The sequence below is a fragment of the Diceros bicornis genome, chromosome 20 (assembly GCF_020826845.1).
Source record: "Diceros bicornis minor isolate mBicDic1 chromosome 20, mDicBic1.mat.cur, whole genome shotgun sequence".
Classification (NCBI taxonomy): Eukaryota; Metazoa; Chordata; class Mammalia; order Perissodactyla; family Rhinocerotidae; genus Diceros; species Diceros bicornis.
In genome coordinates this window covers 29,095,607-29,239,785 of record NC_080759.1, presented here as the reverse complement: position 1 = coordinate 29,239,785, position 144,179 = coordinate 29,095,607, and the positions used below count along the sequence as shown (strand labels likewise).

The window sequence follows — 144,179 nt, the reverse complement described above, 5'->3', positions numbered from 1 at the left end:
TGGTTATGAAGGTTAAATGATAGAACACATGAAAAGCCCCTAGTATGTAGTAGTCACTCACGAAAGAAACTTACACTAAAAGAAACTTACATTAAATCCTCAGTGGAAGAAATAGAGACCCTGGGTTCAGGAATTAGAGTTCAGAAGCCTTTAACCTTGGGACCACTCAGTCTTCACATTCAGAAGCTACCAGATTCTGTCAGCACCAGAAGGGGGTCATACCTGGAACCCACACTCCCCAACTCCTGCCCTGCTCCCAGGAACACTTGCCTCCAGCTATCTCTTAGGGACAAGTCACCTGATCCCAAGGAGCCCTCCTCTTCACCTCATTCACAGCCACAGGCACATCTGTGAAACACAATTTATTATACCAAACAAGGTGCATCAAAAATTCAGTGTCAGAATAGCTCTGTATTCCAAGGGCTAGGATCTGGACCTTCTCCCTGGACCTCCTCACCCCAACCCTCACTAGGCCTGAGCTCATAACCACAAAGCTGTGTGCAGACATGCTGAAGCCATCTCCCCTTATATAACTCTATGAGGTAGGTCTGAGCAGGAAGGTAAAATCAGGAATGATTCAGTTTATATCACTGCAAATCTCTTTATTGCTGAGGAAACCCTATAGAATCAGTTACGTAATTTTTTTTAAGCAAGTAAAAAAATTAAACTGAAAGTTTCCGTGAAGCCACTTTCAACAAAGTTTACTCGTTACCAAACTATTATATATATATCTCAGTGTCTAATAAATCCTATTATTTTTACCTTAGTATCTAATAAACCCTATCTTTAGGTCTTGGCTCTAAAATTCCCTCTAAGTAATATATTTTAGTTCTGTACCAGAGTTCTTTCTCAATGACCAAAATCTAATGTCCTTGGGACACATGATTTAAAATAATTATTACGAATATTTCTAATGTTTTGATTCACATTCCACAGAGAGATGTAACAGAAACCCAAATGTGAAGAGCCTTTTGGATACATTAGCATAAATACAATCTGCAACCAGGAACACCGTGAAACCTCTCATTCAGTTTGTAGAGTGTCTAACATTAACTCCACAGGGAAGATAGTTAGGAATGCCATTTATGATAGAACCACACATAGTGGAGAAATGTAAAACTAAACTAACAGGGAAAAAAATCTAACATTTTTAAATGGTTATTTTTGTATGGTGCAAATATAAGTGATTTCTCTCTCTTTCTGCTTTTGTTATTTTCTATATTAGTTTTAAAAATGAGAAACATCCATAAAATCTAAGATACCATCAACTTTTTTATTTACTTTTTTTGGTCCGCTTTAGTGATGTACAATTTACATACTAAAAAAAAAGCAATTTTAAGTATACAATTCAATGAGATTTGGCAAATGGATTCAGTTGTATGACCACCACCACAGTCATGACAAAGAACATTTCCATCATCTCAACAAGAGCTCTCATACACCTTTATAAAGTCTCCTCACCCCAGTCCCTTGCCTTTGGCAATTACCGCTCTGCTTTCTATCAGTATGGTTTTGCCTTTTCTAGAATTTCATATAATTGCAATTATACAATATGAAGACTTCTGCATCTGGCTTTTTCACTTTTGAGATTTATCCATAATGTTGTATGTATCTACAGCTTGTTTCTTTTTGTGGCTGAATACTATTTCATTATATGGATGTACCACATTTTATTTATCTATTCACAGTTGATGGATATTTGGGGCATTTCCAATTTGTGGCTACTATGAACATTTACATACAAGTCTTTGTGAGGACATGTTTTTATTTCTCTTTGTTTAATATCTAAAAGTGGAATTGCTGGGACATACACTAAGTGTGTGTTTTTAAGAAAGTGACAAGGATTTTTCCAAAGTGGCTGTATAATTTTGCATTCCCACCAGCAATACATGAAACTTTTCAGTTGTGCCACATGCTTACCAACAACTGGTTTTGTCAGTCTTTTTAATTTTAACCATTCTAGTAGTTATGTAGTGGTATCAATATAGTGGTTTTAACGTGCATTTGCTTATGACTGACCATGAGCATAAGATGCCATTGATATTTAATGTGCTACTAAGAAAGAAAAAATGTCAATTAAACGAGGACACAATGCTTTCTTATCACTTAGAAATTTTGTTTTATAGCCTCTTTAAAAAGCTCTCTTAGACTTACTTAGGCATAGACTTTTTATCATATATCCCTCACATATAAATAAAAAGGAATATACAAGTAAAATTAATTGTTGAAGAAAACCCTAAAACTTCCTCAAATTTAGAGTCCAGCTGCTCTAAATCACCTTTTGGCTCAGAGTTATCAGTGTGTTTTCCACATAACATTGACTTCTGTGTCTACAATGGTATTGAAGAGGTAGCCTTTATTTTGGAAGTCTGCACCGTTGTTGCTTCTGAGATTTTTCTCCACGCTACTAATAACATTATGCAAATTTTGGTGCAGGCACTTGCTTGATCTTACCAGACTGGACTGAATTCCTTATCAGAAAAGATTCATATTCTTTCTTGAAATGCCTTATAGACTGAAATGGTGAAAGGTTTCAGTTGTGCTGAGATCAGCGTGTGTCCTGATAACAGCAACGACAACCAGGCTTGCATATGCCCAGGCAACGATAGACAAATTAGCTGCCCAAAATTAGTTATTATAAAATACATCAGTTGTAAGATATGCCCCAGTTTCGGAGATGTAAGAATTTGTAATAAGGTGCATCTTAGAAACATGAAGTACAGTATAAAATAAGAATACTTTTTAAAAGTTGTCTTCTTTATCTTAGATCTGTATATTTCAGTACAGAAAACACACTGATAAAAGTTGAAAGTCCATCATTCATAAACCACATCACTCAATTTAGCAACTGATTAATCACAGTCTTAAAATACACTCCCATGGTTTGTGAGTTAGTTTTCTCTCCCCCAGTAGACTACAAGCCCCTCTCCCTCAGGAACTTTACCTTTGACTCCTCTCATATTGTTTATAGCATTGTTCTTCAAATTTTGTGCAACGACCCATTAGAGTCATGAAATCATTTTAGTGGGTCATGACCAGCACATTTTAAACAAAATAGAATAAAAAATATAAAAGTGCAATGCATGGGAAAGGTAGGAATCATTTTATCACACTTCTGTTTTTGTCAATTATATTAGTATACGTATATACTGGTTGTGATATCAAATGTGTTTCTTACAGCATGCCATAATCAAAAATGTTTGAAAAACATTACTATAATAGCATGAGAAGCATTCAATAATACTGATTGATTTTTGCAAACTGAAGCCAATTTTAAACTTTTTTTAAGTGACTCAAATTTTTGGTTCAATTCTTTAAAAGTTAGTATCAGGTTGGCATACTTTTTTTACCTTCTTTTAGTGATGGCAATATTAGAAAAAGCTTTGCAATGTCTCAGTTTATATATATGATCACAATATCATAATCTAACATATGTCTGTTTCTAAGAGGAAGAGTCTCAATCCCTGACTCGCAAATGAGAAAATCAGAGTTCTGTCATCTGGACTGGATCCAGATTTTTGAGTCCTGGGGAGGATAATTATTTAGGGTCCTTGAAAACTGAGATTCTTTAAACAATCAGTCAACCTTTATTTGAAAGAAAGCCCTCTCCTCAATTCTTCAGTCAGTAAGTCTGGCCCCAAAGCTGCCAACTCAAACCAATGACACAAAGACGATGGGGGGAACCAGACTCATCCTCCCTCGAAAGCAGTTCCAGGACGATTTATTTGCAGTTTCTCAACCACACCACTTGAAGGGACCTCACCTCTCATGCACGTGACTTACCAAAATATTTCTTCCAACTGAATTTGGTAGTCATTCAGAGAGGGTTCTGGTCCGTATACTTTCTTCCATCTCTGTTACTTTTCCAGTAACGTCCAGCTCCCTGGCAAACTGGCCTCCTCCAGAGCTGCATGGCTAACCTGCCTCTTACTCCCCTTAATCCAGCTCTGGCTCTAAGAGGAAAGTCTCTGCCCTGGAGACGTGAGACTTGAGTGCCTGTCCTGGCTATGTCACACAACAAGTGACCTTCGGCATTTTATTTATACTCACTAGGCTCCATTTTCTTCATCTAGAGACGAAACGAGCTCTCTGACTTTATGCAGTCTAACACTCTTCCCGTCTCCATGCTTCCATAGGTTTGATGAATAGTTTTCATCCCTGCTCTGAGATTTGGGGGTTATGAGAGGTGGGAGTATGGCCTTCCTTTTAGCCACAAAAATTCTACTACAATCAGTTTTGCTTGTTAAATCTATGTAAGGTTTCATTTGAATAAACAATTCCCTGGACTAAATAAATTAATAAAAGTATTATAGGAAATTTATTCATTTCAAGTACTTGTTGAGTAGCCTCCATATGTCAGACATTCATCTAAGTGCTCGAGTTTTCCTTGTGAACAAGATAGAGAAGGGGTCTGTCCTAGTGGATATTTGATTAAGTATTTATGTTAAAGTAATTTGTAAACTTGAAAGCAGTACACAAGATAATATGTTTACTTACATTAAGTAGATACAATTTTTCAAAAAATAATTTTTTATTTTATCTTTAAAATATTTCTGTCAGATCTAGTATTGCTATGGACGAAAGAAGACTATAGTTGAAAACATCTGTAAAATCACCTGGAAAAGAAAAACATTTTGTAAAGAGAACTGAATTTCTGTAAAATATCTCTCACTAAATGAAGTTAACAAAGACATTACGCCATTTCCTTTCAAATAAGGAAGTGCTGATCATCTGTGAGATTAAAATCATGAGAACAGAGACTGAAATAAATGAGAACATACCAGTATTGTTCTGACTCTTAGTAATAGCCATCTCTCTCACAACACTGTAAACTCTTTGAGGTCAGGAGACATATATCTGTTATATATCTATTTCCCTCACAATACCTACAATAGGACTTTATTACATATGAGCTTAACGAATAAAATGTTCCAAGCACTAAACTCTGGGAGATAATATCCCACTGCCACCACCATCACAAGGAGAGTGACTACATGACCCTGGTTTACCCAGGACAGTCCCAGTTTAAGCCTGTTGTAGGGTAAACAGTGCCCTCTTCTACCCTCAGAAGGGTCATGTTTGGCAAAATAAATCACATGCTTGCCCTAAAAATAAGCCTCAGTCACATTCATCTTGTTTGTCAGTTGCTTTTAAGGTAAGGAATTCTAGAACATTCTGGCTCAGGTTCTGATTTTATTTTACTCTGTGAGCAAGTAGAATAAGTGTAGACCTTGAGGACTGAATTCTTGTTCCACTTTCATGATAGTCTTATGGAGAACTACAATCCCTTAGTGGGAAAGTTTGTCTTTGGGATACTGAGCTAAACCACAAGCACACCTTGACCTACGAAGACAAGGCCACCAAGACACTTGACTGAAAAAGGCAAGAAGCCTCAAGTTTCCACCACAAATAAAGATATGACCTGGAGGGAACCTTTCACCTCCATCGTGGTGATCCTACATTTCTATTAAGAGGATATGCCTTGCTATCTTCTACGTCCAGCAATTTAGGAAGATAATTGGATCACATCTGTTAATCACTTTGAGTTGCATAGAAACAGACGCCAGATAAATTCCTGGCATTGTTAAAGAAACGTTGCAAAGGCCAGACTGTAGGAGAATTTCTTACTAGTCATAATTTCAGGGAAATTATCCCAGACTTCAGCTTTCATCAAACACACATAATAATAATACAGCAGCACCCATTTGACTCTTACCCATCTGCTCTTGCACAACAACCCTGTGAAAATGGATGGGAAGGCAACACTTCGGGGAAAATGGCAGCACACCACGTTTATGTCAGGGAAATGCTGGCATGAGTGGCCAAGTTTGGAACATAGAGAATAACCTTGAAGAGAAATAAAGTAAAAGCAATCTACATCATTTGTATTTATATAAATAAAGTTCAAATCAGGGCACTGAGCCATGGATTTCTGATTTCTAATCCTCTTTCTTTCCTGGGCCTGACAGTGATGTAAGCAGTTATGTGGCAGCCCCAACAACATACCAGATGTTCTAAGAAGGTCCCAGAAAATGAAGCACAACTTTCCTTTTTCCCAAGGTGAAGTTAATTCCTGCCCAGTCCTAGATGTCCAAAATTAGATCAAAGAGTGCTGGAGGCGTTAGTCTGACCCTAGGGAAAGTCTGAAGCTTGGTGCCCACTCAAGTATTCTTGAGGAAAAGAAATCTGTAAATTTATGTCAAATTGACAGATTTATGTCACCTTGGACCTATACAAGAGAGGACACAGATCCCAAATTTAATTCTGGTAACAAGTTAACACACATACCTTCCTTTCTTCCTCTTTCCTTATTACTTCTTAATTACCCCACTTTATTACCCCCAAATGACAAGTCATTTAACCTCTCTGTATTTTAGTTTACTCAATGGCAAAATTGTTGGGGCAGTTGAGAATGGGATAAGGACTACATTTAGGCCACAACAACCCCAGAGTATTAGAGAAGCCCTGTATTTTTCATGAAGCAAAGACATAGCTATCATCTCTCTTCTCCAATCATCTTGGCAAAGTGTGGGGACCAGAGCAAAAGGAACCTAAGGCACCAACATCAAAGGCAAGCTAATTCTGTTGCTACAACAAAGGATGGTTATGATGTAATCAGTCATACACGGTTCCATGAAACACTTCATTTACTCACAACCCTCATTTCAGTTCCTTCCTAGTTTATTTGCCCTGTCTTCAACTTGGGGCTTGGAGTCAAAGTGACTTGTGTACTCATTGGCCCCAAACAACTTTCCCCCATCTGTCCTGCCTCTAGAAAGGGCACAGAACCAAGGCTGGGAGCCTGAGATCTAGCACACTCCACACAATAAACATTTGTGTGGTCTTGGCAGAGCCATTTAACTTCCTAAACTGATTTTTCTCATCTGTGCAATGAGGGGCTTGGGTTCCGTGAAATTTAAGATCCTTTCCTATTCAAATATCTCCAATTTCCTAAAACTCCTTACTTTCTTTTACATCCCCTCCTTTCTGTCTTCTTACAGTTGTGCTCATGCTCCCAAGCTCTTATATATTTAATTATCTAGCAGAGGCAGAATAGCCCAGAGGTTAAAAAGTACAGCTTTGGCACCAGAGAAACCGGGATTCAAAGTCCATTCCTGCTACATACCAGCTGAGTAAGTTATCTTGCCTTATCTGTAAAATGGGATTAATAATAGTATCTGCCTCATAGGGTTGTTGTGAAGATGAAATGAGATACTGCATGCAAAATGCTTGATATGTAGACTTACTGCGGTAATCATTTTGCAATATATACAAATATTGAATTCATATTGTACATCTGAAATTAATATAATGGTATACATCAATTCTACCTCAATAAAATATATATATAAATGTTTGACACGTATTCTTTCCATTATTCAAGCACCTACTATGTGACAGGCACAGTGCTGAACTCTGAGAGTATAGCAGTGAGCAAAACAGAGAAGGTCCCTGCCTCTATGGAGGTTATCATCTAGTGGGGAAGCAAGCTCTTAAACAAATCATTGCTCAAGTACAATGGTGATACGTGCTATGAAAGAACCATCTAGAGACAGGGTACTGAACAATGCAACAGGGAAGTTAATTTTGGTGGCAGCATGTCAAGAAAATCTTTCTTAAGGAAACTTTAAGTATGAGTAGGATGGGGTCCAGGAAAAAGTGGGAACGAGATCCCAGGCAAGGTTGGGGAAAGGGTTATGGGAAACCCCTAGAGCTGGAAAGAGTGGCCGTGACTGGAGAGAGTGCAGGAGGGTCTAGAGAAGTAGGCAGGAGTTCCACTATGGAGGCAGAATGAAAATGTTAGCTCTTGTCATTATTACTGTCCCCATAAATTTGATGTATCCAACATGGAATCTATCGTTCTACCTATAGCAACTCTTCCCTCCTGCCTTCCCCCATTTCTTCTTATGGTTACATTATTCTGCTGACCCCCACATTTTGAAGTCTTCTTTGGCACTTTTCTCCCCTTAGCCCTTTGCATTCATTCATTCCACAAATTTTAAGTACCTACTGTGCTCAAGATTCATAATCTAACGTTTCAACCTTAGCGACTTTCTTCCACCCTGGGCCCTTGTTTCCATTCTCACAGCTCCCACCCAAGGCCTTATGTCCTCATGCCTAAATTAGAACAATAGCCTCTTCACTGACAGCCTTACCTCCACTCTCTATTAACTCTACAAAGACCTGCCCGCAGACTAAATGCCACAAAATAATACTTTATTCTTGTTATTGCTGCTCAAAAAAAAAAAAAATTAGTGGGCTCCCACCAACTTTTGGATGAGACCAGTTTTCAGAGTACTTCGAGACATTTCCTGCTCACATATAAGCTGCTCCATTCTCTCCAAACTGATCTCCTCATGTCCTCCAAACACGTAAGATTCATTCCAAACTCTAAGTCAGTGATTCTCAATCCACGGGATCTATTGTAATCACCTAAAAATTTCTTAAAAACTCCCGCTTGGACCCACTTCTGGAGATTCTGGAGAGGACCGTAGTCACCCCAGGCGATTTAAATGTGCAGACAAGGTTGAGAACCTCTGCTCTGTGCATTCTGCCCTGCTGTTTCCCTGCCTAGGACGCATAGTCTCCTTTCCTCCCCCACCCTACCTTCTCTGCCCATATAGGTTCAGCAATTTCACCTGTTCCTGTCTACTCCTGGCCATCCAGATTCCATCTTTCTCGAGGTCATTAGAGTATTAATGGTTTGAATCAATCATTTTGACAACTCCATCAAAGAAAGTTGTTTCCAAAAGTTTCTCACTAAGAGTTCTAGAACTTAGTACCTCAGGTATATCATGGAATAAAACAGTCTAACGTGAGCCAGTCTAGGAAACTAAGCACCATTTATAAAATTTTATCTATAGAAAAGCAAATCTGCTCTTACTAAAGAACCAAAAGATCATTTGGAAAATGTGTTCAGATTTCCAACTTGACCCACCAAGCATGCATCCCTTGCCTGTCCTCACTGCCCTTGTCAACTCTATGGGAGCAAGGAATTCCACTTTCCTAACATCTCGCATGCTGTTAGACACAACACAAATCTTCACGGCCTGAGGCACCTACTAGAGCCTCCGCCACCACTGCCACTTTCCTGAGTATGTAGTATATGTGCTGCACAGGTAGACTAATTTTCTCTCCTCATCTTGGAATGCAGCCCTTAACATAAATGGACTATCTAGATAACCAAAGTTTAGCTCTTTGACAATACAAATTTTTTATCTTAACTATTTTGACAGAAATCTAGTTGACCATTACATTTTTACTTACCTACTGAACAGAGTAAATGGATTGAAATCATTTCTTGACTGCTCAGAACCGTTATTATAAGCCAGCAGGTGAGCTATGTAGCATCATGTAGCCCCTTGAGAGAGTTTTTAAGTATTTAAACTTTTCCTCCCATACATATTCAATTATCTCAGACATGAACACTTTGCATGAATAACTGAGAGGAAGTCAAAAAATTAATGACCGTCTACCTTGTGCCTGAACTTTTCTGTACAATTCTCCCATGTGACCATGCACCTAAACTTATTGCTGTATATATTCTCTGTATTCCGGAGGAAGGCCTGAGGGTGACTCCTCTTCTGACCTCCAATAGCATACTTAAATTCAATGACAGTTATTTTTCTCACTGCTTGGAGGCCTCTTTGCTTCATGGATCATTAACCCCAAGGTGGCCAGAAGCCTGAAATAAAGTTAATGTGTAGGAGAGACCCTCTTGTTGGGTAATAGTTACTTTGTATTAATTACCCAAGTGATTTTGGTCTTTTGGTGGGAAAATGGCAATAGGCAATAAATGACCTACAAATGAGTATTAGAGCTAATATCCCCACCCCCACCCTAATCATAAGATTTAAAAATCTAAGTAGTCTTTGTATTGCATTGAATATATGTTTGGAGTTACAGAGTCATGGGCTTAGACCATTTCCTCAAAATTTACTTGGGTCCCAAAATGCATAGCTATGTCCTTGAATGTATTCTGTGATCCCCACACATTAAAGGCTCACAATTCCCTCTTATAATCTTATATGCAAGCTCCTGGAGCCTTTCCAAAATACCCATCACATCGAAAATAAGACAAGCTTTACAATTAGGCCAAAGTAAGCAGCCCTATCTAACATGTTATCAGCAGCTACAACCATAAGATTTATTTGCCCTCTTTGATAATTTTCCGATTGTTGAACTTGTGGTAAGTATTTTAATGCATCTATTTTCTTCCTACTTGAAGTTCCTGTTCTTTCTCAAAGAAAAGTAAAAACTAAAACTATTTCTGCGCCAACATTGTTGTTACGGCATCTTTATATCTACAAATAAATCCCCGTTTGTGTGTTTTGTTGGTGGTTTCTCTCTCTCTCTCTCTCTCTCTCAAATGTTGGAAACCTGAAATGAAAATGAATCAGCAGCAATGACTGGTGCACTTAAGGAAATGTATGATCTGGTTTATAATTTATGCATTGGCTCCTGAAGGAACTTAAGTACTTAACTCCTAATTTATGATGAAAGTATGAGTAGCAGCCTCTCTCAATTTGCATCTGATTCAACTTGCTCATTTTATCCAAATCTAATGTCTAGATTTAGTTCATTTTACCAGTAGTTTAATCCCTAAATGTGGAGCTCCTATGAAATATCTGTGTTTATCCAAAATGCCTTATTTCTAGTTCTGTGGCAAACTATAGTATAGTATCTTTAATAGTCTCAGAAAACATTACTGCTCTGACTGTCAAAAGCATTGGACAAAGGAATTATTTCTCAGAGAACTATGGGAGATAGAAGGAAAGAGAGAAGAAGGCAATCATTTTTTAATCTGATGAATTAATAATCAACTAAATACATTATTTTCAAAATTTTCTAGAGATTATTTTATTCACATCTTTCCTACCACCACATCAAATCTAAACTTTTGTCTGCCTTTCTAGATTTGGCACCATCCTTTCCACCCAATCATATCGCCCACTTCCCCCCAACACAGTGGCAGACACACGCAAACTCTTCTCCCTCCCACTGCTGTAACTGCGTAACTTGACCGTCTAGAAGGCGTGTGCATGTTGAAAGAACACTAGACTAGGAGATAGTAAGCCTGTATTTTATTCCTTTCTTATTAATAAACTGGGTGACCTTAGCTATGTTACTTAACCCCTCGGAGCCTCAGTTTCCTCATTTATAGAATGAGAGGGTTAGCTTGATACTATCTGATTATATCACTTCTTAGAGCCTTCTCTATGCCTACCTTTCTAAATATTCTTTTAATTTCATAGTACTTATCATCATTTGATATAATATATTTTTTGCTTTTTATTTTTTCTTGCCTCCCTCCATTGGAATGCAAGCTTTGTGTGGACAAAGATTCCTTCCCATTTTGTTCACTGCTGTATTCTCAGAGAAGTTCAACACATTGTACCCACTAAATAAATATGTGTTGAATAAATTAATGCATTAAAAAAAATAAGCGGCCAGCCCGGTGGCGTAGTGGTTAAGTTTGAGCACTCTGCTTCAGCAGCCCGGGGTTCATGGGTTCGGATCCCAGGTGCCGACATATGCATCACTTATCAAGCCATACTGCAGCAGGCGTCCTACATATAAAATAGCAGAAGATAGGCACAGATGTTAGCTCAGGGCCAATCTTCCTCAGCAAAAAGAGGAAGATTGGCAGCAGTTATTAGCTCAGGGCTAACCTTCCTCACCAAAAAAAAAAAAACCATCATATTCTATCAATCAAATCAATCTTCCTCAAAGATCCTCTTCAGGTCAAATTTTCTCCATCAGACTCTGCTGACTACTCCAAACCCAAATCTCTCCTTTCTGTGCTCTTCTAATGCAATTACAGTTAGTTCCACACAGTTCGGCATTTAAAAATTCTCTGAGTATTTCAGATATATCGGCACTAACTTTCTTTGTTAAGAGTATACATTTCTCAGGGCCAAGGGTTATGCCTTACCCCTCATCTGTCAGAATGATCGGATTTATGGAAAATTTCAGCCTGTGTTAGGCAAGTAACTCAGGTTTCAGTCTGCACCTCCTATCTGCTAATTTCTATGTCTGTTCTCTGGCCAGGGGTTATGGGGGTGATGAAACCACCCAAGATGAGATTCTGCAAGCTGCAGAGGAGAAGAGCAGTCAACATCGCCTTTGCCAGCCACTGCCCATGAAAGAATACAATAGTCTCCACTGCTAATACAGAGACTACAGGGGGCAGAGGGAGTTTTTTTGGGAGAATCAGGATAAAAATAACTGGTAGGATTTTTTAAATAGGAAAAATAAGAAGTAAAAGACTTGACTTCAAACAGAATTTTAGAGACAAAAAAGCATCTTAGACATTGTCTCTTCTCCTCCCCTGTGCTTGTCTGAGGAAATTGAGGAGCAAAGAAGTGCAATGACTTGCCTAAATGCACACAGATTATTAGTGAAAGTACAAGGAAATACTGCTCATCAAACTCTTGTCTGGTAAAGTGAATTTTCTCATTAAAGTTTTATAGGAAACCCATTTGACTTGTAGCTATGACCAAAAAGCTTTCTAAAATATATCTGCAAGGATATAAAATGCATTGGGACATTTCACTTCTAAGTATAGCCTAGCTAAAGTAATTTAATCTGTCTGATATTTTAGGGACAGTATTATAACAGTAGCATATTAAAGATGTGAAAATGATAGAAGATAGAAGTGAGTTGGGCTAGGCCCTGATAATGGATTTGGGGATATTTAGTTTTTATAATAAATTGTTTTCTTTGGATTTGCTTCCTTCTCCTAAAAGTCAATGTTAAAAAAAAAAAAAAAATTAAATCAGAAGTCCAAACTAGTTCATTTCCAGTTGTCACTTTATAAACACAGAACAGGGTTTTTTAAATATGAATTGACTATATCATTGCAGAAACTCTGATTTTGCTTCAGTGAAGAGGTGTTAGTGAGTTAGTCAAATATATCTTTATTGACCATGCTTCCATTTCCATTGCAAAATCATAGACCATTGGATTTGGAAGAGAATTTAAAGAACACTTTGCCCTATCTCCTGACTTACCCATGAGGGAACTAAGGTCCAAGAAGTTAAGTAACAAGCCCGAAGTCATACAGCCAGTTAGTGTTAGACATCTAATGAAATCCGGATGGTTAACTTCAGGACTGAAACCAAAGGTATGCTAGTTGCTAGAGGAGGCAACATCCCGCAGGCCACTGGGTCTCGGTTGCTATGAATTAAGACCCACGCACACAGCTTCCTGTGATTCCATAGACCTATTTATGAGAATGTAATTGTCAACTGCTGGACATTGCCCTGTTGGCCCTAGGAAGGCTGCCAAGTGAGTGCTCCTGATGTCCTATTGAGTCCTCCATCCTTTCCGCTAAGCGACCCACACCATTGACGCCACACCTGTGGAGTTCTGAGAAAAGCTGTTTCTGTGCTCTAAGCAAATTTCTGAAGTGATTCCTTTCCAGGGAACTATGATCAATCCTGTCTGGACTTCACTTTAATCGGCTCATTTTTTGAGCATTCATCATACATAGCACTCACTGTAAAAGTTTTCTGACGCAGGCCATTGTTGCTCAGCTGGTAAGCTCTTCCAAATGTGGCCTGGGAAGCATAAGTCTTAATTTCCCAGGTTAAAACTTATTTTGCAGGCTGGCCCCGTGGCTTAGCGGTTAAGTGCGCACGCTCTGCTGCTGGCGGCCCGGGTTCGGATCCCGGTCGCTCACCGACGCACCGTTTCTCCGGCCATGCTGAGGCCGCGTCCCACATACAGCAACTAGAAGGATGTGCAACTATGATGTACAACTGTCTACTGGGGCTTTGGGGGAAAAAAATAAATAAATAAAATTTAAAAAAGGCTTACTTTGCTTGTCGAATGCATTTATCGGTGAAATAATTTTGTTTTGTTTGTTTTTTTAATTGAGTAACATCATAAGCGCAAAAGACAGAAAAATTAGCTGGATTGGGAGGGGTCAGGGGAGTGTTTACACCTATTTCAGTGAACCAATAAAGATATCTAAAAAAACAAACCTTACAGCACTTACAATGCTCCAGGCACTCTTGGAAGAGCTCTACATTGATCAATTCATTTACTCTTGAGGAAAACCCTACGAGGCTAGTGTCAATATTACCCCGTTTTCTAGAAGAGAAACTCAGGCACAGATACAGTAGGTAAACTTGACCATTGTCACACAGCTAGTCAGTGGCAAGGCGGGGATTATGAACCCAGTTCATATTTTTACCACTGTGCTATACCTAACACAGGTTCTTTGAGAAAAGAAATTAAAACAACCTTTTAGCCTCCATTTTCTAAGCACTTCAGGTTAAAGTATTTTGGGGTCTGAGATAATTACTTGGACAATTGACACAATAGCTTAAGACTCAACCGTGCCAACATCTGACAATTATCATAATTGAGTTTACATTTTCACATTTTACAAGACAGAGTCAAAAGTATGAGAAAATTTCTATACTACTTGACCTTGGTGAATAAAATATTTCCCTAGCTACCAACGATGTGCCAGGCTCTGGAGCGATAACCATGAATTAGTCACGGCCTTTCTCAAGATGCTCACTGTCTTACTTGCGGAGACAATATTTGAGCACAGAAAAAATTCAACAACACAGGCAATGCATGGTACAGGTCAAATTGAGAGACGGATAGCAAGTGTAAAAATAATTCTTCTAGAAATAATTTGAGCATTCAGCATTCTAAACACTAAAGAATAAAAAAAACCTCTTAGAATAACTCAAAGTTAGAAAATTGTGAAGTGTTGTATTTTGTATTATAAGTGTGGAGCTATTACTTTTCAAATCTTGGTATAATCATATGATCATTTTATTAAATATATACTATGATTAAAATATTTTGATTATGTTTTTAAAAGGATTTTGAATTGGTAAATATTTACAGGTAAATATTTCCTTTGTTACTGAATAACATCTCTTAAAGCTTCGGTGTGTTTAATGTTTATTCTTTCTTTCCAAGTCTGCTTTTCTTTAAAAAATAATAAAGTAACATAAGTCCCTGGACTATAATAGTAGCAAGATTTCAAAATAAACTACACAAACATCAGAAATGCCAGCATTCTTAACAAGTTAACTTCCTTCCCCTGTAAATGTACAATTTCTTGATTCTTCTTCATGCATTAAATGTGTAGCATAACTTTGTTTAAATCTCAAGTTGATCTTCAGTTTAATTTAACCATAGTTTAGTGATTATCTGTTATTCTTCAATAAACTATAATTAGTTACTCTGAGTCTGAGTATTTATAGTCATTTTCATTCCTAACTCAATTCCACTGAAATCTGTAAGAATAAAAAGCTCTAGGAGAATTTACCCATTGTTATAGACTGAATTGTGTCCCCCCAAAATCCATATATTGAAGCCTGAACCTCAGAAGGTGATTGTATTTGGAGATGACCTTTAAAGAGGTAATTAAGTTTAAACAAGGCTGTTAAGGTGAGCCCTAATCCAATCTCATTGGGTCTTTATAGGAGGAGCTGAGGACACACCAGGGCTGTGCGCCCACAGAGGAAAGACCATGTGAGGACACAGTGAGGAGGCAGCTGTCTGTAAGCCAGGAAGAGGGCCCTCCCAGGAACTGAATCTGCCAGCATCTTTATCTTAGACTTCCAGCCTCCAGAACTGTGAGAAAATACATTTCTGTTGTTTAAGCCACAGGCTGAGGCATTTTGTTATGACAGCCCTAGCAAACTAATACACCCTTGGGCAGGCTTACTTTCCTCTCCCACAAAGTCAATTCCTTAGAATCAGCGCTTCAGGAATTCTGGTTTGTCCATGTGATCTCATTTTCTGCCTTCCCCTCCATGTCAAATTTCTTCTCCTCTTCTTCACTCACTCAGGCCTAATTGAAACATACAAGCTATAGCTCTGTGAGAGGATCATTTCTGAAGCATGTGAAGAAATGCCAACAACACTTTTTGTTTTTAGCAAGGACAGTACACAGGGTCAGTGTCTCTCCAAAATTAAAAGCATTTGAGAGCCACTAGTTTTCGACATGATCATTTTTATTACAAATGTGATTCACATCAATTATTTGTAAAAAGCCAAATAATATGAGTATATATAAACTTAGAAATGGAAGTTACCCCTACTTGCTGACTATCCACCAAATCCTTCACCAAAGAAATATCCCCCAACGGGCCGGCTCCGTGGCTTAGCGGTTAAGTGCACGTGCTCCGCTACTGGCGGCCTGGGTTCAGATCCCGGGCGCGCGTCGACACACTGCTTCTCTGGCCATGCTGAGGCGGCATCCCACATACAGCAACTAGAAAGATGTGCAACTATGACATGCAACTATCTACTGGGGCTTTGGGGGGGAAAAAAAGGAGGAGGATTGGCAATAGATGTTAGCTCAGAGCCGGTCCTCTTCAGCAAAAAAAGAGGAAGATTAGCACGGATGTTAGCTCAGGGCTGAACTTCCCCACAAAAAAAAAAAAAAAAAGAAATATCCCCCGTCGACAATTTGGTGTGTAGAACTCCTGCTTTAAATGGCGGCATCTCCTTTAAAACACATTTGTAATACTCCATTGGCTGCCTCCGTATTCTGTGAGCACTGCTCTAGCAAATGTCTCACTCCCTGGGAGAAAAGATACCTCCTTCACTTCCTGAGCTGGAGACCCAGTCATGGCTTCCTACCCTGGGTATCTGCCAGCCTGAACTGAATGTCTGCCTTTGCAGACGGCCTTCCATAAAGTCCTAATAAAAGAAGCCCGGAATTGCTTAAACATCAGATGAGAAACTGTTCAGATTTATTTGTTCCTGACACAATATGCCAACCCTTGCAGTTGAAAATTAAACGACAATATACTTCCCCCTCTGCTCCACAATGCAATAACCTGTTTCTCTGGTGGATAATCAGGGGCCAAAGGGTGGTAATTTATCACAAAAGAGAAGTGGGAGGATTGCCAAGAGTAACAACGGGGCAGTGATAGCTTTGCTCCCACTGTGTGGCACCGATTTAATTAAGGTAAAGCTAATCAACTTTACCCCTGATTCTCAACAATGTAAGGTCAAGTTCAGTCTTCTCCTTAAAGCCAAGGTGCCTAGCCAGATCACAGAAAATATGTAGGAGGTAACAGATACTACGTTAATCACCGTTTTTATGGTCAAGAGCTCTATTCCTATGAATCAAAAGACTACTGTGCTATAATCTAGTTGGCTTCTCTAAAGATCTCTGATAATATTTTATAGTCATGTTAGTTATTGTAGGCCATATACCAGGAACTAAAAGAAATCAAGACGGACCTCAGGAAAAAGATGCAAAGCCATTAAGAAACTTAAGTTCTGTTTCTTTTTAAAAAGAAATAATTTATAAGTTATTTTTCATGAGAATTGCACATGGGTGTGTGTGTGTGTGTTTGAAACCTCTGTGTTCATTCTTATAACCGTGTGATAGCCGAGCGTATTCAACAGCTTGCTGGAAATGACACTGAGGAAATAGAGAACAGCATTAATAAGTAGATGAGGTGTTAATGCAAATTTTGCAGCTGCTAAATTTTGTTTGCAGGTTCAAACTTATATACATGGAAACATTGACTGTGGCTATACACACAAAATGAAACAAGAGAATTCAAAGTCAGCGCTTAGATAATTAATGTAAAAATAAGTGTAATGAGATATATAAAGAGATGTACTACGTGCCTCATGTCGGGTAGAGAGGATACATCCTTAAAGGCTGTAGTTATAACAGCTAATATTTATTGAGTGCTCACTCTGTGCCGGGCATTGTTGAGTGCTTTACACATGTTAACTCATTTCATCCCCTCCACACCCCTGTGAGCTAGGTTCTATTATCGTCCGCATTTTACTGTTGAGGAAATCAAGGTCCAGAAAGGCTAAGTCACTTGCCTCAAGTCACATCATTAATAGCTGTTAGTGACGTTGATGAGTTGGTCATCAGGTCCCAAGACCTATGCTCATCCTATCTCAATGCATCTTAAGGTACAGATTTTTCGAAGTCTATATATAGACTTCGTGTTAATTCAGAGTAAAATAATCACTCTGGGTCATGGAATCCCAAAATTGGAAAACATCTTAAAGGTATTCTATTTCTGTCCCCCACCAAAAACTTGAACAGGAAGTCCTCCAGCCTCCATCTGGATATCTCGTCAGAGAGAGGAAGCTCACTGAGGAAATCTCTAAAGGAGCAGCTCTGACTATGAGAAATTTTTTCCTCCTAGACTGAGCTGCACTCGTGTCCTCTGTAACTTGCACTTAACGCATTCAGTGTTTGGTCTGCACCGTAGGGAAGCTAACCCTCCACTCAGAAGACAGCTTTGGAACGTTTGTGGAAGACTTTCACCTCACCCTCCGAGACTTTTCTTTACTATATCCTGAAAGTGATTTCCCCTAAAAACAAACCTGATCACATAACTCTCTATTTGAAAAGTCTCTTGACTCCTCTAAATTTTCCCTTTTTCATCACCATAAGGCCTTCAATATCTAGACCATTACAAAAGCCTCCATACTGTTCTCCCTTTCTGACCATCTCCTACCCTCCACACAGCTCCCAGAGTAATTTATCTACAATGCAAATCATGGTATGGTACCCACCTCCAACTGAAAACCTTCTAACACCCATGGCCTAGAGCAGCTAATCTTAAAACTCAGGGATCCCTGAGTCCCTCCTCCAGAGAGTTTCATTCTGTAAGGCTAAAATAAGATCCAGGAATGGGCCGACCCCGTGGCTTAGCGGTTAAGTGCATGCGCTCCACTGCTGGCAGCCTGGGTTCGGATCCCAGGCGCACACCGACGCACTGCTTGTCCAGCCGTGCTGAGGCCACGTCCCACATACAGCAACTAGAAGGATGTGCAGCTATGACATACAGCTATCTACTGGGGCTTTGGGGAAAAAAATAAATAAATAAAATTAAAAAAAAAAAAGATCCAGGAAGCTGCAGTTTTAATAAGTGCCCAAATAATTTGAATATGAGAGGTTGGTAGAACACATTTTGAGAAATACTGAGTGACAGGATAAAACCCAAAAATCTTGGCATGCCACATGGTCTATCAATACCAAATGATGTGTGTGTCCTTGTACATTTGTTACATTTGAGTCCATTGTACTGCACATGTTCTTCCCTGTATCTAGATTGGTCTTCTCTGTGTAGTTTTCCTGACAGATTTCTATTCATTCTTGAAAATGCTACTTAGACCTCATCTATCTTGGAGCCTTCCCAGTCCCTCCTTGCCCACAGCAGAATTTATCTCTTCCTTCGTATAATTTCTGTACCTTGTAAACACTTATATTTTTTATGTAAATCATATTGGCAAAGATTCCACCAGCTTGGACTGGGAGGGACAGAAAGAGTACAAAATGAAAAGAGGTCTTTAGACCCCCAAACTTCTACAAGCAGGAGGTAGATTGCAAAAAACTACTCAGCTACAAGCACATACTACCTTTCATGAAAAACAATGGCTCAGACATTAAAAATAAGAGCGAAGGGTGGGGCCAAAAGCCATGGAAAATTATTTCTAGGCCTTGATTCCTCATCAAGAACTGCAACCTGTGCCCAGCTGGATGTCAGAATTGCTATGGACCAAGGACTCCTGTGTATGCTCCATTTTCCCTCTTTGTGTGTGTGTGTGTGTGTGTGAGGAAGATCAGCCCTGAGTTAACATCCATGCTAATCCTCCTCTTTTTTTGCTGAGGAAGACCGGCTCTGAGCTAACATCCATTGCCAATCCTCCTCCCTTTTTTCCCCCAAAGCCTGAGCAGATAGCTGTATGTCATAGTTGCACATCCTTCTAGTTGCTGTATGTGGGACTCGGCCTCAGCATGGCCGGAGAAGCGGTGCAGGCGCACTCAACCACTAAGCCACGGGGCCGGCCTCCTACTCCTTTCTTTTCCCTTTTTCTCCCCAAAGCCACAGTAGACAGTTGTATGTTATAGTTGCACATCCTGCTAGTTGCTGTATGTGGGACGCGGCCTCAGCATGGCTGGACAAGCGGTGCGCCGGTGCTTCAGTGCACACCCGGGATCCAAACCCGTGCCACCAGTGGCAGAGCGCTCGCACTTAACCACTAAGCCACGGGGTCGGCCCCCCATTTCCCCTCTTTTTTAACAGGATTGTCTATAGTGATTATGCTCGGCCCATCCCACCATTGTAGGTTGGCTATGGGAGGAGTACATAACTTGTCTCTTCAGTTCATAGGTCTTCAGATCGAGAGGAATGGCTTTAAAGGAGCTTTACTTAAGGGACTGTACCCAAGGAGTCTCTCCACACTTGGACTTGATTTTGAAGCCAACATCCTGGATTTTGAGGTGATAATTTAAATGAGTGAGACTCTTGGGGAGTATTGGGAGGAGTTTAGCATATTTTGCATGTGGAGGCAATATAAATAATCTGTGACCAGTGGAACAACTGTGGTGGTTTTTAAATATGTCCAGAAATTCTTTGATACTCCTCCCTTCTAAAGATAGAGCCAATTTCCTCTGTCTTTAAGTGTGACCTGTACTTGGTGACTTGCTTTTAACAAGTAGGATGTAGTAAAAGTGACAATATGTGATAGCTGAAGTTAGGACATAGATGGCTTATTCCTCCTTAACCTCTTTCTCCCTTGGATTGTCCCTCTGGAGGAAGCTAGCTGCCACATTATGAGAACATTCAAACAGCCCTATAGAGTGGCCCCTGCAGCATGTAACTGAGGCCTCTTGCCAACAGCCTTAATAACCCACAGAAAAATTAATTAGTGAGCCCTCTTGGAACAGATCCTCCAGCCCCACTCAAGCCCTCAGATGCCTACAACCTTGGCTGACATCTTGACTACAACTTCACAATAGACTCTGAACCAGAGCCATCCAGACAAGCCACTTCAAATTCTTGGCTCATCGAAACTATGAGATAAGAACTGTCTGTTGTTTTAAGTAAATGTCTAAGTTTGTGCATTAATTCATTACATGGCAGTAGATAACTAATACACTGGGTAATTACAAATGTTTACTTTTATTCATTCAGGGCCAGGTGCTATGCTAGGCACTGGGGATTTAGTAATGAACAATATAACCATAATCTTTTCTCTCAAAATAGACTAGTGGGAAAGGCAGATATTAACAAACACATTCATTTATATTTATAGACTGTGATAAGTACTGAGAGAAAAAGAATATAGAATGACGAGAAAAATGGGAGAGACATCATTTAGATTTGGAGGATCTCTCTAAGGATGTGGCATCTAAGCATAGATCTAAAAGAGGGATAGGAGTTAGCCAGGTGACAATTGTGAGAAGGGCCTTCCAGGCAGAGGGAACAGCCTACACAAAGGCCCTGAGTTACGGACGGGCTTGGATGGGTCAAAGAACCAAGCGGACGAGGGAGGCAATGTGATTAGGGTGTAATGAGCAAGAAGGAGATGAGATTGAGTTGAGGTTAGAGAGGGAGGCCAGAAGCAGATCACGCAGGAACTTATGGGCCATGATGAGGACTATTTATCTGAGGAAAGCCTCTGCAGGATTTTAGGCAGAAGAGTGACATGATTCCATTTATTTTATTAAAAAGACCACTCTGGAAGTCATGTGGAGAACCTGACTGAATGGAGACAAGAGTAGAAGAGGGAAGCAGTTAGGAGCCTCTGGCTGTAGCTCAGGAGGGAAAAGATGATGGGTTGGCCTAGGTGGTGGAGATGGAGAGAAGTAAATGGATTCTAGCAATATCGAGGGCTCAGAATCAATAAGACTTTAATCCATCAAGTCCAGCAGAACAAGCAAAACCTCTGTTTAAGATAACTGAAAGCAAAAGCCAAATCCCATAAAAACTCTTCTGTGAGTTATTACCTAATATTTGACCATTTAGTAATCACTCTGCTTTTTCTAAAACGACTCTCGAAAAACATACAAACTCTAGCCTTACTCAAGGTCTAGAGAAAGGAAACAGAGGGATAATTTTCTGAACTTTTCTTTTGACTAAAAATTTGACTTATCAACCCTTTTATAAAATGATCCAATTACATAGCTGCAGCACCAAAGAGGTGAACTTAGGTTAAACAGAATACTATTCAGGAGGGAGTCAATTGTTTGTTTGTTTCCATTTTATTGCTGCTTGTATAGTCATGTAAAATTTTAAGTTATAGTGTTTTACCTGGCTACCACAATAATACAGATAACATACCCATAAGATTGCCAAGATAAATAAGCTAAGGGTGATCCTTTGCAAAGCTAGGCCCATTCTAACAGGTTAGTTCCAAAGATGTTGCAATCCAGGGGTGTGTTTTGAGCTGGATATTTCCTGTTCGGGTTATACAAACTGCACCACCCCTATGTCAAATACCAGGTGTCTAGGTCTACAGGAGGAAAGGCTAGAAAGGAATGAAGGACAAAACGTATTTGCTTGTATATTTTAAAAACTGAAGTCATGCAACGTAAAAGGGTTTTCTTAGGTAACACTTCAACCAATGTTTTCAGAATGTCTTTCTTCAAAAAGAGACATTTAGGGGCTGGCCCCGTGGCTTAGCAGTTAAGTGCGCATGCTCCACTGCTGGCGGCCGGGGTTCAGATCCCAGGCGCGCACCGACGCACCACTTCTCGGGCCATGCTGAAGCGGCGTCCCACATACAGCAACTAGAGGGATGTGCAACTATAACATACAACTATCTACTGGGGCTTGTGGGGGAAAAAAGGAGGAAGATTGGCCATAGATGTTAGCTCAGGGCCAGTCTTCCCTCAGCAAAAAGAGGAGGATTGGCATGTATGTTAGCTCAGGGCTGATCTTCCTCACAAAAAAAAAAGAGAGAGAGACATTTATCCTCTAGAGCAACATTCCTCAAATTGTGGTCCAGGGGCCATTTGCATTCATCAGCAACACCCAAAGTGCTCATGAAAATGCAAATGCTGATTCAGTGAGTTTTATCTGGGCCCCTTGAATCTATGTCTTAAATAAGCATTGAGGTCATCTCTATTTATAGCCACTAGAATTTAAGTACCTGCACTCTAGGATACACTATGATGGCTTATATAAAAACTCTGAGTAAATGCAAAGTTATCTGGCTTCATAGCCAATGACATCAAACTGTTTTGAAAGAGTGATTTTCTGTCAGAATTATAAATCCACTGTTTCACTTTATGAGGAGAGTAACAGAGTTAAACACATATAAACCTTTCAAAATCTTCTATCCTTCATAATTTGAAAACTTACTGATGGCTGTCAAAATGAAACTGGTCAAAGCAAAGTCAATTTTCTTTCTTCAGAGGTTTTAGCATACAAAATGGTCTTTAAACTGGAAGTGAGCACACGGACAGCTTCTGGAGTGCGGATAATATTCCGTTTCTTGATCTAGGTGTTAGTCACAAAGCTGTGTTCTCTTTGTGAAAATTCATCAATCTAAACACTTGGGATATGTGAACATTTCTGTACACAGAGTATCCCTCAGAAAATTTAATTGGTCTTTTAAAAAACTCATTAGGAGTTATATTAAAATGTTTTAACATGATATTTCTTGCCTTTCAAGTTAATAACCCTCAGTGTGGATGGCTGTTGAACTGAAATGGTCATTCTCACATACATTGCTTTTTGGAAATATAAACTGATGTAAGCCTTTTGAAAAGCAATTTGACAGTCAATATTCATCCAGAGCTTTTAAAAGTCATATCCATTGACCTAGCAATTCCACTTCTCAGAATCTATCCCAAGGAAATAATCTGTTTCAATATGGGAAAAGCTCTATTCCAACATCCAAAATATAAACCCACCTAAATAATCACAATAGGAGAACTATTAAGTAAATTGTAATACATCTAGATGGTAATATGTGTACACTGGTGTTAAAGTAAAAAAAAAAAGGCAAGGAAATAATTGATAAAAATTCTCAATGCAACTGGGAAAAGGCACAAGGGGTTCCTAAGTGCCTACTAATACTCTATTTAAGCTTGGTGCATACACAGATACTTCTATTATTATCACTATTTAAACAATGCATATATTCTATATACTAATATATATGTATACATGTTATATTTTATAATATACAATTTTTGATATAATCCAGAACAAATAATGTTTACCAAAAGTTTATCAACAGGAAAAATGCTCATGTCATAATGGTGAGTTAAAAAAAAAACAGGACACAAAACTGATTGTAAATTATGGTATATAGATTATGTAAAAGAAAGTTGGGATCATCACTACAAAGACATAGAATCATCTTGACTCCTACTTGACACTGTGCTGAAGATCCCAGTAAAGAATTCCTCTTGAAAAGAAAAAGGAAGCACTCACCTAAACTGATATTCTTTTCATGATATAATTATGTGCCTAGAACTTTCCAGACAATCAACTGACAATGTACCAACACTAATAACAATTCATTAATCTGACCAAAAATCATCCTAGACACCAGCCACAATAATATCACCTAACAGTTTTTGAGGGCTATGTACCAAGCACTGTAGTAAGAGCTTTTTAATGTATTTACTCATTTGATCCTGAGGGAGGTTAGTATTATTATCCTGATTTTAAATATTAAAAACACCCTAAGGAGGGGCCAGCCCAGTGGTGTAGCAATTGGGTTCACACGCTCTGTTCTGGCAGCCCAAGGTTCACAGGTTCATATCCCGGGCTTGGACCTACGCACCGCTTGTCAAGCCATACTGTGGCAGGCATCCCACATACAAAGTAGAGGAAGATGGGCACAGATGTTGGCCCAGGGCCAATCTTCCTCAGCAAAAAGAGGAGGATTGGCAACAGATGTTAGCTCAGGGCTGATCTTCCTCACACACACAAAAAAAAAATTAAAAAAAATAAAAATTAAAATAAAACACTATTAGGAACACATAGGTTCTTACACAAGAGACTTGTGTAAGGTCACACAGCTAGTAAATGACAGAGCCTGGCAAAGTTTGTGCACATAACCAGTCCATTACGTTGCCCTAACAATAAGCAGTTAGAAAATGTAATAGGTCACAGGATCCCATTCATAAAACAATCAAGAATCATTAAAAACACAAACAAAAATCCGGGGGCTGGCCCTGTGGCATAGCGGTTAAGTGCGCGAGCTCTACTGCTGGCAGCCCAGGTTTGGATCCCGGGCGCGCACCGACGCACCACTTGTCCGGCCATGCAGTGCGGCGTCCCATATAAAGTGGAGGAAGATAGGCACGAATGTTAGCTCAGGGCTAGTCTTCCTCAGCAAAAAAGAGGAGGATTCGCATGGATGTTAGCTCAGGGCTGATCTTCCTCACAAAAAAAAAAAAGGTAATTAAAAAAAAAGAAAAACAAAAATCAAAACAAAACCAAAAAACCATAGGGATAAATCTAATAAAAAAGAGTCATATTTTAAAAAATTTAAAACAAGACCAGATTGGAGGACTAAATATTATATTATATGGATGTCAATTTTCCAAAATAACAAAAATCTTTGTGGGGTGAAAAAAAGAAGTAAGTCTTGCCCTCTAGACAGTCTAGTCCTCCGGCCAGTCACTTAAGGAATCCTTGGAGACAGAACTGCACGATGCTGCATTCATGCAAAGTTAGCTCAAATCCAGGAATCTGGTTAGCTACTTGGAGAAAAAGGCTGAAGGAGATCCCAAATAATGTCATGCCATGGAATGAAGCGTTCTGCTTTGCCGTCACCCAGGAACCAAGGCATCAACGTGACCGGGTGGTCAACATTCACTAAGGTGCAGTCAGTGCAACATTTGACCACTATTTCCCTGGTAAAGATAGCAATGCAGGTTACAATTCTCCAGCTATGCAGAAATAAAAGAGCCCTCCCTGAGTCCCAAGTGCTTGAGGGAGGGAAGCAGATCAGACCAGCGCTGTAACCTTGCGTTCACATCAACGTTGTTGAGCTGTTGAGCGGAAGTCAACCATTGATATTTACAGATAAGGATACTGAGGTATAGAACAGGCTTCTCCTCCCAGGTCACAAAATTATTTTAAGCCAGAACCAAAAAGCTAACTACCCCTCTTCCTCAAGTTTCCTGATGACCAGTCTGAATATATACATCCAAATTACTGCAACCTATTTATAAATTAAACCAACATTTCCACCTTCAGACATTCACCTACCACCTTCATGATTTTGCCATACTATATATTATCTCTACTATTATTCACAGTCTGTTTTCTTTAAATCTACTCCTTTTCTACATACATTAATTTAGCTTCATTCTAAGCAACAATATCCATAGAATCATGAATGAGATGTGCATTTTTCCTAACACATCAAAATAAATATATCTACTGAAATTACAACGTTTGTCTCTGAACCACTCCTCAGAAAAATAAACCATCTTTTGCCATATTTGGAAAGATCCCCTATATATGTTTCAAGGAATTCTAATCAATCTGTATCATGTTAATAGGTGTTATTGATGAAAGAGCACATGATCAAACAGAGCAGGAGGATGCTAACTAAAACCAAATCAAACAGTTTTGAATTTTTTTAATGGTTAGTCATCTCAGGGCCTTTCATAACAATATGCAATGAGACTGTCTAATGGGGAAATACAGTACAGAATTTCCAAAATTTATTTGACCATGAAATTCTTTCTTCTAGACAGGATCAGTATTGAAAACATGTTCTAAGCTGTGTTAATTTTCAAAAGGCTACGGTTTTTCTTTTGGAGCCCATAAATTATAAAAATAGATATTCTATATAATAATTTACACTGTACCCCTATTAGCATATTTAGGATTTTTTTATGATGGGAAAAGAGAATGGGTATAAAAAGAAAAGCATAATATGGCTATAAAATGGATATAAAAAGAAAAGCATAAAATTTCCTCTTGTCATTTTCAAAAAGTCAGTCTCCTAGGGAAAGGTAACTCACCTGGTCCAGGATGCAACACCTGCAATGATATTGGGCACTCAAAAGAGTATAAACAACTTCTAATAAGTCATCCAAATCTTCTACATTATTGATGGTAGTTGATGATACACCGGCTTTCCATTCAGGTTTGGTTTTGTTGCCTTTGGGACTTCTAGGTGAAACTTCAAGAGGGACATGCCCATAACATCACATTTGATCTGTGGGTGTAACTGTGAGAAAATGTGTAACTGATTTACACCCAGCCATTTTCTCTTTCTCTCTTTGGTCCTTCCCACCCTTCCTCCTTCCTTTCTCTCTTTCTCACCCTCCCCCTTTCAAATGCTTTGATATTAAAAACTGAAAAGGATCTTTAGGGATTTTTATCTTCAAGTATTTGTGTTATCATGGGGAAAACATCCCATAGTTATTAAACTAATGTTTTAAAGCCAAAGTATATGAATATTTCTTTCTATTGCATTTTAGAATAAAGTTAAGAACTAAGATTCAAGGCAAAGAAAATGCTATAATACCCTTTCTTCGGTATTCATGTTAATGAAATTAAGTACAACATTAGAAAGGAAGAATGCTGATGTGTTAATAAGGTGTTCCTTCATCCAACTCCGCACCAATTCACAGACCATCTCAAGTATATTAATATTAAATACTTATTTTTTTCCCAACAACCAAAGTTTCCGTAAATTCTCCCTCCACATCTTACAGAGGTTATTGAGCTATAGAGTGAATTTTTATTCTATACAATGCTTTTTATTCTCTTGTTCAAAAATACTTATTATCTAGTAAGCTGTGTTCTTCTGAGGTTCCTCACCAAACACTGGAGGTCAGGAAAACATTTAGGAAAATGATTCAGCTCTTGCAAATGTCCACATTTAACACTAATGCATTGCAACGGAACCAGCCTGAATAAGCTCAAGTCTCTGAAATATTTAAGGCAGGTACAAACTGAGCCTAAAAATTGAGTTTTCTTCTCTCTCTGGTTCTAGAGTCAATCGTGCACTGCATTGCATTCATAATGAAGAAATAAATAGTGTTTTACCCTTTTGGTAAGGGAGATAAACAAGAGCTCAACTTGTATAAATATATTTTAAAATACTTATTCTACTTTATACAAGTCAGAATTATTAAAGTACACAAGCATGAAGAACATAAGATAAAATAGATATAAGTAATAAATGTTTGATCCTTTAGGGAAATATTCCCCAAAGGGCTCTATTATTTTAGCAAACTTCTATGCCCTAGGTTTTAAATGATTCAATTTTCCAAATACTCATTTTTGTGTATGTTTAAACATCATAAGTATCATAAGTATCATAAAGTATCTACTGAATAAAGTAAAGTTACGTTCTAATGATTGCAATTCATCTTTTTTTTTTTAATCATTTACTCCCTACTTGGCTCCCAAAATTCTATCTGAGATATTGGAAGACTGAACTAGTTCATAAGAGCTGAAAACATTCAGACTTAAATGTCACAGTTTGACCTACGTACAATCCCTTCCTGCCTCTTCAATTTGCGTCCTGCTGCTCCCCAAATTGCATGCAAATGTCAGTATTTTACATAAAGGCATTTATTATACCCTTAGAGACATTCTCAAAGTATCTTTTTTATAGGTGAATATGCTTTGCAGGACCCTCTATCCTAGGTGAGATTTTTTTTCTAGTTACATATTTAATGATCATGAGCTCTCTCCTGGTATACCCCTTTCATAGTCTCTTGGCACAAAGTTTGCCCTCCAAAGCAAAAAGTCCTGATGAAGGATCTTCATGGCCCTTCCATAACTGTCTAGGCCAAGAGGACTTCACACACACGCCTTCACTACAAAACTACCATCTCTCAGCGTCTCTTAGACTCAATTCAGTACACATATCATACGCTAGATCAAGCATGGTGAATAAGTTTCACTTCTTGTGCCATTGCTAGATTGGTGGTGGTCCCTTGAAGGAAGGAGTGAGGCTGTGGATTAGCAATGTCTGTAATGAGTTTAGAAAGACAAAAAGGGTTAGATGATGTATCTCCCACTCCCTCCCATTTGTCATCCCTGAGCTTATACTAATCCTTCTTGCCTATGCCCATTTCCACCCCATCTCCCATAAAAGAGAGGCACCATACGAATGCAGACTGTCTCACTGACTTTACATCCTGATAGAGCTGCAGGTGCAATCATGCCACCTCCCTTGTAGATTTACCATAGATTTAATCTAAGATAAATACAAAAAGCTTAGTATAATCCCAGGCACACAGTTTATACCCGATCAATGTCTTTTCACCTTATTGACACCATTCTCCACTTTATCATTACGCATAGGCTCAACCTAAGCAAGAAAGTTGATTTGGGAGGTGTGTTTGTGAACAGAATAAGCAGAGCTTCATAAGGAGGTATTGGATCATTTAAACATCATAGAAGTTATCGATCCTCTTGGTAGTTGCAGAAGTGGTGAGCTACTCCACATAAAATAGAAAATTAAAATAAGTGGCTATAAGCTCAAATCAGAAATACTGTATTGTGAAGAATCTTCTGCCCCTCCTTTCGGCTTCCTGAGGGCACAGGGATGGGTGGTGCGTGGCTAGGATGAATATACCATTATTATTCAGAGAAGTTTTACCTTTATCCTTTATTGAAATGTGGTGGCTTCGTTCTGTTTTTTAAGGGATGGGTGAGATATTTGGGAGTGGGACCCTGACTCGTGCTAGGGAAGGGGAAGGAGACGGTATATGACCACTGGTCAGTAACACACACTCTCTGCCATAGCACTTATGAGCTCTGTGACCTTGGAAAAATTACTTAACTTCTCTCTGTCCTGGTGTTCTCATTTGTAACACAGGGAAAATAATTCAGTAAAAGCACATTGCCTGGCATGTGGTAAGTGCTTAATAAATGTTAATTATTGAGGCTGTTGATAAAGAGTGAGAAATGGGAGAAATGGAGAGAGAGGGGGAGAGAGAAGAAAGGAAAGAAAGAGGGAAGCTCTGCTTGGCTTTGCTCTGTCAATCATTTTTGGACAGCTCTCTAGAATCCTGTTCGTCTAGATGCCTGGGTTTGTCGACTCAGAGCTCAGTAGGTAACTGCTATTCCAGAGAAAAGTGGGGGAGCCCCATTGTTGCAGAGCAGGGAGGGGTTACATAAAAGGGAAGCTCCCAATAGTGACTCTTAATTTGAATTAGAGGAAAGGCGGAAATGAGATGTTAGCATTTGCCCTAAGCTTAAAATGCCACTTACAACTAACACATCAGCTAAAGGATCACAGGGTTGGTACTGGCTCTGCCAGTGAAATGATTCCCTCAAGCTCCTACAAATAAACAAGGTCCCCACTAACCTCCACACAGCAATCGAGGGATCACCTGGACAGAAGTGAACACTTTCTGATAATACAGCTTTTATACAGCTACAGAGACCTCAGGCATCTTTCTCTAAAAGTAATGTGTTCCTGCAAATGCGTCAAACAGCAGACCAACTCTCTAACCCTCCTGCCCAGATCTCATCTCAGAAAAACACAGGAAAAAAAGTCAAACGCAAAAACACATTTTGTCAAAGTCCTAAGAGAGTAAACTAACCCTTAATAAATAGCAAGGGAAAATCTTCTAAAAACAGAAATTACTGAATTTTTAAATATATATATTAATACCAGCCTTGACCAAGGGCTAAAAGATATGATTTAGGGTTAAAACCTGAATGGTCTGTCATCTAGGCCAAAAAGAGCAACCCTTGGACCTATTCTGACAATCTAGGACTTCTGGACACTTCATAAAATGGGCATTTCTGGCATCACACCTTGAAGGTCAGGTGACTGTACAGCATGTAAGAACCTAAAAGAGTCTGTAAATGGGATCTCCCAAATGATGTGAGTCCAGAAATAACCTCATCTAGAATACATCCTCCTCCTCAAGAGGAACAGATATTTTATTTTCACTCTTGGAGTTTTTTTAAAAAAATGTTCAATTTGGGAAACAAAATTAACAATAGATGAAAGCCAGACAAAGAAAAAGAAAACTAAATAATAATACTTTTTCTTTTTATGGTTTCTTTGGCTATAAAGAGCATTTTACACAGACACAGAGAAGAGATGGGTGGTTACCAGAGGGGAAGAGGTGGCAGAGACGAAAGGGGTGAATGGGCGCATGTGTATGGTGACAGAAGGAAACTAGACTTTCAGTGGTGAACATGATGTAGTCTACACAGAAATTGAAATATAATGATGTTCACCTGAAATTTATATTATGTTATAAGCCAAAGTTACCTCAAAAAAATAAATAAAAATAATAATCACCAAAAAAAGTTTTAATCCATAGTAGAATAGTCAGGTAAGAACTGAGTGCTGTCAGAGTTTAAATTGAATATACACAGTTCAGAGTGTATCATGCTATAGACAATGTACCGCCAGTATATCTTCTTAAATCCCGGCAGCACTGCTGGAATATGATCTGAGATGAAAACAAATCATTAACAGCGAGACAATTTGGACAAGTGTTTGCTGTTCTTTCCGCTACTAAATTTCACAATTTTTTTACTTCTTAACAATTGACACTTTTATACTAATTCAGGATTCAAAGGAAAAAAATCCATATTTGATTCTCAGCCCTCACATTTGACACCTTCAAAATGTACTTGCTTTTCCTCTGTTAGATTAAATGAATGAGTCTTACTGCAGAAATGCTTCAGGCAAATTGTATGGCTCTTTTCATACAGAGTCTCTTATTTTATAGGAAAATATACCCTCAAAATAATTTGGCTTCTGAAACATATATTTAAAAATTGCTTATAGGAACAATCAAATCTCATCTCTTCTTAGGTCAGGGACTGTAGCTATTTTTTAAAAGTAAGTTTTCCGAGGCCAGCCCGGTGGCGTAGTAGTTAAGTGCCTGTGCTCCGCTTTGGCGGCCCGGGCTTCGCAGGTTAGGATCCCGGGCGCGCACCAGCGCACCGCTTGTCAAGCCATGCTGTGGCATTGTCCCATATAAAATAGAGGAGGATGGGCATGGATGTTAGCCCAGGGCCAATCTTCCTTAGCAAAAAAAAAAGGAGGATTGGCAACAGATGTTAGCTCAGGGCTGATCTTCCTCACAAAAAAAATAATAAGTTTTCCTATAAAACAAACAGCCCATCTAATTCATTTACTTTGAAGGAGCTGACCTGCCTCAGACTTTTACACCTTCAGATCTTCTTAAACTACAGCCGAGTTTTAACTCATAACTTTAGTTTCCTTTGGGATCAATACCCATTGCCCTGGAAGGCAAGGGGCAAGCCAGGCCTGAGACTAATTTTTGGCTTGAATTTCAACAGATGGTGAAGTTGATGTTATTCCCGGAAAGCAATCCTGCTTCATTTCTCCCTCTGCTCCCCAATTAAAAGGTTTGGACTTCTGTTGCAGGGGTTTACTCAGCATCCCAGTCTAGGGACAGTTTCTCTCAAGTCATCATATTAAATTCAGATTTTCTTTATCTCAAAGGGAATGATATTAAGGGAGAAAAGAAGAGGACTGAGGACCGGCCTGGTGGTGCAGTGGTTAAGTTTGTGCATTCTGCTTCGGGGGCCCGGGGTTTACAGGTTCAAATCCCGGGTGCAGACCTACGCACTGCTCATCAAGCCATGCTGTGGCGGCATCCCATATACAAAATAGAGGAAGATGGGCACAGATGTTAGCTCAGAGCCAATCTTCCTCCTCCAAAAAAAAAAAAAGAAGAAGAAGAGGACTGAAAGTCATATGGCTGGAGTTCCACTGTGGACTAAGAAATATGAGGTTAAGAGTGTAGGTTTGGGGATCAGGCAGACCTAGATTAAAATCTTTGCTTTGCCGTTTAACAACACGGTGATCTGTAATTTACTCAACCTTTCTGTACTAGGTGGGGTTATTATTTGAAAGCAACAGAATGAGTATGGCCAATTTAAGCAGGAAAATAATTTACTGGAAAGACAACCAATCATACAGAGTCAGTAGGAAGGCTGGCAGCAGTCAACTCAGCCAAGGTCAGACCTAATCAAGGTAGTCAGAACGGCTCAACCAGCAGCCACTTACACTGCAGGACCCTTGGCACCACCATCCCCAGATGCTGTGGGAAAGGACAATGTCCTTCCCATTCCTTAAACAAACTTCAGTTTGCTCATCTGTAAAATGGGAATATTACTATGTAGTACCTTCCTCATAGCTCTGTTGAGAGGATTAGATGACAAATGCATGAAGCATTCAACACAGCGTCTCACAGACAAAGCACCACATACATTTACTGGTCTTACTAATTCTTGTGCCTCTGAGCAAGTCACTTAGCTTTTCTGTGCCCACATTCTCATTATTGAAGAGACATGATTCCAGTCATACTGTATTAGTCAGCAAATGCTAACTGCTGAAACAAGCAGCCCCTCAAATCTCAGTGGATTATCTCTTTCAATTCATTGTCCAACAAGGGTCACTGGGATTGGAATGGGGTCCCCACCCTATGCAGGCATTCAGGGACCCAGTTACCTTCTATCTAATGGTGCTGCCATACCCCAGGGCCTTCTATCTTGTTGGCAGAAGAGGGAAGATAGAGAGCACAGAGGATCAAGGTCTTTTAGAGACCAGGCCTGGAAGTCTCATACATCACTTCTACCTGTAATCCACTGGCCAGAATTCAGTCACACAAGCTTTGCTTAACCACAAAAAGTATGGGAAATAACATCCAGCTACGTGTTCAAGAGGAAATGGAAACAGGATTTGGTGAAACACAACAGTCTCCATCACACCTACCGAACATCCTCAGGGGGTTGCTAATAAGATCACGTGTGAATGTAAGTGTCAAAGCGCTATGGAAAGTGAAAAACAAGCTGCCGAGGATGCTGGTGTTGATGATCACACCAGGGAGTCTCCGTGTATTTTCTAAAGTGCTAGAATATACAGCAGTTAGGGAGGTTTGAGAATAAACTTAAATATAATCAGAATGTCCATCTTCCTGTAGTTCAGCCTGCCTGAACTAGTAAGGCTTTCTCTCTCCACCTGTATCTTCAAACACGGGCAACAATAAGTAAATAACCCCCTGTCTTTGCCCATTGGCTGATCCACAATGGAAATGAAGTGGAAACATTTATTTGGAGGAAAAAATAAGCGAAAAGTAAAGGGGTAGAAAGCCATCACTTTGAGGAGTGTAACTGTCAGAGAAGGAGGCAGTCTGAAGCGATCTCTTAGTGGCGACCAGCCTCCACAGCGGTAATTTATCACCACATGAAGATGTTGGGGAGTTAATCACGGCCCGGACATGTGGAACAACTCCAGGCACTAGACTCAGCACAAAATGTATGCTTAGAAAATAAAAATAATTAGGAGACCACACATTAGAAATGCACCATTAAAAAGGAAAGGCAGTCATTAGGCCCACAACCACAATCGTGGACCTCTTTTCATGCCCGAGGTCAGGTTAATGCTTGCAATCCACTGACCTAGGTGTCCAAACGTGTCCAAGGGCACTGTGTTATTTGCACCAGGTAGATGCCTTTTTCACTGTGTTTTGAGTATCCACATGGCCTGTCATGAAAGGCAGAGAGCAAACACAATTTGCACAGGCTTCACTACATGAATATTAGTGCTTTAGGAATGCTCTGCCATCAGGCCAGCTTTGGCTTAGTAAGGGGTCCAGGCCAAATCTGATTCATCCTGCTGCTTTCCTCCTCTTTCTGACCCATTCCTCTGACCCAAGGAAGATTCAACATAGTCAAAGGGAATGCGGCTAGTAGCCCCCATGCAGCCTTTGCTTTTAAAGGGGTTCCCACCTTACGGTGTTTACTCAGGAAAGTAATCAAGTAACTAGCTAGGACAGAGCAATCATACTGATCAGTCACGCCATTCTTGGACTAGTTCAAACCTTCAGAGGAGATTTAACAACAGTTCCAAAGAATTGAAGCAGGGTCTTCCAGTGCAGAGAAGCAAGGATTGAGGCAGAAACTGCAAGGGAGGATAGAAAACAATATTTAGAGTTAAAAGTCTCTTCGTTGAAACATACAAACAATGACAAGAATTGTCCACATAATCATGGCCATTCTTCCTTTCCTTTTGCAATGCAGATTTCTGGCAGAGTACGAGGGAAATTGAACTACAAACCACACTGTCCCAATTTTTCAAATTAGAAAAATATAAATAATTATTTGTTTCCTTAACCTTCAACTTCCACTTCTGAAGGCTAAACTTAAACTTTAAGAATCATGCACCAAATAAGGGTACAGGTAAACCTCTTTACATTTTTTTCATCTTGTGTCCTGCTTTCTTATTTATTTTCGTCTTCCTAAAGCTGCTGTGGAAGGAAAATTTAAAGGACTTGTTAAGAAAAACAGCTCAATATTGATAACAAGTCCAGTTTATCCAAGACATTCTAAAACTTGTAATACTTACTAATTATCTCAGCAGTGTGCCTCAATTTTTAAATTTAATGTACTCTTCATCCTGAAAAATTAACAAGTACCAGTCTTAATTGTTTTTCATTTTAGGAACTTCAAATAGAAAGAAAACTGGAAAAAATATTTTTCTTAGCAGACAGTGAGTATAAGTGGAACTTCCCACGTCCCTTTCATATATTTACTGACAACCACCTGACAGCGTGAAGTGATGCAATGCGGTTAGGGAGGAACAGGGGTAGAATGTGCAGTTTCCTTTTCTAGAGATAATTTGTTTTTAATGATGACAATTCTAGAGGCTACTACTCAAAGGAAGCACAGGCAACAGAAGTGGTTATGGTAGTGATTAAGAGAAGACTCTGAGGCACTGGCCAATCACCCTCAATTCTTCTTATATTGGCTAATGAATGTGTTTTTCCTTCTGAATCCCTGATACTCATGAGGAAACAGCATAAACAATAGAATGATGCTATATTTATATATCCATATGGTGCCTTGCTCAAGTAATGTGATTCTAGTTATTTTATCTCCTGTAATTAGCTGTAATTTGGAATGCCCTCTTTGTTTCTATTACTCATTTGATACCGTGCCATTTGAGAATAACTGTCTCCAGATAAATTCTTAGATTTGTTCATTCACGAAATAACATTTAAGGAATGAGTGCCTGCTTATCATATAAAAGAACCTAGTTGTTTACTTGCCCTGTGAGGAGATGCAATATGTTAAAATGCATGTATACAGCACATGGAAAGAGGTTTTTCTAGGAATTTAAATTGTTGAAGGCCCTCACAATCTCACTTTATGGTTTAAAAAAAATAGTGAAGCGGTTATAATTACACTATGAAGTTTTACAAACATTTTTTTTTTTAGTTTTCAGATCTGACTTTAGGAAATAGAGTAGAAAGAAGCACATAATGAGTATACAGAAAAACTGTTATCACAGAAGAAGCCAAACAAACTGTAAATCAAACAAAAAATGGTACAGCAAATAGGCTTTTCCAACAGGTAACCACGGAGGTAATGAGTAGAGAATTCTTTTACTCCAATGAGTTTCAAATCCCCGTCTCACCCTCCATCATCCCTTTCAAGGATTAGTGGGGAAGGTGTCAAACATGAATGTTAACAGGGCCAAGGCATGAAGCTCATTCTAACCGTTCGTACAGGGCGCAGAAGTTCCCCAGAGGAGGAGAAAGGTCTCGGCCGTTAGACAGACAGCCCTCCCACCCTCCCTGGCTCTCCCTTGTGGTGCTGGCAGGCCACCTCTCCACAGCCGCAGGACTCTGCCACCTGCGCCGGGAGAGGTTGCGGTCTCGCCTCCTTTTCTTGCCTGGGGCTGCCCTACCAAGCCCGGCCCACAGCTCAGCACTGCCAACTAACTCCTTTCACGTGAGACGATGGATTCTTCCTTGTTTCCCCGCCCAAGCCTGGTACTCACCCGCCCATCCAGCCACTAAGCCGGTTGCACGCACCCTACTTCTGAGCCGGGGACACGCGCGCGTGCACACACATCCTACCTCTCCTCCCGGGGCCCCGTACGCGCGCGCGCGCGCCGGCACACACACACCTGGACCGCTCCAAGGTAGAGTCCTAAAGCAGTTGACCACCCTTCCCAGCACCATATGTTACGACCCGCGTGTAAAAGGTGCACGAAACAGCCCACTCGGAGCGGGAGGCAGTGAGGAAGAAGAGATGCTGGTTTCAGAGCTGGCGCCCCGGATGCCGAGTTCAGAGTGGCTGAGAGGGTGCCCGGGAGAGCACCGGGGCTTCCCACGGTCCCCGCCAACGGCGGCCTGTCGACACCGTCAGCCGGAGGCGCGGGAGCCACGTCTCCTCGACCTTCCCCCTCCGAGGGCGGGAAAGCCGCAGGGAGCCACCCCCCGCGGCGCGGTGGGACCCGGGCGCCCCGGAGCCCCGCCCTCGGCCCGCCGCCTGCCGGGCCGCGCTTCCGAGCCGCGCGGGGGAGGGAGGGCGCGCCCCGCCCCCTCCCCGTCCGGCCAATGGGCGCCCGGGCCGCGCAGAGTGTGTCCCCGCCCCCGCCAGGGAAACTTGCAGCAGGAGAAAAGTTTGTACAGAGGCTGGAAGGGCGAGAGCGGAGCTCGAAACCCGGCAGCCCGAGAGGAAGAAGATGAACGGCCCCAGGTCAGAGCCTCAAACCGAGTGGACCTCAAGCTGCCCCCAGGGCGCCAGAAGCGACTTCAGCGGCAGCCACCAGCCCCGGTAGCCGCCCGTACTGCCCAGGGCTGGGGAGGAGGGTGGTCCGAGCCGGGGACTGAGACTCAGTGCCACCTGCGCGCGCGGCCGCACATCTGAGCGCTGTCTGCCCGCGGACCGGACCTTCGGGCTCTGCAAATCTTGGACTCCTCTTTGCAGAAAGAAATTCAAGATCAGGCTTCGCTGAACCATTCCGCTGCCCTTCTGGTTCTCCAAGTTTTTGAAAGCTGGCCACTGTGACCCCAGTTCCGGAAAACTGGCAGCCACCGAGACCCGGCTCTGAGAAGGCAACAGCTTAGCAAGTTCAACACTGAGCAGGGCGAGACTGAGGGCAGTTTGGAGGCGTGTCCAGGACATCTGAGACTTGCCCCTGCGGGCTGCCACCGTCGCGGCCACCACAGGTGAGATGGGGTTGGGGGCGCTGAGCAGAGAGCGGTGGGCGGACGCTCCGCGAGAGGAGCCAGGGAGGAGAGCGCGCTCTCCAAATTGTCTTCCATAATTTGTTTTTAATGACAATTTTATTGACTCAGAATCTGTCGGGAATAAGAGCGAACCACTTTTCCCTTGAGATGTCTTGTTCATCTTGGCAGTGGAGTGAGTTGGGTTGCGGGGGAGGAGGAGAGAGTGGCAGTATCAACTTATAAATATTAATATCAGTAGACTGATGCTGCTGGCAGGACACATCCGGAGCCTAGAGATTTCGGTAGCAGCAGTTGGTAAGTGGCTACAATCCACAATGTAGGATCGAGTTGCTCCCCTCGTCTCATCGGCATATTGTTTCTTGGGCGCGGGTCTGACACCTTGCGAGTGGTAATTTTCGCTCACCGCGCCTTTGTGTCTCTCCTAGCATCCCCAGACCCAGACTCACACTCCAAGGCTGCATCCTGCCGGCCACGACCATGTCCACCCCTGGGGCCAATGCGTCCGCCTCCTTGATCGCCAACTCCGACATCACGAAGAGTCCGGTGACCATCCCGGCAGTGATGTTCATCTTCGGGGTGGTGGGCAACCTGGTGGCGATCGTGGTGCTGTGCAAGTCACGCAAGGAGCAGAAGGAGACGACCTTCTACACGTTGGTTTGCGGGCTGGCGGTCACCGACCTGCTGGGCACGTTGCTGGTGAGCCCGGTGACCATCGCCACGTACATGAAGGGCGAGTGGCCCGGGGGCAAGGCGCTGTGCGAGTACAGCACCTTCATCCTGCTCTTCTTCGGCTTGTCGGGCCTCAGCATCATCTGTGCCATGAGTATCGAGCGCTACCTGGCCATCAACCACGCCTACTTCTACAACCACTATGTGGACAAGCGGCTGGCGGGCCTGACGCTCTTCGCCGTCTACGCGTCCAATGTGCTCTTCTGCGCGCTGCCCAACATGGGCCTCGGCAGCTCGCGTCTGCAGTACCCGGACACCTGGTGCTTCATCGACTGGACCACCAACGTGACGGCGTACGCCGCCTTCTCCTACATGTACGCGGGCTTCAGCTCCTTCCTCATCCTCGCCACCGTGCTCTGTAACGTGCTCGTGTGCGGCGCGCTGCTCCGCATGCACCGCCAGTTCATGCGCCGCACCTCGCTGGGCACCGAGCAGCACCACGCGGCCGCCGCCGTCGTGGCCTCGGCCGCCTGCCGGGGCCACCCGGCCGCCGCCTCGCCCGCCCTGCCGCGCCTCAGCGACTTTCGCCGCCGCCGGAGCTTCCGCCGCATCGCGGGCGCCGAGATCCAGATGGTCATCTTACTCATCGCCACCTCCCTGGTGGTGCTCATCTGCTCCATCCCGCTCGTGGTGAGTGGCCGCACTGGGGCCCCGCTCTGCCCTTCTGCTGCGTCCCCCTTCCTCCTCCGTCTCCCGTCCCTCCTTTCTCTCTTATTCCTTGGCGGTGAACTCGTCCCCTCCACGTCAGGGCCGGGATCCCCACCTCGGCTTCTCAGAGCAGGCCCAACCTCCCTTCAGGCCGCGTCCCTAATGAGATTTTGCAGGTGCTTTTCCCCTACATCCCCGAGTTTCTTTCCCCGAAAGCCGGTTTCCTTTCCCTCCCGGGACAGCCCCTACCCGTTGCTGCCTGACATTGGCCCTGAGCCTGCCGGGAACTCCCGCCGCCCTGTGTCAGAGGTGGAGGGGAAACCGCTGTGTGACTTAGCCCCGTCCTGCACGCTGAACCGCAGAATCCGAAACGTCAGGGGTGGTGATCTCTTTGTGCACACCATTCCTTAGGGCAGTGGCGTTTTTGGTATTTTGGTTTATGCAAGGTTCTTTGGTAGATTTACATAGAATTTTAGGGCTAGGGAAGATATTGGAGGCTTTTTGTTCTAATCTAACTCCCTTACTTTACACAGGGAGTGACTTGCTTAAAATATGTAGGAGAACCACACTGTCAAGCTGGAGTCCGTGCTCTTTACCATGCTGTGCCCTGGGACAACATCTCAGTGCACACGCAGGTCACAATTCCTGCACAGGACATGGCCCAGACTCGGGTTCCTTCATTCTCTCTAGGTGCCAGGCAAGCAGGGTTTCTCAGGGGGCCAAGATGGGCAGGCTGCTCTATGTGGGGTATTGAATTTGGATTCTCAGCAACTGGGAGAGGTACAGTGCCACTCAAGGGAAATGGAGATTTAGAGACGGTCATCATGTTGTTTACCAAGCCAAAACCCCACAGCTTGTGAGGAACCGCAGACCCACCTGACTCCAGACCCTGCTCAAGTACTATTACGTCATGTCTCCCTCCTAGAACACTTCTCATTTTGGCCTTCCTACAGTGTGTGTTTAAGTTTGGGTACACTTCATTTTTAGGACACCACTACCTTTAAAATTGCCTTTGGATTAACTTTCAAAATGTTATAAGCAGAAACGTTGAAAACCTACCTTGTTCTCCTCTACTTTGCCCGTCATGAAAAGGGAATGTACCAGAAACTGATAGGCAGAGGAACGCAATACTTTATCTAGAGTTTCTCTTGAAAGCCACTAGTTCTGAATTTTCCATCTCTCAGAACACTGCATTCCTGGAAATTCTAAACTACCAGCTCAAAAGGAGATGACTTCTCTTTCTTATGCTGATTGGGAACAAGAGAAAAGAAATGTAATGGACTGTTATTCCTTCCTTTCCCTTATTAATACTGTCCGGGGATCTTTAACATAAAAATATCATATCTCTGATAAAAGTGACTGTAAATGGAAGGAACTGCGTGGGGGCTGAGAGCCAGAGTACAGTAGCTTCTTCCCAATTTGTATAAACAGAAGTAAATATAATTGGCCAAAAGGGCCTTTAAACCATTCCAGGACCCAATATACAGAGTTAAGTCACACTTGAGCCACATAAATATATTTTACTGTCTGTAATGGCAACTCCGAATAAAGTGAGATTTTGGAAGAAACAACTTTGTTCCTGCTGGGGTTCCCTTCTCTGGCCTCTGCCTTATGTTCCACAGAACAGTAAATGACAAAGTGAGTGGTCGTTATTTACAGAACATCCACTTGAGGGAACTGAGGAATTAGAGCTAGAAGGTTAGCCACATGCACATACTTTTTAAATGTGTTTTGGTTGGAGGTAAGCATGTGAAGCTACTGATGACTGCACAGTCACAAATGAATTAATTGTTTTCTTCCAGCATCTAGAGAGGCATAAAAGCTTAATTCATCTTATGGGCTGAAGTGACAGACCTGGCCCTAAGGTGGGGCCATTTATCACAAAGCCTTTGAAATTATTTGAGAAGCTAGAGGCAAGAAATTATAGGAGCTGTATTTGTGGTTTGCAAATTAACTACATTTTAACTAACAAATACTATCCATTCTATATAAAGTCAGTAACATGTAGTAGATATTAAGTAATTTTACTTTGAAAATTGAAACTGGCTCAGCTAAGAAGTTAATAGACAGTGAAACACAGAAATCATACAAGTAGTAGTAGCTTCGGTTTGTAGCCTTTAGTTTTGGCTCCCAAAATCTAATTTCAGAATCAGTTTAATTGTAAATTAATGATAAGCAAAGGGGTCATTATACTACCAACCCACCCACCCACAATTATGAAAGAATTAAAAGGGAAACATCCACAACTCTAGTCTTCGTTGGCTTACTTTTACAACTTTCTTGTTTTTTTTCATGTTTCACATATTCGTATTGTAATTTAAAGTTTCTGAACTCTCTGACATTTAAAGCAGTCGGACCTTTCTTCAGTTCCAAGGAGACTAATGAAGCAAATCTGTTAACTTTATGAAACTGAGTTGGTTGCTAATCCTATTTGAGGAAAATCAAACCCTTCATAACATTTAAAACGCTTCGGAATGACTAATAGAGCAGAGATAGTTTACTTGGGATTTCAGAAAGTTTGACACAACATAAAAGGAAAACAAGCCGTCACTGAAAAGCAGCCAAGTTTTTGTCTTTTGGACACCAGGGAAGAAAAAAACTATAGTGGCTCTTAGAGAGCAGTTGATATTGAGTTTAGTATGAAAAGTTAATTTTAATTTGTCATCCAAAATATATATGTCTCATAAATAGAGCTTGGAATGGAAATTTGAGGAAGGTTGGGAAATTAATTGTAGATATAAGGAACTGTGCTGAACTTGCAAAATTTTCTAAAGTGAGTCATAGTCAATGAACAGAGAAGGTGTAAGTACAATCTACAAGGAACCTTACAAGACGAGATTTAGTGGGAAGGTGATGCTTGTCATTTTGTCTGTTCAAAGAAATGAAAGAGTCTAGGCTTAAGATAAATAAAAGGGATTGAATTCTTCAGAAATATGCAAGCAAGACAGCTTCATAAGGTCCCTGTGTTAAATGCTGTAGCTAGATCAACTTCTGGTGCCTAATTTTGCAGTTACTAATGTTAAATAATGATTATAATCAAATCTTTTGCCTCAGGACTAAACAGTTACACTGTAGCATTTGGAAAGGCGTTTTCCCCCATGCACAGGCAAGCCAAGGCCATGTTTATTGCTTACTTATTTCTTTTATTTTCTTCCTTCTTGCTCTGAAATAACAAGTATGCATCTCTGGTAGGGGTAAAATGGCCAATTTGATTAATCTTCTGCCTTGGAGGGTAAAACTTAGGTCTTCAGGAAAACAGCTTCCTGTAAGTGTTTATTTGGTTGCTTACCGTAAACTAGTTGTCTCTATAAAGCTGTCAGCAGCATCTGATCAGCGAAGGTTTATTAGGACAGGTGAAAACTTCATAAATAGATACACTTTTGTCTACTGTGGGCAAACTGGAAGTAGAGTCATTAAACAACTGATGGGATTTCAGAGGAGTAAAAATCACATCTTTAGGTACAAGAGTAATGCCATAAATTTGGGTACTAGAACAGCAGAACCTGAAGGATTTGATTATTTTTCAAATAAATTCAGCTAAGTGAAAAAATAGCAATTCCTAAAAGCAATTTTTTAGTCATAACATGAAATTGGTGACCCAGTAGTAGTACCTTAAAGACTCCAGGGTAACATAAAAGTGAGTTATTTCCACATCCAGCATCTCATATGAATCTTGAAAAAAGCTCTAGGAAGAAAGTGGGGCTGCCCAATATTTTCACTCTTTCTGCCCCTCAATTTCCTCAACTGCACATGAAGAATCTCTATCATTCTGCATCTTACTGGGTGGCTGTGGATCAGTCCTAGTCTAATGCTCTTTTCACCATGCTTGGCTGGCCTGTCAAGGCTTGGTTTTATTAAACATCTACTAACAAGATTTTTTTCCCCTAGAGCTGAAGTGATTCTTGTAGTCTCCTATTAGAATGTTGAAACTTAGAGTTAAAAAAAAAAACTTTAGAAACAAATTTTTGATGTAGAGACTGGCCTGTAGAGATTAAGTAATTTGCCTGCAGTAAATGGCCAGTTAGTGACCCAGAGGGAAGGAAAATTGAGTTCTCTCACACCACCGCCCAGTCAAGAACTCTTTCCGTTATCCTTTACTTAAAGAGTCTTTTTGTCACCAAAATAAAAAAGTGATAAGAATTTCTAGTAACAGCTGTGTCAATTTTGGACTCTTCACAAGGCAGTTGATAACTGAGCACACACAGATAATTCCTTTTATGTGCTTGGAACAGAACAAGTAGCACACACGCACAAATCTTGTCATTTATTAGAAAGCATTTCGACTTTGATGGTCAATAGCTAAATTGGTCTAATCAAAATTTCAACGTTCTTTTTCAATTAGACATTCCCTACCAACAGGTTCTCATTCGGGAAGTACATGTTTTTGATACTGTGTCATTAGCTGTACCCCAAAGCTACCACTAAGCTGTGATTTTCAAATTATTGATATATTTCAGTTGCCAAGCTTTCACATATGGTTTACCAAAAAAGTAACGACAGCTAACAAATATGTTAAATGTTAGGCATTTTACTAAGCGCTTTCATAATCTGTACATAAATTATAAGGAGCAGAGCCAGGATTTGAACAGAGGTTGGTTTGATTCCAAAGCTTAGGCATTTGCCTCTACAACATCGAGCTTTTCTGTCATCACATCTTTTTGATTTATCATATTTTCTCCAAGTTATGTTCCAAGTTTCCTGAACCCTAATCTCTAGGCATCCTCAAGAAGTTGAGAATATTTGTAATGTATGCCAATATTAATGATAAACTATGTGCACAAATCTGCAGCTACTGAAAAACGGACTAACAATATTAAAAGAGAGTATATATGTCATTTGTATTCAGTGAATTCTTTTAAGGTATTTTTCCCCCTGACTCGGAGGTTCTGTCAACAGCACACTCTTCCAACACTGAAAATTGCATGAATGTGTTTATTTGTTTAACATACAGGGCCTGTTAGACAAGAATTCCAGAAAAGTGCTGTCCCCTTCCCACGTGACATTGAAGTACTGCTGTGTATATTCCCATCCTCATCTGGGGTTTCCCCGTTAGGGGAGAGCAAACCAAGTAGCCTTTAAATAAGGCAGAGATTGCTGTATTTTTTCGAAGGTTACGACGTACGTGGAGCTTTCGTTCATTTTTGTCTTTTTTCCTCTATTTCAAGTCAATATCCGTTGAAAACATGCTGCAAAGGAAAACTCATCTGTCTTGATTCTTTTCAAATAATTTGACCAACTTTTGAGAATGTTTTTACCTGAATTTGGAATGTTGCTTTTTAAACTCATCTTTTTGCTACCCCGTGCGCTCCCCTTTACTGAAACTAAGTGACTAGGTTCGTTGGCTGGTGTTCATTGTAACCCCCATGGAAGTCTAAAATAGGGCTTCCTTTCATTCCGTTCTTCAGTAGTCAATATTAATTTCTGCTGGGGATGAAGTGAGGTGCAGAGAGGACTCTTTCTTTGCCTCTTGTCACTTTTGATTATGGAAGCCCATTATTAATGTTTTTACAACATTCAGACTTTTCTAAAAGGTCATAGAAATTTAAAAATAAAATGCTAACTCCTAATACATTCCTTTAAATAGCTACAAATTTCATTCCTTTTATATCCATTTTAACTCTTCAAAAATTTTCCTCCTTTCAGTAGGAACCATGTTTCCTTTGAGGTAGCGGTGGAAGAAGCAACCAGCAACAAAACATTAAAATGTCAAAAATATCAGAAATGCAATGTTCAGACTTAACCAAGATTCTGTTCTGAAAGAGAGTCTCAGAGATGGCTGGGCAAAAAGCTTCTTAGGAAGGCCCCGTGGGACCAAAAAGTCCCAAGTGGAGCAACACTGCCACCTAGAGGCTGGAAGTCTCAAGTCCGCACAAACTCTGCCATGGTTTTTTTCTTGTAGACGACACGGAGGGCCTGATGGTAACAGATTTAATCCATCATTTCTTTTACCCTTAGGAACGGAGTACAAACGGTCCCGACATACGGTTTCTCGACTTTACAGTGATGTGAAAGTGATATGCATTCAATAGAAACGGTATTTCAGATTTTGAATTTTGGTCTTTTCCCGGGCTAGCAATACACAATAAGACACTCTCGTGATGCTGGGCAGCGGCAGCGAGCCGCACCTCCCAGTCGGCCTCTCCATCTCGAGGGTTGTACCCATACAACCATTCTGTTTTTCACTTTCAGTACAGTGTTTAATAAATTGCATGAGATATTCAACACTTCATCATAAAGTAGCCTTTGTGTTAGATGATTTTGCCCTACCATAGACTAATGTAAGTGTTCTGAGCGCGTTTAAGGCAGGCTGGGCTAAGCTATGATGTTGGGTAGTTTAGGTGCATTAAACACATTTTCCACTTATGATATTTTCAACTTACAATGGGTTTACCTGGATGTAACCCCATCGTAAGTTGAGGAAGATCTGTATGTGATGAGTAAAATATAGACCTCATACTTTTTACCAATAATCCCATTGCTGGGAGATAACTGTTAAACAGAAAGCCACCCAGACTGGTAGAACAGAAGAAGCAACATGGAGGTCATCTGGAGACCTGGAACCCAGACCAGAGTGGGTCACCAACAGGTTGGGGGACCTGGATAAGTTCCTCAACACCTCCAGGTCTCAGTAACACTTCATATGAGAATAGGCCCATAGACCTAAGAGAGATTAATCGCTCAGCACGCAGACACAGCTGAGAACCTCAATAAAAATTATGGGAGGAATGAGGCCAACCCGTGGCACAGCGATTAAGTGCACGCGCTCAGCTGCTAGTGACCCGGGTTCGGATCCCAGCGCGCACCGGCGCACCGCTTGTGAGGCCGTGCTGTGGCGGCATCCCACATAAAGTGGGGATAGATGGGCAAGGATGTTAGCTCAGGGCCGGTCTTCCTCAGCAAAAACAGGAGGATTGGCATGGATGTTAGCTCAGGGCTGGTCTTCCTCAGCAAAAACAGGAGGATTGGCATGGATGTTAGCTCAGGGCTGATCTTTCTCACAAAAAAAAAAAAAAAATTATGGGAGGAAGAAAGCAAGATGCTTTGTTGTACTAGGTTTTGTAAAGATAGAAAATCAGTCACGCTTTGTCTTGATAGCATCATTTATCCAAACAGAGTTTCTCAAAGTATTTCAAGAGAAGTCATCATAGACTGCTGTTCATTCTAGTTCAGTTTTTATGTAGCTGTCTTCTGGAGATCAAGGTATTAATGTCATCATAGAGCCATTTCATCATTTTATTCTATGAAAGTTACATGACCATAATTCCTTATCCAAAACATTTAGGGCTGGATGTGTTTTAGAATTCAGAATTTCTTGGCTTTTAGAAAAGTCATTTAGTAATACACTGTATAATATGTAATAGCCCCAACAGAAGTGGGCCAGCACCTCTGAAGAAAAACATAGGAATATTCACACTAAGTGGAATAAATAAAACTATAAATAGCCTCATGATCTAGTCAGCTCAAGTTTTGCTGCCAAAATAAGTTTAGGTCAGCTTTTGCAACCAAAAATAAAGCAAAACAAATGAATAACAACAAAGCAAGAGCAAATGAACAACAATTTCTTGATAAAGGATTATGGACCTGGAGCTGACTTAAGGTCTAAATTCCAGTGAAGGGAGAAATAGAAATACAGTTACACCTCACTGATCTAGCATCATCTAGGAATAAGTTTCATATGAATAGAATTTTTCAGATTAGTGAAATTTCTTTAAACGTTTTAAACTTTTCTTTTATCCAAATTGTTACAAATCTTTCTAAAATATCCCTATTCTTTCTTAGTGATTCATACACCATGAATACTAATTATTCTACTGTATAGTTAGGTAGCAATGTCCTCAAGTCTTGATATAGTTAGATATTTGCCTGAAGTTAAATGGTTCCAGCTATGCTTTTGTGAGTTTTTCTCTCTTTTTTTGGTTTTTATGCATCCTCCTTGGCTGTGAGACTCAGCTCTTAACTTCTCCCTAATCTAAAATAATTACTAAAGGCAAGTGATAATTATTAAATAATTACTAAAGACAGGTGGCAATTATCTTAAAACCACTATTTTTACATGAATTATAGGTGAGATTTTTATCCTAGTGGAATTAGAAGTAAGATCTAGACAAAATAATAATAACAATACTTGAAGAGTAAATTTTTATATATATTTGTTTTATTGAGATATAATTGACATATTACATTATATTAATTTCAGTTGTTACAAACATAATGATTCAATATTTATATATATTGCCAGTTGATCACCACAGTAAGTCTAGTTAACATCCATCACCACACATAGTTACAAAATTTTTTTTTCGTGTTATGAGAACTTTTAAGATCTCCTCTTTAAGAGTAAATTCGAGAGTGTACATTTAACAAGTGCTTTTTCTTCTAAGGAATAAAATGAATATCTTCCTTAAGTTGACACAAATTCATGCTCTCTTCATTGAATCCTTTGAAGTTCCCAGAAGTTGGCGTATCGTTTCAGTCTTCCAAGACTTTCCACATGGAATTACCTCTACTTGAAAGGTTATATCGTTCTTTCTAAATTTAGCGAACTCTCACTCATCCATTGAAACTCAGTGCAAGCTTCCTCTCCTCCAGGAAGCATCTTCTGAAGCCCTCCCCTTCAGATCTGGATTAGCTGCATACACCTGCATTAGTGTATGTATTTCTGCGATTTCATTCAATCACCTGCAGTAATAATCTGTCTACCTTCCTGTCTTCTGCACTGTGGGTTACTCTCTGCTTTCAAGAAGTTTATGGTATTTAATGCAACCTATCACAATGCCTAACCACACAATAAGTGCTTACTGTTAAATGATTAAATTCATGAAAAAATGTGAATAAATAAGTGATTATAGTAAGAGCAAACGTTTTTGACTGTGAAAAATAAGACTCAAGGGCCGGCCCGGTGGCTTAGCGGTTGAGTGCGTGCGCTCCGATGCTGGCGGCCCGGGTTCGGATCCCGGGTGTGCACTGACGCGCCGCTTCTCTGGCCATGCTGAGGCTGCGTCCCACGTGCAGCGACTGGAAGGATGTGCAACTGTGGCATGCAACTGTCTACTGGGGCTTTGGGGGAAAAAATAAATTAAAAAAAAAAAATTTAAAAAAAAAATGACTCAAAAATAGCAAACAGGTTGTTAGGGTCCTCTTGCATTTCCTTCCTTTAAGCCATACCTGGCCTGTGGTGGGCTGGCAGACATACATGCCTCTGGTCTTAAACAGCTCAAACTGCACCAGAATGAGTTGTCACCCCTACTGGTCGGTCCAGAGTGCCCTTTATCCATCCCTAATAGCATTTGGCTGTTTACTGGCTCAGATGCTCTACAAGCACAGAGGAGGGATCGATTCTGACTGGAGTTTCAGGATGGATTCACTGAGTGGCCGTTGTTGAGCAAAACTCTAGTTTGCAAGCAGCAGGGAGCCACTAAAGTTTTAGCAGCTGAGTAGCATAATCAGATCTGCATTTTAGAAATCATATTCTGGGGTGAGTTTAGAGGATGGATTGGGGAGGAGAGGAATTGGAGATGGGAAAGCTAGTTTTGTGGCTGCTGCAGTAATCCAGATGAGAAATGCAGTGGGGGGAAAAGACTTGGAACAGGTCTTTGAAGGAAAGGTTGATAACACTAGATGATGTTTATAACCAAGGAACAGACTCAGAGAAAATAAAAACTATTCTGTGGTCATTCTGAATGATACGAGAGTCAGATGTTGGTTTAAAGATTTCCAGTAGATCCTTTCTAGACTCTAAAATAAAGGAATCTCTGGGCTTGTCTGTGATGATTAGATGGTTAGTTGACTTACAAAATGAGTTTCATTTAAATATATAAAATGGCAGCTGGAATAAGGGATGTCAATGGCTACTGGAAAAAATAGACCTCATTATAACTACAAAAACTTAAAAGCACTCACAGAAATGAAGTTCGTAAAATGCTTCTCAAGGGAACTTTATGCATATGTTACCTGTACACACATTGCATTTCTGTATACCATCTTTGATCTAGGGAAGATATTTATAAGATAGTTACAAACATATTTAAACTTATACTAACTCAAAACATAAATGTAGTGTTACAACCAGTGGATTTTCTGAGGCTTATTGTGTAAGCTGTTCTCTTTTTGTCACCTATTACCAGAAAAGAGGGCAGTTACCTAATGTGGCTAAGTTAGACATTGCATGCAAATGTTTTCCCCATTGATTGATGATAAAATCTAAATGTGGGCATCTCATTTATGCAGGTGCGAGTGTTCATCAACCAGTTGTATCGGCCAAGCTTAGAGCGAGAGATCAGCAAAAACCCAGACTTGCAGGCCATCCGAATTGCTGCTGTGAACCCCATCCTGGACCCCTGGATATACATCCTCCTTCGGAAGACAGTGCTCAGTAAAGCCATAGAGAAGATCAAATGCCTCTTTTGCCGCATTGGCGGGTCCCGCAGAGACCGGTCCGGACAGCACTGCGCAGACAGTAGGAGGACATCTTCAGCCATGTCTGGCCACTCTCGCTCCTTCCTTTCCCGGGAGCTGAAGGAGATCAGCAGCACATCTCAGACCCTCCTTTACATGCCAGACCTCAGTGAAAATGGCCTTGGAGGCAGGAATTTGCTTCCAGGTGTGCCTGGCATGGGCTTGACCCAAATAGACACCACCTCACTGAGGACTTTGCGAATATCAGAGACCTCGGACTCCTCACAGGGGCAGGACTTGGAGAGTGTCTTACTGGTGGACGAGGTTGGTGGGACTAGCAGAGCTGGGCCTGCCCCGAAGGGGAGCTCCTTGCAAGTCACGTTTCCCAATGAAACACTGAACTTATCAGAAAAATGTATATAGGAGCTAAGGAAAGAAATACAGCACTATTTCTGGAAGCTTATAAAATCCTGTGCAATAGACACATAAATGAAGTGTTTAGCTGTGCTCAGAAGGGCTATTTCTGTCCTAGGACTCACATTAGAGAACATCCTGGCTTTTGAGCACTTTTCAAACAATCAAGGTGATTCACATGGGTCCCGGGGTCTGAAGCACATGGGTTGCCACCTCACTATGACACAGGATTTTGGTCACAACCTGATGGCTGGGAAGATCTACCCTCAGTTTTTCTACTTGACAGGAGGATGGCAGAAGTTTTGCTATTTTCATAACATCGTGAGCTTTATATCTGGCACACAGCAGAAGGCCGGGTACAGAAGGGCTCTATTCCAATAAACTATGAGGACTATCTTATGGATGATTTAAGTAAGTGTCTCACTAAAGCATGAAATGTGAATTTTATTGTTGTAAATATGATTTAAGGTATTTAAAGTATTTTCTTCTCTGTGAGAAGGTTTATTGTTAATACAAAGTATAATAAAATTATGATAACCCCTGTCCTCCCAGTATAACCAGCTGAAGTTGCAGATGTTAGATTTTTTTCATAAACAAATTCAGCCAAGATGTTGAAAATTCACAGTGAAACTCATATCTATAAAATGGATATAAATTTTTAAAAGAAAGTTTAGTACTGTTAAAGGAATAAAGAAAAATAATATTTAAGACATGAAAATTATAGTCCAAAATATTAAAGTTCTTTCCAAGCTATGTGTAATACATAGTGAAAAATTTTTAGTGATGGCTATATGTGTTTACCCAGAAAACTGTGATTTCAGGAGACCCTAAAATGCTGGTAAATATTTTCCACTTTTGTCCCCACTAACTGGTACTTTTTAAAATGTAACATAAATTTTAAAAAGTCTTTAGTAAATAACACATAATTGAAGTGTATAATATAAAAATAAAAAGTCTAAATAGCTTGTTTTCCCCCTGAAAGTGCGCATAGTTTTACTTTCCTAAGGAATGATCTAGAATATCCTTTAAAATTTAAGAGGAAGACAGATTGCACCATAACGACCTTTATGTGGAAGGAGTGGTTAAATCAGCCTTTCGCAGATGTCATAAGAGTTGAATAACTCTTGGCAGTTGTTAAGGGTGCAGAACTAGAGCACATAAGGGTTATCTTCTACCAGTTTTGTGTCACACAGAAATGCTGTACACATATTTGAAGGACCTTTTTCAAAGAACTATTAAGCATGTTTTGTTGCTTAAAGTGTTTTTGTGAATTGCTTGGTTGTAATTAAATTCTGAGCCTGATAGTGATACGGTTTTAAAAAACAGTTGTAACAACTGAAATTATTTTGGAGATTATAATAAATAAATACACTCAATCTGAGTTCCGTAAACTGTGTGATTTTTGTTTGTTTCTTTCAGGTCATCTGCTGTACCCTTTTAAATTGGAATATTTAAAAATTTTTATTTTGAAATAATGTCAAATTTAGAGAAAAGTTGGAAGAATAGTACAAAGGCTTGGATCCACTTAGTGGAGAGTGGTATTTAGAAACCAAGATCTGGGTGCAAGGTGTACTCAGAAATCACCGGTTTGCATGGATGGTGGGGGAGACAGTATTCATGCTTAACTTGCTACAGGTAAAGAACCCAAATATTTATTTCAAAAAATTAGCATAAACTTGTGCCCCTTCCTGCTTGTAAGTTCTCTAGATCAGTGCTTCTCAAACTTCAGCACGCAGAAGAGTTATCTGGAGAGCTCTTGAAAACACAAAGTTTCTGATTCAGTAGGTCAGGGGGTGTGTACAGGGGAAGCTTTTCTAAAAAGCTCCTAGGTGATGCTGACGCTGCCAGTATTAGGACACACTTTGAGTAGCAATAATCCCCAGGAGCCAGGTGATGATTTGCTATTTGCAAGTTTTTAAAGATATTTTTGGATGATGTCAGAAAAACAGGACTGTTACCTTCACGGACCTGATGGCACAGTGATTCTCAGCTGAGGTAGGGATGGTTCAGAAAAGGAGTGTCTGGCTCAAACTTCTAAAATGTTCTATTTCACCATGCTAACAATGCCTAAGAAACAATGCCTTCAGAGAATATTTTACTTGTGAAAGAGGTTTTTGTTTTTCTCCCACGTATGCAGACAATGAGACAACACCTAGATTTATATATATATATTTACATACATATATGTATTCATCTGTGTTTATGGAGAAAAACAAAAGCTTCATTCACAACTCAGCATTACTAATACTCAAGGCATAATCTCACTCACCCTTCAAGTTCACTGTCCAGACCGCTGATTCTGGCTTATTCTTTTTTTTAATTGAAATATAATTCACATATTATAAAACTTGCCCTATAAATTATTTTAGTATGTTCACAGAGTGCAACCATCACTACTTTCTAATTCCACAACATATTCATGATAACCCCAAAGAAACCACATACCCATTTGTAGTTACTCCCCATTCTCTCCCCCAGCCCCTGGCAACTACTCTATCTCTGGATTTGCCTATACTGGACATAAATGGAATCATACAAGATGTGGCCTTTACGGTCTGGCTTTTTTCACTTAGCATATTTTCAAGGTCCATTCATGTTGTAGCATGAATCAGTACTTCATTCCTTTTTATGGCTGAATAATATTTTGCTGTGTGGATATACCACATTTTGTTTATTCATGAATCAGTTGATGGGCATTTGGGTTGTTTCCACCTTTTGGCTATTATTAGTAATGGTGGTGGCAGCATTTGTGTACAAGTTTTTGTGTGAACATATGTTTTCAATTCTCTATATACCTGTGAGTGAAATTGCTGGGTTATATGGTAACTATATGTTTAATTTTTTGAGGAACTGCCAAACTATTTTCCCAAGTGGCTGCACCATTTTACCTTCCCACCAGCAATGTACCAGAGTTCCAATTTCTCCACATCCTCATCAATACTTGTTATAGTTCATGTATTTGATTATAGCCAACCTAATGGGTATGAAGCAGTATCTCACTGTGGTTTTGACTTGCATTTCCCTAATGACTAATGATGTTGAGAATCTTTTCATATGCTTATTGGATATTTGTATATCTTCTCTGGAGAAAAGTCTATTCAAATCATTTGCCCAGTTTTTAATTGAGTTATATGTCTGTATTAGTTTACTAGGGCTGCCATAATAAAATACCACAGACTGGGTGACTTCAACAGAAATTAATTTTCTCACTGTTATGGAGGCTGGAGGTCCAAGATCAGGGTGCTGGCAGGCTTGGTTTCTCCTGTGGTCTCTTCCCTTGGTTTGCAGATGGCCGCCTTCTTGCTGTATCTTCACATGGCCTTTTCTCTGTACACATGCATCCCTGGTGTCTCTCCTCTTATAAGGACACTAGTTATATTGGATTAGGGTCCACTCTTAGGACCTCATTTAACCTTATCTCAAAGGCTCTTATCTGCAAATATAGTCACATTGTGGGTTAGAGCTTCATCGTGTGAATTTCAGGTGGACACAATTCAGTTCATAACAATGTCTTTTTATTGTTGAGTCTGGCTTATTCTTAAAAGAATAACCAAGGGGGAAAAAAACAAACCCAACATTGTTCGTCATCTATTCCACATTTTTTTATAAGGCTTACCAGCTGTGTTGTGCAAAGATGGTTTCTTGTTGCAGAAAACTTGTTCCAGACCATTTATAGCTTCAAATGTTCTATGCAAAAAAGTTCTGACTATCTAACTGGCTGGTATTAAATCCTACCTGTTCCTAGCAGGATATAGCAGACAGAAAGGTAATTTTAACACTATTTCATAATCTTTAAGACAATCTAACCTACCAGGTCAAACGTCAGAAAAGATTGTGAGGCTGGTAGAGATTTAAAGTGATACTTTGACTAGAAGACCGTGGAATGCAAGAGTCCTTGCCCAAAGCCCAGCCACCCCCTTCCACAAGTTTCTTATTGGAACCACAAAGACTAAGGGCCATGGAAAAATCAAAGCAAAGTTGTATTTACTGTTAGCTATGCCTTTGGCCATAAACCTTAATGCAGAAATATTCATTTTCCCAAAACTACTTGTACTAGTTTCAAAACAAAACAAGCCATGAAGTTTGCTCTCTTCCACCACTCCCCCCACCTCATGCCTTTCACCACCACCAAACCTCAGTCTAGGATGCTGCAAGTATGATCTCCTGACTGCTCTCCAGGTACATAAGAAATGGAACCAGAGAAAAAGAGACTCATAGCAAGAGAGAGCATTTGACCCTCTCATTTAGCATGGAGCTGCCCTGGGCCACACCAGGGGCTTTAGCCACAGGCTGGAAGCATTTTGGAAAAAAAGAAGAGAAGAGAGAAAGATAGTTGGGCCCCTTGTCCTTATATCAATATCAATATCTCTACCACTCATTCATGACCTTACCTTTCCAGGTCATCCACACCATTCCACACCATGGAAGAGGGGGACAGAAGAGAACACCAAACACATCTGTGTCCTAAGAACTTTTAACCACAGCAAGTCCACACACTAAAATCTGAACAATTAGGTAAACATTTCTCTTTCTTGAGAAGAGATGAAACAAGATTCAATGCAAAGGAGAAGCAAAGAGAATTTCAAGAACAATGATGAGAGAGAACTCAAGACAACAGCTCTGCAGCAGGCCAAGAGCACAGTGAACCAGACTGAGGCAGGAGAGGGGGCGCTAGGATGTCTCTAAAGTTGAAAAAAAAAAAAAAAGAAAGAAAAAACTGACAGATTATTTGGTGTTTGGCAATATTGAGGGGAGTGTTAGATTTCTATTAGATAGCCAGGGGGTAAATTAGCATTATATACATGGAAAACGAAAGAACAAAAAAACAAGGCAATTATTAACTCCATGAAAAACAAAGTACAAGAAAGGTAAAATAAAAATAATATACTAGGTGAAATCAACTATGTGTAATAATTACATAGTCATATAAAATAATGAATATAGATTGAAGCCAAAATTATAATCAACTGTATTGGAAATGCAGTCATAAGTAGTAAGTGTATATATTGGGGGAATGTAAGAGAGCTAAATCATATTCATCTATAATAAGAAATCAATATTTCAGGTTATGAATTTCTAAAAATGAATAAGCAGTGAAATCACAATGATATATATACGCTTGTACACCAATCATATCTGTAAAAGTTTTATACTCTGGAAATACCAAGTATGCTTTAGAAACTCTCACATACTATTGGCGGGGTGTAAAATTGATACAATCATCTTGAAAAAATGAACTTGGCATTATCTACTGAAGTTCAGCATGTACACACCATCAATATGAATAATAACTGCAGGGATTGAAACATATGAAATACATCTCAATGCATGACTTCATAATGACACAAAAACAAAACAGAACATCTCACTTGTCACCTTTGGAGAATGCTAGTGGTAAATAAAGGGAAAGAATAACGCCTCCACTATATTAACATCCTTCACTACATATATTGTTTCCCAAGGTAACAAAATAGTTGATGAGGAAAAGTTTTCTTCAAAGATCAAGTCTTCTAGCAACAAAAGACTACTAATTATCACCATTTTGTAGCCTCTCATGAAATGATGGATCTAGGCAAAGAGAGTCAATCACTGCTGATACTACAAAGAGAAAGAGATAGCCAGAAATATTTGTCCTCTGGTCTAAGTACCCAAAGCCACCCACAATGTATTCTTGCAAAAAATTGAACTGAGCAACTTATAGGAAAATTTATAGGAAATGTAGGTGCAGAGGAACATTAATAACGTTAGGTGGGATGCAATAAACAAAACACAAAATGTGGAAAATTCTAAAGGACAAATGATTCAGTTCCTTTAAAAATAAATTGCAAGGAAAAAAAAGGAAGAGGAACCTATAGATTATAAAAGACTAAAAGACATATCAACAGATGCAATGAATGGATTTTGGATCCTAATTTAATCAAACTATACTATCACTCAACGTGATATAATGACAAGATTCACACTGTAGCTGTTTTTAAAACTGAATTTGTAATTTAAAATCTTCCCAAAAAGAAAGTGCTAGGCCTAGGTGACTTCACTTGTTAACTCTATAAAACACTATTAAAATAAATACCAAATCCAAAGAAACCCTTTGAGAATAGAGTAGGTGAAAATACTTCTCAAATTTTTAAAATGAGGTCAACATTATCCTGATTCAAGAACTAAAAAATATTACAAGAAAACTACAGACCAATATTCTTCATGAACACAGACATAAAACTCCTTAATAAAACATTACCAAAGTGAATCAAGAAAGATCTAAAAAGCATAATCCATCATGACTCAGTACAGTTTATCCCAGAAATGCAGCTGATTTAACATCTGAAAAATAAATGTAATTCATCATATTAGCAGAATAAAAGAGAAAAATCATATGATCTTCTGATGGATGTAGGAGATACATTTAACAAAATTCAATACCCACTCATGATAAAAGGTGTTTAGCAGGCTAGGAAAGGAACTTTCTCAATTTAATAAAGGACATGTATATAAAACTACAGTTACCATCATACTTAATGCTGAAAGACCAAAAGATTATAAATAAGGCAAGAATGTCCATTCTCACAGCTTCTCTTTAACATTGTACTAGAGATACTAGCCAGTGCAATAAAGCAAGAGATGGAAATAAAAGGCATACAGTTTGTATAGGAAGAAGGAAAACTGTCTTTACTCACAAAGATATGATAATATATGTGGAACATCCTAAGGAATCTACAAAAAAGCTAATGCAACTAATAAGTGAATTATGAAAGTTGTAGGCTACAAGGTCAATATATAAAAATCATTTCCATTTCTATGTAATAGTATCAAATTGGAAAATGAAATTTTAAAAACACTCCTGTAGTAGCATCAAAAAACATGAAATATTTAGGAATAAAATTAACAAAAACATGGGCAAGACCTATTCACATAAAACTAAAAAAACATTACCAAGAAAAATTAAAGACATGAAACAATGATATGCCATGATCATGGATTCAAAGACATGATATTGTTAAGACAGCAATCCCTCCTAAACTGATTTATAGGTTCAACACAATTTCAGTCAAAACCCCAGAAGACTTGCATGTAGATAGAGACAAGTTGATTTTAAAATGTACATGGAAGGGCAAAGAAACTAGAATAGCTAAACAATTTGGGGGGGAGAGGAGTTGGAAAAATCACACTGATTTTTAAGGCTACAATTTTTAAGCTATAGTAATCAAGACAGGGTGGTATTGGCATAGGAATAGACATATAAATCACTGTAACAGAATACAGAGCTCAGACAGACTCTCAAATACATGGTGAATTGCTTTTCAACAAAGATGCCAAGGTATTTCAATGGGAAAGGACAGTTTTTTCAATGAATAGTGTTTGAATAACTGGACATCAAAAAAATGAAACATGGGGGCCAGCCTGGAGGCATAGTGGTTAAGTTTGCATGCTCCGCTTCCACGGCCCAGTGTTTGCAGGTTTGGCTCCCGGGCGTGGACCAACGTACCACTCATCAAGCCATGTCATGGTGGCATCTCAAATAAAGTAGAGGAAGATGGGCACAGATGTTAGCTCAGGGCCAATCTTCCTCAGCAAAAAGAGGAGGATTGGCAACAATGTTAGCTCATGGCCAATTTTCCTCATTAAAAAAAAAGAAACTCGACCTTTACCTCATATCATACATAAAAATTAACTTGAAATGGATCATAGACCTAATTATAAAAGCTAAAACTATAAAACTTTTAGCAGAAAACACAGAAAAATCTTTCTGATCTTGGAACAAGCACCAATTTCTCAGCACACAAAAAGTATAACCACGAAAGAATAAAAGATATAAATTGGAAATCATCAAAATTAAAAAATTCTGCTCTTCAAAAGTTATCATTAGGAAAACAAAAAAGGCAAGGAAACTATCAATAAAATGAAAAGACGACCCACCAACTGAGAAAAAATACTTGCAAATCATATATCTGACAAGCAGTTCATTTTGAAAATATGTAAAGAACTCATACAACTTGACAACAAAAAAAATGAACAACTGGATCAAAAAATGGGCAGAGGATATGAACAGACACTTTTCCAAAGAAGATATTCAGATGGCCAACAGGCACATGAAAAGATGTTCAACGTCACTAATTATTAGGGAAATGTAAATCAAAACTACAATGAGATATCACCTTACACTCGTCAGAATGGCTATAATTAACAAGACAAGAAATAACAAGTGTTGGAGAGGATGTGGAGAAAAAGGAATCCTCATACACTGTTGATGGGAATGCAGCCACTATGGAAAACAGTATGGAGATTTTTCAAAAAACTAAAAATAGAAATACCCTATGATCCAGCTATTCTACTATTGGGTATTTATCCAAAGAACATGAAATCAATAATTCAAAAAGATGTCTGCACCCCTATGTTCATCACAGCATTATTCACAATAGCCAAGACATGGAAGCAACCCAAGCGCCCATCAATGGATGAATGGATAAAGAAGATATGGTATATATATACAATGGAATACCACTCAGCCATAAAAAAAGACAAATCGTGCCATTTGCGACAACATGGATGGACCTTGAGGGTATTATGCTAAGTGAAATAAGTCAGACAGAGAAAGACAAATACCGTAGGATTTTACTCATATGTGGAAGATAAACAAACAAATGGATAAAGAGAACAGAGTAGTGGTTACCAGAGGAAAAGGGGGTGGGGGGAGGGCAAAAGGGGTAAAGGGGCACATGTATATGGTGACAGATAAAAACTAGCCTATTGGTGATGAACAGGATGCAATCTATACAGAAACTGAAATATAATATTGTACACCTGAAATTTACACAATGTCAAAAGCCAATATGACCTCAATAAAATTTAAAAAATAAATAAAAATTAAAAAAAAAAGAAAACAAAAAGGCAAGGCACAGATGGGGGCAAAATATTCATAATATATATATATCATAAAGGATTTTTATCCAGAATATAGAAAAAATTCTTACTACTCAATAATAAAGATGACCCAAATAAAAAATGGGCAACATATTTGAAGAGCATTCCCAAAAGATATACAAATACCAAATAAGCATATGAAAAGATGCTCAACATCATCAGGGAGATGCATATTAAAACCACAATGAGATAGCACTACACATCCACTAATGTGGCTGAAATTAAAAACAATGACAATACCAACCATTGACAAAGATATCTCGCAACCAAAATTTTTTAATACATTGCTGGTTAGGAATGCAACGTGATACAAATACTTCGCAGAAGTTTCCCAGTCTCCTCTAAAGTTGCACATATACTTACCATAAGAACAGCAATTCCACCCTCAGGTATTTACCCAAGAGAAACGAAAACATGTATCCACACACAGACTTGTGACATATATACATAGCAGCTTTATTCATAATAGATCAAAACTCAGACGTTCAACATCACAGATGTCCATCAACAATACAAATAGCTACAAATTGTGGTATATCCATACAACAGAATAATATTCAGCAATACAAAGTAACACATTACTGATGTACACAATAACATGTATGAATCTCTCCATGGATGGATTTCAAAAGTATTATGCCGAACACAAATGTCAGACACAGAGTACATATTGTATGATCTATTTATTTGAAATTCTAGAAAAGTCAAATCTAATTTATACTCACAGAAAGCAGATCAGTAGTTAAATAGTGCTGGTTGTTGGGGTGGAGGGGAACCGGCTGCAAATGAGCATTGGAGAACTTTTTGGGTGATGGAAATATTCTACATCTTGATGGTAATTGCGATTGCGTGGGGGTTCACGTTTGTCAAAATTCCTCAAACTGTAAATTTACAATGGGTGCATTTTATTATACGTAAATTACACTCTTAAGAAAGTTGACAGAGTGCACAGAGGCTATCATGATTCATTTCACATTCTTTCCTTCCAATTAAATCTAGAGTCAATACTGTGGTCCATCATAATTCCAAGTCAGAAGGCCTTTTAAAGATCCTGAACAAATGTTTACATGTTGACTTGTAATTAACATTACCCATTTTCAATAGAATTTCCGTGATTTAAAAAAACGTAAAATTAGAAAAATTTCTCCAATTTAGTTTTTAATTTGTGTCATGCTTACTTTGAAATATAATCTGCACTAATCTTTGTTGTGGTTTGAGGGAGTCATAAAATAATATCCCTTGCCCCCCCTGACTTCTGTGCCACTTGAGAGAGAAAAAGAGTCAAGCAGATGGAGATTCAATATGTCAGATTTATTGCTGAAAAAGTCTAGGTTAGAGGATACAATTTAGGTTTGTGTCAACAATGGCCACCTAATATCAAACCCAGAATTGGACAGACCTGCTCACCAAGGCACGGGCAGTCCTACACAACCACAGGTCTCCCCCTGCAGAGGCAGAGAGCCTTCACTGCAGAACTTACAACACGTCTGACAAGAGACCACAATATAGGCTTTTTGCAGGCATGACAAATCCAAAAAAAAAAAGGGGAGAAAGAGGCTTGATTGTTCTTTATCCTAAATTCCCTTTCCTGGGGAGGTGGGAGGGAGGAGGGAAGGGAGAGATCAAGATCCCTTGGTTAATGGATATCCAAAGCAGCACTGTGAAAGGAAGCCATCCCCACCCTCTGCCTTCCCAAGAAAGAGTAGACCAGCATTTCTCAATCTTCCTTCCTTCTTGGCACACACAACTGGTGAAGTTCACACACAACACACATTAAGGCACAATTCATGGTACACTACCTATACGGCCACCCCTTCTCCTCCATTCAAGTGGGCACATTTAATTGCAAGTGACTAAAGTGACATATTTCGTTTTAATTTACTTTAGTAATGAGTAAATCATTTACAAATTTCTGTATTTTACTATTGGTTAAAAAAAATTACTTTCTCAATCCTAAAATGCCATCAATCACAAAATACACCATCAGTTTAATAATAATCTCTCAGGAAAAAAACATTTAATATATCCATTGATTTGAAGATAATTATGGAACTATGGTTCTTGTGTGAACTCACAACTCATTTAGATACATGTATGTCCTGAAATCAAAGTCCAGAGTCAATTTAGAAGGGCTTCTGAACCACGAAGCCCGAAATTAAAGAAATTATTGACAATTTTCCTACTGTTGGGAAAGGCAGTGAAACAAGCTTCTGACACTACATAAAGCATAATTTTCAAACTGAAAAAGCTATAATGGTCGGTTATAATCATGGAAACTCTAGCTTTCTAAGACAAACTTTTTTACTGTCTTCAATATAGTTTTGCCATATAACATCAGTTTCAAAGCTTTTCATACTTACACTACTACCATTAAATTTTGTACATAGGCCCCAATTGTAGATCTAGGTTCTGTGATCTATACTTTGCATGTCTTTTCCATGTTTACATAGCATTTATTAGCATACTTAAGGTAAATACTCTATAATCTAAGAACCTGTTGTCTAGAAAATAATATGTGATTCTCAAATTATCAGGCATGGTCTGGATGTGTAGTGTTCTGACTAATGAGTGTCTAAGACATACAATTTTTAAACAAGAATAATACGAATTATATTCAATATAATTTTAGTGTTAGTGTTTTCAGACAGTATATTAAACATCTTTAACTAAATCACTACCATGAACATCAATTCTTCTTCTTTCAGATTCAAAAGGATTTATTACAGTTAACAAGCTTAGTAAATGTCTGTATATCAGAGTTCACATCTTTATAAAATAATGTATGCATTTTCCTCTTTATGCATACAAGAGTGTTAGCTAAGCATTTTGGGGGGCCTGGAGAAATGAGCTGCCATTCTTCTCCATAATTCACTATTTCTTTTTCTCCTCCAACTTATGTCTAAAACATTTTATTTCTTATATCTGAGTAAGGAAGAGACTAACCTGGCCTACCAATGTCAATACAGAGGAATCACTAGGTTCTTGAACAGAATCCAATGGCTAATGCACTCCACCCTGGGTCCAGCCTCTTTTGGGGTTGAGGCATAGACTTTATGACAAGAATAACCCCCAACTGATAGCCATCTGTCCTGTAACATCAGAAGTAGTGACCTCTCCCTTTCAGATACGGAAAAGATTACAAAGCAGTTGTCTTCCTTTCTTAAAATCAAAAGAAACTGAGGTTAAATATTTCCAAAGTAATTCAAGTTCTTCATAGAAAAAGCTAGCATTTACTGAGTACTTCATATACGAGACACCATACAAGGTGCTTTATATATTTTATTTTCACATAAGAAAGAAATTAAATAAATCAATCTAATTTTTCAAAAGCTAACAACACAAAATAATAGGCAAATATTTAAAATTCAGAAAAAAAATTTATTCACAAATTACACAATAAACACACATTACTCAAAACAACACACCAAGTGGTAAATGCTCACTTCTCTAGATACTCAACCATCCACTCTTTGAGGATCTTCCTTATTAAACAAAATAAAATATAATTAATATTTGTTGTTTTGGATCATTCTAAAACTAACCTCTCTAACGAGAGCTAGCTTTCTGATATAACTTTGGGGGAAAATATAATACTTTTCAAGGCAAGTGCCGACTTCTTCAACTCTGAAAAAAAGAGATAAGCATTCCACTAAAATAAAAGTTTTAAAAATCATCTCAGAAAAATGTAGACCATTACTTACATGCTCCAACAGAATAAAGTAAGATTCCTTAAAATAAAGTAACTTACTTTCATCTCTAACAAGGATAAAATTAATTTTACGCCAATAATAGCTTCCTGAGTGTCAGAAATATCAGTGCCAAGCAGTTATATATACCTGTTCTACAATATATGTAGTATAAAAATAATATTTCACATTAGCAATGACAGTACTGATCTGTGGATGTAATTGTGGCCTTTCAATTTTCTTCAATATATCATATCCTTCTCTACTCATGGGATTGTACCATAAATCACATTTCAGTTTCCATGTACACTGTGCCTAAGTCATTCACTCATTGGTACTCTAATAACATCCCTACTTTTATTTTTAGAATGATATAATTTAGCCATTTAAAATTGTGATTATTTCTCATTTCACTGAGTAGTTCTAAAAAAGTTATCTAGAAAAGGAATTCCAAACCATCAGCTGGAAAGTTATAAGCAAGAGACAAGTTATTTTCAAGGTTTTTAAGCTTTTAAAAACCAGGAGAAGAAAATACTGCTTTTGACTGGGACAACATAGCAGTACAATTTGTTATGACATCTATAAGAGCCATTCATTTAAAAAACGCACATCTTAAAAATTACTTGCTTGGGGTAAGGACTACTCTATCTACTTCAACAATTAAAAAAATAAAACCATCATTCTAACATTTATCAGTACTACACTCATCTAACAAATACTGAAGGAGGCAACTATCATTGTTATAATAATTTTAAAGTCAAAACATACGCACAAATCAGAATTAAGAGAAATTTCAGAAAATGTTCAGAATGTACACATTTGCATGCATTTTCAGCTGAACTTTCAAAGATCTCACTTGTAACCCAATGACAACTTTGAATCAAAATGAACATCAAAAATATTCAAGCTTTGTGACAGACTTACTCTAATGAAACAAGAAAAATAGAAGAGAGAATAGTAACAGCAGTATATTTCTAGGAGGGAAAGAAGTCACCTACTTGCTTTATCATAAAACAAAAGTCAACAAGTCAACATTTTAATATAACACTGGCCATCAGGTTATTCACTGTTTAAGAAGTCACTTTCAAGTTGTGTCTTTAAAATGTACTCCTTATATATCTGGATTAAATTAAGTTTATTAATCAAAAACCATTGTACTCAGAATTCTAATCTTAAGGTTAAATCATAACTTATCAAAGCATAGTCCAAACACTATACAATAATTCTACCATTTAGTTTTTATATGCCTCATCTGAAAAACATTTCACAAACAGGAGTTTTCCCCTGTTTCTCCAGAGTAAATGTCCCTATGCCTACAACTTAAAATGGCAATCAAAAAGAGATTCCAATAATTCTTGCTATTCTTCATCGGGCTTTGATAAAAACAGAACCATCTGGGGGGGTGGCACCATCTTCCTTCTCAGTTACAGTCTCCACAGTCCCAGAAGCAGACACGATAACCATTGTTTTATTTGCTGAAACCGTCTTCTGTTTTTCAGCAATAGCCGCACAAACAGCAACAATCTCATCACTTTCAAAGTCATAGTCAGGAATTGACTTTGGTGAGAAATGGGTCACTTCCGCTGGTGCTTCACTTTGTTTAATCCTCTGTGCTACCTTCTGCTGCTCCTGAAGCGTTCTTGCCCAAGAAAGGTCTTCTTTCCATATTTCAGGGTTCATTGGGTAGATGTGAAGAGCTACTTGAAAACTTCGAATTGCCTAAGGGAAAAAAAAAGGTCAGAGTTTTTCCTTTGCCTTGTTTTAAAAAATGAGTGTATCGGGGCCGGCTGGTGGGCGTAGCAGTTAAGTTCCCGTGCTCTGCTTCGGCGGCCCGGCGTTCACAGGTTCGGATCCCGGGCACACACTGACGCACGACTTGTCAAGCCAGGCTGTGGCGGCGTCCCATATAAAGTAGAGGAAGATGGGCATGGATGTTAGCCCAGGGCCAATCTTCCTCAGCAAAAAGAGGACTGGCAACAGATGTTAGCTCTGGGCTAATCTTCCTCACCAAAAAAAAAAAAAAAGAATGTATTGAATATAATCCACAAAATCCACTTATATAAATCTTTTGTTTTTTGTGAGGAAGATCAGCCCTGTGCTAACATCTGCCAATCCTCCTCTTTTTTTTTGCTGAGGAAGACTAGCCCTGGGCTAACATCTGTGCCCATCTTCCTCCACTTTATATGGGACGCCACCACAGCATGGCTTACCAAGCGGTGCGTCGGTGCACCCCCGGGATCCGAACCAGCGAACCCAGGCCGCCACAGCAGAGCATGCACACTTAACCGCTTGCGCCACCGGGCCAGCCCCTACATCGTTTTTTTTTAAATGTATTAGAATGTAAGGATGGAAGTTAGGGCTATGCCCTAACAAATGGAAAATAAAGTTATGGAAGTGTGAAAGAAAGTTGACTAACGATTTGCTGATGAGTACTAAAAGTCCATTAAAGTAGAAGAACTGATATAGTTCAAAACAAGGCAAATGCATTGTTCAGCTTCTGCAGATCAGTAAATATACGAATCTGGGGATTTCCTAGGCTAAACCATGATCAGGAAGGTACCAAGAATGCATACCTTTGAAGCCAAGAACTTATATCATAATAATGCTAACGTGTATTGAGTGTCACAGGAGTCAAAGAAAGACATTATATAATGATAAAACAGTCAATTCACTGACTTAGTATAAGGAAATAGGAGGCTATCAGATAATGGACTATCTCATACAGAAGATTTTTCGCCCAAACCTCAAGGTAACCACTAAACAAATAATCAAATTAAAACCACATATGATAAACAAAGAGAAAACTAGAAGAATCATAAGACAGAACAACCAAACTGAATTGGCAGTCCAAAACAAATGGGACAAGAAACAAAGGAAATGCAAAAGAACCAGAAAATAAGTGACAAAACAGCAACATTCAACCCTCATATTTCAATAATTACCCTAAATGTAAACGGATTGAACTCTCCAATCAAAAGATACAGAGTGGCAGGATGGATTAAAAAGCAAGACCCAACAATATGCTGCCTTCAGGAAACACATCTTAGCACTAAAGACAAGCACAGGCTCAGAGTGAAAGGATGGAAGACAATACTCCAAGCTAATGGCAAACAAAAGAAAGCAGGTGTTGCCATACTCATATCAGACAAAGTAGACTTCAAGATAAAACAGGTTAAGAAAGACAAAGAAGGGAAATATATAATGATAAAAGGGACACTCCATCAAGAAGACATATCACTTATAAATATATATGCACCCAACATAGGAGCACCAATGTACATAAAACAACTATTAACAAACCTAAAAGGAGAAATCAACAACAACACAATAATAGTAGGGGATCTTAACACCCCACTTACAGCAATGGATAGATCATCCAGACAAAAAGTTAATAAAGAAATATTAGACTTAAATGAAAAACTGGACGAGATGGACCTAGTAGACATATACAGAGCACTCCACCCAAAAACAGCTGACTACACATTCTTCTCAAGCGCGCATGGAACATTCTCTAGGATAGACCATATGTTGGGAAACAAAGCAAGCCTCAATAAATTTAAGAAGATTGAAATCATAACAAGCATCTTTTCAGACCATAAGGCTATGAAACTGGAAATGAACCAGGAAAAAAAAACTGGGAAAGTGACAAAAATGTGGAGATTAAACAACATGCTACTGAACAACCAATGGATCATTGATGAAATTAAAGGAGAAATCAAAAACTATCTGGAAACAAACGAAAATGATAACATACCATATCAAACCATATGGGACGCAGCAAAAGCGGTCCTGAGAGGGAAACTCATAGCGATACAAGCCCACCTTAACAAACAAGAAAAAGCCCTAATAGGCAACCTTAAATTACACCTAACAGAACTAGAAAAAGAAGAACAAACAAAGCCCAAAGCCAGCAGAAGGAGAGAAATAATAAAAATCAGAGCAGAAATAAATGATATTGAGACCAAAAAAACAGTAGAAAGGATTAATGAAACAAAGAGTTGGTTCTTCAAGAAGATAAACAAAATCGACAAACCCTTAGCCAGGCTAACTAAGAAAAAAAGAGAAAAGGCTCAAGTAAATAAAATTAGAAATGAAAGAGGAGAAATTACAACGGATACCATGGAAATACAGAGGATTATAAGAGAATACTATGAGAAATTATATGCCAACAAATTGGACAATCTAGAAGAAATGGATAAATTCTTAGACTTATACAACCTCCCAAAATTGAACCAAGAAGAAATGGAGAATCTGAATAGACCAATCACAAGTAAAGAGATTGAAATAGTAATCAAAAACCTCCCAAAAAATAAAAGTCCAGGACCAGATGGCTTCTCCAGTGAATTTTACCAAACATTCAAAGAAGATTTAATACCCATCCTCCTCAAACTATTCCAAAAAATAGAGGAAGATGGAACACTTCCTGAATCATTCTATGAGGCCAACATCACCCTGATACCAAAACCAGACAAAGACAATACAAAGAAAGAAAATTACAGGCCAATATCGCTGATGAACATTGATGCAAAAATCCTCAACAAAATATTGGCAAACCGAATACAACAATATATTAAAAAGATCATACACCATGATCAAGTGGGATTTATACCAGAGACGCAGGGATGGTTCAACATCCGCAAATCAATCAACGTGATACATCACATCAACAAAACAAAGAATAAAAACCACATGATCGTCTCAATAGACGCAGAGAAGGCATTTGACAAGATACAACATCCATTTATGATAAAAACTCTCAATAAAATGGGAATAGAAGGAAAGTACCTCAACATAATAAAGGCCATATATGACAAACCCACAGCTAACATCATACTCAACGGGGAAAGACTGAAAGCCATTCCTCTGAGAACAGGAACGAGGCAGGGCTGCCCACTCTCACCACTCCTGTTCAACATAGTACTGGAGGTTTTGGCCAGAGCAATTAGGCAAGAAAAAGGAATAAAAGGAATCCAAATAGGTAACGAAGAAGTGAAACTCTCACTATTTGCAGATGACATGATTGTATATATAGAAAACCCTAAAGAATCTGTTGGAAAACTGTTAGAAACAATCAACAACTACAGCAAAGTTGCAGGGTACAAAATCAATCTACAAAAATCAGTTGCATTTCTATATGCTAATAATGAACTAACAGAAAGAGAGCTCAAAAAGATAATACCATTTACAATTGCATCAAAAAGAATAAAATACCTAGGAATAAATCTTACCAAGGAGGTGAAGGACCTATACAATGAGAACTACAAGACATTATTGAGGGAAATCTACGATGACATAAAGAAATGGAAAGATATCCCATGCACGTGGATTGGAAGAATAAACATAGTTAAAATGTCTATATTACCTAAAGCAATCTACAGATTCAATGCAATCCCAATCAGAATCCCAATGACATTCTTCACAGAAATAGAAAAAAGAATACTAAAATTTATATGGGGCAACAAAAGACCCCGAATAGCTAAAGAAATCCTAAAGAAAAAGAACAAAGCAGGAGGCATCACAATTCCTGACTTCAAAACATACTACAAAGCAATAGTAATCAAAACAGCATGGTACTGGTACAAAAACAGACACACAGATCAATGGAACAGAATTGAAAGCCCAGAAATAAAACCACACATATACGGACAGCTAATTTTCGACAAAGGTGCTAAGGACATGCAATGGAGAAAGGAAAGTCTCTTCAATAAATGGTGTTGGGAAAACTGGACAGCCACATGCAAAAGAATGAAAGTGGACCACATGCTATCGCCATTCACAAAAATTAACTCAAAATGGATCAAAGACCTGAAGGTGAGACCTGAAACTATAAAACTCATAGAAGAAAATATAGGCAACACACTATTTGACATTGGGTTTAAAGGAATCTTTTCGGATGACATGCCTACCCAGACTAGGGAAACTAAAGAAAAAATAAACAAGTGGGACTTTATCAGACTAAAGAGCTTTTATAAGACAAATGAAACCAGAATCAAGATGAACAAACAACCAACCAGCTGGGAGAGAATATTTGCAAAACATACATCTGACAAGGGGTTGATCTCCATAATATATAAAGAACTCACACAATTGAACAACAAAAAAACAAACAACCCGATCAAAAAATGGGCAGAGGAAATGAACAGACACTTCTCCAAGGAAGATATACAGATGGCCAATAGGCACATGAAAAGATGCTCAACATCACTAATCATCAGGGAAATGCAAATCAAAACAACACTAAGATACCACCTCACGCCCGTTAGAATGGCTATAATCACCAAGACAAAAAACAACAAATGTTGGAGAGGCTGTGGAGAAACAGGAACCCTCATACACAGCTGGTGGGAATGCAAATTGGTGCAGCCTCTATGGAAAACGGTATGGAGATTCCTCAAAGAATTAAAAATAGAGATGCCCTATGATCCAGCCATCCCACTACTGGGAATCTATCCAACGCACCTGAAATCAACAATCCAAAGAGGCTTATGCACCCCTATGTTCATTGCAGCATTATTCACCATAGCCAAGAAGTGGAAGCAACCTAAGTGTCCCTCGACTGACGATTGGATTAAGAAAATGTGGTATATATATACAATGGAATACTACTCAGCCATAAAAAAAGACAAAATCGTCCCATTTGCAACAACATGGATGGGCCTGGAGCGTATTATGCTAAGTGAAATAAGCCAGAAAGAGAAAGACAAACACTGTATGATCTCACTCATATGTGGAATATAAACCAACACATGGACAGAGAAAACTGGACTGTGGTTACCCGGGAAGTGGGGGTGGGGGGTGGGCACAAGGGGTGAAGGGAGTCATATATGGGGTGATGGACAAACAAAAATGTACAACCCAAAATTTCACAATGTTAGAAACCATTAAAATATCAATTAAAAAAAAAAAAAAAAGAAAAAACAGTCAATTCACCAGAAAGATATAACAATTATAAACATATATGCACCCAACATCAGAACACCTAAGTTAACACCGACAGTACTGAAGGGAGTAATAGCAATAAAGTAATACTAGGAGACTTCAATACCCCACTATCAATAATGGACAGAACGTCCAGACAGATCAATATGAAACAGAAGACTTGAACAACACTACAGACCAAAGGGACCTAACAGACATATACAGAACATTTCACCCAACAGAGAAGAATACACATTCATCTCAAGCACATACGGAACATTTTCCAGGACAGATCACTGGTTAGGTGAATAGATCACATGTTAGGTCACAAAACAAGTCTTAACAAATTTAAGAAGATATACTAAGTATCTTTTCGGACTAATGGAATAAAATTAGAAGTCAATAGAAGAAGGAAAACTGGAAAATTCACAAATATGTGGAAATTAAACAACACACTCTTGAACAACCAATGAGTCAAAGAAGAAATCAAAAGAGAAATTAGAAAATATCTTGAAACAAATGAAAATGAAAACATAACATACTGAAACTATGGAATGCAGCAAAAGCAGAACTAAGAGGGAAGTTTATAGTGAGGAATGCCTACGTTAAAAGAGAAAGATCTCACGTAAAAAACCTAACTTTTGGGGGCCGGCCCCGTGGCTTAGCAGTTAAGTGCACGCGCTCTGCTGCTGGTGGCCCAGGTTCAGATCCCAGGCGCGCACCGGCGCATAGCTTGTCCAGCCATGCTGAGGCCGTGTCCCACATACAGCAACTAGAAGGACGTGCAACTATGACATACAAATATCTACTGGAGCTTTGGGGAGAAAAAGGGGGAAAAAAAGGAGGAGGACTGGCAACAGATGTTAGCTCAGGGCTGGTCTTCCTCAGCCAAAAGAGGATTGGCATGGATGTTAGCTCAGGACTGATCTTCCTCACAAAAAAAACAAACAAAAAAACCCCCTAACTTTTCACCTCAAAGAATTAGAAGAACAAACTAAGGCTATAATCATTTTCCAACATAAACACCTAACTCTAAATAATCACTCATAAAATCTAAATACTCATAGAGATATACCCAACTATTGACTTCATTTACTGTCTGCTCTATTTATCTGTGTATTTTCTTATGTTTTTGTCCATATGTATATACAGTAAGAATCATTAGATGTTAGAAATTTTAGCTTGCTTTCAATATATTTTTCATAGTATCCTTTCATTATGACATTTTCAGTAAAGTCACTTTTTAAACCATTCCAGTCTTTCAAAAGAACAGCTTAAGTTTACATAAAAATTACAAATGTAGATTTTTTCAAGTAGAGCCCTAAAAATTACATTAAATGGGGAAAAATAACAGTTTTATTCCTCCAAGAATTTAACAATATTAACAGACAGAACCATATCAATAGAAAAAAAATATCAGTTGAACAACTGGTATTCATTAAAAAAAACTTAAAATATTGAATAATTTTACTTTTATTGGTTGATCCAAAGTATCTCTGTTGTCTCATCTGTAGTATATTTTCTTTCTTTATAGGACAATCTTTGCTAAACATTATGCCCTAGAGATTTTTTGCATTACCATAGGCACTTATAAGCAAAAGAGGTAATGACTTATAAGTTTTTAACAAAGGAGAAATGGGAAAAAAGTATTCTATGATAGGTTTTTGTTTGTTCTCCTGTTAACCTATTAGAAAACTAAATTCCTTGAATTTCTTTTTTCCAACTCTGGTATGATTTAAGTCTTTAGGTAAAAAAGAGAAAAGATGACTATGTTAAATGGCAAGGAAAGAAAATGGCCTTCGGTTAAACTAGTTTCCATCACTGTGAACCTCATCCCAGATGGTCATTTTTAAGTTACTTTACTCCCATCAATTCTTTTCTCATCAAAATTCCTTACTTCTTATTTCTGAGAATTTGACAAACATCTTTTCTTTGTAAATAGAAAAATGAAATATTTACAAGAGTACCAGAAACATCTAAGTTATCCACAACTTACTAAAGCCATTTTTAGTAATGTTAAGTTCAGAGCTTATGCATAATTTTAGCCTTTAAAGAAAGTTTTTGATTTTTTTTGGTTTGCTTTCTTTTTAACCGTAAAAGGCCAATAAAAGCATGAAAAATCTTAATTTACTTAATGACACAGAGGAAATTTGGCACTACTGTATGAGACTGCAAACATGTTTTAGGAAATTAGCCGTCAGGTATACATAGTCCAGCCAAAACAAAAACAAAAACAGGACAGTCCCCACAGCTACCTCTTACCTACTTAGCCTCTGCTACCTACAAGGTATAGTCCAGGCAAGTTGAGAAATGCATTAATCACCAGTTTTACACAATGAATATTTCATTTTCATAAGCTTCCACCCTTTCCCATTTTCTCCTCACTAAGCCAGCAACCTGTCAGTCTAAAGATTTATCACCATTACTCTCCCACAGTCCACTTTCTTCCTTCCCCAACATAATCTTTTAGTGGTTTTGTCTCCATGGTGATACTGTTATCACTTTATAACGTGGTAAATTTAATGATACAAAGAACTAACCTAGAAGTTGCTTATTTTATATTTAAATAAGGTTTACCAAATGCCAATGTTTTATGTTAAATTTTTTTTTAACTTTCATGATGCCAAATACCTGAAAAATATTCAGACCCTGATACAATTGGTGTTTATAATGGAAAAACATGTTCAGTAATAACTTTGATCTGTGTTTATGGGTTAATACCTTTAAGAGGTAATTTGTTATTTATTTTTGCGTAGATTTGATAAATGACGCTTTACTTTTCGGTTCAGTTGATCAAAAGCATGCCAAAATAAAATTTCAGTATTATGATAATTTGACTTCCTTACCAAGACTATCTCTCCTAATCCAAGCTGAGCTCGTCCCAAAGTTTGCCAAGACTCCCATGAATGTGGATTTCTCTGGACGGCCATTTCTGCGGCATGAACTGCTGGGAACATCTCATGAAGAGACATCAGGACCTAGAGCCAAAAAGAAGAAACAAAACCTGTCAGTAATATTCATACACTCAAACTACTAATGGATAACCATACATAAACAACCCTTTTCATTTTTAAAAATAGATTTTTAGTCTGGTAAACATAGCATTTCAGTGGTTTTGACCCCTCTCCTCTGCCATTCAGAGTCAGGAATTATATTCTTCTTCCTACTCTTGAAATAACTATGAAAATATAAACTATTCCCTTTCCAATTATTGAAGCCTACTACTGTCCATCTGGTCAAAACCAAGTGGTCATATTCTAGCCATGATGGTTCAGAGCTATTTGAACTCTCAATTCCACTTCTATTTATAATGTGGTTTTAAGGGAATCCCAGGTCTTGCTGTTAAACTAGGTTAATTTAAATTTGTTCAACCACCCATTCTGTCTCTAGTGAACATCTTCCTGCTACAAAAATCATTTCAGCACTCCATAGGCCTCTCCACAGCTGGGTTCTTGAAACCACACACACCAGAAAAACTGGGACGTTCCAGCACTTCAATCTATGGGAAAGGGCTGGATTTTGTCTATAATCTGTGTACCATCTGCATTTCACAAGATTTGTGACACAATCATCATGATCACGTTCCAAATTAAAAAACTCATTTCATAGACTTAGCCACAAATCCTGCCTTTAATATATGCATATTCAAGACTGAAAATTAAAGGCATCCAAATGAAGGTCCTCATAGTGCTTCATTCAGTGGACACACTTTATTTAGGTTTTCCCCAGTTAAGCTAAAATCAAAGCTGATAAAGGATGCGCCTTATGCTTGAGATCATCATCTGAAAGAGATCTGTCAGGTACGTAGATCAAAGCTGAACTGTAACTATTCCCTGCCAAAAATACGTTTAATGCTCTGTTTGAGTTAAGTCTCTGGGATAACCTAATCCAAGTGCTCAGAGGTTTTCTTTGTGAACTTTCCCACAAAATATTAGAAATGTATTTTTAAGTACAAATGTTATTTTTAAACTATTAATAAATTGAGTCTATTCTGACCTTTTGCTAAGGACTAGGCCATTTTTTGGGAAATATCATCATCCAGAATCCAACTTATCCTCATTCTAAAGAAATTAAGTTATTGCTAAGTCCACCACAAATAATTTCGAGGGAAAGTAAACACTTCATTTATTTAAGAGATCACCAGTGACTTTTTAAAAGATATCCATCTGCTCATAACTTCCCATAGTTAGGTTGAAATAACAGTTAACTTCATTATAAAGGTAAATAAATTTTTAATTTGATGCATAAAGAAGAGCCATAAATAACATGGTGACATATTTTTTCCCCAAACTGTATTTGAAAAAGAGAATGCTATTTTGGTTCACCATTGCTCATCAAATAAACATAGCGTGATTTCATAACGAAAGTGAAATTCTTCATAATCATTACCTGTGATTTCATCTCATACAGGGTAGCGTCATTTGGGGTTAATTGTAGTGCTTCATCCCATTTCTGAATCGCCTCTCGATATCTGTGGTTGTTAAAGTTACATTAATATCATATTTTCCATCAGTCCTTGAGAATACAAGACCAAATTTAAAAATCAGATACGAAGGAATAACCATTTATCAAGAAATATCTCTATTCAAGAACTGATAATACGTAATGATGTTACAAAAGCAGGAAAATTTAAGAGGTGAAGGGAAAGACAGCAAAAGTGAAAAAAGCAAAATATAAATAAAAGAAATCTTGGAAACCTTTCTCCAAGGTTTTATTTTCTGGGCTGAGAAATCAATACCAGAATATCTCTTTCTTTCATTAACCCCCATGTCTACATATGTTGTCATTCATTTTAGATGTATTATAGAAGACTTTCCTGAGGAATTTACAATCCAGTTGCAACCCTGGGCTCTACTGCAGCAATCTAGCTGACACTGATGACAATTTAAGAAGTTGCCAGGTAATTTTGTAAAGATTCTTCAGTTTTAAGTTTCCCTGTCTATAAGTTCCATGAGCACAGGGACCAGGTCTTGTGCATCACTATTAATACATGGTAAGTTTATAAGAAATGGGTCAAATGAATGAAAAACAGTACGGAGATGTGGATTTCCACTATCACCTTTTCAGTGATCTTCTCCCAGGCAGGTCTCTCCTTTGAGCTCCCGAGCCAGACAGTCAACTAACATCTCCACTGAGATGTCCCATAGAGACCTCAAACTCTATATGCCCCAAACTGATCTTAGCACACTCCACACCAAATCTGCAGAAGCATAGCAGCCATCTTTGTTTTTTTCTTTTAATAAAATTAAGGAACCACTAAATCCTACATGTTATCCAAAGCAGTCATCTTCACAGCATCCTTCACAAGTGGTTAACTCATGCAGACTTGAATATTTCTAGCAGGAGAAAGTTCTAATTACCAGAACATTCTTCATTATAATGACCTGGAACTTTCTATCTTGTACCTTTCCCCTAATCTACTAGTTCTGCTTTCTAAAGCTAAACAGAAAGTATATAATCCACAGTTTTCATTCTTGGCTATATACAGAATGATCTGGGAAGATTTTGGAAGGGAAAAAACACACACACATACACGCTGGTCCCTGTCTCAGATCAACTAAAACCGAAATTCTTGGAGTAGGGCCCAGGCATCCATATTTTTCAAAAGTTCCCCAGGTAATGCTAATAAAAACCAGGGTTGTGAGCCACTAATATCTCTCATAGTATGTGAAGCCCTATCACGCTATCTTCTCTTGAATCGCTTCTTGTTACCTGTTTTCCAGACCCTTCATTTCCTCTGTATGTGTTCTTGTGAATAATTTCCTACCTAATATGTGAAGATCCAAACCAAACATAACAACCGATACGTGGGCTATCTGCACTGATTATTATTTAGCAGGGAGCAGAGAACTAAAGAAATAAAGGCAGGGCCGGCCCCTGGTTTAGCGGTTAAGTGCGCGCGCTCCGCTACTGGCGGCCGGGTTCGGATCCCGGACGCGCACCGACGCACCACTTCTCCCGCCATGCTGAGGCCGCGTCCCACATGCAGCAACTAGAAGGATGTGCAACTATGACATACAACTATCTACTGGGGCTTTGGGGGAAAAAAAAAAGGGGAGGATTGGCAATAGATGTTAGCTCAGAGCCAGTCTTCCTCAGCAAAAAGAGGAGGATTAGCATGGATGTTAGCTCAGGGCTGATCTTCCTCACACACACAAAAAAAAACATAAAAAAAAAAAGAAAGGCAGAATTTGGTAGGAAATACAAAATTGAAGAACATAAAAAAGTACAATCTCTCTCTGTTTTCACCCTGCTATAGAGTTCCTTTACCAGTACATAATACAAATGGCAAATGGGCCACAGCCTCCTTAGAATAAGTTTGGCACATTGCCAGCTCCCTGGCTAGCAGCAGGGATGAGGGTGAACTGGGTGGGTGTGTCCTTACAAAGCCTGCCTTAACTGCCACATACGTTGTAGCAGTGGCTATTGTTATTTTGTAGTAATGGGCTATGTATATAACTATAAGCTGAAGATTCACCCCACAAAGGCTGGCAGTCTTTGTTTCTAGGCAAACCACATCTGAATATGCAGAGATGGCTATCAGAACGACTGCCTGGACCACTGTTAATATCTTTTTCCCTCACAGGGGCCCCTGCTGAGTCCTGAGGAGATAACTGTTTAAACACTGTGTTTAACTCTGGGTAAAGGACTGCTTGAATTTTAGGAACTGCCAATGATTTGAACACAGTGTAACGATTATTCACCTCATTTTTAAATGATGTGCTACTGTGATGCTGTATATTTTTCCCTGCCTCTGCTTGCATCAACAATACTCTTATGTCACAAATCAAATCTCTAAGAGCTTCACTAACTGAAAATTATTTCTCTATCAAGGATTTTGCCAAACTCAAGCATCTGCCTAGAGCCAGGGTCCACAAAGGAGGAAGCCAGTGGAGACGCGCAGTCTCACTGGTTGCTGTCTGTCAACACTCTCCTTCCGTCTCACTCAGAGACCCTCCTGAAATGCTCCATGAGTTGCTCTGCTTTCCACGTACTCAGGCACTTCTGTACAGTGTCAGACTGTGCCCATTAGCCTGGTCTGCACAGGCTTGAGTGGCTGGCACACAATTCTCCATACACACTCTGTGCTTAGCAGGTGGTAGACATGGGTTAGCTAAACCACTGCATCCCACTGTTAGTCCTAGTTACCCTCAATGGAAATCTGAGGCTCACAGTTATTTTTAGATAATTCACAGGTGAATGTTAGCTTAGAATCTGCCTAATGCACGTCAAAGCAAGCCATTTAAGGTATCTTTTTCAGGTACCATTAAAATTCTTTATTTATGAATTCCAATTATTTGATTAAAATACCATCAACTATACAGAATTATTTAACTAGCTGCTTCTGTAGGGTCACCACCTATCAGATCATACTGTTTGGACTCTTACGCCAACCTTTTAAGGTCCCATTCTTACAGTCCTTCCTTTCCTAGGCCCCCAAGACAAAGTAGCTTCCTTTAAGCAAAACGTACTTTTTAAAAAGAAGGATGGTAGAGAAAAGATGCAAGAACCTCACCTGGTACACAAGTCAGCAAAGGAGAAGAGGAAAAGGAACCAACAGAGAAGGAATGAGAAAGTTTACTGGTGGGCTGGCCCCGTGGCTTAGCGGTTAAGTGCGCGCACTCCGCTGCTGGCGGCCCGGGTTCGAAGCACAGGCGCGCACTGATGCACCGCTTCTCCGGCCATGCTGAGGCCGCGTCCCACATACAGCAACTAGAAGGATGTGCACCTATGACATATAACTATCCACTGGGGCTTTGGGGAAAAAAAGGAGGAGGTTTGGCAATAGATGTTAGCTCAGGGCCGGTCTTCCTCAGCAAAAAGAGGAGGATTAGCACGGATGTTAGCTCAGGGCTGATCTTCCTCACCAAAAAAAAAAAACAAAAAGTTTACTGGTGGACTCTTTACAGGATAAAAACCACAGCTTGTGAAGATGAGAGAAAGGGAAGGAGGAGGAAGGCAGGACCTGCAGATTCCAGCAGACCTCTTCCTTCTTTGATCTGTGCATGTACATCCATTAAGGCAGCCTAAGACTGCAAATCTATGCTGGACGCTAAAACTCGCTGTGGGCTTATAATGGATATTCAATTCTTTTAAACACAAAAATATTCTTAAATCAGGTCTTCCTTGTATTCTATATCTGAGTAAAGGACAATTGTTTTGATATAAAAAATTGTTTCCTCGGTATACAAATAGAGAAGAATCAGAAAATAGAGGAAAGCAGGCATGCACATACACACGTACGTACACATGCATGGAAATTAACAATGCTCATAATTTCACGACCCAAAGATAATAACCATAGTTAATACAGTTAACATTTTATTATATAGTCTTCCAGTTTATTGCAATGTATTGTATATGACACACACACGAAACATTTTTCTTATGTCTTTAAATCATGAAAGGCTTCTCTCTATGGTATAATGTTTAAAGACTGATTACTGCTATTCAAAACCAAAATTCATTCAAATGGATCCTCTATTGTTAGACATAAAAGATTATCCTTTGGTACAAACTTCCATTAGAAGATAAGTAAGTTATGGGGATCTAACATACAGCATGGTGACTCTAGTTAGCAATACTATACTATATATTTGCAAGTTGCCAAGAGGGTAGATCTTAAATGTTCTCATCACAAAAAAGAAATGGTAATTATGTAAGGTGATGAATGTATTAACTAACCTTATTGTGGTAATCATTTCACAGTATATAAGTGTATCAAATCATCACATTGTATATCTTAAATTTACACAATTTTATTTCTCAATTATATTTCAATGAAGCTAAAAAAAATTACCCTTTGGCCATTACAATTCTCTTTTGGAAGGAAGTGGGCCATCAATAATAATTATGAAGAAGAAAAATTGTATTTTGGAGGTCAAATATAATACACATATTATATTTGATGTAAAACTGACTGGAAATGAGATCACCTTAGAAGAAAGGTTGTATAACTCAAGATATCATTCCCATTGATTTCCCTTAAGAAAAAAGCCCACAAGGGAAGAAATAAATATTATACTTACTTGTCTATACTACTCCCCTTGAGATTTTCTATTAATATGACCTGCCAGCTTTACAAGGAACATAATTTCAGTTCCCAGTTGGTTTAGTTATTACAACTAGCAATCTCTATGCTTATCAGAAATTCAAATGACACTAATACTCTTTAAATATAATAAGATTATATCTAAAATACAAATCATATTCAGGCTGTTTACTCCTCTAGAAACTAGCCTACATGTTTAACAATTAGAATTATAATTTAAAAATTTTATTTTTAGTCATATAGAAAAGGGGGAAAAAAATCCTTCTAACGAAACACAAAGCAGCAGCCTCTCACGTCCTCTCTTCTCAATCTCATCTTCAAACTACACGCACAGGACAGGCACACACTAAAAAGCTCGACTTCAAATGAACAATTACTTTTAATTTAAACTATGTAAACAAGAGAACAGGTACATGAATGCTATTTTCAAAACCTCTGTGAGGGACAAATATAGGACCTTTTTCTTTCAAAACTTTGAAATAGAAATAACGAACTTCTAAACAAATGCTGATGAAAGAAAGTTCTTTATAGAGGGAAAAAAGCTAATAAATATGCAGGAGGAATACTAGAATTTTAAAAATCATTTATGGTGTTGGGAAATTGGACAGCCCCATGCAAAACAATGAAAGTAGACCAATATCTTTTGCCATACACAAAAATTAACTCAATATGGATCAAAGACTTGAAGGTAAGACCTGAAACCATAAAACTCCTAGAAGAAAATATAGGCAGTACACTCTTTGACATCGGTCTTAGAAGGATCTTTAAGAATACCATGTCTACTTGGACAAGGGAAACAAAAGAAAAAATAAACAAGTGAGATTTCATCAGACTAAAGAGCTTCTGCAAGGCAAAGGAAACCAGGAACAAAATGAAAAGACAACTCCCACCAACTTGGAGAAAATATTTGCAAATCATATATCCGACAAGGGGTTAATCTCCAAAGTATATAAAGAACCCACACAACTCAATAACAAAAAAACAAACAACCTGATCAAAAAATGGGCAGAGGATATGAACAGACATTTTTCCAAAGAAGATATACAGATGGCCAAGAGACACATGAAAAGATGTTCAACATCATTAATTATTAGGGAAATGCAAATCAAAACTACACTAAGATATCTCTTACACCCGTGAGAATGGCTATAATCACCAAGACAAAAAATAACAAATGTTGGAGAGGATGTAGAGAAAAGGGAACCCTTACACACTGCTGGTGGGAATGCAAACTGGTGCAGACACTACAGAAAACAGTATGGAGATTTTTCAAAAAATTAAAAATAGAAATACCATATGACAGCTATCCCACCACTGGATATTTATCCAAAGAACTTGAAATCAACAATTTAAAGAGACTTATGCACCCCCACGTTCATTGCAGCATTACTCACTATAGCCAAGATGTAGAAGCAACCCAAGTGCCCATCGACTGATGACTGAATAAAGAAGATGTGGTATATATATACAATGGAATACTACTCAGCCATAAAAAAAAGACTAAATCGTCCCATTCACAACAACATGGATGGACCTTGAGGGTATTATGTTAAGTGAAATAAGCCAGACAGAGAAAGACAAATACTGTATGATTTCACTCATATGTGGAAGATAAACTAATACATGGGCAAAGAGAACAGTTGTGTGGTTACCAGAGGAGAAGGGGGTTGAGGAGTGGGCATAAGGGGTAAAGGGGCACATTTATATAGTGACTGACAAATAATAAGGTACCACTGAAATTTCACAATGTTATAAACTATTATGACCTCAATAAAATAAAAATAAATAAATAAATAAAAATCAGCATTTATGAAATAATGGATCTAGGCAATGACCATCAGTGGATGCTAAAACCATCAGAGAAAAGACTGATGCAGAGCTGTGTAATGGAGGATAAGGCTGATACTCCACCCAAATGCTATAGATTATCTTAGAATCACTAAAGGGGTACTCAGATATTATATATATCATGACGTGATGCAATAGGGGGTAAACAACACCATGAATATTCTTGCAAAAAAAAAACATTGAACCTGTATTGAGCTGCTAGACCTAACTTCCAGTTTACAGAAAATACAAGAGATTGAGGAAAAAATTAAATGATCCAAAGGAGAAAAATCAGGCAAATCCAGAGTGTGAGACATTCTACAAAACAATTTACCTAGTCAATTCTAAAAATCAATGCCATGGGGAAAAATTTAACACGTGAGAGAACTGTTCTAATGTTCTAACTATGGGGTCCACAAACTTGTTCTGTAAAGGGCCAAACAGAAAATATTTTAGGTTTTGGAGGCCAGATGGTCTCTGTTCCAACTATTCAACTCTGCTGCTGTAATGTGAAAGCAGCCATAGACAATACAAATGAGTGGGTCTGTGTGCCAACAACACTTTATTTACCAAAATAGATGGCAGCCCACACTTGGTCTGCTAATTGTAGTTTGTAGACCCTGCTCTAAATTAAAAGAGACTAAAAACACATAACAACCAATAACAATGTATGGGCCTTGACTGGATCTTCAGTTAAAAAATCAGCTACAAAAAACATTTTATGGACAATTGCAAAACTAAATATGTATGAGATACTAGAACACATTAGGGAATTATTCTTGTCTTATGTGCTAATCATATTATGGTTCTATAGGAAAAGGTCTTTATTGATAGAAAATTCATATCAAAGTTTTCAGGGATGAGCTTTCATGATATCTGTGACTTATCAAATGGTTCATAAAACATACACAGATAAAGCAAACACGGGATGATAACAATTGCTGAATCTAGGTGGTGGATAAACAGGTGTTCACTGAATAATCCAACTTTTCTGTATGTTTGAAAATTTTCATAATAAAAAGTTAGAAAACAGTTTTTAATGAAAAGTTATAGGCATGTTCCTTATCTTTATACATGCATTATACATCTATATACGCATATGTGCACATAACCTTTAAAATCCAAGTCTGTTTCTAGATAATGATATACTCAAAAGAAAAAAGGAAAAAAAGGTAAAACATGTTTTTTCAAACGCACATCCAGTTTGACCCAGCAATTCCCTTTCTATAAATCTTTCTTTTGGACTGACCTGTATATGGGCACACTTATATCTCTGAAAGAATATTCACTGTATCATATGTAAAAATTAAAGATGAAAACAGCCTTTCTCAAAAGAGGGATGGTTAAATACATTTTAATACATGACACAATTAAATACAAGTATCCCTTCATATCCAGATCTTTCTGGTTCCCGATTTTAGATGAGAGTCTACATAGTAAGAGATCTGCTATACAGCCATTAGGGAAAAAAAAAAGGCAAGTCTATACGTAATAACACAAAATGATCTCGAAGATATATTAAGTTAAAAAGGCAAGGGAGAGAATGATATATATATTTAGAATGCTACCATTTACGATCTTTTAAAAGATATATAGATGCACATGCTTATAAATCTAAAGATTATCTTTGGCAGGATATCAAGAAACTGGTGACTGTGGTTGCCTGTGGGAAAGTGAACTAATAGACCGGGGGACAGGAGTGAGGGCAGGACCTACTTTTCACTGTATATCCTTTGTTATTACTGCATTTGCTTTTTAAAATCATGAGCATGTTTTATTGCCTTTCTCTTTTCATTAAAAATTTTAAGAATAAAATAAACCATGGGACTGGGTAAGATCACATACAGAGAGAGAGTAGATGAGAAAGAGAAAAGACACAGGACTGGAGTTTCCAAAGTTCAGAGGTCAAGCAGAGAAGGACCAGCAAGGACAGCTGAGAAGCAGAGAAAGGGAGGACGGAGGAAATTCAGGAGTGTGTGATTTCATAGAAAGCAAGAGAGAAGTCTGTCATGGAGAGAGTTACGAATTGTTCCGAATACCTCAGAGAGATCTAGTAACGTGTAGATCATTGGTGACACTGACCAAAACAGTATTCTTGAAATGGTGGGAATGGAAACCAGAATGAAGAGTGAACTGCAAGTAAGGAAGTGGGGACAATGAATGCTGACAACTCATTTAGGAAGTTTTTCTGTTAATACCAAAGAGAGAAATGAGAAGATAACTGGGCAGGAATATAAGGTCAAGAGAAAGTTGACATATATCTCAAACACAACACGTCCAAACTGAACTCATCATCATCTACTCCAAACTTACTCTACCCTTATATCCCTGGCTTAGGGAATAGCACCAGCAAGTCATTAAGACAGAATTCGGAAGTCATTCTTGACTATACCTTTCCCTGCCCAAGGTCACATTAGTCATCAATTCTCTAATTCCTTTAACCCATTGTCACTGTTACTACTTAGTGTACGTCCTCAGTCTTCCTTGTTGGGACTATCAAAATTTTAATTAACCCGTCTTCCTGAGACCAGTCTTGCCTGACCCCAATCCATTTTCTACTTTATCTCAGAAAGATTTTTCCAAAACATAATTTTGATAAGTTCACCTTACTGACTAAAATATTTCAGTAGCTTCTGGTTATCTTCAGGACACCGAAGTTCAGGCCTCTTAAATTTAGCAAGGCATTCAACAGACTCTAGACACGGTCTTTGCTCCAAAGTCGCCACTCACCTCTAGACATTCCCTCTACCTGACACTGTACATTATGCTCCTTCCAGTTCTACTGAACTCTTTTCGATACTCCAAGGGGAGAGATTTTCTCTGGCCTCCTGGCTTTGCACATCCAGATCCCTATGGCTGGAATATTGTTCTTTAGCTAATTCCCATTTGTCTTCATGACTCTGCTCTGATACCATCTCCTCCCAAAAATCTTCTCAAACACTCTATAATTCTTCTATTCCCCCATTTAGTTAAATGCTCTCCTTTTATATTATCCAATGAACTCTCTAAAATAGTACTCTTTATTCCATATCAAAACAGTGTTCCTCACAAAAGAAGCTTATCTAATATTTTCCTTGTGGCATCAATGCCTAACAAAAGCACTAAGTAATGTTCAGTGAGTAAAACAAGATATAAGAAATTAGTATACTAAGCTAATTTGAGTGAGCGGAGCAGAATATAAAACAAATGTCAAATGATATTGAACATAATTTTATCTTTGCTGAAGCAGAGAGAATTTTAGGTTTTACATAGCTTTAGAGTAAATTTTAATTACTTGTCGTAATTATTTAAATTCCTAATAAAAAGAAAAGTTGCATATATTAACACACTACTAAACTCAAAAGCTTTATTCTAAATATAGTTGATGCTCATTCCCGGTAGTTATGTTCTATAAAGTCACCATAAAGACGGAATTAGCAAATACTGAATCATTGCTCCTAGGGCAAATACAGGGTTAAGTTCCTGCAAGCCTCTGGTCACAACATTTTTATCAATTGATTAATAGATAACCTTGTTTTATGTGTGTTTCTTTTTAAAGACACCTTATTTAATATATATTGCTAATTCATTAACATTGAACTCATGGCCAACAGCACTGTAACTCATGGCTGGACAAAGCTTATCTAACACACATGTCTTCTCTGAAAGGCACATCACAGCTTTCTTGTGCTCAGGAACACCAGACAGCACTTCTGCACTACACCTGGGGGCCATTTTAAATAGCAAAATCACCAACAAAAATGTGGAAAACATAACACTAAATAGACCACAACGAGGTCACTTGTTTACAGTATGAGAGCTAAAACAAGAAGGCAGAGGCTTGTCTGACTTAGCGGGGAATATACACATCAGGCAACTCAGATTTTTCACAGCTTTGTGCATGTCTGCTAATGACTGTGAAAGCACCATGAGTATTGATTTTGGGGTTGCAAATACATTTTAGTGAGTAGGTGAACTCACAAATACAGAGTCCGTGAATAAAGACTGACTGTATTTAAGAAGAAATGTTATAGCATTTTTGTCTACGTCAAATGAAATGCAACTAACCACAAATGATTATTACATTCCACTAATATCATGATTGATTTCTATTACACAATTTTAAGTGCTTATGTGGAAATATCAAAACAAATTGAAAAGCCATTCCTATACAGCTACATTTTTAGCAAATCAGTAGCTAATACTAAGATTCATCATTTTATTTCCTTATTAAAAACTATGTTGTCAAGAACTTTAAAGTCTTCACTTTATTTTATATTGTGTTTCTATTAATATTTATACTAATTGAGCCCCAAAATGTTTAATGAAAGAAACAACTTTTCTGGCTCAGTTTAGATTTTGTTATTGCAAGTGACTTTCCTTTGTTCAGTATATTTTAAATTAAAAGTTTAGTTTATCTCCTTGATTTTGTGGGAACTTTCATATAGACATTATAATAATATTGAAAGTAGTTTTTAGATAGATCTAAGTTGACTGAAAATCGTGTGATTTCCAATGTAGGCAGATCAGGTTCCAACTCTTAAACAATGGTCAGTTTCCTGAATGAAACAAACAAAAAAAATATCTAAATTATTTTGAGTTTCTCTGTCTAGAATTTGGAGTGGCATTCTGAAGAAAGCAAGGACAAAATAATGTACAGTTATGTACAATGAGCATTCATTATGAGGAATCTAACTTCCTGTATGTAGGCTCAGAAAGAAAGAAAAAAGAAGCAAAAATAATGAAAGAGGAAAATATACTTCCTAATTGCATATCTTCTCAAGACAGTCATCTTTAGGGAAAGGAGAACAGGAGCGGGAAGAAGTTTTGAGATGATGCTCAGACTAGAGTTCCAGAACGTTTTTACTAGGCAAGGGAAAAGATATACTTTAAAAATAAACCCTAAACTGCTCTGAGTTTTAGTTGCTATCACTTGTTGAAATTACGTGGACATAGGATTAGGTGAAGTCATAAAGCCCATTTTCAGTAATAATTTAAAGTATTTACTTACACAAAAGAACAAACAAGTCTTTAAAAGTTTCTAATTTATTATAGACAAGAACAAACAATTTAGGGCGGATCAATTCACTCTGGAAACAGGAGGAAGGAGCGCTGAAATTACATGCAAGTGTATACGCACTGAATAAAGGTCATTTTCCAAAGCAAATTAAAACAATGAAGCCAACTTCTACCCAGTGCAGGACACTGCTTAGTTGTTACTGTATTGAAAGCAATTACCTTGTTCTACTCCTTGCTACACTAGCAATGAATTTTCTGAAACAAGTAAAAACTCACAATTTTCATTTCCCAATTTCTACTTCAGATATAGGGATCATTTAAAATATTTTACCACCTATATTACTCATTCATTTAACATACACATAAAGTCACAAGATAAAATTCACTGGAAATTAACTCCAGTATCATGGAATAATTTGGATCAAATAAAAACATGTATAGGTAAACAGGCAGGAGTACAGCAAGTTGCCTTATTTTAATGATAACTATATCGTTAAAATCCCAAAGTATGCAAAAGGCAAAACAATAAATAGGACTCTCTCCCTTCACCTGTATGAACCTAATCACCTACCTTCTTGCTTCGTCTGAGAAGCCTTCTGCGACTCCTTATCCAAATCATTCTAGTGAATACTGGCTTGTGGTATCCAATTATTTTTCTTTATAGAACAATTTGAAACTTTACATCTATTTCTGTGTTTGTCTAAACTAAAAGCTCTATGTAGACAGTGTGATAGATATTTTGCTCACCAAGGTATATGCAGCGGTAGCACTTAAACACAATAGCGCCTAACCCCCATCAGTCATTTCTGAAGTAATAATGGACACAAGGAGTGGTCCACAGACTTTGTGGGATGAACTGGAACAATATGGAATAGGTCCTGACCAGAAAACAGCTGCCACTGCCTAATCCTAAGCTTTAAATACCACAATCAGAAATGTAGTCTTAGGAGTCCAAATGCATTTCAGCACACTTGGAGAATCCAGTAACAAAAATAAAGTACATTTTTGTCCTAAGAAAGATACATTATCTGAGAAAAGAGAATTAATCCCAGTGATCACCAAAGACTTTCTAGTCCATAAGATAAATAATATAAAAATACTAAATAAAGGACTAGCAAATTAAATCCAGCAATTTATTAAAATACAAAATCCACATGAACATGTAGGGTACACCTCAGAAAAACAAGAGAAAAGGATGTGGAGAGAAGGGAACTCGCATACGCTGCTGGTGGGAGTGCAAACTGGTGCAGCCACTGTGGAAAACAGTATGGAGATTCCTCAAAAAGCTAAGAATAGTACTACCATACAATCCAGCTATTCCACTGCTGGGTATTTATCCAAAGAACATAAAATTACAAACGCGTAAAGATACGTGCACCCCTGTATTCCCTGCAGCGTTATTCACAATAGCCAAGAACTGGAAGCAACCTAAGTGCCCATCAAGGGATGAATGGATAAAGAAGATGTGGTATATATACACAATGGAATACTACCCAGCCATAGGAAACAACGAAATCCAGCCATTTGTGACAACATGGATGGACACTGAGGGTATTATGTTAAGCGAAATAAGCCAGAGGGAGAAAGTCAAATACCGTATGATCTCACTCATAAGTAGGAGATAAAAACAACAAAAAACAAAACACATAGAGACAGAGATTGGATTGGTGGTTACCAGAGGGGAAGGGGAGAGGGAAGAGGGCAAAAGGGATGATTAGATGCATGTGTGTGGTGATGGGTTGTAATTAGTCTTTGGGTGGTGAACATGATGTATCTATGCAGAAACAGAAGTATAATGATGTACACCTGAAATTTATATAGCGTTACAAACCAATGTTACCACACTAAAAATAAAAAAACCTCAAAAAAAAAAGGTTTCATATGTAACAGATAATGAATAAGTACATGACACTCAACAATACTTAATATAATTTCACGCCCATTTCTGATATTTACAGCTATTACCTATAATGTTCTTAGCCAAAAGTATACACATCAAAGAAATTTAGTCTCTTGGTGCTATGATCTACTAAGCTTTAAGGATATTACATACTTCTGAAAGCAGTAACTATATCACCTAAAAAGAAAGTGTTTGTACTTCTTTATGCAAATTGTGGGTGATTTCAAGCCTATCTTTAAATAATATTTCCTAATGTTATTATAGACACAATATAAAAAACTTTGGAAATTTGCTATGTTCTGTCTTCTTTCTCTGGAAAATTAACTTATTCCTTTATAATAATCTACTCATAATGTTCTAATAAATGCAGTAGTAGTAAATTCTGTAGGACTTAATAGCAGCAAATTTATTTCTTCCAGTTTTAGCCTCTCGGTCCCATCTTTTTTCTACTACTCCCCACTCACACCTCTGCTCCACTCAGTTAAGTCTCTACCGGGTCCCTACCCACATATGGTGCCTTTGTGCATGTGGGTCCCCCAGTGCACAAACACATGCACATCTAGGACTCCATTCCTTCCTCCCTCTCTTCACCTATTCAAAGGCTCTCTCTCCTCTAAGACCAAGTTAAAATCCCCTGTTCTTCATGAAGACCATGAGTACCACCTAACTGACCACATAGTAACACTTAAATTTCTAAAGTACTTTATGTTTTAGAAAGCACTTTCAATACCATTACTTAACATACAATTATTTTCAGGAAGAGTTAATTCACTTGGTTCTCATAAAAGTCCTTTAAGACTGGCATTACTTGTTCTCATTTTACTGATGAGGAAACAAAGGTAGAGAGAGAGTAGCTACAACACTAGTCCAAAGGCACATGATATTCATCCTGCAAAGACCAGGATGTGAAGCTAGCTCTTATAACTACAAGACTAATGCTTTCTCCAACTACTCCAATGTTGTCTTCCCTTTAATTTTTCCCTAATTCCTCCATGTATTTTTATCTTTTCTTTACTAATGAATGACTTCAGGGACCAAAGGGTAGATTTGCTTGTATTCTCTACAACACCCAGAATGTGGGTGGGCACAGAGAAGGTGTTAATATCACAGATTCTATATCTCATCTGTCCTCCCTTCTCCAAGAGAAGTCCTGGAAAGCAGCAGACAGAAAGAAGCACAGAAGACAGGAAAAGAGGCAACAGGAGCTAGCATGCTGATAATATCGCAGAAAAAAAAAAAAAGGAAAGAAACCAAAACAAATTCTACCCTAAGACAAAAGTAACAAACACCTTAATTCTTACTTTGTTCCACCTCACCACTGCAAGAATAGAAATTACAAGAAATCCCAAGACTAGGGGGTTGGAGATATGGGGTAAAAAGAACCAAGCAATTAGAATGCTAGGTATAGCAGAGGGACCTTAAGGCCCTGGGATAGTTGAGGTTTCAGGAGTCTTTGTGGTTTCTGAGGAAGGGGCTGGAGGTCTTTGGTCTCTAGATAAAGGGACAGAATACGAAAGGGTCATATGGTGAACAGTTCAGGCTTTGTGGGCCATACAGAAAGTCTCTGTCACAACTACTCAATTCTACTATAGCACAAAATCAGCCATAGACAATATATAAACAAACAGGCATGGTTGTGTCCCAATAAAACTTTATTTATAAAAGCATGCTGTGGTTTGTCAACCCCTGCTCTACTTGGCCCAACTACTGTTAAAATTTGTCACACTTGTCTAATGTCCATTTTACTTTCAGTCCTACTTCTGCCTAACTCAACCAAGGGCAGTTATCACCCCATGGAGGCCACTTATGGCAATTTATGGAGGCATTTTTGGTTGTCACTATGATTTGGAGGCACTAGTAGCAGGGGATCAGGGATGTTAATATCCTGTAAGGCAAAGGGCAATCCTGCACAACAAAGAACCCTCCTGCCCCAAATGCCAATAGCGCTACTGCTGAGAAACAGGACGGCTTACCCCATCCCCACCCCACAAAGCTGCTTACACACCTAAGCTTAAGCTGTCGCAAAGCACAAATAAACTCAGAAGTTCAAGATGACACTAACCAGCACTAGTTCTGTTTTCTACTCTCATCAAGCAGGCATGCATACATGCAAACACATACAAACACGCACATGTGCAAACATACACACACGGATTTGAGGAAAAAAGAAAAATGTCCTTTCCCCTCAACTGCGCTGCTTTTATTCTGAAAACATAACCACTGCTGCCAGCAGAGGCACTGCTAAATGAAATGTGCTTTGTTGTCCACAAGGCATACAAAGGTTTGAGGAACAAGTGAGCTGTTTTCCCCTGACTAAAGAGAAGAACTGGGAGCATTTACTCCACTATGGTCAGCTTGTTGAATTCCCTCCCCTCCCTCATTTCTCATTTCTCTCTTTGATTTACTTCTCCTGGCCTACGAATAAAGGGAGGCACTACCTAGTTCCTCCCTTTTTGGATGATAGGAAACTTGGCACCTAATAAATCAATGGTCTCTCATAACTTCGACAGCATATCTCTTAATTCAACTTCAGTTTGGAACAGATTGAACAGACACAGCCCTACTGCAGCTGTTGGATAGGAAGCATTAAAAGATAAAAACTTAGTTTAAAGTCACTATGGTTAATAAATGACCAAAGTTTGATTCAGCCAGTTTAAAGACTACCTTAACAGTATGCAACCGAACTAGCACAAGGAAGGAAGCGGAGTGAATAGTTCCAGGGATTGCACAAGGGCAGGCTGAGATAATACCCTACAGGGTATTAGGTAAAGAACAGCTGGTGATCAAGCCAAAGAAGTTAGATAGCATGCTCATTTACGAGATGGAAACGTCAAAGTGCTTAGCTACTTTGCTCCCAATTAGATTTCTAACTTACTATAGCTTCAAGTTTAATGAGCTGTATAGTTATCAGCTTATTCATTTAATAAATATTTGCTGAGCACATACTCTGGGCCAGGTAGTAGTCTAGGTACTGAGGATGCAGCATTCAACAAGATATAAAAGGACCCTACTGTACTTTTAGATTTTACATTCTAAGGATGTTTGTGTGTGGGAAGGAGGCGGAGAGAGAAAGACAAAAATGTAAGTTAAAATATGGTAAGGGCCATGATAAAAACCAAATGGAAGGATGTGATAGGGAATGACTGGTGGCTACTCAGAATGCTGGTCAGCAAAGATCTCTCTCGGAAGGCATTTGAGCTGAGATCAGAATGACAAAAAGTGGTTAGCCAACTGAAGAGCTGAAGAAAGTTCATTCCAGATAAAGGGAAGAGCCCAAGGCAGGACCAAACACCCTATGTTTTGAGGCAAGGAAAGAAAACCAGCACGGCTGTAGTGGAAGGGGAGAGAGAGGTGGGCCAAAGCCATGATCACACGAGAACCAGTAGGCCATGGTTATGAGTGTGGATTTAATTGTATGTGTGACGGGGAATCCGTGGTGTTTCTATGCAACACAGAGACATGAATTGATTAACATTCTGAAAAGATCAGTCAGGCCGAGGGGAGGAGAATGAACCGTAGAGTATAAGAATCAGCACAGGAAGACCAGTTAGGAGACTACCCAAGTAATCTAGGAAAGAGATGGCAGTAGATTAGCCTAGGATGACAGCAATGAAAACACAAGAGAGGATAAAAGAGATTTCAAATATGTTTAAAAAGTAAAGTCAATTCAACTTGGATTGGATATGAGGAGTAAAAGAACAGAAATGAATCCAGGATGAGGTCTTCGCTTGGGTTACCTGGGAAACATAGCCTGAGGCCAAAGCTTACTGGCTAACTCTTTGTGAGGGGTAGGATCCCAGGGAAACAAGAGTGAGGAAAAAAGAGAAGTGAGGCAGGAAGGAGGGAGACTAAATACAAGGCCTATGCTAAGTGGGCAACAGCTTCAAACACAAACACAGATGATTGCTGATCTTGTAGAACTTCTTCAGAGAGACTATATGAAACCTTTGGGTTTTGGGGACAGTCCAGTGGGGTAAGGAGGAAAAAGAATTTGTCTGCAGGCTCCCTCACATACCCTGTCAAAATCTGCCCCACAAGGCTTTAACCCCCTCACACTTGTGGGTGTGTGACTCAGTCCCTCCAGGGCATCTACCGGTCCAATCTGGCCAGTGTCAAGGTGTGACGGTCTTTCATTGTCAGTCAGCACCATGCACGAGGGCTCTTTGGTCTGTGAGGACAGCAGCAGCAGCCAGGGCTTTATGGCCACAAGAGCAGCACGAGCTGTCTCAAGGGCAGGGAGGTGAGTGGGGCTGATTAGCTTTAGAGCGGCACATAAACCAGCAGAGCTGACTCCTGGCTTTTGGGTTTGAGTAACCGCGTAAATGGTGGTGCTGTTCACCGACATGGGTAAGACCAGAAACGACCAGATGTTTGGGAGAAAAACCAAGAGTTCTGCTCTGTACATGTTAAGTTTGAGATACTAATAAGACATCCAAGTGGGTATAAAGCAAGCATTGGACATTTAAGGGTCTGGAATTCAGGTGGAAGGACAGCACTGCAGGTATATACTTGGTAGTCACTGGTACAGAGATAGTACTGAAAGCAGGAGACTAGGTAAGTTAAGAAGGGAAAGAATGTATATGGAAAAAAGAATACTTTCTAAATACTGTGGCCCACCAATATTTAGAAAATGAGCAAAAGAAAAGAGCAGGCAAAGATTAAGAACAAGTGGACACTGAGACAAAAGGAGAAGCATGAGAGTGCAGTGTTGTAGATTAGCTAGCAGTCTACTTGGAAGAAAGTGGTCAACTATGCTGACTGATGAAAGCTACAGTGAATGAGAACAGAGACACAGTAACTGGATTTGCCAGCATGGAGGTCACTGATAACCTTTACAAGAGTGGTTTCAGAGGATTAATGGGGACAAAAACCTGACTGGAATGGACTGAGGGTGATTATCAAGAAATGGAGTTTGTGGGGAAGGGAGAGCAGAGAAATGGTAGGGCACATGGAGTCAAGGGAAGCTTTTTAAATGGATGCTATCGGGGTACATTTGTATACCAGTGAGAAGGAGCCAAAAGAGAGGAAGGAACAGTTGACATTAAAATGAAAGAGGATTTTAGGAACAATATTCCTGAGAAGGCAAGAAGGGAGGGAGTCAAGTGCACAAATGGAGGGGTGGGCCTTTGATAAGAGCAGGGGCACCTCATTACAACAGACTGAAGGCAGATGGCATGGGTACAGATACAGTCAGATTGGAAGATGTGGTGGTGAGAAAATAAAGGCATTCCACACTGATTATATGTATTTTTTTTCCACAGAATATGAGGCAAGATCACTGTTATGAAATATATCCACGCTAGCACTCAACATTCTCATGTGTCACCTGGCCAGGTCACCCTCAAGTTAACTTTGGTAGGTATACTTTTCTAGACAAGAGACAAAATTCATGGTAAATTCTAATTATATTCCTGCTTCACACACACACATACTAAAAGAGAAAAAAATCAGACCACTTAGCTACACAATCAAATATCACCATCTAGTGGTTGAAACCTTAAAAGCCAACGTATCAAAGTTGCCACCCACACTGTGCCCCTTGAGAAGGTATATCCTAGTTAGTAATAATTCTAGAAAAAGATGTCTGAACACAATAACTTATTAAAAAAACTTTAATATTATATAAAATGTACCAATCACATATAAAATCCTAAAATATAATATCTAAAGTACATTTATTGAGCGCTTACTAAGTGCCAGGTAGCATGCTAAGCACTTTTACATGGACTTGCTCTTAAGCCCCCAATAATCTATGAGATAAGACCATTTTACACATGAGGAAACTAGAAACCAACACTCAAAAAGTTAATAACCTGCCCAAAGTTTATACAGATATAAGTGATAAAGCTAGGATCCGAACGGAGGTAAAATGACTTCAAAAATCCACACTTAGGGCTGGCCCCGTGGCTTAGCGGTTAAGTGCGCACGCTCCGCTGCTGGCGGCCCGGGTTCGGATCCCAGGCACGCACGGACGCACGGCTTGTCCGGCCATGCTGAGGCCGCGTCCCACATACAGCAACTAGAAGGATGTGCAGCTATGACATACAACTATCTACTGGGGCTTTGGGGGAAAAAAATAAAATAAAATAAATTAAAAAAAAAAAATCCACACTTAAACCACTTGAGTCAGTAGAGTCTCTACAAAGCACCAAAATTCCTTAGGGCTTGGATAGAAGAGTAAACCTGTCTTTTGCTACAAAGAATCATGAATACTACAAGCAGGACCTTCAGAATTTAAAAACCATTCATTTACAAACCAAGTTTTTCTAAGTAGTTGTATGTAGTTACTAATGAAGTAAACTGGACAGCCAGAGACTGTTTGATGCTCAAGAACTGTGCCTCCTTTTGAGGAAGGACAACATTAACACACTTGGATAATGCTACATTTAATGTGTTCAGACAACTCTCTAAGTGTTAAATAAAACTAAATGACAGGGCTGGCCTGGTAGAGTAGTGGTTAAGTTCACATGCTCCGCTTCAGAGGCCCAGGGTTCTCGGGTTTGGATCCCAGGTACAGACCTACACATCGCTCATCAAGCCATGCTGTGGCAGAATCCCATATACAAAATAGAGGAAGACTGGCACAGATGTTAGCTCTGGGTCAATCTTCCTCACCAAAAAACACAAAAAACTAAACGTGAAAATACTGAGGAAAAAAAAAAAGAAAAGAAAATCACAAGGAGGCAAAAGAATGTATCCTAGGAAGTAGAAGTGGCTCCCTCCTCTTCACTGACCTTCCTCCTTCTCTCCTTCTCTAGCAATTCCTCCAGAGGCATCTCTGCTTCTCTACCACTCTAAGGATTATTACTCATTTCACGTTCAAAGCTGTTCCATATTTTGTTGCACTTAAATCCTTACCATCATTTTACAAAAATTCAGACTAAAAAAGATTACATGATTGTTATACGTCCTGTGAGATGCTAACTTGAAGAGGTGAGATTCAAACTCAAGATCTGTGAACACATGCAAGTGCAAAAGTCCCCTCCCCATTTCTAGATTAAGACAGGGGACTTCTGCCACTGCTCCCAAAGCACAGGAAGTATGGAAGAAGGCTGACAGGGTGAGAAAATGACCAAGACCTCAAAATATGCAAGAGTCAGAGTCAGAGTTTTATTGGAATCTAAATTGTTCCTTCTATCAATTGACCTAATAATAGCAAATACAGAACAAAAATACATCCTGAACATCTATATAGAAAGATATATAAAACAAATATAGACTTATTTTGTACGTGACAAGCACTCAAGTTTAATTTTTTAAAATCAAATTTACTGGAGTATAATTTATATGCCAAAATATGTACCCATTTTAAGCACAGTCTTTGATGAGTTTTGACAAATGTATACAGCCATGTAAATACCACAACCATCACAATAAAGAATGTTTCTATCAACTCAAAAGTTCCCTGTGTCCTTTCTCAGTCAACCCACCCCAATTCCTGGCCCCAGACAACCACCAATCTTCTTTCTGTCACTATAGATTACATTTGCTGAGAGATTTACATAGATGGAATCAGACAGTATGCACTCTGACTTCTTTCTCTGAGCATAATGATTCTCGGATTCATCAATCATTCCTTTCCATTACTCAGTAGGATAACATTGGATGGATACACCACAGTTTATCCATTCACCTGCTGACAGACATTTTGGTTGTTTTCAGTTCATGGTCACTATGAATAAAACTGCTAGGAACGTTGTTGGATCAGTCTTTGCGTGGATAGGTGTTTTCATTTCTCCTAACTATCTAGGAGTAGAATTGCTGGATTGTATGGTAAGGTGTATGTTTAACGTTATAAGAAACAGCTAGATTGTTTTCCAAAGTAGTAAAACTATTTTACATTTTCATGAGCAAAGTTATGAAAGTTTCAGCTGCTCCACATTCCAGCTTGATATTGTCAATCTTTAATTTCAGCATTCTAGTGGTTATGTAGTAGTATGTTGTGGTTTTAATTTGAAATTTCCCGATGACTAATCATGCTGAGCAGCTTTTCATGTGCATACTGGCCATTCATATATCTTCTTTTGTAAAGCTTCAGTTCAAACTTTTTATCCATTCTTTAACTGGATATTATTAAGTTGTGAGAGTTCTTTATATATTCTAGAAGAAGACCTATGCCAGATACATGTATTGTAAATATTTTCTCCCAGTCTGTGGTCTCACTTTTCATTTTCTTAATTATGTCTTTTGACAACCAGAAGTTTTAACTTTTAGTCAAGTGACCACATAAATGTAAGTCATTTTTGTACCTTGTATTCTTTTCATGATCCATATATGTCTATCCTTACACTAATACTATAAAGATACAGCATTCAAGAAGGTGTAAGTGTTAAAATAAAGTAGCATATTCTAAGTATGTTTTTGTTCCATAAAATTGTTTTGGCTAGTCTGATTCTTTGCATTTCCAAATAAATTTTAGAACAACCTTGTCAATTATCACAAAAAGAAGCTTTCTGGGATTTTGATTGGAAGTGCATTGAATTTACAGATCGATTTGGGGAGAGCTGATGTCTTAACAAAACAACCTTCTGATCCATGGACATGGTGTTTATAGCTTAATTTAGGTCTTCTTAAACTTCTCTCAGCAATATTTTGTAGTTTTCGGTGTACAGTTCTCACACATATGTTGCTGAATTTTTTTCCTAATAATTTTGTTTGGAAATGGTACTATAAATGGTACTTTTTTTAAATTTTACTTTCCAATTGTTTCATTTTATCTCTACCCTTGGCTTATGAGCTTCTCCTTACTACTTTTTAGTGGTTGCTCTAGGGTTTCAGTTCAAATAATATTATACCACTTCACATATACTGTAAGAGTCTAACAGCAATATAATCCCATTTACCCCTGCCTGTTTTTTTATTACTATCATTGTCATACATTTACTTTTATATGTTATAAATCTCCAATATGTTGCCATAGTTTTTTAAAGTCAATTATCTTTTAAAAGAATTTTAAAACTTTTAAAAAGGTCTTGCCTGACAGCCTGTGACACTTCCACTCAATCTTTCTTCCTTCTCTCGTTCACTCAAGGTCAGACAAACATTGTGGTTTTAACAGCTCTCCCAGATTACCCAGTTCCCTTCCCATTTTCTCTCATACAGGTGTTTCCCCTAATAAAACCTTTGCATGTTTAACCTGGTCTTGGCCTCTGCTTCTCAAAGAACTCAACTAGCATGGCTGCTAATCCCATTTAGTGTACTTTTTATTTTGGATATTGTATTTTTGACCTCTAGATGTTCTATCTGTTTGTATCTTTCATTTCCCTCCTGATTAGGTTCATGTTTCCTTTTAAATATTTGAACATAGTTATATTACCATTTTATCTTCTTTGTCTGCTATTTCTCTCATCTATATCATTTCTGAGTCTGCTTCTATTGACTGATTTTTCTCCTGTTTATGGGTCACAGTTTTCTCCTCCTTGGTATGTCTAGTGATTTTAGATTGGATGCTGGATATTTGTAAATGTTATAGTTTTGATTGTTTTGGCAGGTAGTTAAGTAACTTGTGTATCAGTTTGAACCCCTCAAAACCTGTTTTTAAACTCTGCTAGGGGAGGTCTACCATAGTCTCCCCTCCAGGGAGACTGTAATTGATCTACTAAGACATAACTCCTCTGGGGACTCCAGTGAATGTCCCTGGTGACCACCAAAGACTCTCCACTCTGGGTGGTTGAAGCTTGAACATCTCTCTGCCCTGTATGAACTCAGGAATTGTTCAGCTTACAACTCCCCATTGTGCCTGGACTTGTGGAATTTCCCCACAGTTGCATGGCCTAATGTTCAACAAATACTCAAGGTGACCTCACAGAGATTTCTGGAGCTCTTTCTCTGAGTAGCTCCCTCTTCTCTGGTACTCTACTCCACAACTTCTAGCTGCCTGATCCTCTCTAAAATAGAATCTCCATCTCCTCAACTCAGCAAGACCGCTGGTTTCCCAGAGGACAAGGGAATAGGGAGAAGTATGGGTTATGAGAAAAGGAATGAACCTCAAAGAAAAGAATTATTCTCAAGTGCCACATTCTCATGCAGGAGGAGGGTAAAAAAACTCTATTCCCAAAGGCCCTTTGTGGTTGGGATATGAAATAAAATATATTCTCAGAATACCATGTTCTAATTTGGAGTTTAAAAATGTATATTCCTGTAGATACAATACAATAAATGGTAGTTAATCCACAAAAACCTATTTATCCATAATATAGCAAACAACAGCAGCTTTATAAACATTCAGTAAATGTTTGAGGGCCAGGTAGATGCCACAAATTGCTCTAAGAGCTGAAGAGAGAGTACAAAAGCCAGACAAAGTTCCTACTGTCCTGGAGCTTCACATTTCTATAGAGGAGAGACAAATAACACACAAACAACGAAATAAGTGTACAAGGCAACTTCAAAAAGAGAGAAATGCTAAAAGTTGCAAAAGGCTGATGTGATGGAGAAAGAGGGAATATGGGGGTGCTACTTCAGACCGGATACTCAGAGGGGCTGAGAAGATGATATGTGAGCAGAGATCTAGAAAACAAGCAGACACACATCAGAAAAATAGAGGAGGGGCTGGCGCAGTGGCATAGCGGTTAAGTGCGCACACTCCCCGCTGCGGCAGTCTGGGGTTCGCAGGTTCGGATCCTAGGCGCACACCGATGCACCACCGGTCAAGCCATGCTGTGGCGACGTCCCATATAAAGTAAAGGAAGATGGGCACGGATGTTAGCCCAGGGCCAATCTTCCTCAGCAAAAAGAGGAGGATTGGCATCGGATGTTAGCTCAGGGCTAATCTTCCCCACAAAAAAAAAAAAAAAGAAAGAAAGAAACAAAGAAAAAAAAGGAAAACAGAAGATAAGAGCTTTTTAGACAGAGAGCCATAAGACAAAGTTGCATAAGAACTGTGTTCAAAAACACAAGGAAGGCGAATATAACTAAAATGCAGTAAAAATGAGAGTGGTTTAAGATGAAGCTGATTTGGAAGACAGGGATTGAGTTTTATTTTTTTTAATTTAACTTCACTACTCCTTATATTATTTTCTATTCCTCATATTATTTTCAATGAAGTTTAATATTCTCTTAGATATTTTTAAACTATTATTTCTATTTATTTTTGGCGTAGAACTATTCAATTCCACTGGATTCCTTTAATTCTGTTTAGTTATCGTCTAAAGCTGTGTATACATTACTCCAAAACAAACGGTAACTAGCAAAAAAACTTAATCATCTCACAGTGTTTCCATTCAAAATAAAGCACCCAATCCAGCTGATTTTAGTGAAATGACTCAATGTTTTGACATGCAGGGAAAAAAACAAGAGTTATTTTGTTTATCTACAAAGTTGATATCTCTCCTCTACCACAGGAAATTCAGAGGGAATCCCATGGCAATAACTTAATAACTTTTCCCTTCTACACACCAGTGTGGTCTAGAGAAAAAGATAAAAACAACAAAGTTAATGAACTTTTAACAGGCATTTACAGGAATTTCTAAAGACGTTTTATGGATGTTCTGAAAAATGATTTCATAAATGTGGAAAATTTATAGTTGGTTTTCTTGTGACTAAGACAGAATGGCCAATCTTGCAAAGTTCTACAAGATAAAAATCTGTGTGCCTAAAATACCACAAGTGAGAATTCACAATCTAACATTAGGATGTTAAGCTGTTAATTGTCCTTGATTATTATTTATTTTCTACTCTTCATTCCATATTTGAGGTGCTAATATGTTATAATTTAAGCACATTTTATGTTTTATATTAAAATATATTAACAAAAGCTTACTCCCAGAATCAAAAATAAAAGCACATCTAGAAACTAAAATGTTGGTTCCCCAACTTGGACTCATTTATGACAAAAATGATTAACAAGAATCTTATAACACCCTTACCAATTAAAAAAAAAGGAACAAAGAAAAGAAAAAAAAAGTGCTTCTTGTTTAGCACTATTTCTTTTAATTTCTCACTCTTCAATACCCCACAGACGGTACCAGTCGAAGGCACACAGGCCTGATTTTAGATTTTAGATCTGAAGAGTATTCTGTCCAAAGACCTATTCAGATACTATTCCTGCTGACCATACATATATCTTCCAAAAATCCCATCTTTAGTGCAAACAAATCAACAGTCCTCATGTTGTCGAGTGTAGTATTCCCAATATATTTCCTTCACCAAGGATAAGTGTACCAAGATTTTTATAAAAATATGACTTTCAGCAGATATCAAACACAGTAAACAGAGTAACTTGAGCATGATGTCTTTAAATAGCTGCACTAAGAAGAGCCTGATGTTATTTCTCCCAGTGTGATGCAATACAGAGCACAAACATTACCACGCAGTATTCTTGCCAAAAATGTTAATCAGAATCTAAATCAAACCTCAACACCTAACTTTCAGTTTACAAGAAATACATGAGATAGAAGAAGAAGTTAAATGACATCCAGAAGGAAACAAGCAAATGGAAGACTCTTCAAAAGTCAATGGCATGGGGGATGAAAGTAGGAGACCAAAGTAGACGCTAAAGAGATACAATAACCAAACGCAACGTGTGAATTCTGTTTGGATCCTGGTTTTAAAAAGAGACTATAAAATATATTTAGGTGAAAACTGGAAAAATCTAAATATGGACTGGATATTAGATTACAGAATTGTTAATTTTCATAGGTTTGATAGTTATTGTGTTTGCTAAGAGAATATCCTTATCGTTAAGAGAAGCACGCTGAATTAGAGGTGAGCTGTCATAATGTCTGCAAGTTACTCTCAAATAGATCAGCAAAAAAACTGTAAAAACTGGGGCTGGCCTGGTGGCGCAAGTGGTTAAGTGCAGCTGCGGCGGCCCGGGGGTTCGCCGGTTCGGATCCTGGGCGTGCACCGACGCACCACTTGTTAAGCCATGCTGTGGTGGCGTCCCATATAAGGTAGAGGAAGGTGGGCAAGGATGTTAGCCCAGGGTCAGTCTTCCTCAGCAAAAAAGAGGAGGATCGGCATCGGATGTTAGCTCAGGGCTGGTCCTCACAAAAAAAAAAAAAAAAAAAACTGTAAATAGACAATTATGTGTGTGTGTAGGAAGAGATAAATAAAGCAATTATTAAGAATTTTTGAGTCTAGTAAAGGGAATATGGGGGTGGCACTATTCTTTCAACTTTAATATAATAATTTTATTTATTTTTTTTTATTTTTTATTTTTTTCCCCCAAAGCCCCAGTAGATAGTTGTATGTCATAGCTGCACATCCTTCTAGTTGCTGTATGTGGGACACGGCCTCAGCATGGCTAGAGAAGCGGTACGTCAGTGCGAGCCCGGGATCCAAACCCGGGCTGCCAGCAGCGGAGCACGTGCACTTAACCGCTAAGCCACGGGGCCGGCCCTCAACTTTTATACAGATGTGAAATTTTTAAAAATAAAAAAGTCCTTCTCCACCTCTAGGTTATAAACATACCGTTCTATATTTTCTTTTATTAACTGTGTAGTTTTACCCTTCACATTGAGGTTTTTGATCCCTCTTGAGTCCATCTTTGTATGTAGTATTAGATACAGATCATTTTATTTTCCTCTATATAGAAGTCCAGCTTTCTCTGTACAATCTACTAAACAATTTGTCCTTTCCCCACTGATTTGTGGAAGAATGATTTTTGATCCCACTGAAAGATCTAAGCAGAAGGGAAAAGGAATAAGAAGGTAGGAAAAGAGGAAAGGAAAAAAGAAAAGTGTGCCTATAGGAAAAGTATAAGAGCTTAGCTGACGAAGGACTGAGAATAAATGAAGCTATTATTAAATTCCTGTGCACCAAACCATGTTTACTAAAGTACATAAGAAGTCAATGGAAAAGCTTAACTGAACAACTATTTTTTTAAACAATATATGCCTTCAAAGCTGTTCAGAAAACATCTAATTTATCTGGTACATAATATTACAAGGAGAAAGTATGCAGAAATTAGACCATCTCCTACCAACCAATAAGTTAGACTGAATTTTACTTAGCACTTACTCTACTTTAGACAGAACAAAAATGATGGCAAAGCAAAGACATTATAAGCATCTTGAAGACTCTTTTATAAACTTTAGGATTCTGTGGGAATGTTTAAAGGTGATTTTAAAACTTATTTATGGGGCCAGCACGGTGGCGCAAGCGGTTAAGTGCGGGTGCTCCACTGCGGCGGCCCAGGCTTCACCGGTTGGGATCCCGGATGCGCACCAACGCACTGCTTGTCAGGCCATGCTGTGGCGGCGTCCCATATAAAGTGGAGGAAGATGGGCACGGATGTTAGCCCAGGGCCGGTCTTCCTCAGAAAAAAAAAAAAAAAAAAAGAGGAGGATTGGCATCAGATGTTAGCACAGGGCTGCTCTTCCTCACAAAAAAAAAAAAAAGAATAAAACTTATTTCTTTGATTAATTTAGCAACTAGATCAGATTTTAAAAACATGAATTTATAGAATTCATAACTCTTCATCCCAATACTGACAGTGAGTCAGAAAATATAAACTGTTCTCTATTTAAAAACTCTAAAAACTTACCGTTTATTTTCAGCCAAATTGGCTCCTTCATCCTTCAGCTGTTTACTTTTCTCAGCACAGCCTTCAAGGAGAATTTCTTTCCTACGTTTAATAGCATGAAGCCAGCTCCCTTCATCATTCTCAACTACATCCTTCTCATCGGCAGCTTCAGCCTCAAACTGCTGGGAAGTGACCTTTGAGACCTTCTCGCCAATTTTCCTTTTCCATCCAAAGGAAGCCATTCTGGAAAATTCCAAAGAAACAGCTTTAAATTTCAAACTTGGCCCTTTATAGAAGTATTCCAACTAATATGTGAAGAAGGAATAATAGGATCAGACTATTACCATTTTTTAATCCCTTATTAAATAGTGGATCTAGGCAATAATCATCAAAGGCTGCTAACATCATAAAAAGACAATTGGACATTATGCATCTCCTGATGGAAGTGACACACCATCCACGAAATACTCTTACCAAATATTAACCTTGAATCAGATCCAGCCTCTAACAGCTTATAAGAGATATGGAATACAGATGAGCATGCTCAATAACACATCAGAGATGCAGACAGCAAAAAACAGAAAATAAAGAAAAATAAAACTGGTTTCTTCAAGAACTAAACTGCCAGGAAAAAAAAGGAGAGAAAGATGGAGGTAACCCCTAGATTAAGAGAGACTTAAGAGACATTAACCAAATAGAATGCGTGGATCTTGTTTAGCTCCAGATTCAAACAAGCCAACGGAGAGGAAACATTCATGAAACAAAAAGGGAAATCAGAACACTGATTTGATGTTTGAGGATATTTGATGATATTAAGGAATTACTGGTATTTATTTTTTAGGTATGATAATAGTATTGTAATTAAGTTTATTAAAAGAACCTTAGAGCCAGCCCTGACAGCCTAGCAGTTGAAGTTCAGCACATTCCGCTTCTGTGGCCTGGGTTCAGTTCCTGGGAGCGGAACCACCATTCATCTGTCAGTAGCCATGCTGTGGTGGCAGCTCACATAGAAGAATTAGAAGAATCTACAACCATATACAACTACATACTGGGAGTTTGGGGCGGAAAAAGGAAGAAAAAGGGAGGAAGACTGGCAACAGATGTTAGCTTAGGGAGAATCTTCCCCTGCAAAAAACAAAAAAAGAAAAAAAACCCTTATCTTTTAGGAATACATACTAAAATATTTCACATGAAATTACATACCTAGGAATTGTTTCAATGTAATCAGCGGGGGGTGGGGGGAGGGTGCAGTAAAGGAGAAATATAGATGAAAAGATTGCTAGGAGTTGACAGTGAATGAAGTTAGGTGATGAGTACATAGGATTCCTTGTACTTTTCTCTCTTTTTTCATGTATGTTTGAAATCTTCCATAATAAAAAATTTTTTAAATATTCAAACTTGGTAAATGACCTAATTCACAGAACTATTGGGGCCTGCTTACCTTTGGTGTCCATTAATAACACAATTATTTGTGTTATTAATAAAACAAATAATTGTTTATTAACAATTTAATAAATGTTAAATTGCTTTATAAATCTGCAATGATATACAAATGCAAGGGTTAGAAAGAGAAGATAATTGATGGAACAAAGCTAAAGGAAACCCTGGAAAAATTCAACAAATATTTATTAAGAGAAGGGATTTACTGAGGGATCCAAGAACTCTTACTACTTACATGGATGGCCTTAAAGATACTGAGAACTCCCTGGAATTATATATAAATTTTTACATGCCTGTGTGCACTCTGGAGAAGAGTGTCTAAGCTTTCATTCCATTCCTAAAGAAGTCTATGACCCCAACTCACTGATCAACTAACTGCTGTTAGTGCTGACTCCTAGTGGAGCCCTGCCCAGTCTTTTTTGCCTCATCCTCTCACCTGGCGCTATATCAGACAGTGCTCCACTGCTATCCATAGAGTTTTCACGGCCAATTTTTTTGGAAGTGTGTGGCCAGGTCCCTCTTCCTAGTCTGTCTTAGTCTGAGAGCTCCGCTGAAACCTGTCCACCATGGCTGACCCTGCTGGTATTTGAAATACTGGTGACATAGCTTTCAGCATCACAGCAACATGCAGCCACCACAGTAGGACAACCAATAGACGGTTGGTGTGGTTCCCTGACCACAAAACAAACCTCGGCTGCAGCAGTGAGAGTGCTGAGTCTTAACCACTAGACCACCAAGGCTGGCTAGCTCAATTAGAGGGGTAAGCAAAAGCAATGAACCAGAGGTCTTCATAAAACTATCAAAGAATGAGCATTACGGGAGTAAGGGACGAGAGAAATGAAACAGTAAGTTCTAGCAGATATCAGGATCTTCATCACTGATGCATATGGCTGAAGTAAAGTGTAAGTAATCACTAGAAGGAAGGGGACAAAAAAAGTGAGGGCAGCTGTGAGTTCATTCACATGGAAAGGCCCAGAATAATGGCAGAACTTAGAAGGATAAGAAAATTGTGGGCCATATGCCTAATTTCTTAATGAATATGAGGAAGTGCCAACAAGTTACAACAATCAAGAAACGTACAGGCTGAGGAGCCGGCCCGGTGGCTCAGCAGTTAAGCACACGCACTCCGCTTCGCGGCCCGGGGTTCACCAGTTCGGATCCCGGGCGTGCACCGACGCACTGCTTATCAGGCCATGCTGTGGTGGTGTCCCATATAAAGTAGAGGAAGATGGGCAAGGATGTTAGCCCAGGGCCAGTCTTCCTCAGCAAAGAGAGGAGGATTGGCATTGGTTGTTAGCTCAGGGCTAATCTTCCTCACAAAAAAAAAAAAGAAAGAAAGAAAGAAACGTACAGGCTGACACGGGTGAACCATATGCTTTCCACAGGAAGAGGGATTTTTAGAAAAACCTGGAGAAGTAATGGATTATAAACTATACTAAGGAATTAGGACAATGCCACACTCTCTCTCCAGACCCATTAAAATAGAGGAGAATGAGTTTCCTATGTTTGAAGATGACTACATGTAACTCAGGGGAAGACCCAAGAAATGGCTGAAAATGGAAGTGTGGTTAATATGGAACAGAAGTCCAGAGGCACAGAGTGAGACTGTGATAGAACGGATCGTTAGGAAAGTCTCACGAGATCTCAGGATAAGTCAAGTTAAGAAGTCTTGTATTTATGACTGTCCTTAAAGGTGACAAGAATGAGGATGATTACATTTTCCGTCTTCAAGTTTCAAATGGAACTTTGTTTCTAAATCAGCAATGTGAGGCACCAGGCAGTGCGAGAACCCTACTAATACAGATGGAAATCTGGTGCGTTTACTAAAGCAAATTATATTTGAACTCATTGGTCAGGTCTGTAGACTATTGGGAACACGGGTCAGGGTGGGGAGGAAAGGAAAAAGGGACAGACAGACCCACATGTATTTTTTAAAAAAGCGAATAGGTCATTCAGACTCCCAATACCCTCCCCACCCTCCAACCCAAACCATTGCTATAAATGCTGAGGACAGGTACAGGTTAAGGCCCCAGACAGTGGTTCTCAACCATGTACAAAAAAGCCACACACACTGCTGCCTCGGGTGTTTCTGCCATTCTCCTCCACAAATACTTTAAAATCTTCTAGAAATCAGAGGCTGTTGGAGGTTAGGAAAGAATGAAGTTATAGGGGTATAAAAGGCCTGATGACCACCAGCAACTGACAAGTTTAGCCTTAAAGACAGAGACAGGAATATTTTCCTCTCAGACAAGAGTTGATACTGAGTGAAAAGTATAAGCAAGTTCAAGGGTAGAGGGAAGAGAAAATACAGGATTTTACACCCCTAAGCTTCACATTTCTCCGAGAAATAGAAGGCTAGTCCTCTGCTCCAACTAAAGGGAAAAGAAATAGATTTGAGCACTTGAGAAGAATAGAAAAGATCTGAAATAGTCATTGTGGAGTACAGGAAAAGTGAAACAAGGGATGAGTAAAGATATCAAACAATATCAAGGGCCCACTAAGGGTAAAAAGCACGAAACTGCTACCAAGGCCATTAGTTTTATATTTTTACAGTTTTATATTTTCTTCAAAATTGTCTGGAGACCACAAGAGTATAGTCAACACAATACAGCTTAAGTGCAATTAGAGAGTAAACAAAAGATGTTACGACGTCAGAGAAGAGACACTTGATGCTTCCTGAAGGGATAAGTTTCGAAGAATAAGTTAGCTAGGTTTGAAAGGACGGTGCGTTCCAGAACATATGCAAAACACTTCCTGCCTCAGAACTTTTAACACCCCGAGTTGATTCAGATATCTTAAACAGTACGAGTTTATTGTTCCTCTAAAGCTATCTGAACATGAAATTAAAACTTCTTATATAGAAGGCTTTCCTGAATCCATAGTTAGATGCACAAGGCATCAATATCCTAACCTTTACATTTTTTTTCACCAGGATAAGAAATCATACGGGTAAATCATAATCATATGGGATTCATATTAAACTCATGAAACAACACAAATTCATTTTATATAGAATTACAGTTAGTGAATGCCATGAAAATTCTAAACAACGACGTTGTATTCTAAATTCTTTTGCTGGTACAATGATCCCTATAGTAGCGCTCAATTACTGTCTATGGAAATTGTGACCGTTTACCCAGCCACAAGCCAGAGAGAATGCCTGTCTTCACTGCGTCGGAGGATGCAGCACCCCAGGCGAGAAACCACTGGAGGAATACGATCAGGAAATCAAAACAGCATCCTTCCGGGTACAGGGATGTATTCAGAAGTGAGGAATTCAAGAAACAATGGGCCCGAAAATATCACCGCAACAGAAACCAGTATTGGCGACTTTCCTTCATTTTCCATAACAATAAAAATGTGCGAAGTTCATACAGGCTGCCCTGGACGTCACCTGAGAGTTCCCCAGCCCCGCCCTCCGCCACAGACACCACCAAGGAGGGGTGGAAAGAGGCTGGGATCCGCCCTCCCAGCGCTACGGAGAGATCCAAGCCGCACGGTCAGCCTACGGAGTGCGGCAGCCGCCCCAGGCGCGGGGGCATGGGCGGCCCGACCCCCAGACGTGCTCGTCCCTAGAGACCAACCTTAGTGTCCCGACTCTGCCACAGTGTGGTTGAATCTCACCTCCGACTTCTGAAGCTCCTTTCTCCCCCGACCACAAACCCACTCGCCTCGTTTGCGTCTCTTCCTCCGGCTTTCACCACGCACCGAGTAACCCCAGTTACCTGATAACCACTCCCCAAGTCCCGTGTTTACATTCCGCTTGACCTTTGCCCACCGGAAACGGAAATTATGTCCAACATCCTGCTTGCTTACCTTGGGCGCCTGGTCTCTCAAGAAATGAAGTTGCCCGACCCACGGATTCCGAACCGTGCAGAGAAGCGGGCGAGGAAGAGGCGAGTCTCAGAGCCTTTGTCTCATGCCAGTCTCTTCCCCGGGACCACAACTCCCAAAAGTCACCGCGGCCGCCCCCATCCCTGTTACCCTCTGGGATTTGTAGTTCGGACCACCGCGGCCCGGAGCGCCCTCTAGCAGCAGCCCGAAGCGTCGGCCGCGTGGGCGATCGCAATGCAGAGACACGAGAAACTGCGGCTGCGCGGGCTGAGGTGCGCGCGGAGGGAGTGAGTCCCGGACAAACCGCGCGGCTCACGCAGTCAGCGGGTAAAGCAGTCGAGGCGGGGGCGTGCTCTGAAAGAGTTGACAACCTAGCTGATGAGGCCGAGCAGATGCGGAGGACAGACGCAAAACTCGATTGAAAATGGGTTCAGGGGAGCCGATCAGAGAGGGCCGTGGTTGAATTGTAGGCTTCACGTCGGAAAAACATATCAGTTGGACCCAGAAGAGAGAATTATGGCCTGAAAATGGCTGTGGCTCATGTCTTGAAAATAAAGTGGGGAAATGTAACCCAGGAAAGTGTTTAGGAAATGGAAAAATTAAGATTGTTAACTTATCAAGGTAGCTATCTTGTGCAAAGGAAGACCATTTTCGTAGACTAGGCTTTCTCAACCTCAGCACTGTAACATTTCAAACCGGCTAATTCTTTGTTGGGGGAAGAGGGGCTCTGCTGTGTGCTGTAGGCTGTCTAGCAGCATCCCTGGTCTCTATGCACTAGATGTCTTTAGCATCCACTACCACCACCACCATCACAAGTTGTGACGACCAAAAATGTCTCCAGACGTTGCCAAATGCCCCTGGAAGAAAAATCATCGCACCACCCCTGCCCCATTGAGAACCGCTGATGTGAACCAATGATTCTCAGACCTCAGAGGGTAACCAAGACCTTTTCAAAAGTCAAAACTATTTTCATACTAATAGGAAGACATCATTTGCCTTTTTCACAATGTTGACATTTGCACTGATAGTGGAAAAGCAGTGGTGGGCAAAACTGCTGGTGCCTCAGCACAAATTAAGACGATACCAAACTGTACTAGAAGCCATTGTATTCTTCACCACCACACACTCGTAGCAGGGAAAAAAATACCGTCACTCAAGAATGTCCTTGATGAAGCAGTAAAAACTGTTTTATTAAAATGACCCTCCAGGGCTGGCCCTGTGGCTTAGCGGTTAGGTGCGCGCGCTCCGCTGCTGGCGGCCTGGGTTTGGATCCCCAGCATGCACCCACGCACTGCTTCTCTGGCCATGCTGAGGCCGTGTCCCACATACAGCAACTAGAAAGATGTGTAGCTATGACATACAACTATCTATTGGGGCTTTGGGGGAAAATAAATAAATAACATTATAAAAAAAATAAATAAAATGACCCTTGACCTTCTTAATATTCTGTATGACAAAATGGGAAGTACTCATAAAGTATTTCTGCTGTATGTTGAAGCATGATGTCTCCAGTAAAAGCACTTGTGAGACTGCATTATAAACTGAAGTAAATACTCTTTTCGTGGAATATAACTTTTACTCAGAAGAACGACTGACAGACCAACTAATTCAGACTTGGGTATTTGACAAAACTTTTCTTGAAAATGAACAAAGGGAGTCTGTTACCTCAAGAAAAACAAGTGACAGTGTTGCCACTGGTAAAATTCAAGAATTTAAGCAAAAATTATGATTTTGGAAAACTTGTTTGCCATAATGATCTTGACAGCTTCCCAATACTTCCAGACTTTTCTGATGAGATCAGTGGTGACACCAGATGTGATTTTTATTTATATTGTTAGATTAAATGCATCAACATTTGTAAGAGCTCCATAAATGAACCAGTATTTTCAAAATGATCAATGCATGATTGTGGTAGCCAGCTTCCAAGATAGCCTCCTATGATCCCTACTCCCAGCATTCACACTGTGCAGATCCTTCCCACATCATACCAGAGTTGTTCTGTTACCTACAGGATATGTATATTAATTATAAAAAACACTAAGGTGGTGGCAATGTTTCTTAATCTGGGTAGAGGTTTACATGGCCATGTTCACTGCAAACCTAAATACACTGAAAATTCATTGAGCCAAACAGTTATGATTTGTGCACTTTTCTGTACGTACCTCTATGAAAGTCTTTAAAAATATCTGTCTCCCTAACCAGACACTCAGAGCAGAATTTATGCCTTATGGTCACATTCATAGTGTTTGGTTCATAGTAGCCTTTTGAGGGGATATAGTTTGCAGAGTGAGTTATTAAGTAGTGCTTGAAGATGTACCCCTTTCGAGGGGTCTTTCCTAAATCTCTCAAATAATTTAACCTTGATCCATCCTATTCTGGTAAAGTCTATCTCCAAACTGTACATTTTCACACTTCACCCACCACTTCTCTACTTACTTTGGTCTCTGATCTTGATGTCCCTGATGATGTATTTAATACATTTCCCATGCTGTCTGTTTATAGACAACATGATCATCTTCCAAATTGCTAGAAATCTTCTAAATCTATCATAGTTAACATTTATTGACAGTCACAATAAATAGAACAGTCCATTTGTTTACAATAAATAGAACAGTTCAATAAATATTGATTTTTCAAACAAGAGAACTTCTTGTACAATTTTCTACAGTCAGGGTAAATACTTAGAGCAATTTATAAGTTCTCTAAAGAACAATCTTATGTGCTATTAATTAACACTCTTTAGTACTATTTTCTTTTCTTACAATTATCAAGCTATTTTAAGGATTTAGAATGCCAACAATCTAGCACAAGCCTGCCTAACAGTGCCAGACGGGATGGAAGATTTCACGCTAATTGGATTCTAACATAGTGGAATTCCAACCAAATCCAGTGTTAGCACCCAGAGACATGGTAACCGCTTTGGTTTTTATTGTACATATATTAATATTTTGTTCAGTTGGCTAATTTTTAGATGAAATTAAACTTAACTTAGTTGAGACAAAAGTCACAATGTTTGAGTGCTAAAATTTATTCAAGCACTATATTTTATATTTAGGCACATTGTTAAAAAGATGCAGATGGTCAGCCATGAACAAGAGCTTTCTTTTTTTCATTGTTTTTCCAGAAGTTAAAAAAGTTAAGCACACTGTAACAGATGAAAAATGTTTTCCTTTTTTATCCACTTTCTAAATCAAATTATTTGAAATTGTCTACTTAGATATACTCCAGTCAAAACATCCATGAACGTCTCAGAAATATTGTACCACAAAGATCGATTTCTACCCTACTACCAATTTAGTTATATTGTATGTGGAATTTTATTCATCTCGTCAGAACTCACAACAAAAATGAGATTTTTATTGTGGATGAGGGAGATGGAAGGAATTAAGGGGAAAAGATTTTAACGACACACATTTTTCTTTCATTCCAAAGGTGCCAGAGTATAGATGCATGAAATTCTACATCCAGCCACAGTCCACCCAACATTAATTCAACGTAAATGGTATTACTACAAGGTCAAAAGGGTGGGGGGTGGGCAGGGCAGAGGGCAGGACTTTTTGTAGAAAATCATTTAAAACTCTGAAAAACTACAAAAGCATCTCAAGAGAAAATATCATCAAAGTAAAAGCAATGGAGTTTATTTCAGTGAAATTATTTTAAATTAGATATGATATATTAAGCTCCCATATCCCGCAACCTGGTAGAAAAGTTCCTCTCAGTGAGAAATCATTTATTTTAATGGCAAAATTTTTACATATCAGTAAAATCTGTTATATTTAAAACTATGTATACAGTACATTTCTGGCAAAAACCTTATACATCTTTCAGTTGTCAAGACAAAGTAAAAATATGGTTGCATAAAATCACAAAAAATATAAATTGCTGAAAAGATAATAAAAAAAGATTAAAAATCATTTGCATTGACTCTCTTATATCTTCACTTAATAAGAATTTGCAAACTACAATAAATTTGTGAAAATTCTGATGCAACCTTGACACACTCAACCAAAAGTTATCATTTCAAATATCCCAGCTTAAAAAAGAATTTACTGCAATAGTCTGTGCATTTATACTATTTGTACAAGTGCAATATTTAAATATCTTCAAAATAAAACTCAGTAACTAAAAGGAATCACAATAACTTAAAAAAGAAGCAAAGTTTACAAAATTAACAATTTTTAGAAGGTCCTATTTAATTGGTTCCTCCTTTAGTTCCCCCCTCCCCTTAACAGCTAATAGAGACATTACGGCGATGTCTTAGTTTTATATACAAATATGTAACTTTAAAAATACAGTCTTCTGTTCTTAACAGCAGGAACAAAATGCTGCATTTAGAGACCCTACATGAAATCAATATCCCCAAAACAGAGGGCCACACACAAATTATAAATACAGTTTGAACTTATATTTAAATGGAACTCCTCTATTAATTTATACAGCTTTCCGATTTAAAGTTGAAGAGAACAAGCCCCAGACAAAAAAGAAAAAACATTTTTCTTTTAAATTCAGTGCATGTTTCTAGAGGTGCTGGAGCCAAATCTACAACTACAGTAATTATTTATGCAAGCTATCATGACATTTGAGTACATTACTGTCTGGTTACATGGGTGCTCACTGGATTTCCCAAACCAATCCTATAATACAGAGTCTTAAAAGAGAACAAAAGATAGCTCTGTTGCAATGGAAAAATGATTAATATCCCCCCCCAAAAAAATCAATTTCTTGAAGTTAAAATAGTATAAGGCAATTATGGGTGATAGTGGTTTTTTTATTTTTTATTAGCATACATGATACCAATTTTATCTGAGGTGACTTTAAATCTTCATTTACACCTATTATGTAATGCTATTACTAAGAGCAAGAAAAAGAAAATACGAATCAGAGATCTTAGGAAGATTAAGCATCTTTAGGCAGTTCTCATAATCCTACTTTTTAAAAAGTACTTAAAATCCAAAACAAATGTGACCATCTAGAAGAACTAACCGATTTGTTCCATATTTTATCAGAATAATAATGTCATATCTAAGGAGACATAACCAAATGCAATGTGTAAACTTTAGTTGAATCCTAGTTTGAAATAACCAACTATAAAAGAAATTTGGAGGACAACTGGGGAGATCTAAATATGCATGATTAGATGACATTAGGGAATTATTAATTTTATAATGGTGTTATGGTTTTTTAGGAAAATGTCATCATTTTTGGGAGATGCTTGAAATGTTGAGGGGTGATGAGTATGTCTGCAACATCCAAATGGCTCGGGGGGGAACAGCATATATATACAAGCATATATGTGTATAACTATATCTATATACACAGATATAGACAAAGCAAATATGGAAAAATGTTAAGTATTGAATCTAAGTGGTAGATACACATGTGATCACCCTTCAGACTTTCAATTTTTCTAAGAATGTTCATGATAAAATTTGGGAGAAAAAGTCTTATCTGAGCGTTTAAACAGTTTGTAAGAGATGTGCTTTCTGTGCACTGAATCAATTTAAAAGATACATAATCGAATGCTAGAAATTTCTACATACATTCAATACCGGCTGACATGATAAGCAGCAGAATTTGTGAGACTGGCAAAAACAAGATGATTTACGTACAGTATATGCAACTCAGCTCTTGTGACAAAAACAGCAATTTATGTACAGAATAGAGTGGGACAAGTTGTAAGATTAAACTTACTGCCTAGAGTATCTGAATATATAAGTTCTGTGTGTTTTTGGACTTACCAAGCTAAAGAAAAAATTCTAATTGTGTCTAAAACCTTTGATGTGACTTACCATATACTACAGAATATTAAGGGGAGATATGGAAGAGTCATCCAGACTGTCCCTACTGTTGGAAGATAGATGCTATTCAAGAAGTTAAGGAGCTCAGAAAACAAAATCATCTATAAAGGTCTCTGGGGATTCTACGCAAATATTTATTGAATACATTTATGAAGCAAATATATAACACATCAACATGTAATAATATATCAAGGCCTTTATGGTAAATTAATATTCTACAAAGCCCTGTGTACACTAAATATAAAATAGCCAAAAATCAAGCGAGCCTGAGAGTCCTATAATTCATTGTGTATATTATATTATGCTATATGCCTACTCAACAATGAACAACAAAATTATCTTAATTCATTTTTGCACATTAGGCTTTTAACTATTAATCACATTCCAATCCCTGTGCAAATTGCATTCCAAAAGGCCAATCTTCAGTTATAGTTATATATAACTTGATTATAAATGGAAGCATTTGGCTATGATTTATTATACATGCTTATTGCTCTCAAAGAAATAAGCAAAGTTTTAGGTTTACTGTGCAAGAATTTTAATTAGATTCGCACACATCTCAAAAAATTCTATCGTGTGACTTCCAGGTCTTGAAGTTAAGTCAACAGGAGAAGAGTCAAGTGAGGTCACTGATGAGGTAAGAGAAGCTTCTGAGGATTTTCCTGGAGCCTCAGCGTCTGAATCATTCCTTTGGCAAGATCGATAGTTGCTAACGGATCCCGATCTCTGTGGAGTAGCAGTTCCGGATTTGGCTTCAGTAATTTCATCTGGGTAAATAAAATTTCTATTTATTATAATCCACAATACTCCCTCCCAATTTTTTTAATGGTAATTTGCTTCTTTGAGTGAGACCACTGACCAGCTATCAAAAATGTGTTTATTTTGAATACCTTCTAAAACAGAGGCAATGAATCTGTGTTAAAACACTCGCCTTTTATACACACAGTATGTATTCTCCTGATGACTAATGGAGATTGAGTCTAGTATAGAGCTACTCATCAGTCTTGCAATCCAAGATTAAGAGCCCAATAAACTAATAAACATTGTTACCTAGCAATAAAAATTAATCCCTCTATATTAAAATCATACAACAAATGCACTTAAGTTTTGCAAGGAATCTTAGAAATCACCTTATCCAACTCCTCCTTTTATTGATAAGAAAACATAAACCCCCAAAAGTTAAGTGACTTGCCATAGGAAACAAATGAACAGAGAGGGAAATTAGAATCCAAGTCTCCTAACTCTCATCTCAGTGCTTTTCACTCTCCCACTTTCTCTCCATATTTGATTCAAGATCTCATAAAAGAGCAACAATTCTACTGAACAAAAATCAAGGAAAATTTAAAGTTGGGAACACAATATAAAAACAATAAATGGTCATTCAATTGGTAAATCCAGGTAAATAAGGTTGGGAATCTGATCCAAATACAGTGAGAAAAATAACACTCATATCTCAGACTGCATTAGTGTGCGTTATCAGGTAAATACCCTGTAGACATAAAGATAAGCAGACAAACAGGTTTGGCCAGCATATCACAAACCTGTGTCTTTCTGATACTATGTAGCTACTATCTTTGAGTTTATAAAGAAGGCAAAAAATTCATAGGTGAATCTCATCTGATAATTCCATACAATCTTAGATGAACAAAAGTGGCAACATACCTTAACTCAATCGATTGGCCAATGAAGAACTGGCATAAACTTGTACTTAATTAAAGGCTCTGTGTGTGACAGAACATTTATATATACATCTATACCGTTTTATAAATATTCTCTTGGGTAAAGAAAGAGAATGTTTACTTGAATTATGAGTCAAGTGTGTTCCATCAGGCTTTTTAATAGATAAGGTAAATTAGCTTTAAGAGTGTATACGCATGGGAAATCTGAATTAATGTAAATTTCAAACCATGTTATGATATTGCACCATTTACTAGAAGTCTGTTATAATTTATTCATTTATTTATGCATATATTTTTCCATTTAAAAATAAAAACAACAAAAACAAAAATGTCTGCTTTCTACAATTAATAATTTACCTCTATCAATCTAAATAGCTGAAGGGATATTCTGGCAAACTATACCTAATGGTAATCAGAGATATATTTTCTGAGTTTAGATTTTCATTTTCAAACTATTAAAACATGAAAACAATATTCCACATAATGTTTCTTTAATAAATTCAAGGAGGCATCTGAAGATCTTACAGTGCAGCAGTCATTTTTTTGATGACCAATTCAAAGACTTAACTTAAAATTTTAAATATTTCAGTAATTTGATCATCAGGTTGTCTATGACTGTTTATGATTCTAGGTAAATAAATGTACAGCAGACCTGGTTTAAGGTTAACACTGTCACTTTTAACTAATTATGATAGTTATCTTGGACATAAAATGCTTTAGTCCCAAGAATTCATATACAGTACATTCCAAAGAAAACTGATTATTTAAGAACATTTTACTGAAAGGTAAATAAAATTGGAATCATGTAACTCTCACAAAATTAATACAGGATGCATATCTCTGATTACGTCTCTATGGTTAGGCTAGGAGGAAAAGGCTAGCTCAGAAGAAAAAAATAACCATAAGTCCCTAAAGTGTACCAAATATTTCCTTCTCAGTCCCCTGAAAGAAACCTAACTCAGCAAATAATTCCTTGTCCTATGAGCTACTAATCAAATCTATTTACAGTGCCTCATCACTCAACTCTAAAAGCTAATAACTGTACTCTAATTCTATTTTTTGGTGAGGAAGCTCTGTTGCCAGGCTTCCTCTTTTTGCTTGAGGAAGACTGTCTCTGAGCTAACATCTGCGCCAACCTTCCTCTATTTTTTATGTGGGACGCCACCACAGCATGGCTTGATGAGCAGTATATAGGTCTGTGCCCAGGATTGAACCTGCGAACTCCGGGCCGCCAAAGCGGAGTGCACGAACTGAACCACTACGCCACTGGGCCGGCCCTGTACTTTAATTCTTACAAGAAAAAGAAAAATTTTATTAAATATCAGATATAAAACATATTTAATAACAAAAAATTACAGAAAAGTCAACATTTGTTTCTAAATAAAACATTTTATCTAACAAAAATGAACCACACCAAAAAACAGAAATGTGGCAGAAACTATCACTTTAGGATCAGACTGCATCTGGCTTTAGGATTTCCCAAAAAGGTAATCTTAAAAGGACAATACAGGGCCGGCCCGGTGGCGTGGTGGGTAAGTTCGCATGTTCTGCTTTGGTGGCAGCCCGGGGTTCACAGGTTCGGATCCCAGGCACAGACCTACATACCACTCATCAAGCCATGCTGTGGCAGCATCCCATATAAAAAATGGAGGAAGACTGGCACAGATGCTAGCTCAGGGACAATCTTCCTCAAGCAAAAAGAAGAAGACTGGCAACAGATGTTAGCTCAGGGCTAATCTTCCTCACCAAAAAAAAAAAAGGACAATACACTATAAAATTACAAGAAGAAGATTCACAAATGTTGACATCACAAATGCACCAAATCTCACATTTTAATATTCTTTTGCTATTGAATTACTAGGAATAATTCAAGAAGCTTCAAAAGAACCAAGACTAAAAGGCCAAGGTAAGTAACAAGGTCTAATATGTCAACTGCGTTGCGTTGTGTGACGTACATACCATCAATACTACGGAAATCCAATAAGTATGTTCTACTATCCACTTGGTATAACTGTAGACTCATTTTGGAGTAGGTGCTTGTCACAGGATTCTTCCTTCGAACACGCAAATAATATGGGTTTACAACCTAGCATATGGTATGGACAAAAACAGAGTCAAAAGCAATTCTTCTAGAAAACATTTTCAGACTACAGGTTTGCCAAATGTGCCAACAATCAGAATGCTCTTTCTTTCTTACCTTCCATTCATAATCCAGTTGTTTAATCGCTCTACAAACTTCTGCCATGATATCATTGGGTCGACTTTGACTTCTGATTCCCAAATGCCATTTTGCTTTCCTTACACCTTGGTGTTTGGATTTCTGTGGATTTAATTCATCAAGGGTATGGCGTGCCCGTGGTGTTTCAGCAACCAAGAATGGTACTCTTTCAGGATGGGGCCGAGTGAAATGGTGATCATCAAGAAAAGAATCAGGTGGGCTTGTCGCCAGGTAAAAATCTTTGGCCTCATTCATTATTCTTCTGTTATCGATTATGAGGTGGTAGGCAACTGCCAAAGGGTCCTGGTGATTTCTGTTATAAAGACAGCTGAGAACCTCCTCTTCTGAGCATTCAAATTTTTCACATACTTCTTTTAAGGCTTCATCATCAATCATGGTTGAACTATATGATGGATCCTCAGGAAAGAGATATTTTGGAAGGTCCTGTTTAAACCATTCATGTTCCCTAAGAGAAAATGGCAGAGTCAGGAGAAGGATTTTGAGTAGAGATGAGATTGAAAATAGCAGTTTGAGGAATTTAGGATATTTGTGTTTATACTCTTATGGCATTATCATTTTTTAAACTGAGATTTTCCTCTTCTGGCTCACATTTTATTGTATGTATTGGGGGAAATGCTCCAGCCTCCCTCTGATTTTAAGAGGCAGAAAGCATTGCTGTAGCAACAAGAAATGTGTACACTTTTATTTAAAGTTTTGGAACAAATGACAATGACAAACAAATGACAAAGACTAGCTTATTTCCAGCTCAGAAAGAGAACATATTCTGTGGGCTTCATTATAATACTCTTCTGATATAATGTTAAGTGAAAAAAATATAACAACAACAAAAATAGACAACTACCATCGAGTGCTTACTAGGTGGTAGGTTTTAAGCTAAACACTTCATATACATTATCTGACTTCATTCTCAAAACAACTCTATGAAGATAATAATATCCCCTTAAATGAAGGAACTGAGAATTTCCCAACTTCACATATAAAAGGACATGTTTGAGTTGAACTGTGTCAAAAACTATGCTGAAACTAAAACATCAAGAGAGGAAACACCCAAAAGAACAATGATTATCTTCTGGGTGATGGAATCAAAGATCATTTTAGTTCTCTATTTTTTTTTTTGTCATTTTCCAAGTCTTTTCCAATTGTCACGTTACATTTAAATCGGAAAAATATGTATAACACAAGAAAAAGCATCTCTCACTTAGATATTTTAAAATACAGTCATGCTCTGAATAATGATGTTTTGGTTAACGATGGACCACATACACGATGGTGGTCCCATAAGATTAGTACCATGCAGCCCAGGTGCGCAGTAGGCTACATCATCTAGGTTTGTATATGTACACTCTATGACGTTCCCACAATGATGAAATCGCCTAATGACGCATTTCTCAGAACGTATCCCCATCGTTAAGAGACGTACTACCGTATAAATTTTAGAGAATGATTTGTCCTTTTCCTCTGGTGGTAAAGTCATGCCCTGCCAATCACGGTCTCTTTTTTAGCCAGTCTACAGCATATGGACTAAAAGGAAAGGAATCAAGCTTTAAGTTCTACATATGCTCTTTCCTTCTTCCTCATTACCCTAATGCTTTCTTATTTACTATTCCTAGATCTACATCTGATTTCTTTCTTCCTTGTTCCTCCAGCTCAGAGAAATGTGCTATCTAACCATTAGAAGACCAAAAGAGAAACTGCCACAGGGAAAAAAAGAGAAGGAAACAATGATGGCAGAAGAAACAAAGTTTGCAGTGATTTTTTCAAGTCTTCGTCAGAAATGGCTCGCCCAAATGTGAGAAGTAGATTTGTCATCGTTACTACTGCCTTACTTAAACTCTTAGGTTGAACCACATGAAACTGGCAATATTGAGGGATTTTTTTACCTACAAAACAGCAATTTCATATGTGATTCAATGTACGCTACTGCAAAAAAAAATCATTGATTAAAATTTTCTCATTCCTTGAGATGAACAAAAGGAAAAAATACAATAATTCATGAGATCAGAACTCAAAGAGCAACACATAAACTTACTACTATAAAGTATTAATCCTGATGAGACTACATAAAACTCAAATATGAAGCATACTATAGAAAATTTTAAAGCCACTACAAAATCTAACACCCCACCAGGATCCTTTTTATTTTTCATTAGCTTTTGTTTTTAATTTAAAAAGTAATATAGGGGCCGGCCCGGTGGCGCAAGCGGTTAAGTGCGCGCGCTCCGCTGCGGCGGCCCAGGGTTCGCTGGTTCGGATCCCGGGCGCGCACCGACGCACTGCTTGGTAAGCCATGCTGTGGCGGCGTCCCATATAAAGTGGAGGAAGATAGGCACAGATGTTAGCCCAGGGCCGTCTTCCTCAGCAAAAAAAAAGAGGAGGATTGGCGGATGTTAGCTCAGGGCTGATCTCCTCACAAAAAAAAAAAAAATAAATAAAAAAAAAGTAATATAATGTTCACTGTTACAATTTCAAAACAAAGAAAGATGCTTAAGTAAAAAGTGAAAGCCCTCCCTCCTACCAATCTTATGGCCCTAAGGAAGCCAGTTTCGTGTGTATTTTTAAATAGCAAAATAAAATAAATAAATGTGTCTACACTGTCTTTTTTAACATAAAAACAGGATTACCTTGTACATACTGTCTTGCAACTTTTTCTTTCACTTAACTTATATCATTGATACTATTAGATCTGATGATCTCCAAGTTGCTTTATTACCTGATATCTTTGATTGTGGCCCTCTTCATGGGATCCACCTGCAGCATATGTTTCAAAAGGCTAATCACAGATGGATTTAAATACTGAGGGGTATAAAAGATCCCATCGCATATCTTCTTAAAAAGAGTTGGCACATGATCATCATCAAATGGAAGGGTTCCACATAATAAAGCATAGAGAATAACCCCACTGCTCCATATATCTACCTCTGGGCCTGCATACAATCTGTAACAGGAAATAACAGTTGGATTAAAGAATCATAAGTAACTTAAGAGTCAATCAATTAAAAATGTTAAATATGGATACTTCATAAAGAATTATCAGTCAGAATATGGTTTCAATAGTCACTGCTGTACACTACACATAAAGATTCTATACTAATTCTATCAGTATTATCTTTGAAAACAAAAGTTAAGAATTTTTTTAAGTTATAGACTATAGCTAAAATTCTGTTCTTACTACAATCCTCATGAGATTCAACCAATAGGGCCAACCCTTGAACAAATATTTCATTACTAAATTTAAAACCATTGTTTTTGGTTACAGAGGAGAGATTAAATGATCTTTCATCAACTGAGAATGTTCTTTAGTGATGGACTCGAAACCTACTCTCCCCAATAACCCAAGACCTCCTACCAAGGTAAAAGGGGCCTTCAGCTGTGCAAGAAAGCCAAGCTAACTCGTTCATAGAAGATTTTAAACTCCTATATGCTATACACTCTAGCCAATTGACTTAACTAGCTGCAGACTAGTTAGATAACCCATTCAAAATCTGGCTTCAGGGAAAGGATGTCTTTAAATTGGTCAAATAAATTGTTGAACGGATCAATAAATATTGTTTTCAAAGTAAGTTTCCATTCATCCAGACCTCACAGAAAGACCCCATCCAAACTGGGAAAATTAGACTTCACTAATGGCCCATTGCATATATGCAGAACTACATTTCTTTTTATTCATTTAATTAACACTGCCCCCAGTATCCAGGTCTTGAATTGTTTTCTTCCCAAAAGAATTTAGACAATACAAAGATAATGGTGAAGCTTGATAAATCTAAAATTAGATACTTCTGCCTTATTCATAGCCATGCTTTTACTCTCTAAGCAGGCTAGGCAAGCAAGCTTATGAAAATAGAAAGAAAATACTACAATACTACAATATTTCTGCACTCCAAATGAATGAGGATGTGAAACATTAAAACAAAGAAATGTGGTTTGAGTGAAAGAACATTAAAAGTTAATTATAAAAACTAGTAAACTTAACCTTCTCTGTTTTCAATTTCAGTGTTATAGTGAAGAACAATTACCCTTTAAAAAATTAAATTTTCCTATCATCTAACCTAGTTGAAAAGCTGCACTGTACAAAGATCCTCATGTTCTCAATGCTAGTGGTTAGTAAATTAAGAGGTCAGAATTCTTATAACGGTGCAGTCTCTAAAAGATTTAAACAATCAAAATTTAAAATAAATGAAGTCTGAGCCAGCCTGGTGGCATAGTGGTTAAGTTTGCATGCTCTGCTTCGGTGCCCCGGGGTTCGAGGGTGTGGATCCCGGGTGCGGACCTACACACAGCTCATCAAGCCATGATGTGGTGGCGTCCCACGTACAAAATAGGGGAAGATGGGCACAGATGTTAGCTCAGCAACAATTTTCCTCAAGCAAAAAGAGAAAGATTGGCAACAGATGTTAGCTCAGGGCCAATCTTCTTCACCAAAAAAAAATAAAGTCTGAAGATTTTATCAATACTTCAGTCCAATTCCCCAAGACACCTTACCATAAAACCTAAAGCTACTACAAAATGCCACCTATTTGAAAAATTAAAGGTACACATTACACTTTTAATTTTTCATCTAAGTAAATAGTAAACCATTTCTAACTACTAGATATTTCTGTATTATTCAACTTTTTAATGTCTTACCTACCTTTAAAACTCACTAGTTTTAAACCTTCAATTTCTTCCACCAGGGAAAAAGGTGCAAGTCCTCTCATCTAACTACTTTAATATAATATTGACTTGCAAACCAACATTCTCTCCTATAAATGGAGTCCTTAACACTTATTCACTTATAATGTTTTATTCTTAGAACACTTTCTGGATAAAAGAATAAGCCTTAAATTTGTTTCCTTTCACTAGGATTAAATATGACATTATAGACTAACAAACTCTAAGAGAAAAAGGCAATTACAAATGTATGGGGGTAGGTGTCAAATACTACCTTCCTGAAATTACTTCTGGTGCAGCATAGTTGGGTGAGCCACAACTTGTTCTTAAAAACTCACCATCTGACATCATGTTTGAAAGACCTGAAAATACACAAAATCAACTACTCAAGATTTCCCAAGAACAAAAATAAAACCAAAACTCCATTAAACAATAAAATTGAGTTTGCATTAAAGTGATAAATCATCATTTTATTCTTTACTTCAACAAAATCCTACAGCCTTTACTGTTCCCAAATATTTTACCATTATGCCCTAAAATCTGTAATCTATTTCAATATTTAAAGGTAGTGCATTGTTGGAGTTTAATGAGTATATATTAAGCAACTGGTTATTCTGCTTATTGGAATAAAGTTGACATGTTTAAGTTTTATTAGTACAGAAATTACTGGGAAAAAAATGTAGAACAGATGATAAGAATTAAAATTCAAAGTTTCTATTAACCCTGTTCCGATTCTTTAAAAAAATAATAATAATAACTTTGAATATCAAAGTTTCTTCATAGTTTTACTCCAAAAAGAAATCTCTGCCTCCTCAAAAATGCACTCTGCAAACATAATCATGACAACTGAGGAATAAGAAAGTCAAATAATTCAGTTACAAAAAAACCACAACAGTAGCTCGGAGGTGGCTGGCACTGTTCAGTGAATCTCTAGAGATTAAAAAATATATATTCAAAACTGAGGAAAATATTTATAAGAATCTCCTCTGATTTGAACTGAAGCTAAGCAAAAAAGACATGGAGAGATTCATTTTTCTTAGGTTTATTAATGTCAATGGCAATTTATATAGGAAATAAAGAAAAAATAAATTCATTTTTGACAATCAAAATAATGTTCCTCAAGCTGACATTACGCTTTTCTGTCATTTAAAATATTTTAATTTTTTTTTTTTTAAATAATTTGGTTCATATAGTTTTCCTTCTGGCTTTCAAAGTTTAAATAACTCCATCCCAGTCTCTTCCCTCTTGCTCCATACTTTATCACAAGAACACACTGGAAATAAGGTTGCTAACTTCTCCTTCACTTATAATAGTTCTTTTTTCAAATGATGTCTCCAATGCTGCCAATTTAAATTATTTACCTACTATGATAAAACTCAATTTTAAAGACATAAAGGTAAGAAAAGAGAATTCCCTATCTTTTCCCCCTTTTTGTATGCTCATAGACAAAATGGTAAGGATATACTATTTTGGGACAGTCAGTCTATTCCATAGAAGTAAAAGTTATCTGAAGAATGCTACTGATGTTCGTTAAACATAATGCATATATGAAATATAAAAATCTGCTTACCAAAGTCAGCTATCTTTGCATTCATGTGTGCATCAAGCAGGACATTTTCAGGTTTCAAGTCTCTATGGACCACCATATGCCTGTGACAATAATCCACACCAGAAAGGATTTGTTGGAACAGACGTCGACTTTCTTTTTCATCGAGCTAAGAAAAAGTAGAGAGGCATCTTAAAGGTGTGTCTTTCAAAAGAAACTATAATTCTCCAACTTATAAAACTGTCAAAATGCATGAAACCTTCCAATTGAACCTCACGCATGAGATACTTTTGAAATGGGGAGGAGATACATGTAGCACAAAACAGAAATGTTAAGAGGATCTTGGAACCCAAATCAGTAACTCAACTCTCTCATATTATCACTCTCACGACTACACTGTAACAGCTTGTTTTCCTCTGTATCTCATGAGCTATTTCAAATAGTTTCAATTTCTACTTGAAACGAGGCATGTTTTCTCCTATAAATTAGAAATGTTTCATCCTTCATTCCTTTAACAAACATTTATTGAACACCTTCAATGTGCCCTGCACTGTTTAGACACTCATGATATAGCAAGAAATAAAAAAGGCCCTAATCTAGTTCATGAAAATAGACAATAAACAAATGAATATAATGTCAAGGAGTGACAGTGCTTTGAAGAAAAATAAAGCAGGATTAGGGCACAGAGAGTTATGGGGCGGTGGGGGGGGATACTATTTTAGACTATCTGAGAAAGCACATTTAAGCATTGTTAATGAATTAGCAAGCAAAATATTACACGTCCTGAAATAAAAGACGTTTTAATTTCAACAAAAGAAAAACCTTAATTTATATGTTTTAGGAAATATAAAAGCATTTATCTTTAGTCTGCTTACTGAAAAAATTATCTTATGCTGCAACTACATTTTACTAAAGATTCTTTAAAAACTTCTCATTCTATTTATCCATATTTTCTTATTTTATGATGTTTTTTCCATAAGCGATAACCATTACTTGGACATGCCTCCTCCCAAGAACTCATATTTAATAAATAAGCTATTAATCCTCTAGGCTAAGGACTCTAATAAGCAATTCTCTAACACAGGTCACAAATTAGCATTCTAAAACCATAGGTCTACACCTTAAACGGCATGAATAATCTGGGAAAAAAGATGAACTAGTAATTTCTTTTGAAAGCAAAATTAAAACCACTAAAGTACTACAGATATCCTTCCTCTAGAGAAAATACTAACGCATTAGCAATCTAACACCTTTATTTCTAGAAGAATGTAGGTCCATTTTTTAATACAATTTTTTATATCAAATATACTAAGTGAAAACTAGAATGTGTTCTAAATGTGAAAGAGAAGAAAACTTAATTGATTAAACAAAACATAAGAGCTAAAACAGACAGGCTACAAAAAATGAAAATTACACTATATTAATAATACATGCAGTACAAGGGATGGAAGAGGGGAAGTCTACAAAGGAAGATTAGAAAAGCCAAAGCATATTTCCAGTTAAACATGGCACACTGAACCTTTGTCTCCACTCCTTGAAACATCACTAAAATGACAGTAGCATATAAAGACAGAAAGAGCAAGAGAAGAGACAGCAGTAGTCAAGAGGAGTCACCAAACTGGAGAGTGGATGAACAGTGATGAAGACTTCACCCGTCACAGAAAGCTGAAACCTAAGCCTACGGGGGTGGAAACCAATAATAAACTCGTCTACACACAGAACCCTGGAAAGGCTTAGAAATTGGAAGCATTGGGAATTTCTGAAGGGACAAGGGAGAGGTGAACTGAAAACAAGAGTATTAGTTGAAGTAAGAAGTTTTAAACTTAGCCCTACTGGGAAATAAGACCCATGATTTACTCTTTAGTAAGGCTGAACCAGCTCTGTTCTCAAGGACACTAAGGCAGAGACGAGGCCCCAGATGGAAAATATGGGGATTAAGTGAAAGTCAACATACTAACTAATGAGACTTGCAGGCCTCTTTTCCATTCAGCTCCTGGAGTCTGGCAGCTAATACCCTCAAAGAAATAGGAAGGTTTCTTCTGGAGCAACTATGTGATCCAAGGAAAAATATTTGTAATTATTGACATTTTGGTGTACCCTATTAAAACGGACAGGTCCCTACCTATTCAACCTTTAGGAAGGCCCACAAATCAATAAATTCCACCCAGATAAGCTTGGCATTTAGTACCTCATTCTCAAATATGAGTGCACAACCAAGAACCACCAGACATCTGAGGAAGGGCTGTGCACAAAAGAGAAGGACCAACAAAATGAACAGGAAAAAAACGGAGCAGGGAGCACAGAAGGTACAGAAACAATGCAGGGAACAGAAGACAACTTCTTTTTTAAACTAACTGTCATCCTCAGACAGATAAGTTTATTACATCTGTGGAGCAAAAATAGCCTGTTTAAAGAAAGAAAATTTCAGAAAACAAGAAAGAGACATTTGAAATAAAAAATATGAAAGCTGAAAACTTAATATGCAACAGGTGAAAATTGAAGAAAATTCCCATAATGTAAAGCACAATGACCAAGAAATGAAAAACACAAGAGAAAAGATAAGAACACAAGATAGCAATTCACCTTGTGCCTGTTTCCATTTTCCCAGGCAGAAAATTGGGGGGGCGGGGGGGGGGGGCTGAATAGAGAAGTAGAATACCTGACATTGAAATGAACCATGTTAAGAAATGGTAAAATCAAAATTAACTTGGTTATTGATGAAAAGAAACAGATATGCTGCATACAACAAATGAGTGAATGATATAAAGAACGTTAGATTGCGAGGGAAAAAAATTGGCTTCTCAGTGCTAGATACGGTTCCTCCAGAAAGGGGTTTTTGCATACCACATAACCTGGGTGTGAGACAAAGTACGGGTGGGGGGCAGTGTTCAGTTTTTGTATCTTAAGATACTGTTCAAAATGTCTTCTAAAGCTCCTTCCAACTCTAAATTCTTTAAGTCTAATTCCTACCTCCTTCATGGAGCCTGTTCTTACTACTCCAGGTACATCAGATTTCTGAAACCAAAAAATGAATGCAATTTAAATGTGGCTAGGGTTGACTCGCAAGGCCTAGATCTTTAAGTATTTAATAATAAATTTGTAAGGATTAAATATATACATTAAGATGTACATTAAAAGTATTTGTATGCCCCAAAAGCATAAGTCTGAGGATCATGAGTTCTGGGGTCTCGCCAATTCCATCATTAATAAATCACGTGACCTTGAGCAAATATATGAACTGTGAGCCTCAGTTTCTACATGTGTATAAGCAGGCTAAGGAGATAACCTCTAAGGTCCTTTCTAGCTCTAAATAGTCTATGATTCTAGACAAGTATATGACTAAGGAAACTGGTTATTAAGTAGACCTCTTAACAAAATTGCTTTCTGATATCTTGAAGCTAGTAAGGGATAAGGGAGAGTTACAAATATATACAGGATTAAATCAGAACTGCTTACCCTTCCATTTTTACAGATATAATCAAATAGCTCTCCTCCTGAGACATATTCCATCACCATGAAAATATCAGATGGTGTACTGATGACCTGGTACCTGGTGAGAGAAAACATTATCTACCAATATTAAAACATATATATTCATTCATTCAATAAATATTTACTAAGTGCCTATAATATACCAGGCATTGTGCTAGGAGCTGGGAACACTGCAAGGAACAAAACAGATCCTCTGCTCTGATGGAGTTCATGTTCCAGGAGCCAGGAAACAGACACTCAATAAATAAGCAATATCTCAGGTGGTGGAACATGCTATGGAGAGAAATGAAGCAAGCTCGGGAATCTCTCATTCAGGGTGTTCAAGGAAGGCCTCTCTCATAAAGCAGCATTTGAGCAGAGCCTGATGGAAGGGAGCAAACTATACCATTATCTAGGAAGAAATGAACCAGGCAGAGGGAACAGCAAGTGCAAAGGCCCCCAAGTGGAAGCCTGCCTGGCACGTGGGAGGAATAGTAAGAAGGCGAGAGCGGAGTAAGCGAGGGAGAGGGAAAGAGGATGTGGACTCAAAGAGGTAACTAGAGACCAGAGGACACAGACCCTTACAAGCTGTAACGAGGCTCTGGCTTTTACTCTGCGGGAGATGGAAAGCTATCGAAGGTTTTAAGCGAAGTAGTCATGTGATCTGGCCTATTAAAAGGGTAACTTGAATTACTGGCAGCAATGTAAAGAACTGACTGTGGACGGGAAAGGTGGAAGCAGAAGGCTACTGCAGTAGTCCATGAGAGATGAAGGTGGCTCGCACAGGGCTGATGGCAATGAAGGAACTGAGAAACACTCAGGTGGTAGATATATTTTGAAGAAAGAGATGGAATGGATGGTGGGAAGTGGGAGAAATAGGGAAGTTGAGGATGGTTCCTAAGTTTCTGCCCTGAGGAACTGGATATTAACTGAGATGGTAAAAACTGTAGGAAGAGCAGGTTTGGAGGGTAATAAAAAGTTCAGCTTGGGGCATGTCGAGTTTCACATGCCTCCTGGACATCCAAATGGAGATGCAGGCAGTGGGCATAGGAGGCTGGAGTTCAGGAACGAGGTTTCAAAGCAGGAGATGTATATTTAGGGGTCATCAGCATATGGCTGGTATTTAAAACCATGGCATCTCAACCCATGAGAAGAGGTGAGAGCAAAACAAATTCTGAGTCAGCCAGTTCAGCAGAAAAGCCTAAGTAGTTTTAATCTATAGCCTGCATGATAAAGCTGAGCAGTAATTAAGTTATCAGTAGACCCTACAATTGGCAACTGTAAAACAATGGTAATATTACTGCCCTTTTGAAATACTGGATTCCTGAAATTCTAGTATTTGTTATTTGTTTTATCAGATATGACCAGCATGGGGGAAAATCCTTTCTACTGCATTGTCTCTAGTGAGCTGACATCATGTGGAAATGTAGAGGTCAAGAGTTTTTGTTAGCAAATCATTGTAGGTCCTGCAGCAATAGGGGGACCGAATGTTATCTATCAGAAGGGCTCATCCAGGACACAAGAAAGAATGAGAAAGATAACAGCTGATAAGCAAAACATGACCATGAATTAGGTTAGATAAATACATTAATGGGAAGAAATTTTAAAACCCTCAGGGAACAGACCAAAGAAATGTCAGTCATCTTTCTCGCTTGTCAGATTAAGTAGGGTAAGAAAAATGGTGCAAAAATTATATGACTATATTTAATACACTCAGATCTTACAGTTTAATTATATGAGGATGTCTGAAAAGCTTGAGGTTCTGAATTTCTCTGCGGATTTTTCCCACCACATCAAGGCTTCTAATCTTCTGTCGATTGAGTATCTTCACAGCAACTTTATGCCCAGTCAACTCATGTTTGCCAACTGTAGGAGAAATCATTTTAATAAATTAGTGCTAGGCTTCATTAATAACATATTTAGACATATTCTAAGAGTAGTAATCTTAGCATTCTCAAAAAACACTTGAGCAAATTTAAGCTCCTTTCAATTCTGCCTCATTTACCCCTGAATGTGTACATGTTTAAGAGTGATTAAGTGGGACACTACATACGAAAACTGGTAACAAGTTTCTTCCAGAAAGGAAAGCTGGAAGGCTAAAGCAGAGAGAAAGAAAAGAGACTTCCTTTTTGCTGTATACCTTTTTGTACTTTTAAATTCTTTTAACTTATTTTTCACTTTTAAACCTACCATACATACAGGGGCAGGCCTGGTGACGCAAGCAGTTAAGTGCTTGCGCTCCACTGCAGCGGCCTGGGGTTCACTGGTTCGGATCCCGGGCGTGAACCAACGCACCACTTGGCAAGCCATGCTGTGGCAGCGTCCCATATGCAAAATGGAGGAAGATGGGCACGGATGTTAGCCCAGGGCCAGTCTTCCTCAGCAAAAAAGAGGAGGATTGGCATTGGATGTTATCTCAGGGTTGATCTTCCACACACACACACACACACACACACACACACACACACACACAAAGAAATGTGGAGGTTTAAAAAAAAAGCCACAGAGATAAATACAAGAAGAAACAGCTAAGAATTGAAAGTGGGGGTAGGGGATTCCATTTTATAAATATACCTCTTAGCACTATTTGACTTTTTAAAATACACATGTATTACTTTACAAAAATATATATACTTTTTAATTTTTAAAGAAATGATTTAGGGTTTTAGCTTCTCAGGAAGAAAACGTTCTCTTCTAAATTAGAACATAGTTTGTAAGATCAATATCAGAGAGCTTTCCCTGGCAATCTTGATAATCACCAGCTGAAAATCAAGTGTAATGATAACAAGAAATCCCTTCTTAGTAATTTATATTCGTTATGGGCTGAATTGTGTCTCCTCCAAAATTCATGTTGAAGCCCTAACCCCAGTAGCTCAGAATGTGAGAGTATGTGGAGATAGGGCCTTTAAAGAAGTGACGAAGTTAAAATGAGACAGTTCAGGTGGCCCAGAATCCAACTTGTCTGGGATCCCCATAAGGGGAAATGTGGACACACAGAGAGACAGCAGGGATACACACAGAAGACCATGTGAGGACAGAAGGCAGCCATCTGCAAGCCAAGGAGAGAGGCCTCAGAAGAAACCCAACTTGCTGACACCTTGATCTCAGACTTTTAGCCTCCAGACTGTGAGAAAATAAATTTCTGTGGTTAAAGCCATTCAGTCTGCGGTATTTTGTCGTGGCAGCTCTACCAGATTAACACAATATTTTTTACTATTTCCCAGTTGAAAACTCACCACTGATATTTTAAACTTCTGGCATTTAAAACATTATTTTAAACAAAGAATTTTTCTCATTATTCTAATCTAAATAGGCTTTCCTGCTTGATCTGGGATTTGTGATGCAGCTGAGCCTGACCATCCTTTAAAAACCCCCAAAGATTAGGAACCACTGCAGGTTTTTAAGCAGGGGAGCAACAAGATAATTAAATTATTTTTCTAAAAGAAAAAAAAAAGACTCATTTCTTGCTCTTCACTTAATATGCGCTCTTGACGATTTAACAATAAAAAGCCTAGAATTTTAGAACTAAAGATAACCTCACAGATCATCAGGTCCAATGGTTTTCAACAATTCAACATTTTTTCCCCACCAGGCTAACCGAGTCAACGAATGATGGGCTCTTCTGCCCCACCCCACCCCTGCAGTTGAGAGGTGTGGAACAAGGGATGAGGTGGTTCCTCATTATTTTGAATATTTTTAAGCATTTGCTACTTTGTTTAAATATTTTAATTAATAATAGTAAATCAAATGTTAAGTTACACAGTATTTCACAATGGGAGAAAAAAAGTCTTTGTTAAAAAGACTCGAAGAAAAGTGTTTAAGTCAGAGTCTTAACTCTCAATCCTTTTCCAGAATACAATTTACCACCTAAGTTCACCTTCCATTTTGTCCAGATCCTTTCTTAACCTTCACAATACTTCTATAACACAAATCTTTCCAGCAAATGTGCAACTGCAAGATAATCAACTGTAACCCAAAGGATTATTACAGAATCATAAGGTAAAAATGCCATTTTTAAACTATTACAATGTAAAAGGAATCTCTAAATTTTCTTATAACCACCATTATATACTTTTTTTTCAACAGTTTTATTTTATTTTATTTTTTTTGTGAGGAAGATCAGCCCTGAGCTAACATCCATGCTAATCCTCCTCTTTTTGCTGAGGAAGACTGGCTCTGAGCTAACATCTATTGCCAATCCTCCTCCTTTTTTTCCCTCCCCAAAGCCCCAGTAGATAGTTGTATGTCATAGTTGCACATCCTTCTAGTTGCTGTATGCGGGACGCGGCCTCAGCATGGCCAGACAAGCAGTGCATCAGTGCGCGCCCAGGGCCCGAACCCGGGCCACCAGTCAGTAGTGGAGCGCACGCACTTAACCACTAAGCCACGGGGCCAGCCCTAACCACCATTTACATAGCTCAACTAATTTCAAAGCCATCCGTGGCTAAGAAATTATAGAAGCTTCCTGAAAGATGGCAGAGTAACAGAATGCGCTGGATACACTTCCATTAACACATACATGAGGGCCGGCCCCGTGGCTTAGCGGTTAAGTGCGCGCGCTCCGCTGCTGGCGGCCCGGGTTCGGATCCTGGGCGCGCACCATCGCACCGCTTCTCCGGCCATGCTGGGGCCGTGTCCCACATACAGCAACCAGAGGGATGTGCAGCTATGACATGCAACTATCTACTGGGGCTTTGGGGGGGAAAATAAATAAATAAATAAAATCTTTAAAAAAAAACAAACAAACACATACATGAAATCAGTGAGGAAGAAAAATCTATAGTCACAGCTGAAATGAACTGTGGAAATCAAGCACATTGTAATTTCTGCTAAGGCTTTCTCCAATCTCCAATACCAATCAGATGTGATCAAGAGCAGTCAACCTGATGGTTTAACCCCAATTCAGGAAAGATCTTCTTTCTGGGACCTAGTTTATCGATACCTGAAGAAATACTAATCTCATCGTCCCAACTTCCCCCAAATCTCCAAGTGCTGCCTTAGTAGGAACCTTCTCCCATTAACTGCACAGCTGAAACAGGACTGGGACATAGCCACAATCGTTATTGAAATGGCAGACTCAGACTTGGAAAGAATATTAAAGCAGAATCCATTTGGTTCTGGACTCGAATTCATCACCAATCAACTAGTCTCCCCTCATGTCATACCCTGCTCAACTTAATTTCAACCCCAATTAACTTTAAGAACAAGTGGGGCTTATTGAGACTCTAGATGTCTATCCTGTCATTAAATAAGGTACTGGGATAGGAGATTCAGAACATTTTCTCCAAGTCAGTCATTCGGCATTATAGGCTGAGCATCTACGATATGCCAGTTAACACTGCCAGGAAAACAGTCCTGACCAAAAGCGACCTGGGTCCCTGGGACCTTCCTGGCCTCTGAAGATGACCAAAATAACTATAAGGTAAGAAAAACCAAAAAGTTTTACAGTACAAAAGATAAAACAACAAAAAACAGAGTAGACATTAATAATGCTCACCCAAGAAATACGTGAATGTCTTAAGAAAAAATTAACTATTTCAGGGTGATAAGAGAATACAGAAGTTACGAAATAAGAACAGTGCAAGACGAATTTTGAAACAGAACAATTAAAATCATTTAGAAAGCAGTAAGTTGCAGCAGAAATGTGACAAAATTTTATGGAACACATACCAAAAAATGAGGAAGAAATGAGCAAGAATTGGAAGGAAGGAATAGGGAATCAAGTAAAATTCAACTCATGAGTATTAGGGAGAAAATATATTCCACCTAGCAACAATAGAACCCCCCAAAAAAGGCAGAATAAACAACGAATCAACAATAAATAAACAACAATAAACAACGAAATCAATAACCAATCAAGCTATAGCTCAAGACTTTTTTCTATGAATTGAGTATTTCATCAAATTATAAATTAACTAGAAGAATAGAGGCATAACTTCTCCACTTTGGAAACAACAGAAGAAATCACTAAAGTATGATTGTATAAATATTCAAACAAAAATTGAGACAGACGCAGGGAGGGTGTCATGACAGCAACTGTAAAGAGATCATTCAAATTCACATATGCACACGAAGACATTAGGAACTAAGTAAATAGGCAGGGTACGTGATCAGTTTGTTTTTTTAATGGAAAATCAGTACACTAATTCCTTTTTCATGTCTGGGTAAACCAATAGAACATTTTAGCGGAATAAAAGGACAGTCAATGTCCTAGAATAGCATTAAGGGTGATACTTCAATTTTTTTACAATCTGTAGTTCCCCACTCAGAATTTGACTTAGAATTAAGTAGATGAAAAAATGTGCATAAATATGTTTATTACAATGTCTTACATAAGAACACAGACCACAAATAACCTAAATGACCCATTTCAGAGAACAGTTTAACACCTTGTTATTCCATAATAACAGACTCTCATAGGAAGACTACAGAAAATGTTCTTAGAAACATGAAAAGAGCAGACAAAAATTATATACACATTCTACATTTTCCAGCTACATAAAAAAATGCATGAAAATGATAATGTGCTAAAATGAAAATAGTTATTCACTAAAATTGAGATTTTTTTTTCAAATTCTACTTACTGTTTTACATTCTTTTCAATTAAGGAAAATTCCAAAGGGAATGAAAAATAAAACAATGATAGCTGTTAGCAGGTTTCACCTTTTTCAGGAGTAGGTTGAGCACCCAGTCCACTTCCACATGAGAAGGCAATCTGTGCACAAAGCATCAACTTTGTAGTCACACAGACCCAGGTTTTGTTCCTGTATGAAGGTATTTACTAACATTTGAGTTGGGCAAGTTAAATTACTTCAACCTTCTAGTCACTCCTCTAAAAATTAGAATACCATACACTCCATAAGGAATACATGAGATTGGGTTTGTAAAGCACTTTCTACACTGCCTGGCACAGTGCTTGATAAATCAATGGTGGGTATTACTATTTAGGGTTATTTTCCATTGCTCCCAGACCTGTCCCCCATCCCTATCTAATCAGCCCTACATTTTCTGGTTTAATCCCTGTATGGCCAATTTTACCTCAGCTCTTTTATTTGCCACCTTATCCAGTTAGATTCAGTAGCACGTCTTTATCCAGGCACATAAGTGCTGAATAAATAACAGCTGTGATTTCTATGCATCTAACTCGCGTCGCTACAGTTTAGATTCTACCAACCTGTTCCATCCTCCCCCTTCCCATCACCACCAATCTTGAGATTTCTAGCTTCCAAAGTCCAACTCACTTCCTGACTTTGGTTAATTTTCAACATATTACTACTAGACATATATACACATAGCACCAAGCCGTTGACAGTGATTTCACCTACTATCTAAAAACTCAGGGAACACTTGTTCTGTCACAAAAGAACACGGGGTGGAAAAACAGGTTCATTTGACTTGAGTTTAAATCAGATTTTTTAAACAAATACTATTTTTTTTAAATATAAATCTAGGGGCCAGCCCGGTGGTACAAGCAGTTAAGTGCGCGTGCTCCGCTGTGGTGGCCCGGGGTTCGCCAGTTCGGATCCCGGGTGCGCACCGACGCACCGCTTGTCAAGCCATTCTGTGGTGGCATCCCATATAAAGTGGAGGAAGATGGGCATGGATGTTAGCCCAGGGCCAGTCTTCCTCAGTAAAAAGAGGAGGATTGGCAGATGTTAGCTCAGGGCCAATCTTCCTCAAAATCAATCAATCAATCAATCAATCACTCAATCAATCTAGTTGATTTATAATACATAACAATTAAAGTATGCAACTTACTAGTTAATATTCATGACATACCCACTTTGTACACAAACATACTGACTCTAACTCTCACCAACCCTGGAAACTGGTGTTATCAACAGCACTTTACAGGTAACAGAGGCACAGGAAGATGAAATAACTTGCCTCAAGTTACACAGCTAGTGACCAGCAAAGCCAAAATGTGAACCCAGGTCTGTTTTTCCAAAAATGGTAAGTGAAATGTGATAATTTTTCTAAAAAGGTAATCCTCAAACGGACATTACATAGTATAACAATATAAATAAATATCCTTAAATAGTACAAGTTGAAAATATCAGTGGAATCCTTAATTTATAGTCTTGTGGTTCTGAAAAGAATAATAGACTGAATTCTCCCATACTAATAAGAATTATTCTAAAAATTCATTCATTCATTTAAGAAATAGTTACTGAGTACCTGCACTCACTCTGTGCCAGGCACTGCTACTATGACCTTTTTCCTACATGAGAAAATGGATCCAGTCTACTAAAAACCTGCCTCAGATCAATTTCAATGTTTTAAGACAAGATACTAAGATGACATTTTATTAATTCTATACCAAGAAGACATTTTATTCATTCTATCAAAACAATTTAAAAGTTACTCAAAAATTAAAGTATTATAAGGGAGAAACGAAGAGCACAAACTAAAAGCACATAAACTATAACTGCAAGTGTAGTGGGTTGAATAGTATCACCGCCCCTCCCCCCCATTCATGTCCACTGGAACCTCAGAATGTGATCTTATTTGGAATTAGGGTCTTTGCAGATGTAATTGGTTAAGCATCTCAAGATGAAGTCATCCTAGATTTAGGGGGGGCTCTCTAATGACTGGTGTCCTTACAAGAAGAGGAGAGAGGGCCAGCCCCGGTGGCCTAGTAGTTGAGTTTGGGGCGTTCCATTTCAGCAGCCCAGTTTGGTTCCTGGGCACAGACCTACACCACTCATCCATCAGTGGCCATGCTGTGGCAGTGGCTCACATACAAAAAGAGGAGGACTGGCAACAGATGTTAGCTCAGGGCAAATCTTCCTCAGCAAAAAAAAAAAAAGAAGAGGAGAGAACGTGGAGACACACACACCCCCCGAAGGTGGCCATGTGAAGACAGAGGCAGAGAATGGAGTTGTGCTACCACAAGCGAAAGAACCCCTGGAGCCACCAGAAGCTGGAAGAGGCAAGGACCAGATTCTCCCCTAGAGCCTTCAGAGGGCATATGACTCTACTAACCCTTGATTTTGGACTTCTAGCCTCCAGAACTCTGAGAAAATAAATTTCTGTTGTTTTAAGCGACCCAGTTTGTGGTAGTTTGTTACTACAGCCATAGGAAACTGATATAATACATTTTTTCTAAAATATGATATTCACCATTAAAATTAACACGTTAACAAAAATAATCTTTTTTGAAAACAGGTTTTCTAAACCATACTACACAGGCCCAAGGGTTCTTAAATGGAACACACTGTACACGATGACTGGGAAGCAAGCAAATGTTCTCCTTCTAAGAGCATCAGTTACTCCCCTGTGCCCTCACACAGTGACACAGTGGGACTCAGCTGAACAGGACTTTCTGTTCCTAGGTTCCTAGGTTCCAGCTCGTATGGTTTTCTGCTTTTTGAAGTTGTGTCTCATCCTTCAGAGTCTATCAGGACTCAACTCTTACAGCCCCCTCTTGATGTTCTAATTTGAGGATTCTAATTTTCTATGAGCTAGAAAAATCATCGAACTAAAATTATTAGAATAGATTTTCTAAAGTATGCTCTACAAAACACTAGGACTGGAGACTCTCCACAGAAAAAGATTTCATAATCAAGAAAGTCTGGGAAAGGATGTACAGTCTCCCTTTTGGAAACTCACTGTGCATATTAACACAGTAATGGCTCTGAAAAGACCTATACGAAAGAAACATTGTTTTACTGGTATTTCCCAGTCTTAACTGGATACAGATTTTTCTCTCCACGGTTTTCAAATAATGTCCCAACACTGATGACTCTAAAATATTTTCTCTTTCAGAGTGGGCAGTATCCCCTCTATTCTTTTTCTCCCTCTTTCTTCCCAGCAAAATCTTGGTAATTTAAGGCCATCATATGATAATCTATTATGTTTTCCTTCCTTAAAGGAACAGAAATATTTGCCTTGAACCCAATTACCAACATCAATATTACAATTTCAGTAGCACAATACTCTTGAAAATATGGTGTCTTATAGTTCAGGAAACACATTATCACATTCGATCCTCACAACCAACCTATGAGGCGGGTAATTATGAGGCTCTGAGAGATTATGCAATTTGTTGAAGTGAAGCTATTCAGCGGTCAAGTTGGGACAGGCCTTTTGACTCCAAGTCTTTTGACCTATCCACTTTGACCATCCCAAAATCAATGTGCAGTGGGAGGGGAAAAAGGCACAAGATCAAAACCTGAACCACCTTCTCAACACTGGGCTTAAAGATTCTCCATTGACTAAACTCAGTTGCAACCAAATAAGTGTTGCTCCACAGTCAATCAATGTAGTAATGGACTGAAAATGGACTTTGTAATGTAGTAAATGGACTTTTTCAGGAATATGCATTACTAAGCGATTTCTCCCCTTTTCCAAAGCTTAAAACTTACTCTTAAGATTGTCACTGTTTCACAGTAGTGCTAAGGTGTTGCTTTTGAACGAAATGGAAAACATGTATTTCTGCCACGGAAGACTTGAAGTCACTCACAGCAAAGGTTACCAGAATTCACAATGTCTCCCTCACTGGATCAGCACATTGGTCAACTAAATATGAGCTAACAACCTGTTATTGCTTTCTAAAGGGAACTTGGTCTAACTGTAGAACATTGTAACAAATGCTCTTCTTATCAGATATATAACCCTGAAGTGAAACAAGATCATACTTTGAAAGAGACAATTTTAAATAGGAAACAGATGCCACCAAGATAGAAATATCTACTAAAGATATTCTAATCACCTAACCACTTTATTTTCACTCTAAAATTAAAAGAATAAAAATCTCAGTGCTAAAAGTATAAGGAAAATAAGTTAATTCTGGAGAAGGGTGAGCTTTGAAAGCTATAAGTGGAAATTTGAGAAAGGTACCTTTTCTTAACAAAACATTTCAGGCATCCCAAAAGGCAAACCAAATACCCATGCCCACCCACCACCAGCTTAAGCAATAAAACATTATAGATGCAACGGGAGCCCAGTATGACTCCTCCCAGGTCCCTTTCTCTCTCCCCAGAGGTAACCACTATCTTGAGTGTGACGTTTGTCTTTCTCACATGTACAGTAACAATGTTTTTCATGTTTATTTTTACAAATTTAATTTTATATATTCCTTTGAATACATAATATCTGCACTACACAATTCAAAAGTATAAGAGGATATATAGTAAAATGTTCCCTTGCTACCTAGTTCCCCTCCTCTCAACAACTAATGTAACACAGTTTCATGTATATCTTTAGACACTCGATACATATGTAAGCAGTTACACCTAGATATATATTTGCCCCCTTTTTTTTTTTTTAATTTTTTTTTTTGAGGAAGATTCGCCCTGAGCTAACATCTGTGCCAATCTTCCTCTATGTTTTGTATGTGGGTTGCCGCCACAGCATGGCTGATGAGTGGTGTAGGTCTGTGCTGGGGATCTGAACCCACAAACCCAGGCACCCGGAGCGGAGCATGCTGAACTTAACCACTACACCACGGGGCTGGCCCCTGTCCTTGCTTGTCATACACAAATGGTAAGTATACCGTACACACTGTTCTACTACCTCCTTATTTTTCCTCTTAAAAATACACCTGGGAAATTGTTCCCTAAATTATATAAAGTCTCTTGCTTCTTTTTTCTTAATGTTTGCAAAGTATATCACTGTATAGGTAAACCAAAATTTAATTATTGTCCTATTAGAAAGGTTACTTCCAATCTTTTGTATTTATAAACAATACAGCAATGAATAACTCATTATTTCACACATGAGTATCTTTACAGGATAAATTCCTAGAAGTTGAATTGCTAGGTTAATTTTAATAAATGCTGTCACACTCTATAGAGATGGTACCACACCAGCAAGGCATGAGTGTTTTTGCATGTTTTTAAAATTTATATAAATAACATGACTGTACCTATTCTTCTACTTCTGCTTTTGTGGCCTAACCTTCTAGACTTGAGATTCACCCATGCTGATATATATAGCTCTAGTTCATATATAGATTTTTTTACTTAAAAAAATGTTTAACTAACTTCTACCATGATTCATTCACAGTCACAGTATAGTCACCTATTTACCTGAAATTGCAGTTTTATGTACAACTACTCACCAACTTAATAGGTTGTATGTGTAAACAACTCATTTGCTGAAGACCACCAACCCCACTAAAGAGAAAGTCTTCTATTCTCTTGGAAAACTAATAAAAACCGCCATTTTAATTTACTGCAATAGTGGCATGACTATTCAATCCATGCTTTTATAACTGTTCCACCTGGGGGAAGAGGGGGGAGATACCTTGGAAATAATAAAGATAATTCAAGCATAATCCTAAACTAATCCTACTTGCCTGTGTAAACTTTCCCCTCAAAATATTACAATTAAGTTACCAATGGATTTTTTAGCCTGTAACAGGAAACAAAATAATCACTATGAATTTACAGTTCCCTCCTCCCCAAAATTAAATTTCTTCTAAGCACAGAGCACTATATTGGGAATTTTTCTGCCTACCAATATCACATCTTCTATTATATTCCTTTTCTATGTTAAATTTACCAACATGTATAACTAATTTTAAAAGTTCTATCTACTCCGAATTGTCTCCACTGACACATACAGCTAACCGTATTATTCAAAGGAGTCTTGTCAAATTAAGGCTAGTGTAAGTTACCATCACCACTATAGTAGCTATTTTTGCCTGCTCATCAAGCATTTGGGGGACTGTATGTCCCCCTTTCTCTAGCCTAACAATTAATACTCATTTCTGTGTAGGTATCGACCCTGTCTCCCTACACTATCCAAGTACTTCAGAAGAAAATGGGGGCAGGCCCCGTGGTGTAGTGGTTAAGTGCGCTCGCTCCGTTGCTGGAGGCCCGGGTTCGGATCCCAGACTCGCACTGATGCACCGCTTGTCAAGCCATGCTGAGGCAGCATCCCACGTAAAGTGGAGAAAGATGGGCATAGATGTCAGCCCAGGGCCAGTCTTCCTCAGCAAAAAGAGGAGGATTGGCATTGGATGTTAGCTCAGAGCTGATCTTCCTCACAAAAAAAAAAAAAAAAGAAGAAGATGCACCCCACACACACACATCCAAGAGTGGGCCACATTCCTCCAAGGCTAATGCTATCTCCCTTGCGAGTGCCTACTTAGGAACAAGCGTAAGCCAACTGGCATCCCCTGGCCAGAGGGACTGGATGAGCCAATGAGACCCATGAGAGGTACGCTGGGGATTCCTTGCTCTGGAGAGAGAACCACAGAAAGAGATGTTCTTGATAGGTTGAGTTGGACTTTCTATTACTTGGGGCAAAAAGCATCCCAATCGTTTAACAACTTAAAAAAATGCACTAGCTGAGGATTTTGACCTACATCAACTAAGATATTTATAAACAAATGCAATCATATCTATGAAACCTATGATCCTTTGACTAATATTGGCCTTTCTATATTTGGAGAGGTTGTTGACTTTGACAGTGAGTGATACTTCAAGCGAGTCACATGTGGAGGAGTGAAGGTTAAGGAACAGCAGTCACTAAAGGGATTCATGTCACAGCCACACCACAGATCAAATCCAGAAAACGAAAAATTTCCTCTTGCTTTCTTATATGCCATGCCGAAAACCACCTCACAAATAAGAAAATGAGACCTGACTCTGCTCAAGTCTATGTTAGGAGAAAGATGAGCACCCTCATCCAAACAGAACTCTGGGCAGGGTGAGGGCATCAAGATTGTCATCACTATTTGGGGGGGTATTAATGAGCATTTCTTACAATACTTGTAAATGAAAAGCAGTTTGTAACCACTAACAAGAGACAGCATAGCCAAAAATAAATAACTTCAATGGCACAGAAACATCTTACTGGCCTGATACAGACCCACCCTAATAGCTGTTAGTACCCTATTCTGGCATTTGCTTCTTACTTTCTTGCATTGTTGGCCTTGCTGATTTTCATAAGAAGGTTTAGGCAGTTGCTTCCCTGTGGACTATACAGCAATTTTCCAGTTCTATGACTCAGAAAGGGCAAGAGAAGGAAGGGTTCTCCTCTTCCATCCCTAGATAAAATCAGAAAATGTTTATTTAGCTCTGGGAGAGCAAGGCTCAGTTAGTTAATTCACTGTACAGACTTTCACAAACTTTTTTTTCTTTCAAGTCAAATATTTACCAAGAGCTTAGCGTATGCAAGTCATAGTCTATTACTTATCCAAAGCCAAGGCGTGAATTATTTTGATCAGTTCCATACTTCCTTCCTCTACATCCCTAACAACAAAGTCAAATATTTTAAAGAAAAAAATACTTATGCCTCACAAAGTTTGCAATTAAGCTTTCTGTGCCAGAATTGGCGGACTGGAGAGCAAGTTTGTTATTTCCAGAATACTGTGTTGAAACACAAGGGTAAGAGATTCTGCACCTTTCTTTGAAAAGAAAAAAGGTTCACATGATGTGCACTAAATTGTTTATTAAAATGTAAATATCCTGTGAAAATAAATGGAAACGACTGCATTAATGAACTATTAAATACTATCTGGAGGCAACATCTGCACTAACTACCAGGTTTGGCACAGAGAGACCGCAAAACAGATCATTCAGAAACACCGAAGGCACGGAGTCTGCTTTCAGAACATAAACGATGCATCGCAAATAGAGGACCGGTATAAATTCATGACCTGCTTCGAAAAAAATTAGTGATCCTTTCTGACAAGATGGCCCTTAAAAAAAAAAAGAAAATCTGTAAGCTACTCCCAAAGCAGTCTAGTTTGGGGGGAACACATTATTTCACACTTGAGAATCAGCCGGGGCAGGGAAGCCGACAGCCTCTCAAGAGGACGGAAACACGGACAATGCCGAGGACGGCCAGGGAAGCGACGGGCTGGCCCCGCGCCGAGGGAGCAGAGCCGGGCGAACGCGGGGCCGCCTCCCCGGCGCCCCGACCCCGCACTCGGGGCGCGCCGCGCAGCCCCCGACTGCCCCGCCTGGGAAAGTTCGCACCTCCGCGTCCCCGCCCCTCGCACCGACGAGCCCCTCGGGCCGCGGCGCCGTCGCCATGGCAACCCGCCCCACCCCACCCCCTCCCAGCCCCGGAGGGCCGCGCCGCAGTCCCGCGGCGGCCCGGGGCTCCGCTCCCGCCGGAGCCCGGACAGGGACCGCCGAGCCCGGGAGACGAGGAACGCAGCGGGCGGGGAGGACGAAGAGGTGCGAGGGGCGCAAGCCGCCCGGATCCCGGGCTGGGGCCCAGCCTCGCGCCGGGGGTCCTCACCCTTCACTTTGCCGAACGTGCCGACCCCCAGCGTGTCCCCCAGGATGTAGTGGCCGATCTTCACCCGCCCGTCGTGTTTCTGCTTCTCGGCTGTCGCCATCTTTCTCCAGGAACTGAGTCTGCGCATGGCGCCGCGGGAGGGGGCGGAGGGGGCGGGCAGGGCCGCGCCGGGGGCGGGCGGCCGGGGAGGGGGGGGGTGGGGACGCGGGACGGGAGCCGCGGCGCCGAGCCGCCGCCCTGCGCCGCCCGCCGGGGCCCGGCCGCGGGCCGCCGGGCGCAGACGCTCCCCCTGGCGGGCCGGGGAGGGGTCGCTGCGAGGGGCGCGGGCACCCCCTTCCTCGCCGGGCATCCCTTCGGCCCCGGGCGCCCGCCCACCTGCGCGCGGGAGGGGTCTTCCTGGGTGGCGAAGGGCGGCAGCCCCTGGGCTCCTTCCCTGTTAGCGGAGTCTCTGCCCGCAGGGGTCTCCCTTGATTCTGACTCCTGGGTCGAGGAGACCGCTCTCCCCGTGATTCCGAGGGGCGAGTGAGCACTGGAGAAGCCCACTCGGGTAGGGCAGATGTGTGGCTTGTTACTAGTGCAGCGGGAATTGAAACATGGCAGGGGACAACGCCCTGCCACTGTTTTCTAACCTTTTCATTCGTCCCGTTCGGATGGAATCTGGAAGTCATCGAGAGTTGTCACTTGGATCTTTGATGGAGTGCCCCCTCCCCCTCACCCGCCGCCGCCGCCGCCGCCGCCACTCTTTTTTTACTTTGAGCCAGGAAGTTGTACTGGGCACCTCCGCAGCTCAAGTAGCGTCGTCGGTCTGTCCTCTTGCTAGATGCTCTCCTGAAGTTTCCTCCCCGAAGCAAGCCAAAGCAAGCTCTGTTGGAAGGAGCAGGTTGGGGATGTGTGTGAATGTATGTGTTCAGAAAGTGGGATGTTGCCCAGACATTTTGATGTATAGGAATTAATACTTTTAGATTATCGGTAAAATGTAGACTTGGAACTGAAAACGAGGCTTACAGTTGCATCAACGAAATCAATCGGCAAATATTTATTGTACTTGCAGTGAGTAAGATTTAGCTATTATCTGTAGAAATGGGATCATGTCATATCACAGTGGAAGCGGAGAAAGTATGCTTATTTGTAATAGAATTTTTAAGTGAGTTTGTCAGTCAGTTATGTTCCTCTAACGTGGGCAAAATCAAGTGGCCAAAAAAACCAGTTTATATGATCTCAGTTTTGCAGTGTCATAGCATTTGGGCCAGAGTCAATGAACAAAGAGTTGGACTCTTCATGAAAATAATATTTAAAAAAAAGAATAAAAATGTTATCTTTTTTCTTCCCAATGAAAGCTCCCCAACTCTCCTGATTTTTACATACTTTCTATTTATGAAATCAAAATAACATGCATTAAGCACTGCTTTTTTCCAAGTGAGGTACTGCAGGGAAAGCAAAAGCCTTTGAGCTTAGACTTACATCAAATAAGCAGAGAAGAGTCACAGCTAGCCTTGGATGAATAATCAGTTCCTGCCGCATTATGGACTGCACATATTTTGAAGGGCCAAAAAGTTAAGAAATCTGTGATTACCGAGATGTTTGGGAGGCGGGCAGTGGTTGATGTTGTAATTTTTGCTCCCTGGTTTCTTGACCTTTACTTGTTTGCCTTGTGAGTCTCTGCAGCTCAGAAATAGCTCTCTGGATTCTCTTAGGGGAAAAAAAAACTAATTTTTCCCCTCAGAAATAGCACCGTAAATTACTTTAAATTTGCATCATGTCTAGAATTTAGCCTAGAAAGGTTCTGTTATTTCTTTTAACCTAAAAGAAAAAAATCACAAGGTACCTCAGCTCTATACCCTGCCAGTTAAGCCACAGAGCATCTTACAGGGGGGCAAACTGAAGCTGAATTTTGCAAACCCGTTGCCAATCTCTTCGTGAAACTATGAAGACCCAATTAAGAAAGTAATATAAACTTTTTTTAGCAGAAGCATCAGTTTGTTTCTGTGTTGGTGTTATTTTAGATGATAATTTGATTTAATAAATATTCATTAAATGCCACTATTCACTCAAAAGCATTGTTGTGGAAATAAAACCTAGAATCATAGACCAAAGAATTGAGTGGGAACTTAGAGGTCATCTTATCCAGTCTTCCATAGTCTCTGTTTAAGCAGCTTTTATTTATTTTTTTCCTTAAGTTGAGTTAAAAATTGAATTCAATTAACAGTGTCTAAGAAAGTAAATAGTAAGCCTCCTTTATTCCTTTGCTTTTTCTTTCCTTCATCTCTTATTAAAAGTTTTTGTCACATTTTCTTCCACTCTCTCTTCCCTTCATTCTCCCATTGATCCATCCCCAAACCTTCACTCCTTTCTTTCTTCAAGCATTTATTAACTGCCAGACACTGTGGATAGATACAAAATGAGAACTCATGGGCCCTACCCTGGAGGAGCTCATAGGCTAGGATAGCAGTTCTCTGTATGCCCGTTCCCCATCCTATCCCCCAGGATAGATAATATTCAGATGCTCAACATTGTTCCAGGGTAGAAGTGAAGGTAAGGTAACCTGTGGCTTACACCCAGTTTCCAGACCCATCATTTGTAACTCTACCCCTATCTCAGCAAAGTATATTGGAATTTAAGTGGGGACGAGTGACTTCACAGAA

General features: G+C 38.8%; 3 protein-coding genes and 1 long non-coding RNA gene across 11 annotated transcripts; 1 reads left to right on the top strand and 3 right to left on the bottom strand.

The window, feature by feature from the left end:
* Positions 1-33,607: 33,607 nt before the first annotated feature.
* Positions 33,608-36,919, bottom strand: LOC131418912 (uncharacterized). The gene is made up of 3 exons (XR_009223072.1): positions 36,664-36,919; positions 35,098-35,148; positions 33,608-34,653 (listed from the first exon to the last, which is right to left on the bottom strand). It is a non-coding gene; the product is annotated as an uncharacterized LOC131418912 (long non-coding RNA).
* Positions 36,920-37,173: 254 nt separating this feature from the next.
* On the top strand, positions 37,174-51,308 carry PTGER4 (prostaglandin E receptor 4). Of its 2 annotated transcripts, XM_058564183.1 has the most exons (4): positions 37,174-37,316; positions 37,470-37,711; positions 38,158-39,091; positions 49,337-51,308. In XM_058564183.1, exons 3-4 carry the CDS (start codon positions 38,210-38,212, stop codon positions 49,925-49,927), a joined length of 1,473 nt encoding a protein of 490 aa, XP_058420166.1. In that variant the 5' UTR covers positions 37,174-37,316; positions 37,470-37,711; positions 38,158-38,209; the 3' UTR covers positions 49,928-51,308. The 2 variants fall into 2 exon arrangements, with proteins under 2 accessions (XP_058420166.1, XP_058420165.1); XM_058564182.1 differs by having other exon boundaries at positions 37,174-37,711.
* Positions 51,309-62,098: 10,790 nt separating this feature from the next.
* Positions 62,099-107,036, bottom strand: TTC33 (tetratricopeptide repeat domain 33). 4 transcript variants are annotated; one of them, XM_058564180.1, is made up of 5 exons: positions 106,939-107,036; positions 101,704-101,925; positions 73,831-73,912; positions 72,288-72,419; positions 62,099-64,242 (listed from the first exon to the last, which is right to left on the bottom strand). In XM_058564180.1, the coding sequence occupies exons 2-5, from the start codon at positions 101,922-101,924 to the stop codon at positions 63,889-63,891; spliced, it is 789 nt and encodes a 262-aa protein (XP_058420163.1). In that variant the 5' UTR covers position 101,925; positions 106,939-107,036; the 3' UTR covers positions 62,099-63,888. The 4 variants fall into 4 exon arrangements, with proteins under 4 accessions (XP_058420163.1, XP_058420162.1, XP_058420161.1 ...); XM_058564179.1 differs by lacking the exon at positions 106,939-107,036 and adding an exon at positions 106,747-106,866; XM_058564178.1 differs by lacking the exon at positions 106,939-107,036 and adding an exon at positions 106,707-106,865.
* Positions 107,037-110,572: 3,536 nt separating this feature from the next.
* Positions 110,573-141,715, bottom strand: PRKAA1 (protein kinase AMP-activated catalytic subunit alpha 1). Of its 4 annotated transcripts, XM_058564175.1 has the most exons (11): positions 141,538-141,619; positions 140,204-140,335; positions 128,061-128,202; positions 126,322-126,415; positions 125,836-125,880; positions 122,890-123,034; positions 121,594-121,681; positions 119,383-119,607; positions 116,631-117,117; positions 116,393-116,519; positions 110,573-113,521 (listed from the first exon to the last, which is right to left on the bottom strand). In XM_058564175.1, the coding sequence occupies exons 2-11, from the start codon at positions 140,211-140,213 to the stop codon at positions 113,277-113,279; spliced, it is 1,608 nt and encodes a 535-aa protein (XP_058420158.1). In that variant the 5' UTR covers positions 140,214-140,335; positions 141,538-141,619; the 3' UTR covers positions 110,573-113,276. The 4 variants fall into 4 exon arrangements, with proteins under 4 accessions (XP_058420158.1, XP_058420156.1, XP_058420157.1 ...); XM_058564173.1 differs by lacking the exon at positions 140,204-140,335 and having other exon boundaries at positions 141,538-141,715; XM_058564174.1 differs by lacking the exons at positions 125,836-125,880; positions 140,204-140,335 and having other exon boundaries at positions 141,538-141,711.
* Between the last annotated feature and the right edge of the window lie 2,464 nt (positions 141,716-144,179).

Excerpts from the sequence above, each read along its gene's own strand:
- PTGER4 (XM_058564183.1), top strand. The coding sequence starts at position 38,210 with ATGTCCACCCCTGGGGCCAATGCGTCCGCCTCCTTGATCGCCAACTCC. Across the intron at positions 39,092-49,336 it reads TCTGCTCCATCCCGCTCGTG|GTGCGAGTGTTCATCAACCA; the intron begins GTGAGTGGCCGC and ends TCATTTATGCAG.
- PRKAA1 (XM_058564173.1), bottom strand. The coding sequence starts at position 141,664 with ATGCGCAGACTCAGTTCCTGGAGAAAGATGGCGACAGCCGAGAAGCAG. Across the intron at positions 128,203-141,537 it reads CACGTTCGGCAAAGTGAAGG|TTGGCAAACATGAGTTGACT; the intron begins GTGAGGACCCCC and ends TTTCTCCTACAG. Across the intron at positions 123,035-125,835 it reads GAACAGGCTCCATGAAGGAG|CTCGATGAAAAAGAAAGTCG; the intron begins GTAGGAATTAGA and ends ACTTTTTCTTAG.
- TTC33 (XM_058564180.1), bottom strand. The coding sequence starts at position 101,924 with ATGGCTTCCTTTGGATGGAAAAGGAAAATTGGCGAGAAGGTCTCAAAG. Across the intron at positions 73,913-101,703 it reads AATTTGGCTGAAAATAAACG|ATATCGAGAGGCGATTCAGA; the intron begins GTAAGTTTTTAG and ends TAACAACCACAG. Across the intron at positions 72,420-73,830 it reads TGTATGAGATGAAATCACAG|GTCCTGATGTCTCTTCATGA; the intron begins GTAATGATTATG and ends TTTTGGCTCTAG.